This window comes from Nycticebus coucang, chromosome 9 (assembly GCF_027406575.1).
Source record: "Nycticebus coucang isolate mNycCou1 chromosome 9, mNycCou1.pri, whole genome shotgun sequence".
Taxonomy (NCBI): Eukaryota; Metazoa; Chordata; class Mammalia; order Primates; family Lorisidae; genus Nycticebus; species Nycticebus coucang.
Window position 1 is genome coordinate 64,410,798 of NC_069788.1, and position 144,179 is coordinate 64,554,976.

Consider the following 144,179-nt stretch of genomic DNA (forward strand, 5'->3'; position numbering starts at 1 on the left):
CACAGTCTAAATGTGTATTTTCTGAGCAGTTTTCCAAGCACTACAAGAGGTCCCGTAGTTAAGATCTGATGTAGTCAAGAGATGGCCCAACACCCCAGCCTGGAAGAGTGACAAAAGTTTAGCTGACCCATACCTAACTGAGAGGAATTAAGGGTATCTAGGTGGATGATATTTTAAAACAAGTTATTAGTTATTATTATTTGGCTCTCAGCCTAAGATGGAAAGGGCCTGAAAGTTTGCCAGAAAATGGCTAACTAGCTGATGGGAAGAGAAATGTGGAAGTGATCGAGCTTCCCCCTACCCATCACTCCACTCAGACAAAATAAAACAGAGCGTGAAAGGCAGTAAAGAGTGAAATCACTTACCTTGCAAGAGGTCTCCTGTTCATTTGTTGAATAAAAACTTGGGCCAGGATACTTTTCACAGGATATTTCACTTAATCTTCTAGCATCCTCACGGTCAGCTACCATCACTAATATTTTACAGCAGAGATTTAGAAAAGTAAGGTGGCTTGCTCAAGGTGTCACAGCTTGTGAACTGTAGCCCTATTCATTTCTTTTTCTTTTTTTATTTAGAGACAGAGTCTTACTTCGTCGCCCTTGGTAGAGTACCATGGCATCACAGCTCACAGCAACCTCCAGCTCTTGGGCTTAGGTGATTCTCTTGCCTCAGCCTCCCAAGTAGCTGGGACTACAGGCGCCCAACACAGGCGCCCAGCTAGTTGATTGTTGCAGTTTGGCCGAGGCCGGGTTTGAACCGCCACCCTTGGTAATATGGGGCCAGCGCCCTACTCACTGAGCCACAGGCACTGCCTATGTAGCCCTATTTGAATCAGGTTTCTCTGGCCACCTGCCTCATGGTACAGTGGCCATCTATGCCATGAAGGCTGCAGTTTGTCTTGAAAGACATATGACTCAGAACTATTAACTGTAGGATCAAGTTAAGGTCCCTGTACCTTGAAGGCCAGTGTCTCAGGGATGAGTTAAAGTCTCAGTAAATTCCTCAGTTTTTTGTTTTTTTTTTTTTGTGGAGACAGAGTCTCACTGTACCACCCTCGGGTAGAGTGCTGTGGTGTCACACAGCTCACAGCAGCCTCCAACTCTTGGGCTTACGTGATTCTCTTGCCTCAGCCTCCCGAGCAGCTGGGACTACAGGCACGCGCCACAATGCCCGGCTATTTTTCTGTTGCAATTTGGCTGGGGCTGGGTCCGAACCCGCCACCCTCGGCATATGGGGCCGGCGCCCTACTCACTGAGCCACAGGCGCCGCCCCTTCAGACAGTTTTTTAACAAGAGGGATACTTGTCACCTCGAATCCCTACAGAGGTTTCTATTCCTCTAGAAAAGGGTTAGACTTAGTAGTGTCCACAGTGTCTTGAACCTGCGGTGGTTTGAATATGTTACCCCAAACTTCATGTGCTAGAAACTTAATCCCCAATGCAACAGTGTTAGGTGGTAGGGCCTAATTAGTGGTAATTATGTCATGAGGGCTCTGCCTTCATGAATGGATCAATGTCATTATTGTGGGATCGTTATAGCTGTCATTAGAGTGGGCTGTTACAAGGTGAGTCCCGCCCCATGTGCCTTTCTCTTTCCCCCATATTCACTTGCCTTTCTGCCCCTCTGCTGTGTTATGATGCAGCAAGAAAGGCCTCACCAGGTACCAGCCCCTTGATGTCGGGGTTCCCAGACATTAGAACCATGAGCCAGATAAATTTATGTTCGTCATAAATTACCTAGTCTGTGGTTTTCTGCTATAGCAACAGGAAATGAATGAAGGCAAACCCTAAGGAAGCTATATTCAGCCTTCCAGAAATACAGAATTCATTGTCGGAGAAGCTTTTTTAAGATTGGAGATAGGTCATAAACCTACCATTAGAAACCTGGTAAATTAAGATGAATCAAGGATCAAGCATGTTGTTGAGGCTTTGACGACTTTCTCTATTTTGGGGAAAGATCCAAATGGATGTGAAGGGAAGGGTACGGTAAGCCCTTCCATTCCATTCCATTCTTTTTGAAAAAGGCATGATGGTCTGCTGAGACGTGGAACTTGAAGCAGTTGGGTGACACTAAAAGCTATCTGTGGATCTGGGAGAAGGTTCAGAGATGGGATGGTTTGGTAGAGACAAAAAATGAACAAATAAAAACAGCTATGGCACTTAGCTTGTCGCCAGCCTCAGCCTGTGCACCACCATGACCAACATACTGAGTGTTGCTCATGGCCACTACACTGTAGCCCCAGGCACCAGGCAGGCCACTGAGAGACCTCCTGCCTCCCACCTGGGCCCCCTGCCCCACAGCCACTACACAGTCAATTTGCTGCTATTCCCAGGGGTCACATGAGACAGATGAGGAATTTGATGCTGGCTGGGTGACATGCTTCAGCAAGCCAGATACAGATACTGAGGAACTGTGTAAAGGGATGAATATACTTGTTGTACATTCATTGAACAAACAAACAAACTTTCATCTGGTTCCCAAACCTCAATTCCTCGATGCTGCTTTTTGGGGATATAGACAGTTCAATGATTTTACTAGTACAGTTCACATCCTGAGGTTGCTAGGGACAAAGCAGAACCTCGTAAAAAAATCTACCCCGATGTCATCCAAGAACTTAGGCCAACTTTAAATGAATTGGTAATCTCCACTCCAGAGGAAATGAGCCTTCACAAAGTGTGAAGCCATGGATGCGCTTCCCAAGGATAAATTGTAAATAGTCACCTGTAGGTACTGATGGTAGGTAACATATCTTATTCGAACAAGTTTTCTTCTATTGAGTACCAAATCATGTAATAGTAACTAAGACTTTAATAAAAGAGAAATGTATTTGATCTGAAAAAGGAAAAATAAATTAAAAAATAAAAATAAAAACAGCTATGGAGCAAATGGACCTGAGTTTAATTTTCAGTTCAACTGCTTAGTACAAAGAGACCTTGACGAAGTTATTTAAACTCTCTGAGGGTGTTGTGGTGGGTACCAGTTACTTGGGAGGCTGAGTCTGGAGAATTGCTTAAGCCCAAGAGGGAGGCTGAGTCTGGAGAATTGCTTAAGCCCAAGAGTTTGAGGTTGCTGTGAGCTGTGATGCCACAGCATTCTACCAAGGGTGACATAGTGAGACTGTTTCTAAATAAATAAATAAATAAACCCTCTGAGAATCAGTTTTCACTGTTGCAAAAACATGACTCATTATACCTAATTTTCATGGGGGATTTTCAAGGAAAGGGCCCAGTGTGACATCTAATACAGGGATATTGGGCGACACCTGTGGCTCAGTGAGTAGGGTGCCGGCCCCATATACTCAGGGTGGTGGGTTCAAACCAGGCCCTGGCCAAACTGCAACAAAAAATAGCCAGGCGTTGTGGTGGGCGCCTGTACTCGGGAGGCTGAGGCAAAAGAATCGTCTAAGCCCAAGAGCTGGAGATTGTTGTGAGCTGTGACGTCACGGCACTCTTCCGAGGGTGACAAAGTGAGTCTCTGTCTATAAAAACAAAAACAAACAAACAAAAACAGGGATATTAGTTGTCCTTGGCTGGCCTCTCCACATTCCTAGCTTTGTACAAGACCAGCCTACCTAAAGTATGATCTGCAGAAGCATGTTAGATATATGGAATCTTGGGTGGTGCCTGTGGCTCAATGGGTGGGGCGCCAGCCCCATATACATAGGGTGGCGGGTTGGGACCTGGCCCCAGCCAGCTGAAACAACAGTGGCAACTGCAACAAAAATAGCCAGGCATTGTGGCGGGCGCCTGTAGTCCCAGCAACTCTGGAGGCTGAGGCAAGAGAATGGCCCTAGCCCAAGAGCTGGAGGTTGCTGTGAGCTATGACACCACAGCTCTCTACTGAGGGCAACAAAGTAAGACTCTATCTCTTAAAAAAAAAAAAAATATATATATATATATATACATATGGAATCTTAAGTCCCACTCAGACCTACTAAATTGGTATTTACATTTTAACAGGAGACCCAGGTAATTCATGTACATATTATAGTTTGGAGAGTGCTGATGTGAGAGTTGGAGGACTGTTTTGGGGACTTTCACTCTCACTGCTGAAATTCTTTTTGTTCAATCTTTCTACTTGGGAGGCTAAGAGAAGAGGATCAGTTGAGCCCAGGAGTTTAAGGTTGCTGTGAACTATGACTCCATAGCACTCTACCCAGGGCAACAGAGTAAGACTGCGTCTCAAAAAAAAAAAAAAAAAAAAAATCAGTTTGTATCAAATCTTGGGTGAATTGTGCCCAGATTGTCCTGGTTTAATTGCTATTGACCATTTGTTCTTATTTATAATTAGAACCACCACCTACATTGCTATTGGTTAAAGAGACCTAATATTTAGATAGATCTGTTTAAAAATTGCTATTAAATTGGGTAACATTGAGTTCTTGGGTGAGCCTGCAAGTCTCCGGACCCAAGGTAAAGTCTCTGTTTCTCATTTTAAGCGTTGTCAAACTAAAGAAGAGTGATTTGATTGCTCTGAATTTTGCTTATGTCAGCATACTAGAAGCTTAGTCATGCAAATCCCTGTCTCTTAGTTTGTATGTAGCCCAGAAATACAGAGCTATGTTTTCATATTTTATCTGTGTTTGTAGTTGAGAGCATGCCTTCATTGTGCTTTTAAAGAACAGATGTCAAGACAATGTTTAATGTTTTTCTGCTTTTAAAAGATAAAAAGAACCCACAATGATGAATTCAATCTGCCTTCTCAAGGAATACGTGTATTTTAACTTCTTAGCATCTAGACTTTAAATATTTCCCTCTTCCTGTAGTCCCAGCTACTTTGGAGGCTGAGGCAAGTGAATCACTTGAGTCCAAGAATTTGAGGTTGCTGTGAGCTGTGACGCCACGGCACTCTACCCAGGGCGACAGCTTGAGACTCTGTCTCTAAATAAATAAATAAATAAATATTCCCCTCTTACTGTCCATGAAGGCCAAAGCCATTTTGCAATCCCAGTTTGTTTTGCGAACTCACAGACAGTGATATATAAGTTAGGTTTTCAAGGATTGAGACTCCCTTAGAAATTCAGGACTGTGTGTTTAATTCTCATTTATTGAGCAAACAACACATGAGGGAAGCAGTAACAGACACATTTATTTTGAAGACCTCTATAAGGATGAATCAGAGGCAAGTTAGTGCTTTGGAAAAAATCAGTTGTAGGGGAAGCGAAGGTTGGAGGAGAGATGAAGGCAGTGGATGCACCGTCTCTTTGGGAGAAGTGATGGGAGGATGGGCAGAACTGAAGGTGTAGTGGGTGGAGCAGGTGGTCCATGGGCAGGAACAGAGCGAGCTTCTGGGGAGGGTGGTGATGAAGGACACTCCAATAGGGAAACAATGTGGTGTACAAACCACGTCCGACCCACGTCTGATAAGAGGGGAGAGAGAGGTCCCAGCCTATTTGCCCAGACCTGGCAATTGTTTGCAGCATTTGTCTGAATCTAACTCATGATAAGTTTGTATTTTTGTTGTAGCAAGGAGAGGGGAATTTCCTCACCTTCTCTCTCAAGGCAGCTTGTGGTAGGAAAGAAAGTAATGGGCAAGTGAACTGCAGTCAAACGCCCAGAGCAGGAATAGACTTTTGAGACTGACTAGAACAGTTCTCTCTTTTGGGAGGAGAAGGACTACAGCCTTGATTGAAAAGTGGGTAATAATTAAAAAAAATGTTTATATTTACTTATTTATTTATTTACGTACTTAGAGATGGGGTCTCCCTCTATTGCCCAGGCTGTACCTGAGCTCCTGGGCTCAAGTGATCTTCTCATGCCAGCCTCCCAAGTAGCTGGGACTACAGGCACATGACACTACCCCGAGCCTTAGGATCTCTGCTCTTGTCTGTAACTCAAAAAGGTCATGGGGGAGGGTAAATTCACACCTAACTGGGACAACGCATGTATGGGCACCCTTACAACTTAGACTTAAAATGTACAAAAGCAAAATATGTAACCAAATGTGTGTGTCCCTGTAATATTGTGAAATAACAAAAAACGAAGGTTGTCATATTTCTTTTTTTTTATGAGTACAGGATGCCATTTATTTATTTACTTATGTTTTTTAAAATTGACAAGTAAAAATTACATGTATATATATATATACTTTTTTTTTTTTTAAGACAGAGTCTCTTGGCGGCGCCTGTGGCTCAGTGAGTAGGGCGCCGGCCCCATATGCCGAGGGTGGTGGGTTCAAACCCAGCCCCGGCCAAACCGCAACAAAAAAAATAGCCGGGCGTTGTGGCGGGTGCCTGTAGTCCCAGCTGCTCGGGAGGCTGAGGCAAGAGAATCACTTAAGCCCAAGAGTTAGAGGTTGCTGTGAGCCATGTGATGCCACGGCACTCTACCGAAGGCGGTACAGTGAGGCTCTGTCTCTACAAAAAAAAAAAAAAAAAAAAAAAAAAAGACACAGTCTCACTCTGTTGCCCAGGCTAGAGTGCCGTGGCATCAGCCTAGCTCACAGCAACCTCAAACTGTTAGACTTAAGCAATCCTCTTGCCTCAGCCTCCCAAGTAGCTGGGACTACAGGTGCTAGCCACAATGCCTAGCTAATTTTTGTATTTTTAGTAGAGATGGGGTTTTGTTCTTTTTCAGGCTGGTCTTGAACTCCTGAGCTCCAGGGATCCTCCATCCTCAGCTTCTTAGAGTGCTAGGCTTATAGGCGTGAGGCACTGCACCAGGCCATATATATATATGATACACACACATATGTAATATACATGATGTTTTGATATATGTGTTTTAAACCTAGTGGAATGGCTAACTCAGGTGATATAACATATACTGGTCATCGTATTTCTTTCTTTTTTTTTAGAGACAAAGTCTCATTCATAGTTCATAGCAACTTCAAACTCTTGTCCTTAAGTGATTCTCTTGCCTCAGTCTCCCAAGTAGCTGGGACTATAGGCGCCCACCACAATGCCCAGGTATTTTTGTTGTTGTTGTTGTTGTAGTTGTCACTGTTTTTTTTTTTTTTTTTTTTTTTGTAGAGACAGAGTCTCACTTTATGGCCCTTGGTAGAGTGCCATGGCATCACACAGGTCACAGCAACCTCCAGCTCCTGGGCTGAAGCGATTCTCTTGCCTCAGCCTCCCGAGTAGCTGGGACTACAGGTGCCCGCCACAGCACCTGGCTATTTTTTTGTTGCAGTTTGGCCGGGGCTGGGTTTGAATCCGCCACCCTCGGCATATGGGGCCGGCGCCCTGCTCACTGAGCCACAGGCGCCTCCCGGTTGTCACTGTTGTTTAGCAGGTTTAGGCCAGATTCAAACCCATCAGCCCTGGTGTATGTGGCCAGCACCCTTACCAGTGGGCTACGGGCGCCAAGCCAGGTCATCGTATTTCTAATACAGCAGCAGCATCTGGAAATAAACTTAGCACTCTACCCTGCCCATCCTGCACTCCGCCATATGCATATTTTACCACTGCTAAAACTACTTTGAAAATTAGTCCTTGCCCATAATAGAGGCCTGGAAGACAGACAAGATGTCTAATGATGTTATAAAGAAGCCACATTTAATAATTAAAAAGACAACAACTTCACTTTCCCATTTATCTGGGTGGTGAGTGGGTGTCAGGTTTGGAGAAAACCTATGAGATGGAACAAATACAGGTCTGGAGCTGGAAACAAGTGCCTATACCCTTAATTATTCTTTACCAGGCAACACTGTAGGATGCCCAGGGGATATGATTATGGAATCTTGTCTCTGGAAAGACAAAGTAGCAAGATCTCACACTTCTTCATGAATACCCCCTGTTTGTTTCTGTTGACCGTGGAGTCAAGCAAGTGATTTCAGGGGCATCTCAATGAGTCACTGACCAGGCAGAGACTTGTTTCAGGAGCAAGCTCCCTAGGGGCAGGAGGTATGCAGGACAGGAAATGAATGGGCAGTGAGAACTGTGCCTAATTGACAGCACAACCTTCTTTTTCCTGTGATTTCTTCTTTAGACTATTTGCTCTTGCAGCAACACAGCATAGAGCATGTACCATATCTTCAGTGTTTTGTGGCTACTCTGCAAAGTGACTGGGGGCAGGCAAGGTAGATCCCTGCCCTTAAGAAACTTACGCTCTGTAGAGACTCAGTGATACACATTTGAAGTTGGGAAATAATTACAAGGAAATAATTACAACTCACAAATCCTCTCCCTTTGAGGAAAAGATCAAAAGGACCGTGGTACAGTGAATCATTGTCTTTTTGCCTGTTAGGATTGCCCAAGTGCTCTGGGAAAGCATTTGGGCTGGAGGTGACCAGGAGCCAGGACTGGATCTTAGAGGAGGCTCTTCACTTTCCCACTCCCTGCCCTGGATCTGTTTCCTCCCCAGGAGCCTGGGAATGACAGTGTTGGCTCTCTGACTCACCAGGACGTCATAAAGATGGGTGAGACATCGTCTGTCCTCCCTCTTCCACCCTTTGACAGAAAGGCACCTCTGCAGAGGAATACAGGGTGTTAATGCTGATTATAGCAGTTTCGGTTTGCATTTCCATACGCTGGACGATCTAATCCACTCTGTCTAAACATAGAAATCCCATAACTCTGCCCAACTCATCACTCCATTAATCCACTTAACCCCTGGCCAATACATAATCTAAATATTTAATCTTGTCTATTTATTATCTGTGTTTATTCCATGTTCATTCATGGTCTGAGTCTCCTCTCTGTTTATCCATCTCAGCGGAATCTAGTCTAAACCAGGACTGCCCCACAGAGGGGAGGGAGAATGTCTTATTCATTTCTTTCTTTTCTGGCACCAGGATGGAATTTGGCACATAGTAGGTGCTTACCAATTATTTGACGTTGAAGGGCAAGTATCTCTCAGAATAATTTTTTTGGACATCTTCAGAGATATATTTTATTATTTCTTTTTCTTTTTTTTTTTTTTTTGCAGTTTTTGGCTGGGGCTGGGTTTGAACCTATCACCTCCGGCATATGGGGCCAGCACTCTACTCCTTTGAGCCACAGGCGCTGCCCTATTTTATTATTTCTATAGGAGAATCTTACTGTTTCCAATGCCTGTACTGCAAGGTCTGGCATGTGGTATTTGATGAGAAGTTGGATAACTGATCTTTAGTCATACTAAAGATGACTAAAGTGGGAACATACAGGAGAATATAAAAAAGGAGAACTGATCTAAAAGGGGGAAGACTTGGAATCTCTTTCCAGTTCTGCAATAAGCTAGTGTGTGAAGTTGGTCAACTCCATTGAGGCGTCCAGGCCCTTGTTTTCTCGTCTGTCACATGGAGGGGTAGGATTAGGTAAACTCCAGTCTGCACTGGCTCCGTATCCTCCAATACTGAGAGTCACAGGATAAGGCAAGGCATGAGGAAGGGAGTCCTCAAATGTCAGTAGGAACCACTCAAGGACCTACCGAAGGGGCAGGAAAACGGGGAGCCTGTTCCCCTGTACGCCTCCTTCTCACTTTCACTACCTGTCCTTCACAGCCTGGGTGCGGCACTCTGGACATCTGCTCATTCCATCTGCACCAGCTAATGTTTACACAGTGCCCCCTGGATGCGCGGGCCTGGAGTCACCTGGGGGAGGGCGTGCCTGTGCGCAGAGGGCAGGGAGTGGGGCCTCTCGATCCGAAGCCTCCATATGGACTGTATTCCGCCTCCCCCTCCCTCAGGCCTGTGGGTGGTAGAAGCAGAGTGAGGGGGGTCCCTAATTTATTACTCAGTCCTGTTCATTTTCACTCTTGGCTAGTTTTGGGCATTTTTCTTAATGTATTAGGGTCACAATTTTATCAACTTCAGGAATGCTTGAGTGCTCTGTGTGTATGAGAGAGAAAGAAAGAGACTGTGCTAAGATGACATGGGTTCCTCCTTCTCCCCAACCCCCTTTTTTTTTGGAAAAACTTTCCTCTAGAAAGTATTTTGAACCTAAATCATTAGCCATCCCTGCTAAAATAGGATTTCTTTCTCATAACCACTCAACATACGTGTCATCTTCCTATCATGATCACTTTAATTGACTTAGATAAAAGAATGAGACCTGACTTAGCTATTTTTTTTTTTTTTTTTGAGGCAGAATCTCACTCCGTTGCCCCAGGCTAGAGTGTCCTGGTGTCATAGCTCATAACAACCTCAAAACTCCTAGGTTCCTGTGATCCTCTTGCCTCAGCTTCCCGAGTAGCCGAGACTACGGGTGCCTGCTACAATGCCCGGCTAGTTTTTCTTTTTTCTATTTTTGTAGGGACAGGGTCTTGTTCTTGCTCAGGCTGGTCTCGAACTCCTGAGTTCAGGTGATCCACCTGCCTTGGCCTCCCAAAGTGCTAGGTTTATAGATGTGAGCCACCGTGCCTGAACCTCACTTAGCTGTTTCTGACAGAGACTCCCTCAACTTTTATTTTCCTTCACCAATCTGCACTGCTGGGATTCCTTTGTGGACTTCAATTATAATAGTATTACCTACTCCTTATGAAGTACTCTGCCAGGCTCTGTGTTAAATAATTTGTATAACTTGATGTAGGAAAGAAATATTATTTTCATCTTATAGACGAGGAAGTTAAGGTTCAGAGAGGTGAACTGGGATTGAAATACAAGTGTGACTCGATCTGTTCACCCCCTGTAGATGGAGTCTTGAGAAAATAAAATCTTGTTTCAGAGCTCTCAAGGCAGAGTGGGCCAGCGTTCAGGGGATCCTCGCTCTTCAGCCTCCCACATTACTAGGCAGGGGCACCAGGCCTGGCTGTGGAGGAAGTGTGGAATGCAAAGAGAGCATTCTAATGCTACAGCGTTTCCCCAGGGCTATCCCTGACTGGTCAACAGAGTTAAGGTCTTGGCAATAGTTATCGCTGTTGCTGTCCTGGCACCCTTTAGCAGGCACAGCTTTTGGTGGTGCACAGTGCTAGTCCATTCAGTCCTGCAAAGAAGAGTAAGACCTGATCCCTCCTGTAGAAAGGAAGAGGGAAACTTGCCCTTGGCCCTCTGAAAGTTCACTGAAAAATCAACCTCACCAAAGGCAGATTAATAGGAGAAAAGGCATATATATCCATTTGATAACAGTTTTATCTGACACAAGAGCCTTCAGAATAAAGGCCCAAAGATAAAGAAAAACTGTCCATTTTTATGCTTAGCCATGCATAGCCATGTTGCACAGTCATGTAGAAATACAATTAGATAGTCTTGGTGCCCGTTACTCAGTGGTTAGGCACCGGCCACATACATCAAGGCTGGCGGGTTCCAACCCAGCCTAGGCCAGCTAAACAACAAAGACAACTGCAACAAAAAATAGCTGAGTGTTGTGGTGAGCACCTGCAATCCCAGCTACTTGGGAGGCTGAGGCAAGAGAATCTCTTAAGCCTAGGAGTTTGAGGTTGCTGTGAGCTATGATGTCACAGCACTCTACTGGGGGCCACGTGGTGAGACTCTGTCTCAAAAAAAAAAAAAAGAAAAGAAAAAAAAAGAAATATGATTAGATAAAAGGGTATAATCTAATGCTGAGGGACTGAGTTAGAGAACGCAGCCAGGCCTGTTCTGCCTCAGTTCTTCTTGGCCTGTCTGTGCAGCATTCCTTCCTTTTGGGTGTGATGCAGAGTCCCTCTCTGGAATGGGGTTCATGACGTATAGTGAAACAAGATAGGTCAGATAATTTCTTTAGGGCCAGTTTTTACATAGACAGGCAAAAAATTAGAGTAATATTTTTAGGTTTTATGACTGGCTTTAGGGAAGAGGGATTCTATTTTCTTTTCTTTTTTTTTTGAGACAGAGTCTCAAGCTGTTTCCCTGAGTAGAGTGCCGTGGCGTAATAGCTCACAGCAACCACCAACTCTTGGGGTCCAGCAATTCTCTTGCCTTAGTTTTTTCTATTTTTAGTAGAGACAGGGTCTCACTTTTTGCTCAGGCTGGCCTTGAACTCGTGAGCTAAGCAATCCACCCGCCTTGGACTCCCAGAGTGCTATAATTACAGGTGTGAGCCACCGCACCTGGCCGAGCGATTCCATTTTCTATGGCCAGACTCTAGGGAGAATGAGGGGCTAGAGGCAGGAAGGCAAGAAAAGGTCATAGAGTCACTCTTCTAAGGCTGCTTCAGATGCCTTCATTTGGGGGTACTTTCAAGATTCCTCAGTACCCAATGTGATGGAGAAGATGGTACCAGTCATGGGCTGTGTGCTCCCCATGGTCTTAAGAGGAGCCATAACCTTTATTCTCTTTCCAAGGACAGAGTTCTGCCATGACGGTGAGATTACAAGTGTGTAATTTCAAATATACACAAGTAGGAGCCCCTTCAGTAGCACTGGCGGCCCCATTCAGTAGTAACTTGTTCTGACACCTCATGACAATGCTTCCTGTGTTAGATTTATGCGCTTGTGGAAAGGATAGTGTCTGCCAAACAATCAAGGCATTTCCAGAGTGGTACTTGTTTCTAAAAAATTACCTTTTTTTTTTTTTTTTGTGAGATAGAGTCTCACTATGTTGCCCCTGGTATACTGCCGTGACATCACAGCTCACAGCAACCTCAAACTCTTGGGCTTAAGTGATCTCTTGCCTCAGCCCCCCAAGTAGCTGGGAGTATAGGCACCCACCACAATGTCTGGCTATTTTTTTTTTTTTTTTTGGCCAGGGCTAGGTTTGAACCTACCACCTCCGGCACATGGGACCGGCGCCCTACTCCTTGAGCCACAGGTGCCGCCCTTCTGGCTATTTTTTTTTTTTCAGTTTTTGGCTGGGGCTGGGTTTGAATCCACCACCTCTGGCATATGGGGCTGGCACCCTACCCGTTTGAGCCATAGGCACTGCCCATGTCTGGCTATTTTTTTTGTTGCAGTTGTCATTATTGTTTAGCAGGCCTGGGGCAGGTTTGAACCTGCTAGCCTTATTGTATGTGGCTGGCGCTGTAACCACTGTGTTACGGGTGCTGAGCCAAAATTCCTTTTTTTTTTGAGACAGAGTCTCACTTTGTCACCCTCAGTAGAGTGTTGTGGCATCATAACTCACAGCGATCTCCAACTCTTGGGTCTAAGCAATCTTTTTTTTTTTTTTTTTTTTTTGTAGAGACAGGGTCTCACTTTATGGCCCTTGGTAGAGTGCCGTGGCCTCACACAGCTCACAGCAACCTCCAACTCCTGGGCTTAAGCGATTCTCTTGCCTCAGCCTCCCGAGTAGCTGGGACTACAGGTGCCCGCCACAACGCCCAGCTATTTTTTGGTTGCAGTTTGGCCGGGGCTGGGTTTGAACCTACCACCCTCGGTATATGGGGCCGGCGCCTTACCGACTGAGCCACAGGCGCCGCCCCTAAGCAATCTTCTTGCTTCAGCTTCCCAAGTAGCTGGGACTACAGGTGCCTACTATAATGCTCAGCTTTTTTTTTTTTTAGAGACAGAGTTTAACTTTTTTACCCTCAGTAGAGTGCTGTGACATCGCAGCTCACAGCAACCTCCAACTCCTGGGCTTAGGTGATTCTTTTGCTTCAGCCTCCCAAGTAGCTGGGACTATAGGTGCCTATCACAACGCTCAGCTATTTTTTGTTGCAGTTTGGCTGGGGCCGGGTTCGAACCTGCCACCTTCGGTATATGGGGGTGGTGCCCTACCCACTGAGCCACAGGTGCCGCCCAATGCCGAGCTTTTTTTAGAGATGGGGCCTTCTTTTTGCTCAGGTTGGTCTTGAATTTGTGAGCTCAAGCAATCCACCTGCCTTGGTCTCCCAGAGTGTAAAAAATTACTTTTTGATGATGGTGGAAAAGATGTCAAAGTTTCCTAAATCTTCAAGTATTCTCTCAATTCTTTTTGCTACAAACCTTTTCTAACTCCTTGGAAAATAGCAAGAGTGGAAGAGAGTGTTAGGCTGGCAATTTCAGGGTGATAAATATGTAGCCATGTGTATAGGAAGGGATATTTTGGGCACTTAAATTAGCAATAATTCTGAAACACAGGCCAAAATATTTCTTATTAAAGGTAGAACCTCTGTAAGTTGACCACCCAAGGGATTTAGCAAACTGGGTTAACATATGGAGGTGGTCAACATAAGGAACTGTCATTGAGTACGTGTAGTACATGGGCTGTCTCAGGAGTTCGAGACCAGCCTGAGCAAGGGCAAGACTCTGCCTTTACTAAAAACAGAGAAATTAGCTGGACATCATGGCAGGTGCCTATAGTCCCAACTACTTGGGAGGCTGAGGCAGGACCTAAAGGCAGTTGACTTAAAAATTGAGTCAATTTAAGGAAGTAGTCCATGTAGGGAGGTGGTTGACTATGGAGGTTCTGTTGTATTTATAATACTATAGTTTATTTTCCACAGTTGCATTTCATTAAGAAAGATGAGGGTGATTTAACTTTTTGGTGCTTCCAGAATTAATTAATTAATTAATCACTTTTTTGAGATAGAATCTTGCTGTGTTTCCCCAACTAGAGTGCAGTGTCCTCGTCTTAGCTCACAGCAACCTCAAACTCAGCTGGGACTACAGGCTCGAGTGACCACGCCTGGCAATTTTTTTCTATTTTTATTAGAGAAGGAGTCTTGCTTTGCTCAGGCTGGTCTCAAACTCCAAACCTCTAGCGATCCTTCTTGCCTTGGCCTCCTAGAGTGCTGAGATTATAGGCGTGAGCCACCTTGCCTGGTTCCTTACAGAATTTATGTGGGGATATTGTTGTTTTTTTTTTTTTTTTATGTGGGGATATTGTTTCATTATCTCTATACATAAGTACATAGAAAATGAGTCCCTTTAGGTGATATTTAAAACTAATTCTAGGCATTGGATGAAAAATTTATTTAGATTGTATTCAGATTTTTTTTATTGAGACAGAGTCTCAATTTGTCGAGTTGGGTAGAGTGTTGTGGCATCATAGCTCACAGCAACCTCAAACTCCTGAGCTCAAGAGATCCTCTTGCCTCAGCCTCCTGAGTAGCTGGGACTATAGGCGCCTGCCACAACGCCTGGCTATTTTTAGAGACAGGGTCTTGCTCTTGCTCAGATTGATCTTGAACTCCTGAGCTCAAGAAATCCACTGGCCTTGGCCTCCCACAGTGCCGGGATTACAGGTGTGATCCACCTGTGATTACACTGTGCCTGGCTGTGTTTAGATTTTTATTTTGGTTTTGCATATATGTAGATAGTTCTGGGGAAAATTTGGAAAAGGGAACTAGCTGGTATTTCTTCTAGTATGGAACATGCTAAGAGATCCAGCAGACACAGCTCTGCTCTAACAATAAAACTGCATGACAGTGGGGGCCTGGGGTTTGCTGAAAATACATTGATTAAGGAACTACTATGAACCTGGCATGGTAGGTTCTTGAAAATTTATTTAAATAATTGTTTTGCTAAATGATGAATTTCTTTGCTTGATGCTTCCTACTTGTCTGCCAATGAGAGGAAAACAGAACTAGGTCTATGTTTAGTTTTTTTGTTTTTTTTTTGAGACAGAGTCTCAAGCTGTCACCCTGGGTAGAGTGCTATGGCATCACAGCTTACAGCAACCTCAAACTCTTGGGCTTAAGTGTTTCTCTTGCCTCAGCCTCTCACGTAGCTGGGACTACAGGCACCCGCCATAACGCCCGGCTATTTTTTTGTTGCAGTTGTCATTGTTGTTTTAGCTGGCCTGGGCCAGGTTCGAACCTGCCAGCCTCTGTGTATGTGGCCAGTGCCCTACCCACAGAGCTCCGGGTGCTGCCATACGTTTAGTTTTTTTTTTTTTTTTTTTTTATAGAGACAGAGTCTCACTGTACCGCCCTCGGTAGAGTGCCGTGGCGTCACACGGCTCACAGCAACCTCTAACTCTTGGGCTTACGCGATTCTCTTGCCTCAGCCTCCCGAGCAGCTGGGACTACAGGCGCCCACCACAACGCCCGGCTATTTTTTGTTGCAGTTTGGCCGGGGCTGGGCTTGAACCCGCCACCCTCGGCATATGGGGCTGGCGCCCTACTCACTGAGCCACAGGCGCCACCCGCATACGTTTAGTTTTTATGACCAGTAGTCACAAAATACTTTTGAGATTTCTGGGCCTATTGCAAGACTTCTGAATCTTGTTTTGGAAAACAAAAATGCACAGGTATGTGTCAAAATCAAACTTTTATATACCCCTTGACTCAGCAGTTTTGCCTCTAGAATTTCTTCTGCGGAGACAATTGTGGATGTACCTGAAGTCATATTTGTAAGGATGTCCATCTCAGCACTGGTTATAATAATGCAAGTTTGAAACAACTTACATGGCCAGCAACAGAAGGTTGGTTAGATAACACATAGTCTGTATAGTGGGATATCATAACATCATTCAAAATGGTACTGAAAGGCCAGGAGCAGTGGCTCACACATATAATCTTAGCACTTTGGGAGGTGAAGCCAGGAGGATCACTTTAGCTCAGGGAGTTTGAAACCAGCCTGAGCAAGAGAGACCCCTATCTCTACTAAAAATAGAAAAGTGAGCTAGGTATTGTAGTGGGCACCTGTAGTCCCAGTTACTTGGGAGGCTGAGGCAGGAGGATCACTAGAACTCAAGAGTCTGAGGTTGCTGTGAGCTAGGCTAATGCCAGAGCACTCTAGTCTGGGGCAACAGAGTGAGACTCTGTTTCTCAAAAAAAGGTGTGGCACCTGTGGCGCCTGTAGCTCAGTGAGTAGGGTGCCGGCCCCATATACTGAGGGTGGCGGGTTCAAACCCAGCCCAGGCTGAACTGCAACCAAAAAATAGCTGGGCGTAGTGGCCTGTAGTCCCAGCTACTTGGGAGGCTGAGCCAGGAGAATCGTGGAAGCCCAAGAGCTAGAGGTTGCTGTGAGTCCTGTGACATCATGGCACTCTACCGAAGGCGGTAAAGTAAGACTGTCTCTACAAAAAAAAAAAGAAAAGGTACTGCAGAGGAACATTTCATGACATGAAAAGTCGAAATCATGGTTAAAAACCAAGGTTAAAAACCCATGTACCTATGATTGCATTGTTCTTTAAGAACTTACATCTGTTTTTTTTGAGACAGAGTCTTACCATGTTGCCCCTTGGTAGAGTGCTGTGGCGTCACAGCTCACAGCAACTTCAAACTCCTGGGCTCAAGTGATTATCTTGCCTTAGCCTCCCAAGCAGTCGGGACTACAGATGCTGCCACAATGCTGGGCTATTTTTTTGTTGTAGTTGTCATTGTTAATTTAGCAGGCCATGGTGCCTTAACCACTGAGCTATGGGCACTGAGCCAAGAACTTACATTCTCACAGAAAAAGAAAAAGACTGTAGATGTCTGTGGCAAAATGTTACTGATTATCTTTTGTTGGTGAGATTATGACCAAAATTTTTATTATTTATAAATGTTTATAATTACATCTTTCTTTCATAGCAAAAATATATTGCTTTAAAATGTTACATAAAGGCAGGTGTCCTGGCTCATATCGGTAACCCCAGCACTTAGAAGGCCAATGTAAGTAGTTTGCCTGAGGTCATGAGTTCCAGACAAGCCTGAGCAAGAGAAAGAACTTGTCTCTGAAAAATAGTTGGGCGGGCGGCGCCTGTGGCTCAGTGAGCAGGGCGCCGGCCCCATATACCGAGGGTGGCGGGTTCAAGCCCAGCCCCGGCCAAACTGCAACCAAAAAATAGCCGGGCATTGTGGCGGGTGCCTGTAGTCCCAGCTACTCGGGAGGCTGAGGCAAGAGAATCGCGTAAGCCCAAGAGTTAGAGGTTGCTGTGAGCCGTGTGACGCCACGGCACTCTACCCGAGGGCGGTACAGTGAGACTCTGTCTCTACAAAAAAAAAAAAAAAAAGAAAAATAGTTGGGCATTGTGGCAGGTGCCCGTGGTCTCGGCTACTTGGGAGGCTGAGGCAAGAGGATCGCTTGAACCTGAGAGTTTGAGGTTGCTGTGAGCTAAGATGCCATAGCACTCTACTGAGGGTGACCAGGTGATACTCTGTCTCAAAAAAAAAAAAACAGTTATATAAAAAAATATTAAATCAGGGCAGCGCCTGTGGCTCAGTGAGTAGGGTGCCGGCCCCATATGCCAAGGGTGGTGGGTTCAAACCCAGCCCCGGCCAAACTGCAACAACAAAAAAAAATAGCCGGGCGTTGTGGCGGGCACCTGTAGTCCCAGCTGCTCGGGAGGCTGAGGCAAGAGAATCGTGTAAGCCCAAGAGTTAGAGGTTGCTGTGAGCCGTGTGACGCCATGGCACTCTACCCGAGGGCGGTACAGTGAGACTTTGTCTCTACAAAAGAAAAAAAAATATATTAAATGAGAAGCTCCTTTTTGGATGAAAGTTTAAATAGATGCGTGGATAGTCAGTGGCTTGACTTGATTGTAACTCAGGTGGTAATAACTTGTGGAGGGGAGATATTTGACCTCAGGGCTTCTGTATGTTCTAAAACTTGCAGTTTTGTGTTGATTTTTTTTTTAAAAAAAGCTTTATTTATTTATTCGTAGTTTTTGGCCGGGGCTGGGTTTTAACCTGCCACCTCCGGCATATGGGGCCGTTGCCCTACTCCTTTGAGCCACAGGCGCCACCCTTGTGTTGATATTTAAAAATGTGCTATCTAGATATAAATTTTTCTTTTCAAAAACTTTGAAAAATACTTAAGGATTAACCTTTATTTTAATGAGACAGGCAAATGGTCATTGATGTAACTTTGGTGTCATAGCAAGTGCAAGGATGATATATGTAGGCTTGGCACCTGTGGCTCAGTGAATAGGGTGCCAGCCACATATACCAAAGCTGGCAATTTTGAGCCTGGCCTGGGCCTGCTGAACAACAATGACAACTACAACCAAAAAAGAAGAAAAAAAAAATTGCCAGGTGTTGTGGCGGGCACCTGTAGTCCCAGCTACTTGGGAGGCCGAGGCAAGAGAATCACTTAAGCCCAAGAGTTTGAGGTTGCTGTGAGCTGTGATGCCACATCACTCTACAAAGGGCAACTCAGTGAGACTCTGTCTGAAAAAAAAAAAAAAAAGAAAAAGAAAGGATGATATATGTAATAAAACAAATGCTAGCAATGAGGGAGGAAGAATATTTTTGTTGTAATGAATGTACTATCTTATTTCTTTTGTTTTTCAAGATACGGATGGTAATCCTTGCAAGAATTTCTAAGCAGTGAGTTTTTTAGCCTACTATATAATTCTGATGATGGGATTTTATGAAAAAAAAAATTTCAACAATTGTCAACTACTAAGCTAGCATTAAGGGGCTTATGGTGAGGACCTATAACCATTTTTGGTGGGGGCGGGGGTGCTGCTTTTTGTTTCTTTCTTTCTTTTTTTTTTTTAGAAATAGAGTCTCAGTTTGTCATCCTCGGTAGAGTGTGGTGGCATCACAGCTCACAGCAACCTCCAGCTCTTGGGCTGAGGCAATTCTCTTGCCTCAGCCTTCCAAGTAGCTGGGACTACAGGCGCCCGCCACAATGCCTGGCTAGTTTTTTGTTGCAGTTTGGCTGGGGCCGGATTTGAACCCACTACCCTCCATATATGGGGCTAGTGCCCTACTCACTGAGCCACAGGTGCTACTTTGACTTTTTGTTTCTTGTGGTGGGGATTGCTGATAGTAAGAGTCATACAGAGGTTGACAGACATTTCTAGTAGGGCTGGGGTCACTGTTCCCACTGCCTGTACCTCACCCTAGTTAAGGTTAGTTATTGACTAGCTGGCTCAACTGGAAGAATGACTGGATGTGCACTAATGTAATAGTTAATATTAGTATAGTACTTTTGCTTCCCCATGAATTATTAGAGTCAATCCTCTTTGCAACTTTGGGATTACTATTATTTAGAAATGAAGAAGGCTGGGCGAGGTGTCTCACGCCTGTAATCCCAGCACTCTGGGAGGCTGAGGTGGAGGCTCATTTGAGCTTGGGAGTTGGACACCATTGAGACCTTGACTCTAATAAAAATAGAAAAAATTACCTGGGTGTTGTGGTACACCTGTAGTCTCAACTGCTTGGCAGGCTGAGGTTGTGAGGATTGCTTGAGTCCAGGAGTTCAAGTTTGCAGTGAGCTATGATGATACCAATGTAGTCTAGGGGCAACAGAGGAGACTCCATCTTTTTTTTTAGTAGAGACAGAGTCTCACTTTATCATCCTGGGTAGAGTGCCGTAGCATCACAGCTCCAGCAACCTCCAACTCCTGGGCTTAGGCAATTCTCTTGCCTCCGCCTCCTGAGCAGCTGGGACTACAGGCACCCGCCACAACGCCTGGCTATTTTTTTGTTTCAGTTTGGCCGGGGCCGGGTTTGAACCCACTACCCTCCGTATGTGGGTCTGGCAGGAGACCAGAGACTCCATCTTAAAAAAAAAAAAAAAAAAAGAGAGAGAAAAGAAATAAAGAAAATGACTTAAAGGCCAGATGCGGTGGCTCATGCCTGTAATCCCAGCACTTTGGGAGGCCCAGGTAGGTAGATTGCCTGAGCTCATAGGTTCAAGACCAGCCTGAGCAAGAGTGAGACCTCTGTCTCTAAAAATAGCCAGACATTGTGGCAGGCAACTGCAGTCCCAGCTACTTGGGAGGCTGAGTCAAGAGAATCACTTGGGCGGCGCCTGTGGCTCAGTCGGTAAGGCACCGGCCCCATATACCGAGGGTGGTGGGTTCAAACCCGGCCCCTGCTGAACTGCAACCAAAAAATAGCTGGGCGTGGTGGGTGCCTGTAGTCCCAGCTACTTGGGAGGCTGAGGCAAGAGAATCGCTTAGGCCCAGGAGTTGGAGGTTGCTGTGAGCTGTGTGATACCATGGCACTCTACCGAGGGCCATAAAGTGAGACTCTGTCTCTACAAAAAAAAAAAAAAAAGAGAATCACTTGAGCCCAAGAGTTTGAGCTTGCTGTAAGCTATGACACCATAGCACTCTACCAAGAGCAAGAAAGTGAGGCTCTGTCTTTAAAAAAAAAAAAAAAGAAAGAAAATGACTTAAGCCAATATGGTGGAGGTCTATAAGTGGCATAACTGAGATTGAACCCAAATCTCTGGCATCAAATCCTATTATAATTTTCTGCTGGTTAGAATCTCATTAGGCACAATATGCTACATTATATTTGGCCAGCAATTTCCCGGATTAAGTTGACATAATTAGCTTTTATGGATGAAAAAGTAATGAAATAAATTATTTCTTTTACATGGTAGATTTTAAATAAATATTTCAATACATTATCAAATACTTACTTTATAATTGTCTTTTTAAAAGACAAATATTGTCACCTTTTGGGGGCAAGACACGATTGCAAGAGGGACTTTGCCTAACAAATGTAATCAGTGTAACCTGGTCTATTGTACCCTCAATGAATCCCCAACATTAAAAAAAAAAAAAAAGACAAATATTGTGATGTTACCTTTTTATATGAACAAACTTGGTATTTATAGCACCGCTAAGAAACTGCAAACATTCTCAATAGTGTGAAATTTTAATCCATTTTGCCTCTTGAAAATCTCAGATTGAACAAATAGATCAGACTCTGATGGCAGACCTGGAAATAGAAATCATGAATCTTGAGAACCTAATTCCATGTGAGAAATTATCCGTTTGGCAGACTTGCAATAGCTTTTCTGTGATTAGAGAATCACATATTTAGCAAGTGATATGTAATTAGGGTTCTTGAGAAAACCTAACATCATTAAGGTAACATTCTCTTTTGAAATGAATGTCTCTAGGGAATTGATACATCTTACCCCACTATTCCCAGAATTGCTGTTGGGGCTAGATATTCCAGTATTAAGGAGGAACTGCGGCCTTACACTGAGAAGTGAGGTGCCTAAGGCCCCCTAGAGTGAAGACTGCTGGCTACATCCTCTGTGGGAGGCCGTGTAGAATCTAGACGGGAGATTACTTAAGCACCCAAACCTTAGGCGTCAAACACAGACTAGAGTAATGGCCTCAAACTTTATAAGCGTGAGGACCCCTCGTTAATATCAAAGAATTTAATCAGCCTCATGTGATAGTCATTATACTTTTAATTATCTTATTGCTGGAAACTACTTGGAATGAGTATGGATTTGCAACCTTCTTGCAATTACCCTGTAGAAACCTGTGTCCTACAGCAGCAGTCACCAACCTTTTTGGCACCAGGGACCAGTTTCATGGAAGATAATTTTTCCATGGATGAGGGGTGGGGTGGCACGGTGTGGGTCGGGATGATTCAAGTGCATTACAGCTCCACCTCAGATCATCAGGCATTAGAGTCTCACAAGGAGTGTGCACCATAGATCCCTCACATATTCAGTTTACAGCGGGGTTCCAGCTCCTATGAGAATCTAGTGCCTCTGATTTAATAGGAGGTGGAGCTCAGGCTGTGATGTGAATGAGGGGGAACAGCTGTAAACACAGATGAAGGTGACTCCCTCCACTGCCACTCACCTCCTGCTGTGTGACCTGGTTCCTAACAGGCCACAGACTGGTACCTGTTAGAGGCTTGGGGGTTGGGGACTGCAGCCCAATGGGATAGGAGACGCTGGAGAGAAATAAGGAGCCCTGGGTTTTTGGTACCCAGCCTGGATACTAACAGTCCACATACTCTTAGAGTCAGCTGCCTCTCTTTGCTTTTCCCATGCTATTTTCTCTGAGCATCTGGAATAGGAATATGGAAGTAAGTTCTCTACACAGACCTTTATTTTGTTCCTGTGCATGTAGCCTCCCCCAAAACTCCAGCGGCATCCAACACACCAGATATAATTGCTTTCAGTAAGTTTACCACGAGATACTCCTTTTTTTTGAGGCAGACTCTCACTCTGTTGCTCTGGGTAGAGTGCCCTAGTGTCATATCTCACAGCAACCTCACACTCTTGGGTTCAAGTGATCCTCTTGCTTCAGCCTCCTGAGTTGCTCTAGTCATCTGCCACAACACCCGGCTAGATTTACTATTTTTAGTAGAGACAGGGACATTCTCTTGCTCAAGCTGGTCTCCAACTCCTGAGCTCAAGCAATCCATCTGCCTCAGCCTCCCATAGTGCTAGGATTACAGGTGTGAGCCACCGTGCCCAACACCCTGAGGTAGTTTTGCCTGATTTATTTGTTCTCCTTTGTATTAGTGAACTTTCAGGTCATCTTTGGGAAGCTGTATCTTGTCAACTTATCTTTTGAAATAAATTATGCAGAAATAGAAATTAGTTTCCTGACCAGGTCACATATTGCCTCCCCCTCTATCTGTGCTTTCTAAGTTTTCTATCATCATGTCATTATTTGCTTAATAAGAATGAATTTAAAGATATGCCAGCTTTAATTTCTCTACTGGGTTTTTTATTCCCCTGCCATTCTTATTCTTCTTTGCTGCTGCTAGTAGAAGCAAGCGTGCTACTCATCATGATGTCTGTATAAGAACACAGTGGCCCAGAGAGGGATTGTGTGTCCTCAGGGCGTGCTTGGATCTAATGGGGTAGGACTGGAGAACATGCTTGCAGGTTGGTGGATGTTTTGCAAACTGTCTACCAAACTGTTCTATGTTGTGTATAAAAACAATAATTTTCCTGGCAGGGCTTTTTGTTGTTGTTATTGTTATTGTCTGTCAAGCTCAGTGGTGGCTCAGCGTGAGCTCAGCGATGACAAGAGTAGTTGACAATTGGGATAGAATAGGCAAGGGCTCACCTCTGATATGCTGGCTCCACAGGGGACTGGGAATTTGTGTAGCAGAAACATGATAATCACAAGTACAATTTCACCCATGCAAGATAGATCCCATAGCTGGGCCTGACTGGTTTCTCTCCCTTTGAAGGATAAATTAAGCTATTTATTCTTCTGCTGTTTATTAGCTCTGCCTGATTATTTTCTTCACCCAGAATATGAAAACTAGGTGTCTGAAGTTATCTGGCTGAGTTGTCACCATGTCCTTAAATTAACGTTATTTCACAAGAGTCTTAATTCTGCCTCTTAATCTACGGGGAAAAATCATGACATAGAGGGCTTCTTTTTTTCCTTTTTCTTTTCTTTGTTTTTTTTTTTTTTTTTTTTTTTTTTTTTATTTAAGGCACTTCAGAGCAGAGCACAGAGGAAGATAGAAATGCAGCAAATATCCTCTATAGGTCAAGTTCCATTGACTCTGGGCTGTTGTTTAGTTGTTTTTTTTTTTTAGGAGAAAAACTTATTTATTTCTTTTTTTTTGAGATGGAGTCTCACTATGTCACCCTTGGTAGAGTGCTGTGGCGTCACAGCTCACAGCAGCCTCAAGGTCTTGGGCTTAAGCGATTCTTTTGCCTCAGTCTCCCAAGTAGCTGGGACTACAGGTGCCCACCACAGTGCCCGGCAATTTTTTGGTTGCAGTTGTCATTGTTGTTTGGCAGGCTTGGGCTGGATTCTAAACCACCAGCTTCGGTGTATGTGGCTGGCACTCTAGCCGTTGAGCTACAGGCACCGAGCCATTCTTCTTCTTATTTTTTTCTTTTTTAAGTTTTTTTTTGCAGTTTCTGGCCAGGGCTGGGTTTGAACCCACCTCCGACATATGGGGCTGGCACACTACCCCTTTGAGCCACAGGTGCCACCCTTTTTTTTTTTTTTGAGACAGAGTCTCACTCTGTCACCCTGGGTAGAGTGCTATGGCATCATAGTTCACAGCAACCTCAAACTCTTGGTTGGGTTCAAGGGATCCTCCTGCTTTAGCCTCCTGAGTAGCTGGGACTATGAGCACTTGACAATGCCTGGCTGGTTTTTCTTTCTTTCCTTTTTTTTTTTTTAGAGACAGTCTCATTTTATCGCCCTTGGTAGAGTCCTGTGGTGTCACAGCTCACAACAACCTCCAAATCCTGGGCTTAGGCCATTCTCTTGCCTCAGCCTCCGGAGTAGCTGGGACTACAGGTGCCCGCCACAACGCCCGGCTAAGGAGAAAAACTTTTGATGTCAAACTAGACCAGGGCTAGAGAACGTTTCCAAGTATTCAACACTACTATCTAAGATAAGTCAGAATTGACATTCACTCATGTGACTCATCTGAACATCTGAAGGTCTCATTGGCTTGTGGGGTGGAGTGACTTCTGTGACTTCTGTTGACTCTGTTGCCCTGACTGCCTCATATCTGTTTTTCTCGGGGATGATCCCTGTCCTTCTGATGTCTCCTGGTGCCCTGCCCCACCTGTAATATCGGCACGCCCCTGCTCCTCCCTGCCAGTACACCAGGGTTGCTTTCTTGATTGCTTATTGTCTCCCTTGCTGTTGCTGCTCGGGTGGCGCCCTCACCAGTGATGTGCTCCTCCCTCCCTCCTAGGACTGGTCTGTCTTCTCCAACCACCAGCTTTCCTTGGGTGAGGCTGCCCTTGTGTGTTGCCATGTCGTAGCATTGCACAGATCCTGTGACGTGCTGAGTGCTGCTCCTGATGTGGTTGCTGTTGGCTAATTCTCTCTATCCCGTGGACTTCCGCTCCTTCTAGACGTTGACGTTGTACCGGTCACGTATGAGGAAGCAGCACTTTGAAGTTCCCTTGGGCCACTGCTATGCTCCCAAGCCCTCAGCCTCTGGGTATGTCTGGAGAACGTGGCATGCTCAGGGAAGAGGGGTTGGGGTGGTGGTTAATGCGTATCCGCCTGGGCTTTAATGCTGGCTTTGGTACTTCCCATTGCCGTGAACTTGGGGAGTTTCTTCTTCTCTCTGTTCGTCTCCTCACCTGTAAAATGAAAATAGCATTAGAGCATCTCCTCCACAGGGTTGTGAGGATAGTGGAAATACAGAGGGTACCAAAAGAACGGATACACATTTTAAGAAAAATGAAAAAACTGGCTCGGCGCCTGTGGCTCAAGCAGCTAAGGCGCCAGCCACATATACCTGAGCTGGTAGGTTCGAATCCAGCCCGGGCCTGCCAAACAACAGTGACAGCTGCAACCAAAAAATAGCCGGGCATTGTGGCAGGTGCCTGTAATCCCAGCTACCTGGGAGGCAGAGGCAGGAGAATCGCTTGAGCCTAGGAGTTGGAGGTTGCTGTGAGCTGTGATGCGACAGCACTCTACCAGGGTGACAGCTTGAGGCTCTGTCTCGAAAAAAAAAAAAAAAAGAAAAGAAAAATGAAAAAACTGTGTTAAAATTGTAATCATACTCAGTATGTACTGATAAGAAAAGATGAATACAAGTCGCATCTGACTTCTGCAGTTACAAGAAGTGATCAAAGTGGTTACTACCAGCGACCACATGTTTCTGATTACAGGTAACTACGGCTCAAGCTACCTTGTGAGGTCTCCTGGCTCTTCCCTTGTTCCTTTTTTTTGGCTGGGGCAGGGTTTGAACCCGCCTCCTCTGGCATATGGGACCTGTGCCCTACTGCTTGAACCACAGGCGCCGCCCTCTTCCCTTGTTTACAGCACACACAGCACCGTGAGTCTCAAACTTACCATGAACAGGTGTGACTTTGGCGTGTTGGAGCTTCTGCTGCAATGGAGTGCATGCTTGCCTCCCTTGTCACTGTGTTTCCACAATGTTCTCAGATTTCATATACCACTTCGAGATGGTCTTGTGCTCTCGAGTGACAGCTGTGCCGCCATCATTTTCTTTGAATGCCTGTCATATGGTGATGCCAGCATTCATTTGACTAACGTCATCTTTTGAGTGAATGTCAGACTACATACTACTACTATCATTCAGTTCAACTTTGAAAAGTAATACATAGATAAGATTGCTTAAATTGTGTACACTTTTTTTTGGTGCTGCTCGTATTTAAGACATGTTAACTATTATTCATACTCTGCTCTTTGTTATTGAACACTTTTTCCTACAGTTCTAGGTTTCCAGTGATTCTTATTGTCCTGCCAGTAGAAAAATGACTCTCCCTTTTCCTTTGTTTTATTTTCTCAAGAAGACTGCCCTAGCAGAGTGACTGGGGCCCTAGTGATACAGTGATTTTAGCTTTTCTAAAGCTGGGGCTGGAGGGTTCGAACCCAGGCCGGGCCTGCTAAACAACAATGACAACAGCAACAACAACAACAACAGCATCAATAGCTGGGTGTGTGGCGGGCACCTATAGTCCCAGCTACTTGGGAGGCTGAGGCAAGAGAATCGCTTAAGCCCAAAAGTTTGAGGTTGCTGTGAGCTGTGATGCTACAGCACTCTACCTACTCTGTCTCAAAAAAAAAAAAAATTACCTATGGAAGCCAGGCACGGTGGCTCATGCTGGCAATCCTAGTAGTCTGGGAGGCTGAGGTGGGTGGATTGTCTGAGCTTATAGGTTCGAGACCAGCCTGAGCAAGAGCAAGACCTCTCCTCTAAAAATAGCTGGGCATTGTGGCAGGCACCTGTAGTTCCAGCTACTTGGGAGACTAAGGGAAGAGAATTACTTGAGTCTAAGAGTTTGAGGTTGCTGTGAGCTATGATGCTACGGCAATCTACCCAGGGTGACAAAGTGAGATACTGTCTTAAACATAAAAAATTACTGGGCGGCGCCAGTGGCTCAGTGAGTAGGGCGCCGGCCCCATATGCCGAGGGTGGTGGGTTCAAACCCAGCCCTGGCCATACTGCAACAAAAAAATAGCCGGGCGTTGTGGCAGGTACCTGTAGTCCCAGCTGCTCGGGAGGCTGAGGCAAGAGAATCGCGGAAGCCCAAGAGTTAGAGGTTGCTGTGAGCTGTGTGATGTCATGGCACTCTACCCGAGGGCAGTACAGTGTCTGTCTCTCAAAAAAAAAAATTACTTATGTTTCTTTTTCTTTTTTTTTGTAGAGACAGAGTCTCACTTTATTGCCCTCGGTAGAGTGCCGTGGCCTCACACAGCTCACAGCAACCTCCAACTCCTGGGCTTAAGTGATCCTCTTGCCTCAGCCTCCCGAGTAGCTGGGACTACAGGCGCCCACCACAACGCCTAGCTATTTTTTTGTTGCAGTTCAGCTGGGGCCGGGTTTGAACCCGCCACCCTTGGTATATGGGGCCGGCGCCTTACCGACTGAGCCACAGGCGCCGCCCGTTTCTTTTTCTTTTAAAATTTATTTTATTATTATTTTTTGGCGGTGCCTGTGACTCAAGGAGTAGGGTGCCGGTCCCATATGCTGGAGGTGGCGGGTTCAAACCCAGCCCCGGCCAAAAACCACAAAAAAAAAAAAAAAAAAAATTTATTTTATTATTATTTTTTGAGATAGATTCTCACTCTGTTGCCACAGGCTAGAGTGCTATGGTGCTACAGCTCACAAAAACCTCAAATTCTTGGGCTCAAGAGATCCTCCTGCTTCAGCCTCCAGAGTATCTGGGACTACAGGTACCTGACACCACACACAGCTAATTTTTCTATTTTTAGTGGAGATGGGGTTTCACTCTTGCTCAGACTGGTCTTGAACTCCTGAGCTCAAGCAATTTTCCTTCCTTGGCCTCCCAGAGTGCTAAGGTTATAAGCATGAGTTACCATGTCTGGCCCAGTGTTTCTTTTTTTTTTTTTTTTTTGTTGAGACAGAGTCTCACTGTACCGCCCTCGGGTAGAGTGCTGTGATGTCACACGGCTCACAGCAACCTCTTAACTCTTGGGCTTACGCGATTCTCTTGCCTCAGCCTCCCGAGCAGCTGGGACTACAGGCGCCCGCCACAACGCCCGGCTATTTTTCTGTTGCAGTTTGGCCGGGGCTGGGTCCGAACCCGCCACCCTCGGCATATGGGGCCGGCGCCCTACTCACTGAGCCACAGGCGCCGCCCTCCCAGTGTTTCTTTTTAATTTTTTTTTTTTGAGACAGGGTAGAGTACAGTGGCGTCATCATGCTAGGTAAACAGTTAGAACCTCTGGCTTTCCTGGAGGACAAAAGATGGACACGCTGACTTCGTACTGCTCCCCTTTGGTTCTTTTGCAAGCAATTGCCCCACCCGGGAAGAAGTACAGGTGCTGACAACTGTCTATCCATCAGCTTGATGCTGACCCTCCTTAATCCTATCCTGAGCAACTTCCACATCGGGGAGGAGAAAGTGTGGCCAGGCTGCCCAGACACAATATGATTTGGATTATTATGTTGTTAACTGTCCATCAAAGTGGTTCCATGGTGACATCTGCTCCATGAGGAGGTCCCAGCCTGGTTTCAGGGAATTTAGCAACCCCTTTTTTTTTTTTTTGAGACAAAGTCTCAAGCTGTCACCTGAGGTAGAATGCTGTGGTGTCATAGCTCACAGCAACCTCAAACTTGGGCTCAAGTGATCCTCTGGCCTCAGTTTTTCTATTTTTTTTTGCAGTTTTTGGCCGGGGTCAGGATTGAACCCACCACCTCCCGTATATGGGGCCACGCCTCAGTTTTTCTATTTTATTAGAGACTGGGTCTCTCTTTTTTTTTTTTTGTAGAGACAGAGTCTCACTTTATGGCCCTCGGTAGAGTGCCGTGGCCTCACACAGCTCACAGCAACCTCCAACTCCTGGGCTTAAGCGATTCTCCTGCCTCAGCCTCCCAAGTAGCTGGGACTACAGGCGCCCGCCACAACGCCCAGCTATTTTTTTTTTTTTTGGTTGCAGTTTGGCCGGGGCCGGGCCTGAACTCATCACCCTCGGTATATGGGGCCGGCGCCCTACCGACTGAGCCACAGGCACCGCCCCAGAGACTGGGTCTCTCTTTTGCTCAGGCTGTTCTCAAATTTGTGAGCTCTAGCAATCCACCTGCCTCAGCCTCCCAGGGTGCTAAGATGACAGGTATGAGCCACTGTGCCCCAGCCCAAACCCTTGTTGATAAGCACGCATTGCCCTGTCCCCCCAAACATTTCTAATGTGGATGAAGAAGTAGAGTCTTACCTAAAGCACCTCTCTTTTATGATGAAAATGTCTTATTATTTTGTTGAACTCTTTGAACATTTTTGCTTGCCCAGTATCAGCTAAAAATGTTGAGGTCTACACTCCCAACTGTTGCCATTGGTAGAGTGCCGTGGTGTCACAGCTCACAGCACCCTCAAATTTTTGGGCTTAAGTGATTCTCTTGCCTTAGCCTCCCAAGTAGCTGGGACAACAGGCGCCTGCCACAATTCTCGGCTATTTTTTTTGTTGCAGCTGTCATTGTTGTTTTAGCTGGCCTAGGCCATGTTCAAACCTGCCAGCTCCAGTGTATGTGGCTGGCACCCTAGCTGCTGAGCTATAGGCGTCGAGCGATATAATATATTCTTAAAAATCAATTTCTTTATTTGAACAAAATAAAATAGAAGAAATTAAATAAAACAGAGATTTTTACCTTTTCCTTTCTGGGTCCCAGTGGATCATTGTGTATATATTCTGGGGGTTTAGATACCCTACTTTCTTTTATTTTTATTTTTTTTTTGAGACAGAGCCTCAAGCTGTCGCCCTGGGTAGAATACCATGGCATCACCGCTCACAGCAACCTCCAACTCCTGGGCTCAAGTGATTCTCCTGCCTCCGCCTCCTAAGTAGCTGGGACTACGGGCACCTGCCACAACGCCCGGCTATTTTTTGGTTGCAGCCGTCATTGTTGTTTGGCAGGCCCAGGCTGGATTCGAACCCACTAGCTCAGGTGTATGTGGCTGGCGCCGAGCCAAGGTACTCTACTTTCAAACCCATAGCAGCATGCTTTTTAAACAGGGAAGGTGTAAAATCTCAAGAGTGTAATTTGCTCTGCTCTTATTAGTGGTGGGACGGAATTATTATTATTATAGCTGAGACTGTCAATTTACTTACATCGAACCTACAAAAAAGTTTTAGAATATTATAAATATTGTATGAGAATGCTCTAAAGCTGGAGCTTTTTCCCCCAGATGAGTAGGATACAGGCAAAGCAACAAGATGTTGACAACATACACTGCTTTCTTTGTATTTTTCTGCACAAACTCATTTACTATCATTAGTAATCATCACTGTATAAAAACTCGCAGGCTGGTGAGTTACACACAGTAAGATACAGAAGATTTTCTTTTAGTTTCTGTTTGATGGCAGACATCATAGGCCAAAATGCGGGGACCCAGGTATATGTGAGTTACTTGTAAGATGTTGAATACATAATCCACACATAGAAGAAAAATTTCAAACTTCTGTAGTGTATTATACCTGATATTATTTGTGCTTAAAGAAAACACAAAAAACTGCTTGGATGAGGTGGCTCATGTCTGTAATCCTAGTACCCACAAAGCAGGTGGATTGTCTGAGCTCACAGAGTTTGAGACCAGCCTGAGCCAGAGTGAAATCTTGTCTCTAAAAATAGTCGGGCATTGTGGCGAGTTCCTGTAGTCCCAGCTACTCGAGAGGCTGAGGCAAGAGAATCGCTTGAGCCCAAGAGTTTGAGGTTGCTGTGAGCTGTGACGCCAAGGCAGTCTACCAAGGGTGACATAGAGAGACTCTGTCTCACAAAAAAACCCCAAAAAAGTAAAGAAAAAAAAACAACTATATATACAGAGGGTGTCAAAAAAATGTATACACATTTTAAGAAAGGAAAAAACTGCATTCAAATTATAATACTCACGTCTCATTCCACTTCTGCAATGACAAGAGGTGCTGAGACATGACTTGCATTCATCTTTTGTGGTGGGTTTAGATCGATGATTACAATTTTAACACAGTTCTTTTCCTCTTAAAATGTGAGTACTTTTTTTGGCTGTGACTCACCTTCAGATTTTAAGGTTTCTAGAGGCAGGCTTCAGTTGGAGACCTCCCCAGTTTGGGACAGGATCTGCTTAGATGGCGAGTTACACAACTGGACATGGCCTTTCTCTGCCGCTTGCTCCCTGCGTGTTGCAAGGATTAGTGTAATTAGAGCCTGTGCTTGTACAGCACTTTGACGTTCTCAGATGAAAAGTGCTAGATGAGCGTAAAATTTTATAACTGTAATGGAATGTGAGTAAATAGCATTGTAATAAATGGGTCTTGCTGCTGATACTGCATTTAAGAGGCCCCTCTTTATTATTGCATGTTTACTATATGTGATGAACCGAGGTGATTAATAACAATGATAATAATTACTCCTACAGCATTTTATGCTTTCAAAGGGTTTTACAACTTGTTCGTTATGTAATCTTTAATCTTCCCAGTGGCTGCTGTGCTAAGTCAGTACTGGGTTGTTTTTTAAGTTTTTGTAGAAATGGAGAAATCTGAAGACCAGAGAGAGGGAGTTGAAGTTTTCTTTTTTTTTCTTTTTTCTTTTATTAAATCATAACTGTATACATTGATATGATCATGGGGCATCATACACTCGCTTCATAGACCATTTGACACATTTTCATCACAATGGTTAACATAGCCTTCCTGGCATTATCTCAGTTACTGTGCCAAAACATTTACATTCTACATTTACCAAGTTTCGCAAATACCCCTGTAAGATGCACGGGAGTTGAAGTTTTCAAGTCCGTAAAGCATGGTAGTGTGTAGGGTTGCTAGAGTTGGATTTGGAAAGGAAAGATGTATAATGAATGGTAAAAGAGGGTAAGGCGGGTGGGGAGGAAGTCAAATGGAGCTCACAGGGGTTGCCATGGAAAGTTGGGTGGCCTTCTGCTGTGCTGTGGATGTGAGGAACCTATGCAGAGTGCCAGTCTAAGGTGAAGGGCAACCTGATGCAGAATGCAGAGGTGGCGGGTCCCAGCTCAAGGCTCCCTCTGCTAAGGCCTGGAGGTGCTAGTGGCATTCCGTCTGCATTCATTCAGCTGTACTTAACACCTGCTCAAGGTTGACCAAGGGGAGCAGGGCTTTATGTGGCAGCTAATTGGGTGCTATAAGGAACAGACCCCCAAACTGTAGTGTCAGCAACTGTGCATTGCATAATCAGCTGCTTCGAATGCCCACTTGGGGATTAGGCTGTGATAAGCAAGAGCTGTAGGGATCTGCGGGACAAGCAGCGTGTCAATTACACTGTGGATGGCCAGATTTATGTGCTTTTTGGCAGTGCTGCCGAGCTATTAATCATGTCTCATGAACAGACCCCATGTAAACCAATAGCAAATGGCACACCTCATGGACCTCCCTAGCAAAAAATGTCACATTTCCTCCTATATCTTCTGCTGACGTCTAAGGTACTGAAAATGAGAATGGATACACAGAGACATCACACAATAATCAAATATCAATCTTCCCTCCCTCCCTCCCTCCTTCCTTCCTCCTTCCTTCCCTCTCTTTCTCACCTCCCTCCCTCCTTTTTTAAAAGTAAAGACCTAACCACTTTTTCTGAGTTGGGGAGACTGGATTTCTAGTCAGCATCTGGAAATGGCATAGTTCACATAAAAATGCACCCGTTACAACATTTCCTTTTAATGACAAAGTGAGGATTTCATAGCTTTCCTTTCCTTTTATTACATTGCCATCTAGATGGGCCATACATGTAGATTTCTTATTACTCACTAAACTACATAGCTCACGAACTGCAACATATCTAATGTCATAATTAAATGTCGTCAAGCTAATGTGGATGAGTGTTTTGAGCTTTCTCACTAATTGCTGTGTTAGCATGAATTAGGCAGCAAAGTCATTAGAAGCCCAAATGCAGCTGTATCTTATGTGGTGCACTTTCTGGGGAGGGCCGTGTGTTGTGTGTGTGAGTGAGGGTACACATGTGTGAGCCAACTCTAGGCTCCTTTCCCTGTTAACTGCATCGCCTCAAGACGCTCGCTAGTCTCTCAGGTTCCTGTGGAAGTCTCTAGAATGATGTGCAGAAGGGAAGCCATCGTCTGCAAGACAGATTCCATGTTTCCTTAAATAAGCAATTTTTAGTAATCAGTCAGCAGGGAAAGCCCCACTCTCAAAACCAGAGTTAATGGAAGACAGGTTTTAAAGAGTGCATGTTTATCTTCAAGACAGATCAGTGGCGGGTGGGGGGAGTGTGGAGGCAGTGGCTCAGGCCTGGAATCATAGTACCTGGGAGGCCAAAGTGGATGGATTGCTTGAGCTCATGAGTTCGAGACTGTCCTGAGCAAGAGTAAGGCCCTGTATCTACTTAAAAATAGAAAAACTAGCTAGGCATTGTGGCAGGCAGCTGTAGTCCCAGCTACTCAGGAGGCTGAGGCAAGAGGATCGCTTGAGCCCAGGAGTTCAAGCTTGCTGTGAGCTATGATGCTAGGGCACTCTACCCAGGGTGACAGAGTGAGCCTTGGTTTCAAAAAAAAAAAAGATCACTTGGGGGCGGCGCCTGTGGCTCAGTGAGCAGGGCGCTGGCCCCATATACTGAGAGTGGAGGGTTCAAGCCCAGCCCCAGCCAAACTGCAACAAAAAAATAGCCGGGCGTTGTGGTGGGCGCCTGTAGTCCCAGCTGCTCGGGAGGCTGAGGCAAGAGAATCGCTTAAGCCCAGGAGTTGGAGGTTGCTGTGAGCTGTGTGACACCACGGCACTCTACTGAGGGCAATAAAGTGAAACACTGTCTCTACAAAAAAAAAGATCACTTGGGGTCGAGATGTGTAAAAGGTTGTGGGGCAAGAGTGGCTGGGAGCTGCATAAAGAAGAAAATGGGAAGACCTGACGTTAGTGTTTTAGCCTGAGATCTTTTCTGATACTCCCACATTCTTCCAACCCTTAAGGAGCCATCCTGCCCACACTGAGATTACTAGATTTTTTCTTCACTTTCTCTCCCTGCTCCCAATACTCCATGGTCTCATACTAAACAGGACAGGAGTCAGAGGAGAGGCCTGTGAAAATCATGCTCTGGCTTCTGACTATCATAGTTCTGCAGGAAAGTTAAAGTCTCAAAGGCCAAGTCTTCATTGCTGTGGCTTTGGGTGCAGGAGAGCCCCTCTCCCCGACTGACCCTGCCCTGGCCTCTCTCCCTCCAACCCAGGGCTCCTCTGAAGTGCTCCCCTAGTCAGGGACACATTTCCTTTGTAGGGTGTGGCTAAACCACCACAGCTGACTTTAATCCCTGCAGGTTTCTGCACCACAGAGCTGTGGAAGACAATGTAACAGCCTCAGGGAAAAGTCTGTCCTTGGATAACTTTTATCTGGTAGAGCAGCCATTACCACCTGCTTGATTTCTCAGGCAATTTTATTTCACTGCTGCCTGGCCATAGGGAATCAGCGAGTGAGAGAGTCAGAATCTTTCGCTCTATTTTACCCCACAGCCCCAACATGCGCTGTGTGCTCGGCCTGTAGCTGTTGAATTCATCCAAAAGAAAATTTTTTTTTTACCTGACAGATTTCTATATGTGCCCTGCTAATGTCTGAGCAGCTTCTCACTGTGGCTTTTGCTTTTGTCCTCGAAGGACTGGAATGAGTCCTTGGAGTTGTTCCTGTCCTGTGGTGGGGACAGGAGAATGAGAAAGGGACTGTGCTCTGCTGGACTGTGCTGACAGGCCTGTCAAATCCCCATTCCCAGAGGTGCCTCTCGCCCATTAGGAGGCTGCTTGCTTATGGGAGAGCCTCCTGAATTCCAACAGAGACAAGATCAAGGCCTAATGCATCGCAGGAAAGCGGGGCCTTCCTTTCCCTGACCAACACATTCCGACAGAACGGCTTGTCAACAAATAGGCCTGGGGTAGGAAGATAAAGACCCGCCATTTAGAAATAAACACCGTTATTTCTCTTCACATTTGTAACCCCTTTTTCAACTTGTTTCCTCTTGTTTTCCCTCCTCCCTGGTCCCTGCGTTTTGCACGCCTGCAAAATATACAGCCACATCAGGACGGGTTCGTGCCCAACAGTTGTGCATTGGTTCTTGCTCCTGGGGGGCTCTTGTTTCTTAGCTTCCTAAACATCTCCCTCCCTGCTTTTTTTTTTTTGCAGTTTTTGGCCGGGGCTGGGTTTGAACCTGCCACCTCCAGTATATGGGGCTTGGCACCCTATTCCTTTGAGCCACAGGCACCACCCTCCTTCCCTGCTTTTAAAATAATTTCCAAGCAGTGCGAAAGCTGCAACCCATCATGTGTATCTCTAAAATGGGCAAGAGATAATTTTAATTCTTCCCTTTTCGCTTGGCAGGCTATGTTTACCATTCCTTATATATTTGGTAATTTTTAATTTAAATCATTTATATTTAATACGATTCCATGAAGTTGTCTTTACTTAGCTGTTACTCTTTCGGGCCTCATGTGTTATCCTCTATGCCAGCGGTTCTCAACCTGTGGGTTGTGACCCCTTTGTAACAATGAAAATACATCCTGCATATCAGATATTTACATTACAATTCATAACAGTAGCAAAATTACAGTTATGAAGTAGCAACGAAAATAACTTTTCTGAGATCTTTTTTGTACTCCCAGATTCACCCTGGGTAGAATGCCCTGGCATCATAGCTCACAGCAACCTCAAACTCCTGGGCTCACGCGATCCTCTTGCCTCAGCCTCCTGAGGAGCTGGGACTACAGGTGTCTAGCGTGAGCCACTGAATTATTGCCTTAGGTTGGGGGTCACTACAACATGAGGAACTGTATTAAAGGGTCGCAGCATTAGGAAGGTTGAGGACAACTGCCCTATGTTCCTTTATTATCCTCTACTTCTATGCATACTCTGTGCTTTGTATTATTATTATTGGCTGTTTTCTATTATTATTATTTTATTTTTTAATTTTTTTTTTGTAGAGACAGAGTCTCACTTTATGGCCCTCGGCAGAGTGCTGTGGCCTCACACAGCTCACAGCAACCTCCAACTCCTGGGCTCAAGCGATTCTCTTGCCTCAGCCTCCGAGTAGCTGGGACCACAGGCGCCCGCCACAACGCCCGGCTATTCTTTTGGTTGCAGCTTGGCCGGGGCCGGGCTTGAACCCACCACCCTCGGTATATGGGGCTGGCGCCTTACCGACTGAGCCACAGGTGCTGCCCTATTGGCTGTTTTCTAATCTATATCACCCATAAGATTACAAGCTTCACCATGGCCGGGAGTGGGTCTATCTTGTTCATCATTGTGTGCCATTCTCTACCATTAGGCTTGGGAATACAAGATGCTTGATAAATGTTTGTTGAATGAAGGCATAAATGAATATGTACTTTGCCATGCATAAGATACTATGCCAACTTGCTGCAGGACTGACCTTGATCTTTAAAAAATTATGTGGGGAAAAAAAAAAGTTATGTGGGACAGGTGTGGTGGCTCATGCCTATAATCCTAGTACTTTGGGAGACTGAGGGATGAGTATTCCTTGAGGCCAGGGGTTTGAGATCAGCTTGGGCAATATAGCAAAACCCCATTTCTAACAAAAGTAGAAAAGTTAGCTGGATATGGGGATATGAGTTGCCAGCTACCTGGGAGGCTGAGGCAGGAGGATCAATTGAGCCCAGGAGTAAGAGGCTACAGTGTGCTATGATTGTGCCACTGTACTCCAGCCTGGGTGACACAGCCAGACCCTGTCTCAAACAAACAAAAATTTATAATGTAGTAGGGTGGAACAGACCCAAATTCAAGTCCTGAAAATAAATTGTAGAGTACGATAATTGCCACATGAGAGAATAAAGTGAATTACTAGGGTAGTGGTGGTAGGAAGCAGGACAAAGAATTTGTCCAGATCCCCTCCCCTTCCCTTCTTAAAACAAAACAAAACCAAATAGCCGGGCGTTGTGGCCGGCGCCTGTAGTCCCAGCTGCTCGGGAGGCTGAGGCAAGAGAATCGCGGAAGCCCAAGAGTTAGAGGTTGCTGTGAGCCGTGTGACGCCACGGCTCTCTACCCGAGGGCGGTACAGTGAGACTCTGTCTCTACAAAAAAAAAAACAAAAACAAAAAAACAAAACAAAACTAAAACAAACAGGAAAAGTGAGCGTCAAATGGAGGGACCCATCCAAATAGAACCAACCTGTCCAAATAGAACTGACCTACCAAATAGAACTGATCTGATCGCCCCCGGGAAGAAATGAATGCATACAATGTCCCCCCCAGGAAAGAGGGAATGTGCCAACCCCCACCCTTCTGACCCTTTAAATTTCCATCCACCTTCACCCACGTGCTGACTTACTTCTCAAACTCAACTTACCCGCACCTGCCTGGGAATAAAGGCTGCTGTTGCCACACAGAACCTGGACTCCGTTTCCTTTTGTTCATGTTTTGGAATAATCTTTTATTTTCAGTCTTTGACCTCTCAAGAAGTTGTAAGCCCACTTGTATTAAAAATTTTGTCCCCCTCCCAGCTGCTCAGGAGGCTGAGGCAAGAGAATCGCATAAGCCCAAGAGTTAGAGGTTGCTGTGAGCCATGTGACGCCACAGCACTCTATCCGAGGGTGGTACAGTGAGACTCTGTCTCTACAAAAAAAAACAAACAAAAATTTTGTCCCCCTTTCAGTTAGTATTCTACTACAGGCATTTCCCATGTTATAGATTTTAAAAAACAGTTTTTTTATTTTCTGAGACAGAGTCTCACTCTGTTGCCCAGGCTAGAGTGCCATGGTGTCAGCCCAGCTCACAGCAACCTCAGACTCCTGGGTCAAGTGATCCTTCCTCCTGCCTTAGCCTCCCAAGTAGCTGGGACTACAGGTACCTGCCACAACACCTGGCTGATTTTTCTATTTTTAGTAAAGACAGGGTTGATCTCTAAATCCAGAGCTCCAAAGATCCTCCTGCTTTGGCTTCCCAGAGTGCTAGGATTACAGATGTGGGCCACAAAGACTGCCCCCCAAACCAGTATTTGTAATGGCCACATTTTCCTGTGAGTAGCTGTGCCGTGGCTCTTTCTGTTACTACCTCTTGTCTGCAGCAGTGTGCTAACTGAATGACATCCAGGTTTCTAGCATGAGCCGCTGAATTATTGCCTTAGGACAGATCAGGTCAAAGAGAATGAACACTTTTCTGTTTCTTGATACATAGTATAAACACTGGTTTTAGTCTCTTAGGAAGATGCAAACACATATATACAGAGTGAAAACAGTGAGTGCCAGTCCATTTTGCTGTATCTTAAATGAGTAGATGTCTTAAAGGTCTCCATACATACAGAGGGAAAATGGGAAATTGTAGCTAAATGTACCTTTATCTACAAAATAGTCCTTAAGAAATTTTTTTTTCTTTGTAGAGACAGAGTCTCACTGTACCACCCTCGGGTAGAGTGCCGTGGCGTCACACGGCTCACAGCAACCTCTAACTCTTGGGCTTACGCGATTCTCTTGCCTCAGCCTCCCGAGTAGCTGGGACTACAGGTGCCCGCCACAACGCCCGGCTATTTTTTTTTGTTGTTGCAGTTTGGCAGGGGCTGGGTTTGAACCCGCCACTCTCGGCATATGGGGCCGGCGCCCTACTCACTGAGCCACAGGTGCCGCCCGTCCTTATGAAATTTTATTCTTTTACTCACCACTATACTAATGAGGAACATTTAAAATATTTTAAAAGTATTTCTCTACACGCTGATATATAAATATAAAATGTTACATAATGTAAAACATGATATGATCTTGTTATTACCTATGCATGGTGACCTTCGGGATACTTTGTATATATATACTATATATATATTATATATATATATATATTTTTTTTTTGTGTGTGTGTGTGGTTTTTGGCCGGGGCTGGGTTTGAACACGCCACCTCCAGCATATGGGACTGGTGCCATACTCCTTGAGCCCCAGGCGCTTTGTATATTAGCCATAAGCCTGAGTTCAATTCTGGGTCCCTAGATCTCTAGCTTGCTATGTTGTCTATACTGTAGTCAAAGAGAAACATGCACCATGAAGCAAATTATTCATTGGCAGGTGTGGGGATAGCACAAGTGCTGCTACAAATGGTATTGATCTCCTTTTAGTTCGTAGAGTTAAAACAATAAATATCTGCATGTTAGATTCACATTCACATGTGTCCATTTGCCTAAGAGTGGTGGGCTTAGTCATTTGTTCAGCTCAGTTCCTCTCTAACTGAAATGTCTCACCTCTGCTTGCCCACTCATTCCAGGAAAAGCTGGTGACCTTGATCTGGACCCTTTATTTTCTAGGATTCTTTGCCAGCTTGTCCTCTCTGCATCACTTTTTCCACCCCTTGGCATTCCTCACTCCATATCACCTGTGGAGAAGGCTGTGGATGAAGCCAGGAAGGGAAGGAGCTGACTGTCTGCTGTTCAAAGTTGAACACTTTACATAACTTTTCCCATTTAATTATCACCAGTGCCCTTTGGCGTGGGTGTCATTATTCCTACTTTACAGGAGAGAAAACTGAGGCCCAGAGAGTTAAGTAGCCTGTTAATTGAAGAAATCGTAGTCTGAATAATAGATGTTTATGGTCTGAAGATAAAATGAGATGAGTCAGATCTTGTGCAGCCCCTCCCTGGAAAGGCCTCCGGGCTCTGCACAGAAGGAGATAAGGATGAGCAGGTGCCAGGAAGGTGCTGCTGCATCAGGCCTGCGGTAGCAACGGCAGTGCCAAACACCCGTGTATCTCGCCGGTCAGTATTTGAGAAGGGAATACTGGTGGGGCAGCTGAGAGCTGTGCCATGTCTGCACAAGTCTCTCCAGTAGCTCCACCGGGATGGCTGGATTCTCACTAAAGTCCCTTTGAATGAAGAAAGAATAAAACCGACTCTCCTGCTGCGAGTGGAATGCTGCCGTATTTCTTCCTTTGAGCAGCCCCTTCACAATGAAGTGATTCTTTTTTAGCCAGGAAGTTAATATGGTGAAGGGCTTAAGAGTGTTAAGCCCTACTCTGAGAGGGCAAGGGACATACAGGGAGTTTAATGGGAGTTCCAGGTCGGGATTTTGGGATTCTTCTTTTATACCATATTTTTCTTTTTCTTTTCTTTTTTTTTTTTTGTAGAGACAGAGTCTCACTTTATGGCCCTCGGTAGAGTGCCGTGGCATCACACAGCTCACAGCAACCTCCAACTCCTGGGCTTAAGCAATTCTCTTGCCTCAGCCTCCCGAGTAGCTGGGACTACAGGCACCTGCCACAACGCCCAGCTATTTTTTTTGGTTGCAGTTCAGCCGGGCCGGGTTTGAACCCGCCACCCTAGGTATATGGGGCCGGCGCCTTACCGACTGAGCCACAGGCGCCGCCCACCATATTTTTCTTTTTTTTTTTTTTTTTTTTTTTTTATTGTTGGGGATTCATTGAGGGTACAATAAGTCAGTTACACTGATTGCAATTGTTAGGTAAAGTCCCTCTTGCAATCATGTCTTGCCCCCATAAAGTGTGACACACACTAAGGCCCCACCCTCCTCCCTCCACACCATATTTTTCTTATAGGAGGAAACCTACTTAGATGTCTCGGGTCTTGTTGGGAGTGTTTAGTTTTTATGCCCAACACTTGTGTTCCCACTTGAGACAAGCAGAGCTCCTTCATCTTTCTCAGGTGAAGGTATTGCAGGAAGACGAGGCCCAGCGGAGAGAAAGAGCACCCAAACACCATGTTTATAAGAGGAAGGGCTTTATGGGCGGCGCCTGTGGCTCAGTGAGTAGGGCGCTGGCCCCATATACCGAGGGTGGTGGGTTCAAACCCAGCTCCAGCCAAACTGCAACAACAAAAAAATAGCCGGGAGTTGTGGCGGGCGCCTGTAGTCCCAGCTGCTCAGGAGGCTGAGGCAAGAGAATTGCGTAAGCCCAAGAGCTGGAGGTTGCTGTGAGCCGTGTGACGCCATGGCACTCTACTGAGGGCAGTAAAGTGAGACTCTGTCTCTACAAAAAAAAAAAAAAAAGAGGAAGGGCTTTATTTACCGGCCGGGAGCTTATGGCATAGAAGAATTCCAAATGGCCATGCTCTCTGACTGGCTCGGTCTTTCCCTTTATATTGACAGTCAAAAAGTTCCAACCCATACACAGTTTGAATCAAGCGGGAGATGCTATTCCAGCCCCTACAGAACTACAGGATTTCATGGAACTTGGAAATTTCCAAGTTCCAGGAAGTTAAGTTTATAAATTCCCAAGAGCTGAGTCACCCTGGAGAGGGGGTCTCCTTGAGAAGACCTGTTCTCCTAGACCTCACCCTTCTCTGGTATCTTCTCTCAAAGGTACACGTAGGAGTGACAAAATCTGTAAGGGCCACTGGGGGCTGAAGGCTATAGACCTGGGACTCTGGTCTCCCCAGTTCTGGCTCTCCTGAGATTTGAGGGGGTTGGTATCCTCGCTATGACCCATCATCTTGGCACAATTGGGTTGGAAACTCTGGCTGAAGGACCAGCAAGTATTACTTTAGCTTTGGGGTAAATGTTTTTAGTACAAATTCTATGGATTACAAGCAATTGAAAAACTAGGCTGAGGAAGGTGGCTCATGCCTGTAATTCTAGCACTCTGGGAGGTTGAGGTGGGAGGGTCATCTGAGCTCAGGAGTTTGAGACCAGCCTGAGCAAAGGGAGACCCTGTCTCTACTAAAAAATAGAAAAATTAGCTGGGGGAAGGGGGAGGCTGGACATAGTGGCTCACGCCTGTAATCCTAGCACTTGGGAAGCCGAGGCAGGTGGATTGCCTGAGCTCATGGGTTGGGGACCAGCCTGAGTCAGAGACCTTGTCTCTAAAAAAAATACCGGGGCGTTGTGGCATAACACCTGTAGTCCCAGCTACTTGGGAGGCTGAGGCAAAAGAATTATTTGAGCCCAAGAGTTGGAGGTTGCTGTGAGCTGTGACGCCATAGCATTCTACCTAGGGTGACAGTGAGTCTCTGTCTCAACATAACAAAAAAGAAAAGAAAAAGAAAAATTAGTTGGGCATGGTGACAAACACCTGTAGTCCCAACTACTTGGGAGGTGAGGCATGAAGATTGCTTGAGCCCAGGAGTCTGAGTTTGCTGTGAGGTAGGCTGAGGCCATGGCACCATAGCCTGGGTGAGAGTGAGACTCTGTCTGAAGAAAAAAAAAAAAAAGAAAAAGAAAAACTTCCTTGAACTTGTCCAGCCTTAAATAATGTTCTAGTTACTATTATTAATATAAGGGATATATTTTTATAATTTTTTTCTTTTCCTTTTTTCTAATAGATAAAACAGTTTGAATTAGCATTGGATTTACAATCTCATCTTTTTAAAGTTCTTTTTTTTTTTTTTTGTAGAGACAGAGTCTCACTTTATCGCCCTCGGTAGAGTGCCATGGCATCACACAGCTCACAGCAACCTCCAACTCCTGGGCTTAAGCGACTCTTGCCTCAGCCTCCTGAGCAGCTGGGACTACAGGCGCCCGCCACAATGCCCAGCTATTTTTTGGTTTGCAGTTCAGCCGGGGCTGGGTTTGAACCCTCCACCCTCGGTATATGGGGCCGGCGCCTTACCGACTGAGCCACAGGCGCTGCCCCAATCTCATCTTTTTATCGAAGAGAATACTGTCAAGTGGGGGGAGGAAAGAGGGACAGAGAAAGACAGGAACAGACAGAGAAAGGCAGATGGAAAGAGAAATTGCATTTCTTTTTTTTTTTTGTAGAGACAGAGTCTCACTTTATGGCCCTCAGTAGAGTGCCGTGGCCTCACCCAGCTCACAGCAACCTCCAACTCCTGGGCTTAAGCGATTCTCTTGCCTCAGCCTCCCGAGTGAGAAATTGCATTTCACCAATAATATTCAGAATCATTCATCCATGGACTCTATACCATTGAAAAACTTCCTTGTGGGCGGCGCCTGTGGCTCAGTGAGTAGGGCGCCGGCCCCATATGCCGAGGGTGGCGGGTTCAAACCCAGCCCTGGCCAAATGGCAACAAAAAAAGAAAAACTTCCTTGAACTTGTCTGGGCTTAAATATTGTTCTGGTACTATTCATATAATTCCAGTACCTAAGTTGATTATGAAAATAGATAATAACATGAAACAGTATATAAAGAAAAGTCTTTGGAGTCAGTGAGATCTGGATATGAATCTCAGCTATGCCAAATATTGGTTCTCTGACTGTGGGGGTTATTGAAACTTTCTGTACAATGGGGGTAAGATGCCAACCTTATGACGCTATTCAATTAATTGAGTGAAATAAGGCATGCGAAAGTATTAAGTGCATACATTTAATTGGCTGCTCAACACACATTCATTCTCTGCATGATAGCTTTATTTTAATATGGTCTCATGCTGTGGCATCAGCTCACGGTGAATTTCTCTGGGTACTTCAGTAATTGCTAGAGTCCTTAACATGGTGTCCAGAACAGATTCCTCTCACCATGAATTTATAGTTTAACAATCACCATTACGGTAAGTTCTGATCTGACAGGGAGAAACTGGAAGGTAAAGGTGTGATATTCATGAATGAAGGAAACACATGCATCTGGGTGTGCTCTCCATGAGTTATTTTCTCCATGACAGTCCTTTGAAGTAGTATCACTACTTCCATGTTACAGATAGAGAAACTGAGCCTAGGAGATTCAGTAAAATGTCCAAAGTGACTCAGCTTCTAAGTGGCTGAGTTAGGATTGCAAATCAGTTCTTTCTGACTCCAAAGGTCCCTCCCCGTTCCCTCTTTCAGCCCATTTTTCAGGCTTGTGGATACGTGGTTTGAATGCAACAAAATAATGCAGAGGATCTTTATATTTTATTGCAAATGTAAATGATATTGCTTGAGAGTCAGATGATGTCTTTCTTTGCTCATGGTCTTTGGGTACAATACTTGGCCTGAAAGTTGTGTGTTCAGTACAGTTCTCTGGCGTAAGTTAAAATGGAAGCCTAGAGCAATGAGGGAGAAGAATAAAGTTATTAACATTACTCAGCTCTTACCACTGTCAATGTTTTGCTTCACACACATTTTTATTTATTTATTTTATTTATTCATTTATTTTTGAGACAGAGCCTCATTTTGTCACCCTCAGTAGACTTCCATAGGGTCATAGCTCATAGCAAACTCTTGGGTTCAAGTGATCCTCTTGCCTCAGCCTCCCAGTTAGCTGGGACTACAGGCACCTGCCACAATGCCTGGCTATTTTTAGAGACAGGGCCTGGCTCTTGCTCAGGATGGTGTTGAACTCCTGAGCTCAAGTGATACACCTGCCTTGGCCTTCTCCCAGAGTGCCACATTTTTATTTTTATTTATTTATTTTTTGTTGTTGTTGAGACAGGGTCTCAGTACATCACCCTTGGTAGAGTGCTGTGGTATCACAGCTCACAGCAACCTCAAACTCTTGGGCTTAAGGGATTTTCTTGCCTCAGCCTCCCAAGTAGCTGGGACTATAGGTGCCCAGCACAATGCCCGGCTATTTTTTGTTGCAGTTGTCATTGTTGTCTAGCAGGCCCCGGCCAGGTTTGAACCTGCCACCCTCAGTGTATGTGGCTGGCACTGTAACCACTGTGCTACGGGTACCGAGCCGCCACATTTTTATTTTTTAAAAATTTCTTTTTGGGGCGGCGCCTTGGCTCAAGGAGTAGACACTGGTCCCATATGCTGGAGGTGGCCGGTTCAAACCCAGCCCCGGCCAAAAAAAAATCACAAAAAAAAAAAAAAAAAAAGAAAGCAACTGTTTCAGCGGCGCCTGTGGCTCAGTGAGTAGGGCGCCGGCCCCATATGCCAAGGGTGGCGGGTTCAAACCCAGCCCCAGCCAAACTGCAAACAAAAAAAGTAGCTGGGCGTTGTGGCGGGCGCCTGTAGTCCTAGCTGCTTGGGAGGCTGAGGCAAGAGAATCGCGTAAGCCCAAGAGTTAGAGGTTGCTGTGAGCTGTGTGATGCCATGGCACTCTGCCCAAGGGTGGTACAGTGAGACTCTGTCTGTACAAAATAAAAAAAAAAAAAAAATTCTTTTTGGCTCGGTGCCCATAGCTCAGTGGGTAGGGCCCTGGCCACATACACTGGGGCTGGCAAGTTTGAACCCGGCCCAGGCCTGCTAAACAACAATGACAACTGCAACGAAAAAATAGCTGGCTGTTGTGGCAGGTACCTTCTAGCTACTTGGGAGGCTGAGGCAAGAGAATTGCTTGAGCCCAAGAGTTTGAGGTTGCCGTGAGCTGTGATACTACAGCATTCCACTGAGGGCGACACAGTGAGACTCTGTCTCAAAAAAAAAAAAAAAAAAAAAAAAATTTCTTTTGGGGTGGGCACGGCTTACACCTGTAAGTAATCCTAGCACTCTGGAAGCCCAAGGTGGGTGGATTACTTGAGCTCAAGAGTTAGAGACCAGCCTGAGCAAGAGCGAGACCCTGTCTCTACTAAAAATAGGATAACTAGCCAGTGGCTGCCTGTAGTTCCAGCTACTCAGGAGGCTGAGGCAAGAGTGTTGTTTGAGCCTAAGAGTTTGACGTTGCCATGAGCTATGATGGTACCATAGTACCCTACTCAGAGCAACAGAGTGAGACTCTGTCTAAAAAAAGAAAATAGGCCTGTGGCTCAAAGGAGTAGGGCACTGGCCCCATATACTGGAGGTGGTGGGTTCAAACCCAGCCCCGGCCAAAAACTGCAAAAAAAAAAAAAAAAAAGAAAATAGACACCTGAAATAAGAATTAAACTACCCCATTTCTTGCCTGTAATCCTAGCACTTTGGGAGGCCAAGGTGGGTGGATTGCTTTGAGCTCAGGAGTTCGAGACCAACTTGAGCAAGTTCTTCTTTCTTCTTTTTTTTTTTTTTTGCCGCCCTTGAGCAAGTTCTTGAGCAAGATCAAGACAGACTCTACTAAAAATAGAAAAATTGGCCAGGCATTGTGGCAGGCACCTGTAGTCCCAGCTACTCAAAGGCTGAGGCAGGAAGATTGCTTGAGTCCACCAGGTTGAGGTTGGTGAGAAAGTGAGACTGTCTAACAAAAAAAAAAAAAAAAGACTGCAAAGAAACAGAGAAAGTTGTATTTTTATGATTAGGTTTGATGAAGAGTAGAGAGCCTAGAGAAATATGATTGGAGAAAGGGGTGTGATCTAATGGTAACAAACTGGGGGGAATCTAGCAAGGCCTGTTTGTTCAGATTCTTCCCTGTGTCCCTGTGTCTTCAGAGATAAGGATGCACCTTTCCTCCAGGCATAGAAAGACTTCTCTCACGTAAAGGAGTCTTATGACCCGTTTCAGGGAAGAGAGAGTGACCTTCTGGCTTCCACTGTTTTCTCAAATGCTAAGGTGCCATGATTTGTGCCCTACTATGGGATATTACAGTGTTCTCCCTTCTTGGTCCATGGCTGGCTTTCAGTTTGTAGTGCTCCAAGACCTTCCTAGTGCTCTCTTTTGTTCTGGGTGGTTTTTACCAAACCACCAGCCTTCAAGCCCTTAAGTTGCAGTCTTGGCTCATAAGAAATTCTCCTTTCCAGGGCGGCGCCTGTGGCTCAGTGAGCAGGGCGCTGGCCCCATATACCGAGGGTGGCGGGTTCAAACCCAGCCCTGGCCAAACTGCAACAAAAAAATAGCCGGGCATTGTGGCGGGCGCCTGTAGTCCCAGCTACTCAGGAGGCTGAGGCAGGAGAATCACCTAAGCGCAGGAGTTGGAGGCTGCTGTGAGCTGTGTGACGCCACGGCACTCTACCGAGGGCAATAAAGTGAAACTCTGTCTCTACAAAAAAAAAAAAAAGAAAAAGAAATTCTTCTTTCCAGAGAGAGGGAAGGAGGGAGGGGGGCGGGGCCTTGGTGCGTGCCACACCTTCTGGGGGCAAGACATGATTGCAAGAGTGACTTTACCTACCAAATGCAATCAGTGTAACCTGGCTTATTGTAGCCTCAAGGAATCCCCAACAATAAAAAAAGAAAGAAATTCTCCTTTCCTGGCCAGACAAGGTGGCTCACGCATGTAATCCAAGCACTCCGGGAGGCTGAGTCAGATGAATTGCCTGAGCTCACAAGTTCGAGACCAGCCTGAGCAAAAGGGAGACCTCGTCTCTAAAAATAGCCGGGCATTGTGGCAGGTGCCTGTAGTCCCAGCTACTTGGGAGGCTGAGGCAAGAGAATCGCTTGAGCCCAAGAGTTGGAGTTTGCCATGAGCTACGAACCACGGCACCCTACTGAGGGTGATAAAGTGAGACTCTGTCTCCAAAAAAAAAAAAAAAAAGGACCTGGAGGCTGGAATTCCTACCTGCACAGGGATCATTCCTGTGGACATTTCCTTGGAATTTTCTGTTTTGTAAGCTATGGAAACATACAACATATTTTAGAAAAATTCCATTCCAGGGCGGCCCCTGTGGTTCAGTGAGTAGGGCACCAGCCCCATATACCAATGGTGGCAGGTTTGAACCCAGCCCCGGCCAAACTGCAACAAAAAAAAAAAAAAAAAAGAAAAATTCCATTCCAAATGAATTAAACATGTAAAAAGAATACTTCTCTACACAAATTCAAAACAAAATGAAAAGTTAAAAGAAATTTAAAAAGATTTTGCTTTCAAGGAATTGGTTTCAGGTATCTAAAAAGTTTATTTACGTAGAATATCTCATTTCTTTTTTTTAGAGACAGAGTCTCACTTTGTCGCCCTGGGTACAGTGCCATGGTGTCATAGCATTCAGCAACCTCAAACCCACAAACTCTTGGGCTCAAAGAATCCTCTTGTCTCAGTCTCCAGAGTAGCTGGGGCTACAGGCACCCAGCACAACGTCCGGCTATTTTTAGAGAAGGGGGTCTCGTTCTTGCTCAGGCTGGTCTCATATCTGTGAGCTCAGTTAATCCACTGGCTTGGGCCTCCCAGAATACTAGGATTACAGGCCTGAGCCACCACGCCCGGCCATGAACATCTCATTTCTAAGTAAATGAAATATAAGTTTTGTGCTCCAGGAAGGATATTGGAACCTTCAAGACTCAAATTTGGAGCCTGTTATAGGCTGTGAAATATTAGGTATGTCCCTCAACTGTCACATCCCTAATGTGGATCTCACAGGGTTGGTGCAAGCTTAAATAAGATGGGAAGTGTAGAGCTCGTCTTGGAGGATCAAGCCCCAGCAACTGCTCAAAAGGTAGTATTTTTTTATTAGCCAAGTAATAACTAGAGTTGTTCAGAAGGCCAGACTAGATATTTTCTCTTGCTAGGAATACTTAGGTCTAAGTGTCTCAAACGGTACTTATTATTCCCTGTTGCTGGAATATGGTCCCACTGGATGTATCTTCAATTTATTCTGCAGAAAGGACATGGAAGAGTTAAATAGGGATATAACTTTTATACCGTTTTGGAGTTTTTCCTCTTTGTTTAACATCAAAGAGGTCTGCAGTCCATTTTGCCAGTTTATACATATTGTTGTACTCAAAGAAGGGCTGGAGGAGCAGAGCCGGCTGCTTGATGAGCTGTGACTCCCTTCCAGGCTGGCTTCAGAGACCAAATGGATTCTACCCCTTTAAGGTTTTAATGATAAGGAGGGGACTAAGAAACGCTTTCCCTTTTCTAAGGAGACTTTGTGGAGGCTGATAATAAATCATTCGTTCCCTCTAAATGCACTCTGGCATTCACACAGGCACACACTCAGATGGTCCCCACTTGAAATTGCTCATCAGTGCAAATAGCTCCCAGCCCTGGTGTCTGAGCTGCTCTCCAGCCTCTGCTCTGTGGAGTGACGAGCCTTCAGCTTGAGACCAGCCCTGGGGACTTGTGGGTGTACAAAGCCTGTGCTGCCCAGGAAACAAAGTCAGGGAGCAGCTCCCTTTGGCCTCACCCCTCCCTGTCCACCCCGTCTCCCTCCTCTTAAAGGCTGAATTTCATGAGAAGAGAAAACCAGTCACGTAAAGGAGGTGAGAGTTCAACCTGCTCGCCCACCCGTTATGCCATTCCTGTGTTCCCCCTACAGCCTCCCCTCTCCTGGGGAAAGTTGCTTCCTAGTGTGGCGCATAAGGTTAGTGCAGCTATGGAGGCTCCAGAGAGAAAGCAGCAGAAGGAAGTAGGAAGTTGCCCCTGGAGAGCTGGGCATGGTACACCCTGCCCAAGCCTAACTCTGTTCCTCTTCCTCCTTCTACCTGGCCGCTGGAGAGTCGTGGGTGCCACGTGGCCACTTCTGGCCTGTCTTGCTGTCCCTTCTGCTTTCCCGCTCGTCAGCTGGAGTTGCCTTGAATAGGCCAGCCTCTCCTCCCTGTACAGGTGTGCAGCTGGGATAACCAATGATTAATGCATGTGTCTGGCAGGGCCTTCGGGGTAATTTGATTTGCTTGATATCGAGAGTGATCGCCCTTCTTTCCATTCTCCTCCCTCTCTTTTCCTGAGTTTGTGGCAGTGTTTACTTTAGTTTGTGTTTTAAGTTGATGAATGACACTTGTTTCTGGTGCTTGTTTCCGCCCAAGTTTTAATTAAATGTTGTGAGTGGCTTCAGCACAATTATGGATCTGGGTCTCTCTCCCTCATCTTACCTATGAAAAGTTATTCTGCGTTCAGAGCCATCTTCGTTTTCCCTTCTGTCCTTCCCGCTGTCAGACCTCAGTGCTGATGGGCCGGCAGGAGGGCCCCATTGCTGCAGCCATTACCCCTGGGTTTTATGGTCTGTGATGGCAAAAGCCACATCCTGCCTATGACAGAATCCATTAGGCTGAGGAGGGAACAGACTCCCAGAAAGATGAGCTTGTCCGCTGGAGGACAGCTGTGTTGTGCCCTAGGTAATGGGACATTTGTAAAATAACCCCTCTAAGTAGATACAGTGGGCCCTCCGGGGGGCTCTGTCTCTAGAAGGGGTGGAAGCTGTGTTTGTTTTCTTTCCTTTCCTTTCTCCCTTTCTTGCCTGCTTTTTTCTTTCTTTCTAAAAGAGCTTTCTGGAGGAGGAAACGGCCTCTGTATGTTCCAACTGAAAGAATGCCCACCCAGCGCAGACAGCAAGGGCAATGGATTAATGGACTAGGAAATAGATGAACTAAACCAACCCTGGGCTACATTCTGCCTGCAAAGTTGAGATAAAATTAGAGCAAGTGTGTCTGGTTCAATTTATGATGGGACCACAGTTAGGTCCAAGAAGTAAACGAAGCTTGCTCTGAGGCTGCAAAAATTGGCTAAGTTTCTTCAAGTCTGTTATCTAACTCCTTTTGTTTTGGTTTGCCTAACACCCTTATAGAAAACTCACAAGGAAGGAAGGAAGAAAGGAAGGGAGGAAGGGAGGAAGGAAGATGTCCTGTATTGAAAGAGGAGAAAAATATCTTATTTTTAGGAAACCGCTGAGAAAAATTTCAGGCCCAAGTAGGTAAAGGGGTGACCTAGAAACACCTTTATGATTTCAACATGGACTTATTAACATGGTGCTGGGTGTTTTGAGGATAAGAAATAATATGAGATGTGGTACTTGCCTGCCCTGATGTCACTTCAAAGCTCTTTTGGGGACAAGCCTAACACATTGAGAGGCAACATGGTGTTAACGAAAGAGAACGAAGTAGATACAGGTTTGTGGATTTTATTCCCTCCTCTGCCACTAATGAGTGCTGGGACCTCAGGCAAGTAATTGTTCAGGCCCAGTTTCCTTGCTTCAAATTAAGGGAGTCTAATGAAATAATCTCTTAAAGTTCCTTAGAGCAGGGGTCCTCAAACTACGGCCCACGGGCCACATGCGGCCTGCCGAGGACATTGATCTGGCCCTCAGGGTATTTTTGCCACCACGGCCTGTCCTGCTCCAGTGCGCATGTGTGGAATGTGCGCAGCACTCTCCGACTCCCCTCCTCTCTGTCTCTCGACTCCTCCTCTCAGTCTCAGGACTAACTCACGCACACTTGCATCACTTGTTACGACTAGCAGTGACAAACATGGAACCAGACATTGACCATCTCATTAGCCAAAAGCCGGCCCATAGTCCCATTGAAATACTGGTAAGTTTGTTGATTTAACTTTAGTTGTTCTTCATTTTAAATATTGTATTTGTTCCTGTTTTGTTTTTTTTTAATTCAAAATAAGATATGTGCAATGTGCATAGGAATTTGTTCATAGTTTTTTTTTTTTTAAACTATAGTCCAGCCTTCCAACAGTCTGAGGGACAATGAACTTTAAAAAGTTTGAGGACCGGGCGGCGCCTGTGGCTCAGTCGGTAAGGCCCCGGCCCCACATACTGAGGGTGGCGGGTTCAAACCCGGCCCCGGCTGAACTGCAACCAAAAATAGCTGGGCATGGTGGCGGGCTCCTGTCGTCCCAGCTACTCGGAGTCTGAGGCAAGAGAATCGCTTAAGCCCAGGAGTTGGAATTTGCTGTGAGCTGTGTCATGCCATGGCACTCTACCCGAAGGGCATAAAGTGACACTCTGTCTCTACAAAAAAAAAAAAAAAAAAAGTTTGAGGACCCCTGCCTTAGAGCTTTAATCTTCTGAATCTAATTAACAATAGGGTAGATCCATTGTATACCCAAGCAATAAAGGGACTGATGCCGAGGATGAATGCTGAAGAAAGACCACGTGTCATTGTGAATGGGAACAGCTTCAGGAAGGACCAGTGAGGAGCTGAGGTTGGGATGGACTTTGAAAGGTGGGCTGGAGATCCAGAAGAGAGTAATTGAAGGTGTCTTAGGCGAACAGGGACTAGGCCAAAGAGCTGGAGCAGTTTCTGAGGTGGTAGAGAGAGGGAAGTTGGGAAATTGGTCTGGGGCCTGATCAGAGGGGTATTACATTCTTGCCTAAAGAGTTTTGGAACTTGAGAGTTTGTTTACTATCTCCAGGAAGTTTCTAGCCCTGGGAGAGATAATACCTCCAGGATCATCAGGGCCCCAGATGTCAAAGTATCGGGATATAGACAATAACATATAATAGATGTTTAATATAGAAAGAGTTCTCGGCTCACATTTCCAGAACTTTGCTATTCCCTCATCAAGAAGTATAGTTTATTTCCTGTAAACATGAATTTGGGAGGATCTTTGTGACTACCTTGATGAATGTGAAGCAAATTAACCTTGCATGACTTCTGAGGCTAGGTTATAAAAGGTGATATGGCTTGTACTTGGCTCTTTTTCTATTAGGATACTTGGCCTTGGAACTCAGTCTCCATATCGTGAGGAAGCCCAGCCACATGAAGAGGTGTCATGACTCTGTTCTGACCAAGAGTGCCAGCTGCAACAAGCCCCAGGCATGTGAGTAAAAGTGGCTTCAGATCCAGCCTTTGAACCACTTTGTCTGATACCAAGTAGAACAAAGAAAAGCTGTCCTCATTGAGTCTGCTCAAATTATTGATTCATCAACAAAATGTATGGTGTCATTGTTTTAAGCCTAGTCTTGGGGTGGCAGTTACATAGCAGATAACTTGTAGACAGGATAAGATGATGCTGGTGGTGGATGTGTGGGACAGAGGGGGAAAACCATGGGATATTTTGGGTACACATGGGGAAAGTTTTGCACATGGTTGGGGACAGGTCAGAAAAGCCATTTCAACCTGGCACAGTGGCTCATGCCTGTAAGCCCAGCACTTTGGGAGGCCAAGGCAGGAGGATTGTTTGAGACCAGGAGCTCAGGACCAGCCTGGGCAACAGTGAAACCCTATCTCTATAAAAAATAAAAAAAACTTATATGAAAAAAATGAAAAAAAAAATTAAAAAACTTAGGGGGACATGGTGGCATATACCTGTAATCCTAGCTATTTGAGAGGATGGGGCAGGAAGTCACAGCTATGATGAGGCCACTGTAGTCTGGGTGAATGAGTTAGACCTTGTGTTAAAAGAAAAAGAAAAAGAAAAAAAAACCGGGTCAGATATAATAAAAAACTAGTTTTGAGAACTTGCTTCATGGCCAGGCAGTACTTTAAGCACCTTGTACATGTTAATTCATTGAATCTTCACAGTAACCCTGAGATGTCAATACCAGTCCTCCTCAGGATGAGGAAACTAAGCTTAGAGAAGCTCAGAAACACAGCTAAAGGAGAGTATAGAACTGGAAACTCAATCAAGTAGCCTGATTTCCAAGTGCATGCTTTTTTTTTTTTTTTGAGACAGAGCTTCAAGCTGTCACCCTGGGTAGAGTGCTATGGCATCATAACTCACAGCAACTTCCAACTCCTGGCTGGGCTCAAGCGATTCTCCTGCCTCCGCCTACCAAGGGGCTGGGACTACAGATGCCAGCACAATGCCTGGCTATTTTTTGGTTGCAGCCATTATTGTTTGGCGGGCCTGGGCTGGATTTGAACCTGCCAGCTCAGGTGTATGTGTCTGGCGCCTTAGCCGCTTGAGCCACAGGCACTGAGCCCCAAGTGCATGCTTTTAACTGCTAAATTATGTTGGTTTATTTATTTAACAGCCTCTTTCTTTATCACAAGAATAACAGGGACCATTCATTTATTCATTCAGAGAACATTTATTGAGCAATGATGAGTTAGCTGATTTTGAAGAATGAAGAAGGGTTAAAAGGTATACCCGAGGATGATAATAATTTTCTTAGGAGGTAAAAATGTGAGAACCTGGCACATTTTATTTTAACTGTTTTATTTTGAAATAATTATAGAGTTACAGGATGCTTTAAAAAACATATATGGGGAAGGTGTGGGACACGCATAAGCCCTTCTCTCCCTATGTTAGCATTGCGCTTAACTATAGCACAAGAGCAACACCATGAAATTGACATTGGCATAATTTACAAAACTTATTCAGTCTTCATCAGTTGTGAATGCATTTGTATGTATGCCTGCCCCATATGTTACAGCTTTGTGTAACTGTCACGAAAAACTGTTGGTCACCACGGGCCTGACACTTTAGTGTGACTGTGGCACAGACTTGGAGTAACATGATGAACCTGCAAGAGAAGCCAGCAGAGGCCATGTCCTGGAGGACTTCTGTACCTTAGGGGATTGACTTTTGTACTCAAAGCTTTAAGCAGTAATAAGGGTTAAAATGGATATATTATTATATCCAGATAGCCAGAAGAGTGCCTTGAACTCACCTTGAGGTTATAGGACCTCTGTTAGGACCTCCCCTAGGAATAGAGGGAAGAGAGTGGACTGTGGTGTCCCCGTGTGGACATGGGTGGGTACAGGGGTTGCCACCCTGACCTGTGACTGGTCCTCTGCCAATCTTCCACTGCTGCTTCTGCTTGGTCACTCTCTTCTGAGCTGTCCTCTGATCCCCCATTTACCTGCCCTGCTATTTCCTCCACTCCATGACCCTCTGGCCCATCTGACATGGGGAACAACTGAACGGGATTATTGAGTTTGAGATTTTTATATAAATATGGAATGAAATATGGAGACCTTTACAGTTTGTCTAATTTTCTTCCTGTCGCCAAAGCAAAATGTTATGAAGAGTAAGTCATTTTGCAGTTGCTGCAGCTGCTGCTGAATATAGATTGGAAAAATGATTCACTGAGCAAAGTGGTGATCAGATAAATCCCACGAATTTGTCTCAAAAAAATGTGTTGGGCTCAGCACCTGTAGCTCAGCGGCTAGGGCACCAGCCACATACACCAAAGGTGGTGGGTTCGAGCCCAGCCTGAGCCTGCCAAACAAAAATGACACCTACAACCAAAAAAATGACTGGGTGTTGTGGCAGGTGCCTGTAGTCCCAGCTACTTGGGGGGCTGAGGCAAGAGAATCGCTTCAGCCCAAGAGTTGGAGGTTGCTGTGAGCTGTGATGCCATGGCACTCTACTGAGGGTGACATAGTGAGACTCTGTCTCAAAAAAAAAGAAATCAGACATATTTATGGCTCTGCACCCGTAGCACAGTGGTTATGGTGCCAGCCACATACACCAAAGCTGCTGGGTTTGAACCTGGCCTGGGCCAGCTAACCAACAATGACAACTGCAACAACAACAACAAAAATAGCCAGGCGTTGTGGTGGGCGCCTGTGGTTCCAACTGCTTGGGAGGCTGAGGCAGGAGAATTGCTTAAGCCCAAAAAGAGTTTGAGGTTGCTGTGAACTGTGATGCCACAGCATTCTACCAAGGGTGACATGGTGAGACTCTGTCTCCAAAAAAAAAAAAAAAATGTGTTGGTTAGAGAAAGCAAGGGTTGTCAGCCACCTAGTTCTTGAGGTGGTGGGGCAAGAGCCCTGGCTTCATTTGGGAGGGGTTTCATCTGCTTCTATCCACCACCTTAAGAGAATCCTTGGGATAATATGAATTATGGAGGCATTCAGTTCTTTAGCATCTGATAAAACTCTTTCCTTTCTCCAGATCTCATCTAATACCTACAAATAACACTGTGAGGTGTGTAGGGCACAGTAGGGGTTATATTATCTCCAGTTTTTTTTTTTTTTTTTGCAGTTTTTGGCCAGGGCCAGGTTTGAACCCACCACCTCCAGTATATGGGGCCAGCGCCCTACTCTTTGAGCTACAGGCGCTGCCCTATCTCCAGTTTATGAATAAAGACAATGAGAGATCAGCTTACAACTGTATAGCTGATAAGAAGAGGGGACATCTCTCGACCTCTAAATTTGTGCTTTTTGGATGATGTGTGTGAATATATGTGGTCCAAGTGATTTTCAGGTCCAGACCACACTTTGAAGAAAAGTGGGAAAAGACAGTTGTCTTTGTGTCAAGGACAGGGCAGGGTGGTTTAGGTTTGTTATCTCACCAAAGCCAAGACTTAAGAACACCAGAACCCAAAACAAATAATAAAAGCCCTCTCCAGGGCTGGCTTTCCAGAACATGACCAATGAACACAGTTGGTTTTGGTGGCGTGGGCTTCCCTTTGACTAAGTCTTCCTTCTTCTTCTATTTTATTATCCTGCTCACGCTCAGAGGTAGAAGTTCTGTCTTTGCTGTTGTTTATTAAGTCAGGGCTAGGGCTAGGATCTAGGCCACTCGTTGCATGACTGCGGCCTGCGTCTCTGTAGGGTTCTTCAGCCCAAGGTAGATGAGGGATCTCTGCTACTGCAGCCACTCAAATGTCACAGGCCATTGTTCTTATAGGTTCACCTGGACCTCTAGCCCCCTGATACTAGATATTTCTGAGAAGGCTCAGCGTGGGTCTTCAGGCACTTTTATTTTTTTTTTTGCAGTTTTTGGCCAGGGCTGGGTTTGAACCAGCCACCTCCGGCATATGGGCCTCACCCCTCTGAGCCACAGGGACCGCCCCCTACAGGCACTTCTGACAAGCCTGCCTTTACTCTGTGCCTTGTCCCTACCGTGCTGCAGAAGCCCCTGGTTGTCTAAGCCATGCAGTTCTCTGTGGAGGTGGTGGGGGCAGATCCCTGCCCTCCTTCATACTATATCCTGTTGTAGGAGCGCCAGTCTTGCAGCAAGTGCCCCAGCGTTTCTCAGAATTTCAGTAAAGTCGGGTGGTGCCTGTGGCTCAGTGAGTAGGGTGCCAGCCCCATATACCGAGGGTGGCGGGTTCAAACCCAGCCCCGGCTGAACTGCAACCAAAAAAAAAAGAATTTCAGTAAAGTAGATCTCTCAGCTGCTTACAGAGCTCCCGTCTTCTTAGGGCACAGTTACAATGATTACTGGGTTCTTTTTTTTTTTTTTGTAGAGACAGAGTCTCACTGTACCGCCCACGGGTAGAGTGCCGTGGCCTCACACAACTCACAGCAACCTCCAACTCCTGGGCTTAAGCGATTCTCTTGCCTCAGCCTCCCGAGTAGCTGGGACTACAGGCGCCCGCCACAACGCCCGGCTATTTTTTTGTTGCAGTTTGGCGGGGGCCGGGTTTGAAACCACCACCCTCGGCATATGGGGCTGGCACCTTACCGACTGAGCCACAGGTGCCGCCCGATTACTGGGTTCTTATGAGGATTAACTCAGATATTCGTGATGCCTGGCACACTCCTGAGTGACCACAGCCACCAAGCGAGACTCAGAATCCACCCACTTCTGCAGACAACCTGGTTACTGGGTCAAGTTTGAGGTCGGGCCCCTTCTCTGCTCTGTGTGAGTTCTTTCAATATCCTAACTGATAAGGAGGGGAGTGTCGGTTATTCATACTGTCCCCTGGTTTCAATACTAAAATGTGAGTGACTGATAAAAAGAAGTCAGCACAGTGTAACCTGGCTTATTGTACCCTCAATGAATCCCCAACAATAAAAAAAAACAAAAAACCATAAAAAAAAAAAAAAGAAGTCAGCAATTGTTGATTATCGAGGTCGTGCCAGCCACTGTGCTAGCAGCTGTAGTGTTATCTCCTTTTAATCCCCACAAGGACTCTGACGCAGCACAACTTAACGCTGATGGATCAGAGGTCAGGAAATCTGCAGTACAGCATTGCCCCGTGTGAGTGACTTGACTTTTCTGCACTTTAGTCCCTCATTCATAAAATGAGACAGTAAGATCAGATGTCTTTAAAAATCCTTCCTGACCCTAAAATTTAATTCCGTTCCCTTTCTTAGGATTATTTGCACCTAACAAAAGTCAAAACTTTAAACATGCAGAAGATAGAGCATTGGTTGTAGAAATATAGACTTATATTTCTTTTCTTCTTCTTTCTTTCTTTCTCTCTCTCTCTCTTTCTTTCTTTTTCTTTTTCTTTTTTTTTTTTTTTTGAGAAAGAGTCTCGCTCTTGTTCCCTGGATAGAGTGCTCTTGCATCACAGCTCACAGCACCCTCAAACTGTTGGGCTCAGGTGATCCTCTTGCCTCAGCCTCCTGAATAGCTGGGACTATAGGCGCCCGCCACAATGCTCAGCTAGTTTTTCTATTTTTAGTAGAGATGGGGTCTTTCTCTTGCTCAGGCTGGTTTCAAACTCCTGAGCTCAAGCAATCCACCTATTTTGGCCTCCCAGAGTACTAGGATTACAGGCATGAGCCACCACACCTGGCTAGGTCTATATTTCTTTATCAGTGGGTTATTATTCTGAGGAAGTAGTAGTTCAAAACTATCAGTTAAGCTTTATTTATTTATTTGAGACAGAGTTTCACTTTGCTGCCCTGGGTAGAGTTCCATGGAGTGATAGCTTACAGCAATTTCAAACTCTTGGGCTCAAGTGATCCTCTTGCCTCAGCCTCCTGAGTAGCTGGGACTATAGGTGCCCACCACAAAGCCCAGCTAATTTTTCTATTTTTAGTAGAGATGGGCTGGTCTGGAACTCCTGAGTTCAAGCAATCCACCCACCTTGGCCTCCCAAAGTCCTAGGATTACAGACGTGAGCCTAAGGTGGTTTTTTAAAATTTCACTTTCTGGGAGGCTGAGGTGGGTGGATTACTTGAGCTCACGAGTTTGAGATAGCCTGAGCAGGAGTGAGACCTTGCCACTACTAAAAATGAAAAACTGAGACAAGAGGATGGTTTGAGCCCAAGAATTTGAGGTTGCTGTGCACACTTTACCAAGAGCGACAAAGTGAGATTGTCTCAAAAAAAAAAAAAAAAAATTTTTTTTTTCTTTTTTCCGAGTAACAGAAATCTCACTTCAGATTGGCTTAGATAATTTGGGAGTTTACTGGTTCATTTCTGACGGGTTCAGAGCTGACTGTGGGCTTCAGACAGGGCTCTGTTTGTCTATAATTTCTAGATTTGGCCAGTGCCCCTGGTTCACCTTTGTCCTTACCAGGCTTACGTCATTTGCAAGATTGTCCCCTGCAGTGATAGAGGCTTACTCCCATCAAGGGCAGAAAGCATTGTTTTCATCATTGCTAACAGTTTGGACTTTCAGGATGATGGCTCATCCCAGAACTACTTGTAAACAAATACTAGGAGTTAATTGTCTTGGGCCTAAATATTATCCATACTTAAACCAGTCACTATGGCAGAGTTATGCTGACTTGCATATCCCAGTCAGGGTTTACCGGTCAGGGCTGGGATAGATTCAGTCCTACTTAAGAGTGAAAATTCCAGGTAGTATATCAGGCTAGAATAGCTTATGCTGTGGTAATAAACACACCTACCATGATCATGGTTTAAAACCTTGAAGACACTTCTAGCTCATGTTTGATGCAGGTCATTGTGAGAGCTCAACTCGTGGTAGCCATTCCCAGAACCAGGGTGACGGCAGCACTGTCTCAGTCTGTGCTTCTTCATTCCTGCTGCAGGAGAAGAAAACTGGAGAGACCTGGAAAGGGCACTTCTGTTTACATTTCATTGAGAAAAGGAAGTCAGATGCTCACACCTAACTTCAAGGGGCAGAAAATTGGACCTCCTGATTGCTTGGAAAGAGAGGGGACCAGCAGTGATGTCTGTCACAGCAAGAATGGATGCTGATAGAGCATTAACAAGTACTCACAGCAAGACTTGTGAAATCATTGCAGGGTGAAGGGAAGGTGGCTATGATATTAGAATATCTAGAATGGAGGGTGATTGAAATTTACTAGCTATGCATCTCTAGGCAAGGGATCTTGGAGCACCAGTTTTCTCAACTATAAAAATGGCCAAAACAATAGCCGGGCATTGTGGTAGGCGCCTGTAGTCCCAGCTACTTGGGAGGCTGAGGCAAGAGAATTGCTTAAGCCCAGGAGTTGGAGGTTGCTGTGAGCTGTGTGAGGCCATGGCACTCTACCGAGGGCCATAAAAGTGAGACTCTGTCTCTACAAAAAAAAAAAAATAATAATAAATAAAAGAAAAAATAGCCAAAACAACATTCGTCATGCAGGGTCTTTCTGTGGTCCAATGAGATCATGCATGTGAAGTGCATTGTATACTTGTCACTGGTGTACACTATCCCAGAGTTCTTTTAACTCTTCCTGAACTCTTTGACTTCTACTTATATAGAACTGTCTATACTCGGGTGGCCCCTGTGGCTCAAGGAGTAGGGCGCTGGTCCCATATGCCGGAGGTGGTGGGTTCAAACCTAGCCCTAGCCAAAAAAAAAAAAGAACTATCTATACTCTGTCACAGGATTAAAATAAAAATAATGTATATATATGCACACATACACATCAACCCTGTTGGGTTCTGGAGTGAGCTTTGGGGAGACAATTGCTTACCCTGACTTTGACCTCTTCCTACCACTTTGACCCCATGATGCATGATGACCCCTAAATAGATAATAGAAAAAGTTACAGTTTTTCAAATAGGGGTATTTTCTCCAAAAAAGACTATCTTTCTTTTCTTTTTCTTTTTTGAGACAGAGTCTCAGTATGTCGCCTCGGTAGAGTGCTGTGGTGTGAAGCTAACAACAACCTCCAACTCTTGGGCTTAAGCGATTCTCTTGCCTCAGCTCCCCAAGTAGCTGGGACTACAGGCACCTGCCACAACACCCGGCTATTTTTTTGCTGTAATTGTCATTGTTGTTTGGCAGGCCCGGGCTCAGTTTGTACCTGCCAGCTCCCGTGTATGTGGCTGGCGCCCTAGCTGCTGAGCTACAGGCTCCGAGCCGAGTACCCCCATCTTTCATGTGTGCTTTCATTTCACACGGGCATCCATGGTCTATGTCCATATATATATTATGATATATTCCTCACATATGATATATATGTTTTAATTCCATAAAGGCTTTGGTAACATGAGCTTTCTGAATTATATAAGAGAAACAGGTGGGTTGGGACGTAGTATGATGGTAAATACTCCTTTTCCTGGAAGTCACATGATCTGGTCTTATACAGGGCTCTGCTACTGCAGTGGTTAATTCTATGTGTCAATTTAACTAGGGCATACAGTGCCCAGATTAAACATTCCTTTTAGGTGTGTCTGCAAGGGTGTTTCTGGGTAAGATTAGCATTTAATTTATGGACTTAATTAAGTACAATAGGGGATACATTCCAAGACACCCAGTGGATGCCTGAAATTGAAGATAGCACTGAACACTTTGTATATGTTTTTTCTTTTCTTTTCTTTCTTTCCTTTTTTTCTCCTTCCTTCCCACCTTGCCCTTCCTTCCTTCCTTCCTTCCTTCCTTTCCTCCCTCCCTCCCTTACTTCTCTCTCTCTCTCTCTTTTTAAGACAGTCTCACTCTGTTGCCCTGGGTAGGGTGTGGTGCATCATCATAGCTCACAGCAACCTCAGACTCCTGGCTCAAGTGATGATCCTCTTGCCTCAGCCTCCTGAGTAGCTGGGATTATAAGTACCCCTCATGATGCCTGGCTAGTTTTTCTATTTTAAGTAGAAATGGGGTCTTACTCTTGCTCAGGCTGGTCTCCAATTTCTGAGCTCAAGCAATTCACTCACCTCAGCCTCCTAGAGTACTCGGATTATAGGCATGGGCCCCTGTACCCGGCCTGTATGTTGTGTTTTTCCTTTATATACATACCAATGATAAAGTTTAATTTATAAATTAGGTACAATCAGTGATTACTAATAATAAAATAGGACAATTTAAATAGCTTGTAATAAAAGTTATGTGAATATGGTCTTTTTCTCTCTTAAAATACCTTTTTTATTGTTTAGTTTTAGAGGCAGGGTCTTGCCAGTTTGCCCAGGATGGAGCACAGTGGCTATTCACAGACGTGACCCAAGTACTAATCAGCGCAAGAGTTTTATTTATTTTTTTTTTTGGAGAGAGAGCCTCAAACTGTTGCCCTGGGTAGAGTGCCGTGGCATCACAGCTCACAGCAACCTCCAACTCCTGGGCGTAGGCGATTCTCTTGCCTTAGCCTCCCGAGTAGCTGGGACTATAGGCGCCTGCCACAGTGCCTGACTATTTTTTGGTTGTAGTTGTCATTGTTGGTTGGCAGGCCCAGGCTGGATTCGAACCCGCCAGCTCTGGTTTATGTGGCTGGTGTCTTAGCCACTTGAGCTACAGGCGCCAAGCCAGCGCAAGAGTTTTGACATGCTCTGTTTCTGACCTGGATCACGCCTGTAATCCTAGCACTCTGGGAGGCCCAGGTGCGGGGATCACTGTAGTGCAGGAGTCTGAGACCAACCTGAGCAAGAACAAGACCCCATTTCTACTAAAAAATAAAAACAAGTAGCCAGGTGTTGTGTCAGGTGCCTGTAGTCCCAGCTCTCAGAAGGCTGAGGCAGGAGGATCACTGGGCGCCTAGGAGGTTACTGTGAATTAGGCTGAGGCCATGGCACTCTAACCTAGGGCAACAGAATGAGGCTCTGCCTCAAAAAAAAGAAAAAAAGCTAAGCTGTTTATAAGGGGGGTGGGGGAGGGGGACTATGGGACTACTGAAGCCTGCCTCTCTAGTACAGGTGGGCCTCATTCAATCCATTGAGGACCTGGATAGAACACAAGGCAGAGGAAGGAGAAATTTGCCATTTCTTTTCCTGCCTTCTGTTGCAGCTAGGATATCTCATCTCATCTGCTGACCTTGGCCTGGGATTTATACCATCAATTCCTCTGGTTCTCAGGCCTTTGGACTTGGACTGAGTCATATCACCTGCTTTCCCGGGTTTCCACCTTGCAGGGCATAGGATTTCTTGGCTTTCACAATTGTGAGCCAATTCCTCAAAATAATCTCTCCCTCTCTCTATCCTATTAGTTCAGTTTCTCTAGAGAACTCTAATATGACTTCCTGTAAACTGTATGACCCTGGGCAAGTCACCCAGAAAATTCAGCCTTCTTTTTCTCTTTTGTAGACAGTGGGTAAAAATCCCATCCCCATCTTCCACAGAGGAGTTTTGGAATTAATATCCCCATTATGGACCTACTTCTAGATGGGCACTGAGTACATTCAAGGTGGAAGCAAGATGCTGTGGCAGGTGCTGAGGGGATGTGTTGGATGCCTGAGTGTGTGTGTCCTGTATGGCTCTCGAGGGGAAGGCTGGGGGTTAAGCCTTGCACATAGTGAGTATTCTTGCAATTAAATGTAATACAAGGCTGGATGGCTCATACCTATAATCCTAGCACTTTGGGAGGTCAAATGGGAGGATTGCTTGAGACCCAGAATGTGAGATCAGCCTAAGCAAAAGCAAGAGCCATCTATACAAAAATAGAAAAATTAGCTGAATGTGGTGTCTGTAAGTCTCAGCTACTCAGAAGGCTGAGGCAGGAGGACCACGCAAGCCCAGGAGTTTGAGGTTGCAGTGAATTATGATGCCACCATTACATTGTAGTTGGGGAGATTGAGCAAGACCCTGTCTCAGAAAATAAATAAAAAACCCCTGCAGATGTTGAGCCTGCCTGTGAGGTGAGCGGAGGGGGAGAGATCAGTGACCCCTCCCACTTTCAGTGGTTCTGTCAAGGCAAGCTGGGACTGGGTGATGGAACAGGTAGGTGGAACCTAGTGATTGTGAGGCCCAGAGCAAGCACATGACAAGGGCATTTGTCTTGAGTGTCCCACCTGGTGTATGGTGGTGTACCTGATGGATGCAACTTACTTGTACAAGTAGGAAATGAACATCCTTTGGGGTTTTACAAATCACTTTTTTTTTAGGAGACAGTCTCACTCTGTCCCCTGGGCAGGGTGACATGACATCATCATACCTCATAGCAACCTCAAACTGTTGGGCTGGAGCAATCCTCTTGCATCAGCCTCCCAAGTAGCTGGGACTATAGGCCTGAGCCACTATGCCCGGCTAGTTTTTCTGTGTTTTGGTGGAAGGGGGAAGGGGAGCGTGTCTCATTCTTGCTCAGGCTAGTCTTGAACTCCTGAGCTCAAGCATTCCACCTGCCTAGGCTTCCCAGAGTGCTAGGATTACAGGTTTGAGCTACATCGCCACACCTGCAAATCATTCTGTAGACCTGGCTCCTGAATCCAGGGAAAGCAAGGGAAGAGTTTCACAATTGCCTTTTTCTTTTGTGTGGCCCCCACCTCCAGGGTAAGTGCTGTTCCTCTGCTGTCCCGGGAGCTGGAGGATGCCTCCGTCCCTCAGCAGCACTGGTCCTGCCTGCCATTTTCCCTGACGGTTTTGCTGGAGCAGGGCTTTTGCTAAACCACGCTGGGATGTGTGAGGGCTAATTAGATAATGCCTGTGAAGCACTTGGAGGTCCTTGGAGAGGGGCTCTCTCTATGTATTATTAATAGTTGAGGAGCACAGTGTTTCCAAACAAAGGGCAGGTGCAGTGGCCAAAGAGAGCTGGTCTCCCAGGAAGGCCTTCAGCCTTGCCACGTGACCGGGTGGGAGGGTTGTGGCAGAGGACAGGGGCTGCCTCAAGAGGTGGAAAGGTGGGGTACTTGGCAGTACTTGGGTGAACAATGTGAGTAGGAGATGGTGAGCCTCTGTTAAAGGGGTCTGCTGCATGCACGTGGAAGCTGGGGTGAGACAGCAGCTGGCCTGAGTCCCAGCCCTGCTGTGCTCTTCCAGAGGTGTATTCATATGTGGGGACTGTGCCGGCTTCAGGGCTACCGCCTGAGCTGGCCAGCATTTCCCAGGAGAGATCTCTCTGCTAACTAGCAGATTTCTGTCTTCTAGAGGAGGAGGGGAAATGACTTCCTGACCAGTCCCCTCCCCCTTATGTGTGAAGGTTATTTGGGGAGTGTCTCACGCAGAGGTCAGTGTCAAATGGCCAGGTCATTAAAGGACTAATCTGACGTGTCTTGTCCTGTGTTAGTGACTGTCCTCCCACTGGAGGATTTAGCTTGTCGACCTCATACCTCAGTCCCTGTTGATCACCCTATGGCTGTTTGGCTGGGTGAGTGGGAAGCTCTCCCCTGAAAGACATGCTGAAGTCTGTTACAGACTGAATATTTGTGTCTCTCCTGCCCCCCAATTCCTGTGTTGAAGCCCTAACCCCCAGTGTGATGTCATTTGGAGCTGGGACCTTTGGAGAAAATTAGGTTCAGATGAGGTGGGGCCCTCATACTGGGATTAGTGCCCTTACAAGAAGGAACACCTGAGAAATCTCCCCACTCCCACAGGAGACATTTGTTTTTAACACAGGGACTGGCTATGGGTTTATATGAGCATACACAGATCCTGAGGAAAAACATTTTTTGAGACAGAGTCTCACTTGTTGCCCAGGCTAGAGTGCCAGTCTACATTACGGCAACTTCAGACTCCTGGGTTTAAGCAATCCTCCTGCCTCAGCCCCCTGAGTAGCTGGGACAGTGCCTGCCACAATGCCCAGCTACGTTTTCTAGGTTTCTTCTTTTTTTTCGCAGTGACAGGGTCTTGTTCTTTTTGCTCAGGCTGGTCTCAAAATCTCTAACTAAATGATCCTCCTACCTCAGCCTCCTAGAGTGTTAAGATTATAGATATGAGCCACATGCCCAGCCTAGATCCTGAGTTATTTTTAATAACCAGAAGTCATGCCTTTAGTTCCATTCTCTTATTTATTTGTTTATTTTGAGACAGAGTCTCACTGTGCCACCCTGGATAGAGTACCATGGCATCATAACTCACAGCAATCTCAGACTCTTGGGTTTGAACAATCCTTTTGTCTCAGTCTCCTGAGTAGCTAGGACTACAGGTACCTACCACAACATCTGGCTAGTTTTTCTATGTTTTTTTTTTTGGTTTTTGGCCGGGGCTGGGTTTGAACCTGCCACCTCTGGCATATGGGACCGGCGCCCTACTCCTTGAGCCACAGGTGCCGCTCTAGTTTTTCTATTTTTATAGAGACAAGGTCTTGCTTTTGCTTAGGCTGGTCTCAAACTCCTGAGCTCAAGTGATCCACCCACCTCAGCCTCTCACAATGCTAGGATTACAGGCATGAGCCAATGCACCTGGCCAGGACCATTATTATTATTATTTTTTTTTGAGTCTCACTTTATCACCTTTGATAGAGTGCCGTGGCGTCACAGCTCACAGCAACCTCCAACTCCTGGGCTTAGTTGATTCTCTTGCCTTAGCCTTCTAAGTAGCTGGGACTATGGGTGCCTGCCACAACACCCGGCTATTTTTTGTTTTTTATTGCAGTTTGGCTGGGGCTGGGTTTGAACCCGCCACCCTCCGTATATGGGGCCAATGCCCTACCCACTGAGCCACAGGCACCACCGTATTATTCCTTAGAGGTAGTCCAAAATGAAAAATTTTATTCACATGCAAGCTTCTATTTCTCTTTTCCATCTAAATTCCAGAAGGTGGCCTTCTGTAAGCCAGAAAGTGAGTCCTCATCAGAAACTGACCCTGATCAGATCACCTTGATCTTGGGCTTCCCAAACTTCCAGAATTAATTTCTGTTGTTTAAACCACCTGGACTGTGGTACTGTATTTTGTTATGATAGCTGGAGTAGATAAAGACAGAGTCTTAACTCCCAGGAGCTCAGATGTGACTTTATTTGGAAAACAGGTTGTTGCGGACATGATTAGCTAAGACAAAGCCATACTAATGTAGGATGGGCCCCTGAGCCAATGTGAGTGGTGTTTTTTTTTTTTTTTGTAGAGACAGAGTCTCACTTTACCACCCTGGGTAGAGTGCCATGGCGTCACACAGCTCACAGCAACCTCCAGCTCTTGGGCTTACATGATTCTCTTGCCTCAGCCTCCCGAGTAGCTGGGACTACAGGCGCCCGCTACAACGCCCGGCTATTTTTTTGTTGTAATTTGGCCGGGGCTGGGTTTGAATCGGCCACCCTCGGTATATGGGGCCGGCGCCCTACTCACTGAGCCACAGGCGCCGCCTGTGACTGGTGTCTTTATTAGAAAAGATGAGACACATAGATGGAGGAGCCTGGAGGGAAGTCTGAACAATGATAGAGGCAGAGCTTGGAGTGATGCACTGGGGCTTAGGTGCACCAGGGAGTGGCTGGCACCCCAGAGTTGGAGAGAAAGGTGAGAATAAATTCTTTCCTAGAGCTTTCAGAGGGGGGTGCCAGTACCTCAATATCTGACTTCTAATGTTTGGAACTGGGAGAGAGTAATTTCCTGTTGCTATAAAGCACCCAGCTTTGGTACTTTGTTCAGCAGCTGTAGGAAACTAATCCTCCCATGGGTCCTCAAACGTTTTTTTTTTTTTTTTTGGTAGAGACAGAGTCTCACTTTATGGCCCTCGGTAGAGTGCCGTGGCCTCACACAGCTCACAGCAACCTCCAACTCCTGGGCTTAAGCGATTCTCTTGCCTCAGCCTCCCGAGTAGCTGGGACTACAGGCGCCTGCCACAATGCCCAGCTATTTTTTTGGTTGCAGTTTGGCCGGGGCTGGGTTTGAACCCGCCAGCCTCGGTATATGGGGCCGGCACCTTACCGACTGAGCCACAGGCGCTGCCCAGGGGTCCTCAAACTTTTTAAACAGGGGGCCCGTTCACTGTCCCACAGACAGTTGGAGGGCTGGACTATAGTTTAAAAAAAAACAACTATGAACAAATTCCTATGCACACTGCACGTATCTTATTTTGAAGTAAAAAAACAAAATGGGAACAAATACAATCATACTGCCTCATGTGGCCCGTGGGCTGCAGTTTGAGGACCCCTGCGCAGTTTTCCTCCGCTCTTTCAAGCCGACCTCAAACACCTCCACTGATGCAGAACACTGGCCATGTCCAGCAGGCCTCAGTTCTCTTTGTTTCTCTATTTTGGGAGGCCAGGGCACTTGGACTTCCAGGTTCTTCCATTGAAGCCAGGCCTTCTGCCAATTTCTTAGACAAGAATGTTCGAAGATACAAAAGAGCTTAGAAACCCAGCAGCTTGGGCGGCGCCTGTGGCTCAAGGAGTAGGGCGCCGGTCCTATATGCCGGAGGTGGTGGGTTCAAACTCAGCCCCGGCCAAAAAAAAAAAAAAAAAAAAAAAAAAACCACAAATAAAAAAAAAAAAAAAAAAAGAAATCCAGCAGCTTGGGGACAGTAGGAAAGCAAAGCTGTCTTCCTGTTTAGGGAAGGGACAGTATTTCTAAATATCAAAAGTCACAAGTCATTATTTTTCCTTATGCTTATCAGGTGACATTTTATTATGGGACTCTCTAAATCCATTACAGGCCAATCATATAAATTACCATGGGGAAACAGGCAGGTTTAGTATGGGTTAGTAAAAATTCCAACACATTGGATGATCTGGCCAGCTCTGGCATTGAACTCTCTTCCCTGTTGGTCACCCTCTGGCCTTGAGGGTAGAGATTAGAGAGTCACCAGTGCCTCTGCCCCCCATAATTCCAGATCACAGGGCCTAAAATAGGTATCTTTCAGGCACAAAAACCTCAGCTTCTGTTTGTCATGTATTTGAACAAACCCAATAAAATATATCATGTTACCAAAGCCAGTTGTACCATGTTATTTAAACTAGTAATTAAGAGTCTTAAAGCTGGCTTTCCTACAGCTGCTGAACTGCCAGCGTCCCCTTGTCGGTCTGGGCAGAGAAGGCACAGTGGGGGAGGTTGGGCCGCAGACACCTGGCACTATCTTAGGTTAGATTGTCTTTCAGAAAAGCAGAAACCTCCAGTGACCTCAAGCCCAGAGTCAATCTATCTCGAAGGCCTGCTCAAAATAGCACCCTGAGGCTTTCCCTTTGGGGAATGCCCTCCCCCTCTGGCATCCTCCCATGGCTGGGAGGGGCTGACGCCATAAACCTAGGAAATAAAGCCTTCTTTGTGTCAGTTAAGTTGCCCAGTTGACTTAAACCAAGCAAGGTTTTCTACCTCCCAGTGTTCAGAGCCTCTAGAATTTAGGTTGAGAAGAGAAAGAAGCTTGCTTGTGAATAACAATTTGGGCAAGCTCAGAAGGCAGAATGGTCCTAAAGGCATGACTTCTATGTATGCTCATCTAAACCCATAGCCAGTCCTGCTGTTAAAAACAAAACACAACTGTGAGTTAGTGTGAATAGATAAGGATTTTACTCAGGCAGCCTGCATAGGTTTTTGTTGGTGTGGGCAATTAAAATGTTAAGTGGAGGCATAAGTAGGATTGGCCCTTGGAAAACTAAAAGGTAGGTTAATGAAACTGATTAACTAGTATGAGGTGGCTATGGGGTAAGTCCCTGTGGTAGGTGCTCAGGGACAAAAATTGGCTTTTATGGTGCATATCTTAGCACAGAGAATACTATACGCACATTCTCTTATTGAATCCTTATTCTTTCAGAGCTGTGGAATAACTTGTTGAACTTACCCAGCCAGAAAGTCCCAGGGTGGGGTTTACTATGAATCTAAGCCAACTGAATTCAGAAGGCCTGGACACATGCTAACCCTAATTCAAAATAGGTTGTGGCAACTGGTATGAATCTATCTAAAGCAGTGGTTGTCAACCTTCCTAATGCCGAGATGTATTTTCATTGTTACAAAGGGGTCGTGACCCACAGGTTGAGAACCGCTGATCTAAAGAATGATCACAGGAGGGAGAGATTGAATCTAACTGGGAATGTCAGGGAAGAGTCTGTGCTGGAGATAGCATTTTAGTGGATTCTTCAGAGATAGTGGGATGAAGGTGGGGAATTCTTGGCTGAGGGAAAATAGCCCCAGCAGACGCTCTAAAGTGGGCAGGGGCTGGGGGTGGGAGGGGAATGGCAATGAACTGGTGCTAGGGTGTGAATGTGTCCCCCACAATTCATGTGCTGGGAACTTCATCCCCAATGCAACAGCATTGAGAGGTGGAATGTAAGAGGTGAGCAGGCCATGGAGCAATGCCTTGGACGGCTGGTGGCTCAGGCCTGTAATCCCAGCACTCTGGCAATACAGGAGGATTGCTTGAGGCCAGTTAAAGACTCTGTTTCTACTTAAAAAAAAAAATTAAAAAAGAAGAAAGAAAATTAGCCGGGTGTGGTGGCAGGCACCTGAAGTCCTAGCTACTCAGGAGGCTGAGGCAGGAGGATCCTTTGAGCGCAGGAGTTTGAGGTTGCTATGAGCTATGCTGACACCATGGCACTTGAGCCTGGGCAACAGAGTGAGACTGTTTCAAAAAAAAAAACAATGACCTTGAGTTCTTTCAGCCCCTCTGATCTGATCTGCTATCAGCAGTGTGGACTTTATCCTAGGCTGGGTCTTCTTGTGGTTGAGGGTTAGCTGTTAGGGCTCTCTGCTTTCCTCTCTGGTAAGCCCAAGACAAGAAATCACTTTTGGCAATTCTTTTAGAGGAAGAATCCCAGAAACTCTCTGGCAAATCCCCTTGAGTATGTCTTACTGGCCTGATGTATCTCAGGTAGCTGAGAGGAGGATAAGAGGGATTTGACGGGTTTAGATAAATCAAGACCCACTCCTGGTGGTAAAGAAGAAGTTACCTTCCCCTGAGTCACATTTACCTCATGGAAGAGAAAACAAATCAAGACTCCACCAGGAAAGAAGAGGAGGGACGTGAATGTAGGGTAGGTAGGTGACCAACAATCTACTAAAATAAAGTTATTAGGCTGGGCACGGTGTCTCATGCCCGTAATCCTAGCACTCTGGGAGGCCGAGGCATGTGGATCGCCTGAGTTCACGAGTTTGAGACCAGCCTGAGCCAGCTCAAGACCCTGTCTCTAAAAATAGCTGGTTGTTGTGGCAGGCGTCTGTAGTCCTAGCTATTCAGGAAGATGAGGCAAGAGAATTGCTTGAGCCCAAGAGTTGGAGGTTGCTGTGAGCTGCGATGCCAGGGCATTCTACCGAGGGTGACAAAGCGAGACTCTGTCTCAAAAAAAGAAAAAAAAAAATCAAAAATAAAATAAAGTTATCTAATTTGCCTAAGGTGGATTTGGGGGCAAGTTAGCCTTGTTCCTAACTGCTCTGCCATATTGCCTGATGTCACTCCTGTCTCAAACATTTCTGAGAGATCAGAGACCAAAGCTAAAAGATTACTTTGAGACATGAGACAAAAGGAAAATAGGATCCAGGCTCTGTGTGGGCAACCACGGTCTTTATTCCACCCTGGTGAGGGTGAGCTGAGTTTGAGAAGGGGTCAGCACATCGGTCAAGATGGAAGGGGATTTTAAAGGTCAGCGTCTGTGGGAAGGGTAGGGGTTGGCCCATTTACCTTTCCCAGGTGGGACAACTTGTGGGGTCGGGTAGGTGACGCATTCACCTTTCTTAGGCGGGATATCTGATGGGGGAGGATAGGGGCTTGATTCTTTTAGGCGGGTCCACTCTATTTGAGTGGGGTTTGATCCTATCAATTTCACATGTCTAAATATTAGAAATATTTCAACCAGTATAAGAATGTAAGTAAATATTCTCAACTTCTCATTGTAGCAATCTTCCAAAGGATATTTTATAGGCACCAATTAATTTATTCAGGAAAATTTTGGTCTAAGATATCTGATTGTCAATTTATGAGTGAAGTATTTCAGTTTCAATCTCTTTCTGATTCCAAGATATTAAAATGTATGCTATCTCATTCCAAACAACTAATAAAATTAAAATAATTTATCCATAATAAAAACTGGGTGCCTCAAACAATATTTATCTTCCCCCCCAGTTCGCTTATTAAGACAAACTCCCACAATTCACCTTAAACTGGAAAAAAGAATTATAACCAAACTAGTGCTAGGCCAGGCTTCCTCTCTCTCAGAAATGTCGCCTATAATCCTATACATTTTCTGCTCTCCTTTCTCCTTCTGGAATTTTCAGCTTTGTACCAAGGATAGCTCATCTCAGGGTCTCAAGATGACTGCCTGCAAATCTTGGATTATGTGGCTCTCTATTCATATCTGTCCACAAAGTGGGGAAACTTCCTTTCCTGAAGTCCCCAGCAATGTTTCCTTGAAGCTCATTGGCCTAAACCAATCTCTGTGGTGGAGAGGGAGGAGGAGCAGGCTGATTAGTTTCCCCACATCAGGTACCTCAGTCCTGTAGTTAACGCTATGGCCAAGCTAGACTCAGGGCTTATGGGGAAGGAAAGGGGAAGTGATGCTGGGAGTAGAACCCACAAAGTTCAACTGCAGTAGCTTACAGAAATAGGCGTTTGCCTCTTCTTCTTTGTCATCTTTTTCTTTTTTTTTTTTTTTTTTGAGGCAGAGTCTTACTCTGTTGCCCCAAGCTAGAGTGCCTGGGCTTCAGCCTAGGTTACAGCAACCTTAAACTCCTGGGCTCAAGCTATTCTCCTTCCCCAGCCTCCTGAGTAGCTAAGTAGCTGGGATTACAGGCACCTGCCACAATACCTGGCTAATTTTTCAATTCTTAGTAGAGATGGGGTCCCACTTTTGCTTAGGGTGGTCTTGAACTCCTGTGTTCAAGTGATCCTCCTGCCTCATCCTCCCAGAGTGCTAGGATTGCACCAGCCCAGTGTGCCCCTTCTTGATCAGCTATTCATCACAGACTTCCCAGAAATGATGTATATGGTGGTATAGAAAAGAGGAGCTGTACGAGAAGGGTAGAGAGGAGAACAGTCATATTGTAGGCACAGGCTGTCGGGATTCAGCAATAATCCTCCAGTCTATCCAAAGTGTGTGTAGGTGGAAAGTTGAGAGTCATGTCCTAACACATCTCTCTGAGTCATCCCTATCCTCCAAAACCTCCTTCCTCCTCCCTAGTTAAAGGATACTCTTCCAAGCCTCACTGAGAGATTCACACTCTAATTTTTCTTATGTTTATTGGAAGCTGTAGTTATGGTCTAGTAATCTTCACACAAAACGAGGGGTGTATCTTCCTTGACAAACCACCTTGACAAGACCACCATTGGGCATACTTAGTCCTCAACAGTAAGGGGACTGGCCCAGAATTATCTTTAAGCAGTCTCAGCTTCATTCATTTCATTCATTCATTTACTCACCCATTTTACAAGTATTTATTGAGTGCTTACGATGTGCACTGGGTTGACAGAATTAAATAAAACCCTCAAAGTCTCCTCTTTCATAGGAGCTTCTATAGGGGTGGAGAAGATAGAAATGAAAAATATATTTACACCATAAAGTTAGGAAGTAATACCTGTCATAACAAAAAATAGGATCAGGAGCAAAGAATGTGTGCAGGGGGAGGTTGTTTCTTGTGATAGGTGGTAAGGGAAGTCCTCTCTGAAGAGGAACCAACACATAAAGCCTCACAGTGACACAGGGGAATCCCTGAATAATTTTTCTTCTTTTTTTATTGAAACAAGGTTTCACTATGTTGACCAGGTGGTTTTGAACTCCTAACATCAAGCTATCCTCCTGCCTTGGCTCTGGATAATTAATGAGTTAACTCACTGGTAGACCCAGCATAGGAACAGTCTCAGCCCTTTTCCTAGAAGCAGGACTCTTTAGTTCAATCCACATCAACAGTAAACTCTTTGCTATCCAAAAAAGGGATTAAACAAGCCATTCCACCTTAAAACTGAAAGCGCAAGAATGCAGCGAAGTAGGTAGATAAATTCTAGTTTGCCTCTGAATCCTTTGCACAATTACAGATAGCTTTATGAGTGGAAAGATGGTCCTTAGGGTTTGAATGCCTATTGGCAAATGAGCATTCCCCTCCCCTCCTCTCCAAACGAGCCCTCATGGACTATCTTCTCATTACTTCGGGGCTGGTTGGTGAAGCCTGTGTGGATACAGGGAATGAAAGCACCAGTTTGACCCAGGCATTCTTTGACCTACATGTTTATGTGGGGATTAAAAGTAGAATGAGATGTCACTGAAAATATGTGCTTTGTGTACTTAGGAGATAAGTATTTTTTTTATTGCTAATTAGTGTTGGGCTCACACACATTTGTCATGCTGGTATGTCAGATTCATTTGTCCTTTCAAACCCAACTGCCTTAATTAATCTTTCTCTGTCCACTCTCTGTTACAATCTGGCTCTACCTCAGACTGCTAGGCTCTCCAGTAATGGGATTTTTACTTAGGAAACTTTGAATCTTAAAGCTAAATGTAAGCTAAATCCTGTTCAGGAAGATCTCATTTTACTGCATCCAAGGACTAACTAGCCTCACCTAAGTAAATTCAGGAAATGGGGAAGTAGGTGAATATTGTCCTAGGCACATTTTTAAGACTTGGCATTGGTATCATTTTTCCATGAATTATTTTCTGAATCCTCCCCGCACCAATCACCAGAATTAGAAAACTCTCCTTTCTTGAAGCCCAGGTAAGACGTTTACACATAGATATCAGTGTCTCTGATTTAATTTTAATTTTATTGCAACTGCTTGTTAACCCATCTACCCTCGTACCAAATCTGTCTCAATAGCCAGTTAGCTTTTAGTGGACAGGGACTGTGACCCCTTCGTATGTACTCGTCAGCACTCAGCATCTTGCCTGGCACACACTTGGTGTCTTAGTGAAATGGCATTACGGACTAATTCTTTAGGCACAAATGAAGCACTTAATGATTTTTAATCAGATCTCATCTGACTCACTTGATTCTGTTAAGACACGTGGAATCCAATATCAATATTTAAGAAAAACCTAATTGATTGTAAATCTAGTATTGAAAAAATTTTATCACTGATTGTGCCTTTTCCTGAAGGGTGAGAAAAGACTGTCATTGTACAGTTTTAATAGCAGAATTATCTTCTGGAACATCAGTGGTAATAAATTTGAGAAGTATCGCCTTAGTGAAGTAGTATTATAGTATAAGTAATATTCTGGGCTGGTCACAGTGATTCATGTCTATAATCCCAGCACTTTTGGAGGCTGAATTGGGAAGACGACTTGAGGCCGAGAGTTTAAGACCAGCCTCGGCAACATAGTGAAACCCAGTCTCTTAAAAAAATTCGGACCTTAAAATAACAATAAAAACAATTATGGTATATTAATTATGGTGTATCCTGCTTGCATGAGGCTATCATATCTATTCTATTATTTGGCAATGAAAAAGAGAGACAATCATTATAACCCTTTAAATGATAGAGCAAGTGCAATGACTAAGATGTGCGGGAGGGCGGTAGTGCTTGTGAGGCAGGGCCAGGAGGTGGGGATTTCAGGTCCTTCTAGATCTTCAGTGTAATTTAATCTGTATTTGTCATGCTCCAGTCCTTGCTGATATATGGCCTCTGATGGGCCACAGTGATAAGACTGAGGTGGGGAGGGGGAGGAATTAGGCCAGATTAAGCATTTTTTTTTTTATTGTCGGGGATTCATTGAGGGTACAATAAGCCAGTTACACTGATTAATCTCCTGCTGACTTTTCTTGTTTTAGTTGCCTGAGGTTGGTGATTTTACTTGCCCCTGACAGAGATTTTTCTGTGACCCTAACCAGGCCCATGCCACAAATGAGTTCAAGCTAAAAATAAACATAACCCTGGGGAACATGGTCATTGAAAACAGGTCATTGGGTAGGATTGTGGCAGCCATAGGCCTGTGGTTTCATATCCAAAATCATTGGGGCCAAAAGGGTTTCAGGACTCAGAACATTACCTACCACCTCTTGGGGACTCTCCCAGGATTGTGCAATCACACCTTCCTATTTCTGAAGCCAAAGGATAGCCAAGCACGTGGAGTGATATAAAGTCTATAAATGGATCACATCAGGCCAGACCTTAACACCCAGCAAACTATGTAATAACTTGTATGGGGAAGTTCTTCAATTTCAAGATTGGAATAAGGAAGAACAGACTCTTGTCCTCTTTGCACCATCACCTCTCCATTTTCTCCTTATTAGTCATCTCAAAGACAAAACAGAATGTGGTGGGCTTGCTGGAGTTCACAGTTACCAAGGTTGGATTCTTTAGAAGGATATGTTACATCGTCATCTTCTGGACACCTCTCAATGTGGAAAGGCCCAGCTTTCAAGCCTGAAAAGTTACCTTCAGATGTTCATTATGAAAACTGGTTTATGGAAGCTTGGCGAGCAAGGATGTTTCCAAGCACGTTAGAATTTTCTAGACTGAGGGCCAGTGAGGTATCCCTCCATGTAGCAGCTCTGGGATGGAGTGAGTGAGTGTTTTCTGTAAGGGATCAAAGGACGGGACAAGAGGACTGGAGTACAGACTTTATGGTGGGAAGTCATGACACCTGAGCTGGGTGGCAGAGGCCAGGATTATAAAACTAAGAGTCTGGGTTATATATCTGATATAATGAAAAGTCACTGAGCAAGGTTGGCAGAAGGAAAATGGGGCCTAAATAAAAGTGAACTGCTGGTTGTTTGCAGAACTGACCAACCTCTTCTACCATTTGGAGCTCTGTCCTTCTTTGTCCTTTGCCTGAGATGCCCTTCCTGGGCACACTCACACTCATCTTTTAGGACCCAGCTCAAATGTCACCTGCTTTGTGGCAGCCTTTTCCTAGCCTCCCCAGGGAGTGTTAACTGCTTCTTTTTCTGTGACCCCACAAGCCTTTGCAGACACCCAAGGGCCCTTCTCTCATTGCACTGGGACTTACTCCAGGGCAGGCATTAAGCCTTTAGTTTTTTTTACCAGCTCCTGGCACAATGCTTGGCTCACAAGAATGTCAAGTAATCTTGGTAGAATGAATGCTGCTTCTATTTCTTCTATCATCTCTTAATGCCCTCTCATCCTGGTTGTTATTTTTTATTTTTATTTTTTTTGAGACACAGGGTAGAGTGCCATGGCCTCGGTCTAGCTCACAACATGCTTAAACTTCTGAGTTTAAGCAATCCTCCTGCCTCAGCCTCCCAAGTAGCTGGGATGACAGGCAACTACCACAACATCTGGCTAATTTTTCTTTTTTTCTTTTGTATTGCCTGGCTAATTTTTCTCTTTTTAGTAGAGATGGAGTCTCTTGTTCAGGCTGGTCTCAAATTCCTGAGCTCAAGCGATCTTCTTGTTCCATCCTTCAGAGTGCTTGGATTATAGGCACGAACCACTGAATCTGGACTTTTTTTTTGAGACAGTCTCAAGCTGTTGCCCTGTATAGAGTGTCGTGGCACCACAGCTCATAGCAACCTCAAACTCTTGGGCTTAAGAGATTGTCTTGCCTTAGCCTACCAAGTATCTGGGACTATAGGCACTTGTCACAATGCCCGGCTATTTTTGTGTTGCGGTTGTCATTGTTGTTTTAGCTGACCTGGGCTGGGTTTGAACCTGCCAGTCTGGGTGTATGTGGCCAGCGTCCTACCCCACTGAGCTACGGGCACTGCTCTGGACTTTTTTTTTTTTTTTTTGTAGAGACAGAGTCTCACTTTATCGCCCTGGGTCGAGTGCCATGGCATCACACAGCTCACAGCAACCTCCAACTCCTGGGCTGAAGCGATTCTCTTGCCTCAGCCTCCCGAGTAGCTGGGACTACAGGCACCCGCCACAACGCCCAGCTATTTTTTGGTTTGCAGTTCAGGCGGGGCTGGGTTTGAACCTGCCACCCTCGGTTTATGGGGCTGGCGCCTTACTGACTGAGCCACAGGCGCCGCCCCTGGACTTTTTTTTTTTTTTTAATTGGTTATATCTTTTTTTTTTTTTTTTTGAGATAGAGTCTCACTATGTCACCTTCAGTAGAGTACCCTGGTGTCATATCTCACAGCAACCTCAAATTCTTGGGCTTAAGTGGTTCTTTTGCCTCAGTCTCCCAAGTAGCTGGGAACACAGGCACCTGCTGCAACATCCAGCTATTTTTTTGGTAGTTGTCATTGTTATTTAGCAGGCCCTGGCTGCGTTTGAACTCGCCAGTCCCAGTGTATGTGGCTGGCGCCCTAACCAGTGAGCTATGGGCACAGAGCTGGTTATATCTATGTTTTGAGATAGAGTTTCACTCCAGTGCTCCAGACTAGAGTGCTATGGCCTCAGCCTAGTTCACAGCAACCCCAAACTCCTGGGTTCAAGTGATCCTCCTGCCCCAGCCTCCCAAGTAGCTGGGACTACTCTTTTTAGTAGAGATGGGATTTCCCTCTTGCTCAGACTTGTCTCTAACTCCTGAGATCAAGTGATCCTTCCATGTTGGCCTTCTAGAGTGCTAGGATTACAGGCATGAGCCACTGTGCCTGGCCTGGATTAAATTTTGGAATGTAGGTGTTACTATCATTTTCCGTCAAAGAACAACAAAATTATGTGAAAATGAGACTCAGAAAAAGATTGAGTTGGAGACTGTTGGATGATATGTGGGCTGAATTCTGTTCTCCAAAAGAGATATAACCAAGTTCTAGCCCTGGTACTGGTGAGTATGACCTTATTTGGAAAAAAAAGTCTGCAAATATAATTAAGATGAGGATCTCAAGATGAGATCATACTGACTTGGGTGGGCCCTAAATCCAATGAGGGAGGTCCTTTTAAGAGATAGAAAACTGAACCCCGTAAATACATCAATGTGCAAAGCTATGATTTAATAAAAAATAATTAATTAAAAAAAAGAGAGGGCGGTGCCTGTGGCTCAGTGAGCAGGGCACCGGCCCCATGTACCAAGGGTGGTGGGTTCAAACCCAGCCCCGGCCAAACTGCAACAAAGAAATAGCCGGGCGTTGTGGTGGGCATCTGTAGTCCTAGCTACTTGGGAGGTTGAGGCAAGATAATCGCTTAAGCCCAAGAGTTTGAGGTTGCTGTGAGCTGTGATATCATGGCACTCTACCCAAGGAGATAGCTTGAGACTCTGTCTCAAAAAAGAAAAAAAATAGCCAGGCATTGTGGTGGGCATCTGTAGTCCCAGCTATGAGGGAGGCTGAGGCAAGGGAATTGCTTGAGCCCAAGAATTTGAGGTTGCTGTGAGCTATGATGCCATAGTACTCTACAGGGGGTGACAATTGAGACTCCTCTCAATTAAAAAAACAAAAAACAGACATAGAAAAGAAGACAGAGAAGGGAGAATTAAGGTCATGGAAAAATGGAGGCAGAGACTGGAATGATGCAACTGCAAACCAGGGAACAGCAATATTGCTGACAGTGTCTGGAAGTTGGAAGAGAATTGTGGAATGGATCTCCATCAGAGCTTCCAGAAGGAATCAATCCTACTGTCACCTTGATTTCTGGACTTATTTGCCTCCTGAACTGTGAGAGTAAGTTTCAAGTTTGAGATAATTTTTATGGCAATCTTAGGAAATTAATACAAATTAGTACAAATGCTACTGAAGATTTCAGTGTCATTTAATGGCCAACAGGGATGGAGAGAAGCAATGTAGCATACAAGTTAGGGACTCAGGGCTGGAGTCAGACAGTCTGAGTGTAGTTCCAGCTTTGCTCTCTGAGCCTCAATTTCCTCTCTTGAAGAATGGAAGTAATGTAATATTAGTAGGTATCTGCTTTAGATGGAGTATTTGGCCCACTCCTGTCCCATTCAACTCCATATGAAGTTGTAACCCCCAATGTGACGGTAGTAGGAGATGGAGCTGTTGGAAGCTGATGAGGTCAGGAAGGCCCAGGCCTGGTGAATGAGATTAGGGCCTGCTGTGGTTTGCATCCTGTGTCCCTCCCCAAATTTGTGTGTTGAAACCTAATCCCTGATGCAGTAACATTAAGAGGTGGGGCCTTTGGAATGTCATGAGGTCATGAGGGTAGGGCCCTCAGGAATGAATGGGATTAGTACCCTTATGAAAGAGGCTGGAGGAAGCTTATTCACTGCTTCTGCCATTCGAGGTCACAGCAAGAGGTTCCATCTATGAAGCTCTCAGGAGACACTGAATCTACTGGTTCTTTGATCTTGGCCTCCTCAGGCTCCAGAATTGTGAGCAATAAATTCCTGTTATTTAAAATTACCCAGTTTAAGGCATTTTGTTATAGCAGCTGAAACTATGACAGGTCTTTATAAAAGAGACCTAGAGAGCTCCCTTGGTCCTTCCCCTTCTACCACGTAAGGTTATAGCAAGAAAATGGGAGGCCAAGAAACCAGGAACCAGGCCCTCACCAGATACTGAATCTGTTGGGATCTTAATCTGGGACTTCCAGCCTCTAGAATGGTGGGAAAAAAATGTGTGTGACTTACGCTCACCACTTTGTGGTATTTTATTTTATTTTTTTTGAGACAGAGTTTCACTATGTTGCCCTGCCATGGCATCATAGTTCACAGCGACCTCACAGCTCATCCTCCTGCCTCAGCCTCCCAAGTAGGTGGAACCACGTGTCCACCACCATGCCCAGCTATTTTTAGTAGAGATGGGGTCTCACTCTTGCTTAGGCTGGTCTCAAACTCCTGAGCTCAGGTGATCCACCTGCCTTTGCCTCCCACAGTGCCAAGATTACAGGTATGAGCCACTGCGCCCGGTCCCCTGTGGTACTTTAGTCACAGCAGCCTGAACAGACTAAGATACTACCATGTAAGACTCTGGCAGGAGTGGGGGTTAAATGAGACAGTAGATAAAAAGTACTTAGCATGCACACTGGAGACAGTAATCTTATTACTGATTATTGGATGGAGGCAAGAATTCACTGGCCTGCACAGGTTACTATCACCGCAAGGGTGGAATATCCGAAAGTAATACTCAACCTCAGGCTGCTCAGAACTTAAAGCAGCCCTTTTTCTTTTTTTTTTTTTTGTAGAGACCGAGTCTCACTGTACCGCCCTCAGGTAGAGTGCCGTGGCGTCACACGGCTCACAGCAACCTCTTAACTCTTGGGCTTACGTGATTCTCTTGCCTCAGCCTCCGGAGCAGCTGGGACTACAGGCGCCTGCCACAACGCCCGGCTATTTTTTGGTTGCAGTTTGGCCGGGGCTGGGCCTGAACCCGCCACCCTCGGCATATGGGGCTGGCGCCCTACTCACTGAGCCACAGGCGCCGCCAAGGAGCCCTTTTTCTAACTTCCTTCAATGTGTAAAGCCTGCTTTCTTTAGGTTGGTGATTTTCAACTGGTGTGCTGTGGCACACTGGTGATATTTTTAAATATCATTAATTAAATTATTTTTGAAAGATGTTCAAAGCACAGTAAGTGTATTCCTTTTTTTACTCTTTTCTTTTTATCAGCATAATTTAAGTGTGCTGCAGAAGTTTAACTACAGGCTCAAGTGTGCTGTGAGACAAAAAGGTTGACAACCCTGCCCCCTCCCTCTGCAGGCTACAGGAGTCCCTTCTCTTCCAGCTGTGCCCAGCATCAAGGCCTTCCCTCTCCCTTAGGCTCTTCTGCTCGCTCCCTGAAGGGAGCAGGCCAAGGTTTTCCCTTCCCTGAGCAGAAGAAAAGGACATGCTCTCTGGTTGAGCAAGCTCACGTAGGTGGCCCAAGCTGTGCATGGTATGCTTCTGAAGCTCGTCCAGGCCCTCTGCGGACCAGACCTTGTGACACTGCAGTCCCCAGAGGGACAAGATCCCCAAGAAGTTGCCTTGTGAGGGGCAAGTGTCAGCAAGAAGGAAGCTGGGCAGAGCCCCGAGCCACGGAGCATCTTTGGCTCAGAGAGGAGGGTGGGGAGGAGGTGCAAGGTACCGACTGGATGCTTCCCGCACTGGACTCTGACGAGGGCTGTCCCATCTTTGGAACCATATGCAACTGTACATCAGATGGATGAGAAGTGACCTCGGAAACTGGCTTCTTCTGTCACCCTGGGGTAGGCATTATTATTCTACAAGCAATGGATGAGGCTTCAGCGTCCCCTTCTCTCCAGCCCACTCCTGTCCCATTCAAGTCTCTTCCAGGGGTCCTCAAACTGCGGCCCGCGGGCCACATGAGGCGGTGTGATTGTATTTGTTCCCGTTTTGTTTTTTTACTTCAAAATAAGATATGTGCAGTATGCATGGGAATTTGTTCATAGTTTTTATTTTAAACTATGGTCCAGCCCTCCAATGGTCTGAGGGACAGTGAATTGGCCCCCTGTTTAAAAAGTTTGAGGACCTTACATGATAATCCCTTGAGAGTTCAACACTGATATATATTTTTAAGCCTGAATAAAAGCACATTTTCTCTCCTCTTTCATTTTAGTTATCAAAGCACTGAAGCGTTTGTTTTGAAAGAAAAACAAAAAAGCAAACACACGTGGCCAAATTATGCCTTCCCTGGGTAGGAACCGTGCGTGTGGATTAAAGGACTGACTTGGTTCACAGGAGGAAAATGACATGGAGTTTTTAGAACAGATAGAGGAGAAAAGTAGGTCAAGTTTTTCCACCTCTCACCCCTGTCATTGTCCCTTTAAAATTCTCACTGTTGGTCTTTGGTGAAGTCTCTACAAAGCAATGGATACTGAACTCATGCTCTGAGTAAAACAAGGAGCTTAGGATTTGAGAGAGCGGGGGTGAACTTCGTGTCTCCATAAAGACACTGTAAGAGAGAGTCAATTACTTTTATTTCTTATTTCAAATCAAGGCTAATGAATCACCAAGTAGCACTTTGCCATTTTGGTTGGAAGAAGAATTTAAATTTTATCATAGGAAAGTAAGATATTCCTTTTGCATCAAAGCCAGAAGAACTAAGGACATAGTCATTTAAACAATTTCCCCTCCTCAGTATTGATGATACAGAGTTCCCTAAATGTACCATAACAAATGACTGAAAACAACAGAAATGTATCTCTGTGTGGGGTGGCTCACATCTGTAATCCTAGTGCTCTGGGAGGCTGAAGTGGTTGGGTTGCTTGAGCTGAGGTGTTTGAGACCAACCTGAGCAAGAGCAAGACCCTGCCTCTAAAAAATAGCTGGTGTTGTGGTGGGTGTCATATTACCGGCTACTTGGGAGGCTAAGGCAAGAGGATCACTTGAGCCCAAGAGTTTGAGGTTGCTGTGAGCTATGATGCCATGGCATTCTACCAAGGGTGATAAAGTGAGACTCTGTCTACAATAAAATAAAATTAAATTAAATTAAATTTACCTCTTGCAGTTCTGGAAATCAGAAGTTCAAAATCTAGGTGTCAGTGGGACTGCACTCCATAGAAAGTTCTAGGGAGAATCCTTCCTGGCTGCTTCTAGCTTTTTTTTTTTTTTTTTTTGTAGAGACAGAGTCTTACTTTACTGCCCTCGGTAGAGTGCCGTGGTATCACACGGCTCACAGCAACCTCCAGCTCTTGGGCTTATGTGATTCTCTTGCCTCAGCCTCCCGAGCAGCTGGGACTACAGGTGCCTGCCACAACACCCGGCTATTTTTTTGTTGCAGTTTGGCCGGGGCTGGGTTTAAACCTACCACCCTCCGTATATGGGGCTGGCGCCCTACTCACTGAGCCACAGGTGCCGTCCTGCTTCTAGCTTTTGATGGCCCTCTGTGTCCCTTAGCTTTTTTTTTTTGTTTGTTTGTTTAGCAGGCCCTGGCCTGTTCAAACCTGCCACCCCCTGGTGCATGGGGCTGGTGCTTTAACCGTTGAGCTGTGGGTGCCCCGCAGTGTCCCTTGGCTTGGGCTGGCATTGCTCTAGTCTCTGCCTCTATCTTCACGTGGGCTTCTCTGTCCGTGCTTTCTCCTCTGCTATCTCTTATGAGGACATTTGTCATTGTATTTAGGGCCCACCCAGATAATCTCCAGATCCTTAACTACATCCACCAAGACAACAGATCACATTCATACACCCTGGGATGTGTGTACTTGTTTTGGGGGGGCCACCATGTAACCCACCCCACTGGGGGGCACTGTACCTGCTACTGTGGAATCCAAGGCAGCTGTGCTCTTGGCATGCCGTGAGTGTGTGCTGGGTGTTGGAGGCAGATACACACGGGCCTATATTCAGAAGCAGGGGCTAACATTTCTGGATGGACTCCTCTCAACAGAGTTTCTTTCTTCCTTTTTTTTTGAGACAGAGTCTCATTATGTTATGCTCGGTAGAGTGCTGTGGTGTCACAGTTCACAGCAACCTCAAACTCCTGGGCTTAAGTGATTCTCTTGCCTTAGCCTCCCAAGTAGCTGGGACTATAGGTGCCCGCCACAATGCCTGGCTTCAAGGAAGTTTCTATAGGTGGGGTGCCACCTGACCTGGCCTTGGATAGATTTGTCTTGTTTTTATTTTTATAAGAGATGCATGTTCAATGCAGACATTTACAAATAAAGATAAGAAAGAAGCAAAATTAAGTTACTTATATTCCCACCACTTAGAGATAAGTTGTATAAAATCCTTTCAGATTTTTTGTTTATATAAACATATTTTTCTTTTTTTTTTTTTTTTTGGCCGGGGCTGGGTTTGAACCCGCCACCTCCGGCATATGGGACCGGCGCCCTACTCACTGAGCCACAGGCGCCGCCCTATTTTTCTTTTCTTTTTCTTTTTCTTTTTTTTTTTTGAGACAGAGTCTCACTTTGTCACCTTTGGTAGAGTGCTGTGGTGTCAAAGCTCAGAGAAACCTCAAACTCTTGGGCTTCAGTGATTCTCTTCCCTTAGCCTCCCAAGTAGCTGGGACTACAGCCGCCTGCCACAAAGACCTGGCTATATTTTTAGAGATGAGGTCTCGCTGTGGCTCAGGTTGGTCTTGAACTCATGAGCTCAGGCAATCCACCCTCCTCGGCCTCTCAGAGTGCTAGGATTATAGGCATGAGCTACCGTGCCTGGCCTGTAAATATACTTGTCAATAAATACAATACATTTTTCTTTTGAGACAGATCCTCAAGCTGTGGATCTGGGTAGAATGCTGTGGCGTCACAGCTCACAGCAACCTCCAACTCCTGGGTTTAAGCAATTCTCTTGCCTCAGCCTCCCAAGTAGCTGAGACTACAGGTGCCCACCACAACACCCGGCTATTTTTTGGTTGTAGTTGTCATTGTTGTTTGGCAGGCCCAGGCTGGATGTGAACCTGTCAGCTCTGGTGTATGTGGCTGGCCCCTTAGCCACTTTAGCTACAGGCGCCGAGCCAATAAAATCGAAATATTATACTCTATTTTCTACCCAAATACTTTGACATATCACAATGGCAAGAACAAGTTTCTATGTTAAATGTATAACACTATTCCAATTTTAATCACTGGTTAGTGTCTTGCCTAATGTACATGCCCACAATTATTTAACCAATTCATGTAAGTCAATTTCAAACTTCTGCTATTTTGAAGCATGCTGCAAATGAATATTTTATCATTTTCATGTGCTTGTCTGATTATTTTCCACAGAATAAATTAGTTGAAGTGGAATTGCTGAGTGCAAAGGCATACACTCATATGGCTTCTGATAGTCATTTCTAAAAGGCAGCCTGAGTTTTGAGAAGAATGACATGTATAAAAAAATCAAGACATCTATAATGTTTCAGATTGAAAGTTCTGTGCTTCTGGGATCCTAGACTGAGAAAGTGTTGGGGCTGTACTGGAGGAGGAAAGAGACCCAAAGGGCAAGTCATCTGATTTGAAGAGTTCTGAGACCTAGAGAGCTCAGATATCCACAGAAACCTTCAGCATTGCCCAAGATAATATTGGCAGTAGGATCACAGAGGACTCCTATGGCCACAGTGTTAAGTTCCTTCCGTATTGCTTGGGGTTCACTGGGGACTACGAGGAGAAGGGGAAGAAGTGGCATTCTCTGCTTACTCACAGCTCCTGCCTCAGTAGTTCTGTTTATTGCCTTGTCTCTGTGCTGCTTTATTCTGGTTCCTTTGTCTCACCTGGTTCTTTCTATGTCTTGTATTCAAATTCACTAAATTGCAGAGTATGATTGGACCGGCCAGTCATAGGCTAGTAGAGAGACTTGGTGCTATGCGGATAACCTTGCTGGCTGATGACTGGCCTTTACATCATATGCCCTCCGTGGTCCAGTTGGTTGTGGTCAGCCTAGCAGGGTACCAGGGTGCCAAACAATATTAACTTACGTGTGAAGAACCTCTGGGAAGTGGCTGGGGGAGGCGCTCAGAAAATAAGAAGTGGGGGTGCATTCCTGGTGGGTTCTTTGAATTCTCTGCCCAGAACAGGAGACCAGTTAGGAAGAGCTGACATAAGCCAGCCAAGTGGTCCCATGGACCTGAGATAGGGGGAGATAATGGGAATGGAAAAGAGGGAGGTGATAATAAAAATAATAGTGCACATTTATTGAGAGCTTTGGATGTGCCAGGGTCTGTTCTCAGCACTTGACATGTGTAGTAAAACCAAGTGATAAATCAATATCCCATAAAGTACAATTGGCTATTGGTAATTATCTCCCGGCCTCTGCCCGCTCCTGTTCTAATAGGGAAGTAGAAAAAATTCTGTCCTTTTGGAGAGGAAAGCCTTTTACAAACCACAAGTCTGAGGTTAACCTTGACCCTCCTACTTCCTCCCTTCTCTTGGCCCCTCTTCTTCTAGCTTTCAAATTCAAATTTCCAAAGCTACCCTCTCCTGCTCTGTCCCACCACTTTCACCACCCCTGACCCCCCATGACCTGAGGAGAGAAACCAGAGAAACCAGGGGTGATTGTTTCTGGGGGGGCTGTGCACAGTATACATCTATCTTTACTTTTATGCTTTTTATGACAGTACAGACCAACCGAAAATACTGTTTCTCATTAACCTTGCTACAACACAAAACCACATTTTACATCACTGAATTTGTTGGACCATGCTTATCATTTATGTGTTACGGAGGGGTTATAGTATATTAGCTCGTTTAATCCTTACAGCAATATATGAAGTAGGGACTACTGTTTTCTCCCATTTTATAGGTGAGTTAACTGAGACAAAGAGGACTGACAATTAAGTTCATGAACTCATCCTAGAAAAAGTGCTACAATACCTCATTGCTGAATATCACTGTGGTCACCTTTGAAGTAATCTCCTTTGGAAGCTTGCATCAAAGCCAGTGCCTAGTCCACTTTTCAAGGCAATTTTGAAACTCTTTTTATGGAATGGCCATTAAAGCTATAATCATATTACCCTTGATGTCCTGAATGTCATCAAAATGTCTTCTTTTCTTTCTTTCTTTCTTTTTTTTTTTTTTTTGCAGTTATATATGAAGATGAGTTTGGTAGTCTTATTTTCTGGAATTGTGTGTTATAATGCTTTAGGGGCCAAGTGTCACATCGTCTGTAATTTACTGTTAAAGTGTCAAACAAAAAAGGAAGTACAGGTAAATAAGGCTAGTGTAGTGGCTCACACCTGTAATCCTGGCACTCTGGAAGACAAAGGTGGGAGCATTGCTTGACCTCAGATGTTTGAGAGCAGCCTGAGACCAGCCTGTCTTCCACTAAAAATAGAAAAGCTAGCTGGGTGTTGTGGCGAGCACTTGTCATCCCAGCTATTTGGGAGGCTGAGGCAAGAGGATTGCTTGAACCAGGAGTTTGAGGTTTCAGTGAGCTATGATCATACCACTGCACTCCATCCTCGGTGACAGAGGAAGACTCTGTCTCAAAACAAAATTTATAGATAAGGAGAATACAAAAACGTAAACTATGGTTGAATTTCTGTGTTGGAGATAGGAATGTTGTTCATTATATTTTCTAATTTTTTACATTTAAAAGATTTCGACATAAAAGTTTAAAAGTCTCTCTTGCTAATATAAAAGGAAAATTCCTATCACTTACCATACAGAGAAGGTAACTCTGAAAATAAATACATTGAAAAATAAAGCAGTGTCTTTACATTTTAGCTAGGTATTGTTGCCTGATTAAAGGATCTGCATCTATTCTCTTTGCAAATAAAGGGGATTAGTAAGAATTAAAGTGGGGCGGCGCCAGTGGCTCAGTTGGTAAGGCGCTGGCCCCATATACCCAGGTGGCGGGTTCAAACCCAGCCTCGGCTGAACTGCAACCAAAAAAAAGCCGGGCATTGTGGCGGGCGCCTGTAGTTCCAGCTACTCGGGAGGCTGAGGCAAGAGAATCGCTTAAGCCCAAGAGTTGGAGGTTGCTGTGAGCTGTGTGATGCCATGGCACTCTACCAAGGGCCATAAAGTGAGACTGTCTCTACAAAAAAAAAAAAAAAAGAATTAAAGGGATGTTAAAGAAATCTCCCTAAATGATTAAAAGAAAATTGGAAAGGGAATAATTCTTTCATTACATATTTTAATGTTATTTAATGCTATGTCATTGTACCTCTTAAATCACCAGAGGTATTAAGGCTAAATATAGTTTATGAAAGGCTGCCCAAATCACTTTTCCCCCTTTCCTTCCATTAAATCTGCCCTTCAAAATACTAATCTAGGGTCAGTCCAGTTATTCATCTTCATAATCTCAGGCTATTTTGGCACTAAAGCTAGAACACGTATTAGTCAGGTCTTGATGTAGGAGGCAGAAACTGTTCTAGAGATTTCCAGCAGAAAGAGCTTTGATACAAGGAGTTGGGGGCTTATAAAATTGTGCAGATATAAAGGGGGAGAAGTCAGGGCACCACTGAACTTTTGGATTCACAGTCAAACTTGGAATTCAATTGGAAGCAATTGCTTTCTCTGTTGACAATTTCAACCCTGCCTCAAATCCAGAAAGAGGGTGACCAGACTATAGAACATGCTTAAAATCCCTCAAATGATAAGCGTACTTACCCGCTGCCCCTGCCAGAGAAATGGCTTCTGCCTCCTTTCCCGCTTTCTAACATCATACTAGGGCAGGAGTCCTCAAACTTTTTAAACAGGGGGCCAGTTCACTGTCCCTCAGACCGTTGGAGGGCTGGACTATAGTTAAAAAAAAACAAACTATGAACAAATTCCTATGCACACTACACATATCTTCTTTTGAAGTAAAAAAACAAAATGGGAACAAATACAATCACACCACCTCGTGTGGCCCACTGGCCGTAGTTTAAGGACCCCTGTACTAGGGCATCTCATTGGCAGAGCTTTAATTACCTATTGTAAGAGAGTTTGAGAAATGTAACTTTTAGCCTACTAGTCCCTCTCACATGTGGGAATGGATGCCAAGTACAAACAGCACATAAGCCAGTGGCCTAGGTTACACCAAAGTCATGGTCTCCCACATTTAGCTGGGTCCTCACTGCTACCATCACAGTCTTATGACCATATTCTATTCTCTGTTCTCTCAAATTTCCCTTAATAACTAGTCCCATTAGACTGTATATGTTAGAGTAATTGTTTAAAAATTTAGTCTTACTATTTCTTTTTCTTTTTTTGCTATGCTTTATAAATTTTAGCATTCAATCCCTTCATCCTAAATTAGTCACAACAACTTGAAGATGTTAAATAATAGATACTGCCTGGTGGGTGGCACTAGCCTGTAGTCCCAACTATTCAGGAGGCTGAAGCAGGAGGATCCCTTGAGCCTAGGGATTTGGGGCCAGCGTAGGCAGCATAGCAAGATCTTGTCTCTAAATAAAATAAATAAATGTATAAAATAACAGCTACAGACTAACCACCACTACTTTATTCTCAATAGTTAATCTATTTTTAAAGCTAGATTGCAAAAGAATTTGCAAATACATGGGAAACAGCAAATCCTCCTCTTTATGTATAAAGAACAGAACAGTGATTTTCATGCACTTTTATGCAAATGCTTGTAGTTGACTTAATTGGGGGCAAATAGAGTCGTGGCAGAAATGCATTTAGAGGACTGGCAAAAGAATTAACATTATTATACTTTAAAACTCACCCTTTTTCTTTTTTGAGGCAGGGTCTCACTATGTTCCCCTGGGCTAGACTGCTATGGCATCATAGCTCACAAAAACCTCAAACTCTTGAGCTTGAGCAACCTCTTGCTCAGCATCCTGAGTAGCTGAGACTACAGGTACCTACTAGTTTTTTCTATTTTTAGTAGAGACGGAGTCTTGCTCTGCTCAGGCTGCCTTGAATTCCTAAGCTCATGCAATACACCTGCCTCAGCTTCCCAGAGTGCTAGGGTTATAAGCATGAACGACTGTGCCCGGCCAAAACTCATCGTTTTTAATAATCTTAACTTCCCCATTCCTTAGCTTTGTTCTTTCCCCTTTGTAGCTTGCCATGTACTATAAAGGAGTGGATTTCCCGAGGAAGTGGCTTAAGTCCCATCCCCCTCCCTTCTCATACTGGATCTTGCCATCTGGGGGTGGAGGAAAGTGAAGTAGACAGTGATCTAAGGGCCTCTCCACTTTTTTTTTTTTTTTTATGTAGAGACAGAGTCTCACTTTACTGCCTTCAGTAGAGTGCCATGATGTCACAGGACTCACAGCAACCTCTAGCTCTTGGGCTTCCGCGATTCTCCTGCCTCAGCCTCCTGAGCAGCTGGGACTACAGGTGCCCGCCACAACGCCCGGCTATTTTTTGGTTGCAGTTCAGCCAGGGCTGGGTTTGAACCCGCCACCCTGGGTATATGGGGCCGGCGCCCTACTCACTGAGCCACAGGCACCACCCAAGGGCCTCTCCACTTTTCAAATACTCTACTGGAAGTTTTTCTTGGACTCGTCAGCGGTAGGATATAAAATGTGGGTGAGTTATTATATTTTGTAAAAGCACATTCTTTTCTCTTCACATTTGTTAACCCTTGAGGATTACATGGTGATATTGCACAGAGCTAGCTGTATCTTTGGTGTCTCTTTATATGCTGTCCAATCCCTGCCGTTAAAATTAACAGTAAGAGGAAAAATTCCTTAGGAGCTTGATGACCCAACTCTAGCAAAAAGGCATCTGCTGTCACAATGACACTTTTACACAATCAGCTTCTGCCTGTAGCATCTCTCATGCCAAACACCAAAAATAGAAAACAAAATACCGAGGTAAAGAACATTATCGTTACTTATGATAGTTACTGGATAGAAGGCTACAGAACCAGCAGATACTAACACCCTGAAGAAAATGTTAGCTTCTGGAAATGAGGCTAGGGGAAGTTGCTATAATTCATCCTCCTGTGTGATTTGGAGATAGCTTACTTAGGAAATTAAAGTGCCAGGAAGCAACCACCCTAAAATGTAACTAATGTCAGATAAGATGTAATCTAGGAAATTGTAATATGTCCATCAGGAGGTAATGGCAGTAGCTTTTGGTGGCTGATAAGGAATATTGAAAAGGGTGCCAGAGTGAGAGAGTGACAACCCCCAGCGACTGGGGGTGTACATGCCCTGACCGTCCCTCTTTTGGCTGGCAGCTGTACCACTGTGTGGTGGTGAAGGGCGAGATGGGCGATCATAGCCAGAAGCTGCTCCTAATGTCCTTCCTGCCCCTCTTAATCTGTGCCTGTACTTCACCAGCCAGTGGTTGGGTCACCTTAATTGGATTTCCCAAGTTAATTTTCTTGCCGGGAGTAGAAGGCTCCCAGCAGCTTGGAAGGCAGAAGCAGGTGTAAAAACAAACTGGTCAGAACCTTGACCCTGCTGCATACAGGATTTGGGGGCAGTAGGCTTCAGTCACCTCTCCCAATACATTCTCTCATTTGTAATATTTCCCACATGGAGTTTTTTTTGTGAAGTATATACCAGCTAATGTATTTGAAAAGCTAGGTGTTGGGCGGTGCCTGTGGCTCAGTGACTAGGGCGCCGGCCCCATATGCCGAGGGTGGCGGGTTCAAACCCAGCCCCGGCCAAACTGCAACAAAAAAATAGCTGGGCGTTGTGGCGGGCGCCTGTAGTCCCCGCTGCTCAGGAGGCTGAGGCAAGAGAATCGCGTAAGCCCAAGAGTTAGAGGTTGCTTTGAGCCGTGTGATGTCATGGCACTCTACCCAAGGACAGTACAGTGAGACTCTGTCTCTACAAAAAAAAAAAAAAAAAAAGAAAAGCTAGGTGTTGCCCCCCTCCCCCCCATTCAATAGTTTGGCATTTCTCTTTTTCTGTGTAAATCAGTGTTTTTCAACCTTTTTTAGCTGCTGGTGCACTTGAACCTATAGTTAAACTTCTGTGGCTTAAATTATGTTGATTCAAAAAAAAGAAAAAGTTTAAAAAAATGGATGTACTTACTGTGCTTTGAACGTCTTTGAAAATAATTTAATTAATGGTCTTTAACAATTTTCATGGCACATCTAAGATCCTGTCACGGCCCACCAGTGAGTGTGCTGCAGCACTGGTTAAACGTCACTGGTGTAAATGAACACATGTGCACTCAGGCTTTGCTCCTCCATTCTTCTTCTCCTCACTCACACACACACACACACGATGCAGCAGGTGTATATGAAGTGAACATGATGTGAGCAGGGGTGGTTTGACTTGAACACTCAGGGACGACTCCCTGTCTGCAGGGAGCCACCGCGCGACTTGACCGTTGTAAAGCAAGATGAAAGGCCTTTGGTCCCTGTGCTGGTCTCCCAGGTTCCTTGGGCCTGATTTCCTTCTGGAAGCCTTTTCTGAGCACCTTGGCTTTTCTTCTGTGTTTTCTCTGAACTCTGCATACTTCCTGCAGAGACAGGTCAGGGTGGGGGTGGAGAGTGTAGATTCTGGGGCCAGGTTACCAGCGTTTGAATCCTCACCACTGACTAGTGATCACTCCCTCAGCCCTCTTGGTAAAAGGGGGATCCGCTGCCTAGTACTCAACTCCTAAGGTTGTTATGCAAATGAACATATGTTCATGCAACATTTTTCTGTGCCTGTGAGAACTTAGAACCTTGCCTGGCACATGCCAGGAGGTGCCACGGAAAAGTTAGCTATTGTTACAGTAAATGGAACCATATTCAATTACTGCTTTTGTAGGGCAGAAACAATACAATGCTGGTAACTTCATTTGGTCCAACCCCATACCAGCCGCATTGTGCTGCAGCTCTTTGCTTCATGCTTGTCTCCCAGAGTTGGGGTTGCTGGCAGTATCTGCTGGCTCCGTGGGAGTGTCTGCATGCGTCTACCTTAACCAGATGACTTCCATGACAAGATCAAGATCAGGGCAACTTTGACTTGGGCCAGTTTAGCGATAGAGTGAGTGAGGCTGTCATCGTTATGTCCTGCCCAGCGCAGTTCCCCGTGCTAACAGGGATGGGCTGATTCCGCTGTTGCAGAGAGTCCACCCTGGATGATTTAGCCACCAGAGGTTGGCCCTGGCAGGAGCCAGGTCAGCAAGCTGGGCTGTCATTTGAGTCCTAATCCTTGCTCCCTGTCAGCTGCCTGATGGCTGCTCTCTCACTGGGAACACAATCTTATCCCTGGGCAGTCATCTTGACCTTGCGGTTTGTCGCCTCAAGCATCATGACCAAGTTGTTAAAATATCTCACTGAACAGAATAGTGAGTTTGGGCCTATGCCTCTCAGGCCAGGCAAATTAGTGACAACAATTACAAAAAAAAAAAAAAAAAAAAAAAAAGAAAAGAAAAGAAAAAAGCAAAGTTTAAATGGAAATTTTTTTGTTTTTCTCAGGGGAACACACACAAAATGGGTCTTTACTTATAGACACTAGAGAACTCCCAGCCATGGCATGGTGTTTGTCAGAGAGAAGCAGAAGCCTGGCACAGTAGTTCATTTTATTTATTTTCATTTTTTATTTTATTTTTATTTTTTTTGCAGGTTTTTTTTTGGCCGGCGCTGGGTTTGAACCTGCCACCTCCGGCATATGGGGCCGGTACCCTACTCCTTTGAGCCACAGGCACTGCCTATTTTATTTTTTGAGACAGAGTTTTGCTCTGCTGCCCAGGCTAGAGTGCAGTGACATGATCATAGCTCACAGAAACCTTAAACTCTTGGGTTCAAGTGATTCTCCTGCCTCAGGCTCCAGAGTTATCTGCTGGCTTTGTGGGAGTGGGTTACCGACACATACCACCAACACTTGGCTGATTTTGTCTGTTTTTGGTAGTGACAGAGTCTCACTCTTGCTTAGGTTCATCTTGAACTCCTGAGCTTGTATGATCTTCCCACCTCTGCCTGTGAGAGTGCTAGGATTGCAGGTGTGAGCCTGCTCCTGACACAGTTCAGTGAGTTCAGCATTTTCCCTTGATACTCCCATAGTGTCTCTGGAGAGCAAGAGAGTCTTATTTATCTTTTACATCAGCAGGGCTAAGTATTATATTTGGTACAAAATGTGTGATCAATGAATATTTACGGAGTGACTGAAAGGCAGATGCTCAGTAAATACCTATTGGCTGTTGCCTGTGATGCCTGGCGTAATTACCTTCTCTCTTGACTTTGACCCTGGTAACTCTTGGGTGTGTGGCCTGGGAAACCAAATGGTAGTTGGGTTGTACTTCTTCCCAATTTATGAGTCAATATTCTCCAAGCTTGTGGTGCTCAGAGAACTGACTTGGGGCTTCATGTCCCCTCTTCTGAGGCCACTGTGGCAGCTCTGCAGACTTTTCCTCTGCAGGATACTGGGGGAGATATTGGGGAAGAGTGAAAGATGCTGGGGAGAGCTAGAGAAGGGGCCATCTCAGCGTGGCCTTTACTCACTACATCCTTCTTGTCAATTTCCTCTATTCAACTCCATGTCTACAAGGAGTGGAATCATTAATTCTCCCAACAAGTATTCATTGAGCTCTTACTATGTGCCAGACTCTAGAGGGAGTTAAAAAGAAGTAGCCTCTTCTCTCAGAGCGCTTGTAACCTAGAGTGAATGAATTTTGGATTTTGAGTATTAAGAGAGCCCATCCCATGTAAGGTAATGTGGTGGGGGTGGGGATGGGGATGGGTGCAGAGGTGCAAACCGAATCAAAATAACTGTCACCAACGACAACCTACCAGAATAGCAATGCATGCATTATATTCACATTGCATTTGCCATTCTCAATTTTAGTTCTTATAAAACTATATCTGTTTCTAGATTTCAGCTCCAGGAGATACTTTAAATAATGAATATTTTTTTGTTAGAAAGCACTTTGGGGCTGGGCATGGTGGCTCACACCTGTAATCCTAGCATTTGGGAGGCCAAGGCAGGTGGATTGCCTGAGCTCACAGGTTTGAGGCCAGCCTAAGCCAGAGTGAGACCTCGTCAAAGAAAGAAAGAAAGAGAGAGAGAGAGAAAGGAAGAAAGAAAGAAAGAGAAAGGGAAAAAAGCACTTTGGAGGCCTGTCACAGTGGCTCATGCCTTGTAATCGTAGCATTCTGAGAGGCCAAGGTGGGAGGATTTCTTGAGTTCAGGAGTTTGAGACCAGCCTGAACAAGATCAAGACCCCGTGTCTAGGTGGCGCCTGTGGCTCAAAGGCTAGGGCGTCAGCCCCATGTGCCGGAGGTGGTGGGTTCAAACCCAGCCCCAGCCAAAAAAAAACTGCAAAAACAAACAAACAAACAAAAAAACCCCATGTCTACTAAAAATAGAAAAAATTAGCCAGACATATGGTGGGTACTTGTAGTCCTAGGTACTTGGAGGCTAAGGCAGGAGGATTGCTTAAACCCGGAGTTTGAGGCTGCTGTGAGCTAGGCTGATGCCATGGCACTCTATACTGGGCAACAGAGTGAGATTCTGTTTCAGGAGAAAAAAAAAGAGAGAGAGAGAGAAAAGAAAGTACTTTGGAGCATGTTATGAATGGAATTCAGTCCCCCTGCCCACACTAAAATTCATATATTGAGCTATTGAGTTTCTTTTTTTTTTTTTTTGTAGAGACAGAGTCTCACTTTATGGCCCTCGATAGAGTGCCGTGGCCTCACACAGCTCACAGCAACCTCCAACTCCTGGGCTTAAGCGATTCTCTTGCCTCAGCCTCCCGAGTAGCTGGGACTACAGGCGCCCACCACAACGCCCAGCTATTTTTTGGTTGCAGTTCAGCTGGGGCTGGGTTTGAACCCGCCACCCTCAGTATATGGGGCCGGCGCCTTACCGACTGAGCCACAGGTGCCGCCCGAGCTGTTGAGTTTCTAATCCCCAATGTGACTGTATTTGAAGATGAATCTTTTAAGGAGGAGATTAAGTAAGGTTACAAGGGTGTATTCCTTATGAGGACTGGTGTTTTTACAAGAAGAGGAAGATACACCAGGGATGTATATGCACAGAGGAAGGACCATGTGAAGACAGAATGAGAAGGCAGCAGTATGCAAGCCAGGAAGAGAGCCCTCACCAGAGCCCAGCCATGTTGGCACTTTGGTGTTGAACTTCTGTCCTCCAGATCTGTAAGAAAATAAGTCTGTGTTGTTTAAGCCACCCGCTCTGTTTTATTTTGTTAGGGCAGCTAGAGCAGATAAATACAGAACAGTTTTAATTTTTCCTTTTGTGCTGATTCAGAAACAAATAAATTTATAGAATGCATTTTTCTCTACAAAATTCATTGAGTTTCAAAAGGTATTTACTAATACCTTTAAGGTCACTCACTCAACCTAACTATCAGATGACAGATGCAACTCAGAACCTTTATCAAAAATGCTAATGTTTTCCTCAATCTCTTTGAGTCTTTCATAACAAATACGTTTGGAAGTAAAGATACAATTCCCACACCTTACATGTATTTTCCGTGGTGTGTAATTCATGCTGATTTAATGCATGAGCACAAATTTTATTTATCCACCATGCAGTGGGATCAGAGACAGACACAGGGGAGTGCTAGGTGAATAATGTGATTGTACTCAAATAGCATCTGTTCCCCAAAGTCAGGCAGTTCAGCCCTGCCGCAGGAATTGAGGGGGGTGGGTCCCACACACTACCCGATTCTGACTAGCTACTCTTAATTTAGTTCTCATATGTATTGATACGTATTTATATAATACTATGTATATTCAATCAGTATTTGTTGAATCAAATTATGCAAATGTGTGCTCACTTATAGTATAAAAATGATGCTGCCAGGATAGCAGCTCTCCAGTCACACTGTAGGGCTTATGTGTGCCCCTCCTGAAGAATACTAAGCTGTGAGGTATCTGAAGAATCACAGCTTTCGTTTGTTGTTAGGGAAAAATATGTATAAGCAAAAATGTGGAATTTCATTTGTTCTGATGCCTTGTGGGATGTGTTTTTGAAAAGGTGTTCTGAAAAAGTGCAGTGTCATCTTCCATTGATCTTATTTTAGGATCCCCTGGAATGTGCAGGGACAATGAAAGACAGGCTGTCTTTGATGATCTCTTTATCTGCCGGGGGCTCTTCTTCGTTGCATAGAAAATGTTCAATCGGGCGGCGCCTGTGGCTCAGTGAGTAGGGCGTCGGCCCCATATGCCGAGGGTGGCGGGTTCAAACCCAGCCCCGGCCAAACTGCAACAAAAAAATAGCCGGGCGTTGTGGCGGGCGCCTGTAGTCCCAGCTACTCGGGAGGCTGAGGCAAGAGAATCGCGTAAGCCCAAGAGCTAGAGGTTGCTGTGAGCCGTGTGACGCCACGGCGCTCTACCAAGGGCGGTACAGTGAGACTCTGTCTCTACAAAAAAAAAAAAAAAAAAGAAAATGTTCAATCATCTTCTCTTTCTCTCCTCTGTCAACTTTTCCTAGACTTCTTTCTTTTCATTTCTTCCTCTTTCTCCCCCTCCTTTTCTTTCTCTCTCTTTTTTTTTAATGTAGACTTTTTTATTTTTATTTTATTTAATTAATTAATTTATTTATTTTTGAGACAGAGCCTCAAGCTGTCACCCTGGGTAGAGAGTGCCACGGCATCACAGCTCACAGCAACCTCCAACTCCTGGGCTCCACCTCCCAAGTAGTTGGGACTACAGGCGCCCATGACAATGTCCAGCTATTTTTTGGTTGCAGCCATCTTAGTTGTTTGGCGGGCCCGGGCTGGGTTCGAACCCACCAGCTCAGGTGTATGTGGCTGGTGCCTTAGCCGCTTGAGCCATAAGCACCGAGCCTCTCCTCCTTCTCCTTTTCTTATCTTTTAAACAACTTTCTAGTTTCTTTCATTTTGGAAAGTGAAGAAACAGGTACCTGTTGGTCCCACTTGAGGGCAAATAAATGTCTACTTGGATTGGCAGGAGATGGCCATCTGCTTAATGACATTGCTGGGAACAACTGCCTCTCATTATGTAACCTACCGTGTGAGAGGAACAGCAACAAAATCAAAGCAGGAATACCCATAACTTTCTCCTGAACTTTCAGGGAAGATCCTGTTTCTTTCTGCTGGCTTGGCTGCCCCCATTCAAGCTGATGAGTAGAGGAAGACTTGGGTGATTTATTCCAAAAAAGGTGCAAGCAACTTAAGGAGGGGAGGGGATTTAAATGGGTTGAGAATTTAAATGGGTTTTGCTCTATTTTTCTTAAAACATTTTCTTTTCTTTTCTTTTTTTTTTGTTTTGTTTCCCCCTTTTAATAAAGAAAGCCCAAGAACAGATTCAAATTACTTTTCGATTATTTTGGGAGGTCACACTGGTATTTCTCTTGATCTGTGTGGTCAGGCACTTGATAAAAATGGCACGATTATGGCTCTTTCAAATAGGAAAGATTTTTTCCCCTCACAATTCAACCATTGTGCCTTATGCTAGGCAAAATAAATGTGAATATACAGAGGGAGCCAAAAAAATGTATGCATATTTTAAGAGAAAAGCTGTCTTATTTACGCCTGTCGCATGGTGACATTAGTATTCATGTGATTAACCCTTCTTTTGAGTGAACATCATACTATACCTTGCTAATGTAATTCAGTTCAACTGCAAAAAGTAATACATAGATAACATGGCTTAACCTGTGTATACGTTTTTTGGCACCTCCAGTATGTGATAAGGCACTGAGATTTTTCTTGCTTTCTTTTGAAACAGAGTCTCACTGTGTTGCCCCTGTCCAGAGTACCATGGTGTCATAGCTCACAGCAACCTCAAACTCAGGCAATTCTCCTGCCTAAGCCTCCTGAGTAGCTGGGACTACTACAGGCGTCCATCCCAACCCCTGGCTAATTTTTCTATTTTTAGTAGACATGGGGTCTTGCTCTTACTCAGGCTGGTCCCGAACTTCTGAGCTCAAGCAGTCTACCCGCCTCTCCCTCCCACAGTCCTAGGATTACAGGCGTGAGCCCCTGAGCCCAACCATTCCCAGATTTTTCAAACCTCAGTGGCTAGCAGCAGATCAAGACTTTCTCTGAAGCTGTAGCAGTGTATTTCTGGCTCTCACCAGGCCCCATTGTCACTTTGAGTGCTGATTCCCTGGTTATGGGGCTCACAGACCACCAAGGTAAAGCGAAGAGGTTTGGGACATGGGAAGGTTAGAGGCTTATGGCCAAACTGCTGTATGGAAGAACTGAACAAAGCTGTCTTCTCGGTGGGCAGAGCTACACTTCTGATGTTAAGTTTCCATCTAAAGCTAAGCAAAATAAAATAAAAAACCTTTTTTCCTTCTCTATGAACCTCAACTGATATGGGGCCTGAAGACTTCAAGTTTTTTTAGAGAGGAAAATAGGCAGACCCTGAAAAGTAGCAAGCGTGACTCCAAGGGTGCATTTTCTTTGGTTATTCTCAAGCCTTCCTAAGGTCTGGTTATAAATGGGAAGGCAGACCTCAGCCCATTCTTGGTGCTGACAGAAGTGGCAACAGTGGGATACGAGGGTCTATTCTGAAGATGTCTGTAAGACAGGACAATGGGCTTGAGCCAGATGCTGGCAGGGGGCAAGTGACAGCCATGATAGATTTGTAGAACTTCTCTGCATTCCCTGAGGATCCTAGATGCCTAGAGAGCGGATTTGGGAAATAATTGGATCTTGGGTAGCTAAAAAAATTAGTTGGGCAGTAGAGGGAAGTGTAATCTCACAGGATTAAAAATCTGAGCCAGGGTGGCGCCTGGTGCTCAGTGGGTAGGGTGTGTGGACACATACACTGAAGCTGGCGGGTTTGAACCCGGCCCAGCTAAACCAACAATGACAATTGCAACAACAACACCACCAAAATAGCTGGGCATTGTGGCGGGCACCTGTAGTCCCAGGTACTTGGGAGACTGAGGCAAGAGAATCGCTTAAGCCCAAGAGTTTGAGGTTGCTGTGAGCTATGATGTCACGGCCCTCTACTGAGGGTGACATAGTGAGACTCTGTCTCAAAAAAAAACAGAAAGAAAGAAAAATCTGAGCCAGATCGGTTATGAAAATAATCTTCAAAAGTAAAAATAATTCCCATTTAATAATTCTTATTGTGTCTCTTACTGGTACTACATTTTGTTTAAATTGACTTTAGTCCTCACAACTACTTTGTGAAACACCATTCCTACTTTACAGATGAGGAAACTGAGGGTCAGAGAGGTTGAGGAGAATACTCAAGGTCACAGAATCTGAACCCCATTGGTTTAATTCTGGAGCCAGGGCACCAGGAAGCTAGCACTCATGGAGGGCACGAATCCTATCTCAGTTGGCATTTTGTGTTTGATCCTTGAACAGTTTTGAGCACATGGGAGGTGCTTCATAAACCTTTGTTGACTATCCCTTTGTCCAGGGGCACTATGTTCTTGTTAGAGGGAAAAGCCATCATGCCTGAAAGAGAAAACAATTTAGAACAAAATACCCAAAGCCAAAAAAGCATGGGCAGGTTATTAGGGAAGAACACACATAATCGTTCAGCTGATTGGACCCCCTTCGCTCCTTCTCTGCCAGTGAGGAAACCATCAAAAATCAAATTAAGATCAGAAGGTTGCTTGATGAAGGTAGAACCTGGGCTAAGGAAATTGGATTTCCTAGAGGGTAGACTTTCATCACAGGCTGACTGGCCTGATGAAACATCCTCCTTCAGCAAGAGTGATGTTTGCCCAGTGGACTTGGTGTTTACGTTGGCCCTCTGTGTTCTGTTCTGGTCAGTGGTAGAAAAACACCCAGTGCCTGGCCCTCCTGCTTTCTAGGCTCCAGGGCAACTCTGCTTTCTGTTTGCACTTGTCATTACAACATCCCTCCCTCACCCCAGGTTGCCACACTCTTCTCATATTTCAATTTCCATGTCTACAGTTTATTTACATGGATTAGAGTGTTTACTCCTCAGGACAGTGGATATTTTGTCACCTGATCCCATATTAGGGGTGCCTCCTCCAGTGAATAGGTGCTTGTTAGCTCGAGTCAAGGAACTAGCCCTCGTGAGCCTATTATTTTACCTTTTCCTAAAGCTCACATTTGGGCCTTTCTTTGAAATGATGGCCCTCTGAATAGGTTAAGGTGAATTCCTCCCATCCTCTGTCTATTTATCTACCTATCAATTTCAACATATATATTTAACTCAACTTTTTATTTTGAGATCACCATATAGGGCATCCCAGAAGTTACCTCTGAAGTCACCGTACATAGGGAAAATGGGAAATTATGGCTAAATGTACTTTTATTTACAAAACATTCTCTACTTGTTGGTTGCCTCTTTGTAAAATATTGTAATGAATATTGTGTAAATAAAGGTACATTTAGCTACAATTTCCCATTTTCCTATGTATAGTGACTTTAAGGGTGACTTTTGGACACCCTGTCAATTCACATGCAATTGCAAGAAACACACAGATCCCCTGTGCCTTTTACCTTGTTTCTCCCAATAGTAACACCTTGCAAAACTATAGCATTATATGATAACGAAGATAGTGACATAGAACATTTTTATCTTGATAAGAATCCCTCGTGTTGCATTTTATAGCCACGTCTGCCTCCCTCTTGCCTTTATCCCCTCTTTAACCTCTGGCAACCACTAATCTGTTCTCTATTTCTATAATTTTGTCATTTCAAGACTATTGTATAGGCCAGGTATAAAGGCTCACACCTGTAATCCCAGAACTTCAAGAAGCTGAGGCAGGAGGATTGATTGAAGCTAGGAGTTCAAGACTAGTCTGGGCAACATAGTGAAACCCCATCTTTACAAAAACTATGAAGTTTAGCCAAGTATGGTGGTATGCCCCTGTAGTCCTAGCTAGTTACTTGGGAGGGGGAGGCAGGAGGATCACTTGAGCTTAGGAGTTGGAGTCTGGGCAACAGAGGAAGAACATGTCACTAATTAAAAAGTAAAAGAAAAGGCTCGGCACCTGTGGCTCAAGCGGCTAAGGTGCCAGTCACATACACCTGAGCTGGCGGGTTCGAATCCAGCCCGGGCCTGCCAAACAACAATGACAGCTGCAACCAAAAAATAGCCGGGTGTTGTGGCGGGTGCCTGTGGTCCCAGCTATTTAGGAGATGGAGGCAGGGGAATCGCTTAAGCCCAGGAGTTGGAGGTTGCTGTGAGCTGTGACGCCACGGCATTCTACCCAGGGTGACAGCTTGAGGCTCTGTCTCCAAAAAAAAAAAAAAAAATATTGGTTAAATTATACAGTGTGTGACCTTTTGGGGTTGGCTTTTGTCATCTATCATAATTCTCTGGAGATCCATCCAAGGTGTTGCCTGAAACAGTAATTTGTTATTTTTACTGCTGAGTAGTATTCTAAAATATGCATTTACCATGGTTGTTTAACTATTCACTTATTGAAGAATATCTGGGCTGTTTGCAGTTTTGGCTATTAACAGATAAAGCTGCTATAACCATCCATGCAAGATTTTTGTATGAGCATAAGTTTTCATTTACCCGAGATAAATTAGTAGGAGTACAGTTGCTAGGTCTTATGGCAAGTGTGTGTTTAGTTTTTAAAGAAACCGTCAAACTATTTTCCAGAGTGGCTGTACCATTTTAAATTCCCATTGGCAATGTATGAGTGATTCAATTTCTCCATATCCTCATGAGCATTTAATGTGGTCACTTTTTTTCTTTGAGACAGCTCCTGGGCTAGAGTGTAGTGGTGTCATCATAGCTCACTGCAACTTCAAACTCCTGGGCTCAAGCCAGCCTTCTGCCTCGGCCTATCCAGTAGCTGAGGTGACAGGCAAGAGCCACCACACCTGGCTAATTTTTCTGCTTTTTGTAGAGATAAGGTCTTGCTCTTGCTTAGGCTGGTCTATAACTTCTAGCTTCAAGCAATCCTCCTCCCTTGGCCTCCCAAAGTGATGGCCTTTGATTAGCAGCAAACAACAGGTTGTCTGGTGGATCTTGTCATCAGCCATCAGTGGTGGGGCTACTTTGGACTCTTGATATATTTTTTCTCAAGGTTACTTTCTAATCTTGTGTTGAATAGGTGTATAAGCTAGCAGCAGGTTAATTCTTAACTTTTAAGAAGGAACAAAAGGAAAGCATACTGGAGGAAAAAATTATAACACTAGGCTAACTTCCCTTTAGCTAGCCTAGTGTTATAATCTGAATGGCCTTTGGGTGCTTACATGCCCATATGTTAATTGATAGTATATAGAAATACAGTAGGACCTCTGTAAGTTGACCACCCAAGAGACTATCAAACTGGTCAACATAAGGAACAGAGCCTACTGTACTGATACGTACATGTAGTGTGTGGTACAGTTTATGAAAATTAGGTCAACTTAAGGAGATGGTCAATGTAGGGAGGTGGTCAACTATGGAGGTCCTACTGTACAATTGATTTTTGTATGTTTATCTTCTATCTGCAACCTTACTGAATTTACTATTTCTTTCCTTCTTTTGGTATATTCCTAGGTATTTTCTATTTAGACAATCATGTCATCTACAAATAGGAATAGTTTCATTTCCTCCTTTTTTTGAGACAGACTCTTACCTTGTCACCCTCTGTAGAATGCTGTGGTGTCATAGCTCGCAGTAACCTCAAACTTGTGGGCTCAAGTGATCCTTGTGTTTCAGCTTCCTGAGTAGCTGGGCCTACAGGTGCCCGCCAAAACACCTGGCTATTTTTAGAGACAGGGTCTCACTCTTGCTCAGGCTGGTCTCAAACTCCTACGCTCAGGCCATCCACCCGCCTCGGCGTTCCACGTTGCTAGGATTACACGAGTGAGCCACTGTGCTCAGCCATTATTTCTTCCTTTTTGATATGTTGACCTTTTCTTCCTTATTTTTTGTCATCATCTTGCAAAAATGTTCTAGCTTGAATAAGAATGGTGAAAGTGGGTGGTGCCTTTAGCTCAGTGGATAGGGTGCCAGCCACATACTCTGAGGCTGGCAGGTTCAAACCCAGCCTGGGCCAGCTAAAACAACAATGACAACTGCAACAACAACAACAATAACAAAATAGCCCGGCTTTGTGGCGGGTGCCTGTAGTCCCAGCTACTTGGGAGGCTGAGGCAAGAGAATCACTTAAGCCCAAGAATTTGAGGTTGCTGTGAGCTGTGATGTCACAACACTCTACCCAGGGCAACAGCTTGAGACTCTGTCTCAAAAAAAAAACGAATGGTAAAAGTAGATTCCCTAGCTCTATTCTGATCTTGGTAGGAAAACTTTCAGTTTTTCATCATTAAAGATAAAGCTGTAGTTTTTTTTTTCTTTCTTTTTTTTTGTGGATTTTTTTTTATCAAGTTGAGCTCTCCATTTCTTTTTTTTTTTTTTTTTTTTGAGACAGAGTCTCACTTTGTCCCCCTCAGTAGAGCCATGGTGTCATAGCTCACAGCAACCTCAAACTCTTGGGCTCAAGTGATTCTCTTGTCTCAGCCTCCTGAGTAGCTGGGACTATAGGTGCCTGCTACAACTCCCAGCTATTTTTAGAGACAGGGTCTTGCTCTTGCTCAGGCTGGACTCGAACCTGTGAGCCCAGGCAGTCCACCTGCCTTGGCCTCCCAGAGTGCTAGGATTACAGGCATGAGCCACCATACCTGGCCAATTTTTTTTTTTTTTTTTTTTTTTTTTCAGTTTTGGTAGGGGCTGGGTTTGAACCCGCCACCTCCATCATATGGGGCTGGCACCCTACGCCTTTGAGCCACAGGTGCTGCCCCAGTTTTTTTTTTTAATCATGTTATAATGTTGAATTTTGTCAAATACCTTTATAATATGATCATGTGATTTTTCTTCTTTAGCCTGTTAATATGGTGGATTACATTGATTGACTTTTTATTTTTATTTTTTTGTAGAGACAGAGTCTCACTGTACCGCCCTTGGGTAGAGTGCCATAACGTCACACCGCTCACAGCAACTCTAACTCTTGGGTTTACGCGATTTTCTTGCCTCAGCCTCCCAAGCAGCTGGGACTACAGGCGCCCGCCACAATGCCCAGCTGTTTTTTTTTTTATTTTTTATTTTTGGCCGGGGCTGGGCTTGAACCCGCCACCTCCGGCATATGGGACCGGCGCCCTACCCGTTGAGCCACAGGCGCCGCCCTGAACGCCCGGCTGTTTTTTGATTGCAGTTTTGCCGGGGCTGGGTTTGAACCCACCACCCTCGGCATATGGGGCTGGTGCCCTACTCACTGAGCCACAGGTGCTGCCCAACTTTTTAATACTGAAACTGTGGGAAAGGAATTCTCATAACTCTGACAGGAGTGCAGCCATTTTAGAAAATCAGATCAGAAATCAGCAATCTCCTTCCAAGATTCCTGGAGTACTTTAAGGCCAGAATTCTAGGAAACACCCTACCAATATCCTGAACTCACTGTCCCATTCCAGCTATTTTGCTGAGGCTAACAAAAGCCTTTGCAACTGTAGGAGCTGAGCTGACCCCTGGTCAGTCTCCATTCCCCCTTTCCCATTTATTAAAGTCCTTTCTAGTCCCTGGACTGGCCTCCTCTCCTTTCTTGTACACCTTTACCCTGGTTCTAGTCCAGAACTTCTCAGAACTAGCTTTTTATCCCTGCAATAATCCCCCCCTGGTCATGATAAATAATTCCTACACATTGCTGAATTCTGTTTCCTAATATTTTGTTAAGAATTTTTTTGCATCCTCTGGGGCTGGTGGGTTCAAACCTGGCTAGGCCTGTTAAACAACAACAACAACAAAATAGCAGGGTGTTATTTGTATCCATATGCATGAGGATATTGTATCCATATCCATATGCATGAGGATGTTGGTTTGTAGTTTTCTCTTTACTCTTCATCTAGGTATAAGGGTAATACTATCTTCCTAGAGTGGATTGGCAAGTGTTCCTTCCTCTTCTATTTTTCTTTTTCTTTCTTACTTTCTTTTTTTTTTTTTTTTTTGAGACAGAGTCTCAAGCTGTCACCCTGGGTAGAGTGCTGTGTTGTCACAGCTCACAGCAACCTCAAACTCTTGGGCTTAAGCGATTCTCTTGCCTCAGCCTCCCATGTAGCTGAGACTACAGGTGCCCGCCATAACGCCTGGCTATTTTTTTTTTTTTTTTGCAATTTTTGGCCGGGGCCAGGTTTGAACCCGCCACCTCTAGCATATAGGGCCAGCGCCCTACCCCTTTGAGCCACAGGTGCTGCCCTCGCCCGGCTATTTTTTGGTTATAGTTGTCATTGTTGTTTGGTGGGCCCGGTCTGGATTTGAACCCGCCAGCTCTGGTGTACGTGGCTGGCACCCTAGCCACTTGAGCTATAGGCGCCGAGCCTCTCTTCTATTTTTCTCAAAGAGATTGTATAGAATTAATGTTAACTCTTCTTTAAATATTTGGCAGAACTCACCACTGGGTCTGCCCCTTCTTCCCCACCATATTTTAAAATGCTCCTTTAAAAGTCTTTTTAAAAAACTATGTGCTTAATATACCAATAACATCATTGATTACTTGTTTTCTTTTTTTTTTAATGTTTCTTTCTTTTTGATTACTTGTTTTCTTAATTAACATTTTTTTATTGTTGCAGATTCATCGAGGGTACAAGAAACCAGGTTACATTGATTGCATTTGTTAAGTACAGTCCCTCTTGTAATTGTGTCTTGCCCCCAAAAGCTCTGTCACACACTGAGACCCCTCACCCTAATTAATTACTTTTAAGGGATAAACACCAAGTCTTCTCTGTGAAACTCACTGTTCGCTGTTGAAGTTCTGTCTACAAAACAAACAATTCCCTTCACAATTTTGAGATGAAACTTCTTAGCCAAAATGTCATGTTTTCTTTAGCATCTTCTCTTTGCTCAGCCGTGGGGTAGAAATATCTGTGTGTGGCAATTGTGAGACTGAAGTGTGAATGTTAGCCTGACACATCCATTTCTACGCTAGGTTACCTCAGGCCTAGCACCTACTCTCTGTGACCTTGGCAAATTATTTACCCCTAGTCCTTAAACAAGAAGTTGGTAAGTGGACAGATGCTTACCGTCTGGGGTTGCTAGGAGCAGAGTTAGTGCTTGATAATCCCTTGTTCCTGTCGTGGTAGTTTTTCTGACATAGGGAAGGAAATGGCCTTCTTAATTGGCCCCCCTTTAAGCAGGGGAAGAGGGAGTGACTGTGCTACTCTCTCTTTGGCTGGTTATTGACCTAGAGCAGAGTTTCTCCTTGGCATCATTAACGCTTGAGATCGTCCTGTGTATTGCAGAATGTTTAGTAGCTGACCTGGCCTCTACTTACTATTAATACATGTAGCACTGCCCCTGGCCCGAAACCCCCCCAATAAAAAAATGTCTCCAGATGTTGCCAAATGTCCCCAGGGTGAGGGGGTGAAATTAGCCTATTGGCCTATAGTTATATAAACTCTTAAACATTTCTTTTTAAATTGATGCATGCTTGTGGGGAAAGTTGGAAAATACTTATAGTGGAGGTAAAAAATACTATTTTAAACCACAGCTGATGGTGGCTGCTTCTGCCCCTCAGGGGTAGAATTCCTCTAGGAGTAAGTAGCATTTTGCTGGTTAAAATACCTTGGTGAAATGCAAGGGGGAGGCCCTGTACCCTGGCTGAGTACCTGGAATCCAGGAAACGTGGAGATAGTTACCCCATTCTGCATAAGAAATGGGGAGAAATTTGTGGGCAATAGAGCAAGGGGGGAGAGCTGGGGAGGTGGAGGGATGTGAGGGATGGGCGTAGCTGCAGGGTGACCAAGAGTGGCCCAGGCTGTGCAGATGTGGGCAGGTAAGAAAAGTACAGGATAGGGGTGGCTGCAGGATGTTAAGTGCTGTGATGAAACGGGTACCCTGCCCAGTCCTCCTGTGTCGAGTCCCCGCACCATTAGCAAAGCCTGTGATGCCCTGAGTATAAGTGATGTTTTAAGAAATGGGAAAAGTAAAAGGACAGGAAAAGAGGAGAGGTGAGGGAGGTGGGATGGCCGTGGGTCCAAGGGTGGACAGAGGACTGGACTGGGAATGGGTATAGCAGTTTGGGGGTGCCAAGCCCTCTGAAATTTATGGCAGCCTGGGGGAGAAGTCCCCAGCTGTGTTCTGACTGTGGGATAGGGGGTCTGAATGAGATTTATATAACTCTCAAAGGATGCTATGATTTAGGCTGCTGAATCTGTGCAGAGAAGAAAACCATTTGTGGTATTTCCTTCCAGTATTTTTTTCTACACATATTTGTCATGTAAGTAATCTTGCTGGGTATGACCATTTTTGTTGTCAGCTGTCTCAGTTTCCCGATGGGGTGTTGGGGGAGACATATCCTTTTGTTTCCAAGGCCATCATCTTGTATTAGGCAGAGACCAAGTTGCTGGGATGCCACCGCTTGGAACCTCTGGAACCCAGCAGGGTCCCTGGAGGGCAGGCTGTCCCCAACTGCCCACAGAGTGTGTGTGTGTGTGAGACAGCATGGGAGTGTGTGGGAGAGAAGCTGGTAGTGTTCCCCTTCTCCCTTGATAACTTTCACCCCCAAACAGGGCTCTTAAGATCTCTCAGAGAGTTTTTGGTTTTCACTCTGCCCTTTCTCCTTGTAACCTAGGGAGAAATCCCTGTCCTCATAAATGGGGTCTAAGGATCATCTGGAAATAGGGGCACATGTGGTTTTGCCCAAGGAAGAAGTTCCGTCTTGTGATTTGTTCTCTCCCAGTGTTAGCCGGACAAAGAGTGTTTCTGCCAGCCAATTTGTAGAGACTGGGCTAGGTCCACCAAATTTTATTTGAGGAAGCCGGGATTCTGGAGAACAGTGAGAGTAGCCTCTTCAAGACTGTTCTGTTTTTCTACTCCCAAAATTACAGTTTTAAACATAATGATTTATAGTAAGGATTACAATAATTCTTATTTTAAATAGTCAGCACAAGTCAGTAACAATTTATTATAATATTTTTAATTTAAAAGTTAATTTTTAACTATTTAAAAATTAAATAGGTCCCATGGGTGGGAGCTAAATTTACAAAACAGTAAGAATGGGAGCCTGGAGGTGCAGACCAGCTGTGTCATGTCTGCCCAGCCCGACAGACTCCATCTTATTCTTCCTGTATGTGCTTTCATCAGGAGACTCTCCTGACTACCCTGTAAATAGGCTGTTTGCAGGCAGCCCCACAGGCTCTCCAGATGGGTTGACTCCTAGGAAGAATGCAGGTTAAATTCAGGGTTAAGTTCAAGCCATGACAACTCTTTCTCAACTTCAGTACTACTCCCCTAATTCACACATATCAACACAAATACCCATTAGCCAGTGGGAAAGACAGTTTTTTTTTGTTGTTGTTGTTGTTGTTTTTTGATTGTGTCTTGCTCTGTGGCCTAGTCTACAGTTTTATAGTGGTGTCATAGCTCTCTGCAACTTCACACTTCTGGGTATTTAGCCTTTATTTTGTTGCAGGAAGACGAGGCCCAGTGGAGAGAAAGAGCACCCAAACACCATGTTTATAAGAGGAAGGGCTTTATTTACCAGCCGGCAGCTTATGGCATAGAAGAATTCCAAATGGCTGAGCTCCCCCACTGGCTTGGTCTTTCCCTTGTTATCAACAGTCAAAAAGTTCCAATCCACAAGTACCCTTCTTATTGGCAGATTTGAATCAAGTGGGAGATGCTATTCCAGCCACTGCAAAACTACAGGATTTCACGGAGGTTGAAGATTTCCAAGTTCCAGGAAGTTATGTTTACAAATTCCTAAGAGCTGAGTCACCATGGAGAGGACCCTGCAGGTGTATCCTTGTGGTCTCCTTGAGAAGACCTGTTCTCCTAGACCTCACCCTTCTTGGATATCTTCTCTCAAGTTAGCCTTCCTAGCAGCTAGGACTCCAGAGGTGTACGACCATGCTCTGTTAGTTTTAAATTTTTTTTGTAGAGATGGAGTCTTGAACTCCTGGCCTCAAGCAATCTTCCCACCTTGGCCCCCCAAAGTATTAGGATTATAGATGTGAGGCGCCATGCTTGACCAAGACAATTCTTTTAAAATCAAACCTGAGAGCTAATTGTGGTGACTGCAGCTGAGACTTGGAGGGGAGCATGGCCCCATCTTGTTCGTACAGTAGTTCATCACCTGCCCCCTTCCCCTCCATCTCTCTTCAAGGACACAGCTCTGCCTCAGCTTATTGTGTTTGTTTTTCAAAGATGTGTGCGAAGGTTTTGATTAACTGTGGAGGTTTGAAGACTGCTATGGACTGAATTGTGTCCTTCCCTTTCTCCCTCCCCACTAAATTCATATGTTGAAGGTTTTGGTGGGGAAGAAATTTTCTCTACCCTCTTGTGTTCTATTCCCATGCGCCTGCAAATTAAACGGACGAAAGACAGATTAATAGAAGTAAAAGGTTTTATTCATATGTATATAAAAGCTGACCAAAGAACTGGTTCCTCAAAAAAATTAAAGTTAAAGGTTTATATACCTAACCTAGTAGGGGAAAAGGAGAGGCAAGAAAAAGCTTTTATGGGAAGACCAAATAGGTCTCCTTAGGAAAGACAAATCCCTGTTTAGGAGAACAAATTAGAGATAAAGTTTGTGATAAAGTTTGTTTTTACAGGTATGAGTGGTCTTTCTGTGTTCTTTAGGGCTATAAAGCTCCCCCAGAGATGGGATTTGGGTTAGGTTTCATTCATATTCTGGGAGTGGATCCAACCTGAACAGGGAATTTATGGCAGTCTTAGGTCCCACAAGTTGCTAGATTTCCCAGATAAGTGAAGTTCTGAGAAGGCTTCTTTCTGCATCTGTTGATTCTCAGTCACCTTCATCAACATAATGCATATGCCAAGGTGGCTTATTTTGGAGTGGCATATTCTGATATCCTTCAAGCCTTCACTCTCAGTGCGACTGTATTTGGGAGGGGGACTGGAAAGAGGTTGAATGAGGTCACAGGGTGGGGCTCTAACCTGATGGGATTGGTGTCCTTAGAAGAGGAAGAGCGATAGATACTTTCTCCTTTCTTTCTGGCTCCCAAAGAGGAGGCCATAGGTGCATACGGGAAGATGGTGAGCACCTGCAACTCACAGGGAGAGCTCTCACTCGACACTGACCTTGCTAGGAACTTGATCTTGGATTTTGAGTTTCCAGGATGTGATAGATATATTTTTGCTGTCTATGCCTGCTGAACTATGGTATTTTGTTATGGCAGCCTAGCAGACTAAGACAAAGACTAAAACAGTCATCAAAAGACAAAGTAGGATTATAGTTTCAGTGAGTGATAGCGTGGGGTCAGAACCTTGACTGACACACCACAAAATCAGAAAAGAGAAGCACACATTTATAAAATTCTAAGGCCAACCCTGGTGAGGTACTGCAATTTTTGTCCTGAGTCCAAAAAACTAGGAGAATTTTGCCAATCCTCTGCATCCTGCTAAAAGATAGGAGTTGCATCCTTTGAAGTCTCACCCTCTGCTGGACTTTGTTTCTGCTAGAAATCACCTCAACCTGGTTCAGCGTTGAGTGTTACCCGCTAGTGTGTCTGAATCTGAGACTCCAGCCTCAGAGCCTCCTGTTCTCCCTTCTGTGGGCCCTGACAGAGGGGAGGGCTGCCAGAGGACCCTAATTAGATGCATGCTACCATCTGGAAATGTTTAAAGTCCTGAGGACAGATAGGAGCCATGTTGATAGCATTGATTGGTTCCTTATTTCTGAGTTGGGCCTGCTTCATTGTTTAAGATTCTGCTCTAATTTGTTGGGATTTTCTCTTCAGCATTATAAAAAGCAAACTTACTTTGCTATATGAGAACAGAACCTTCTAAACTGGGTTTTGAAGTTTGCAGCTTTATAAAGTATCAGTCTTCTGAAAGCCTCTAGTCTTCAGTCCGTTCAACCAACTCACAGCCACTGATTAGCATATCAAAGAGTGGGGGGTGTCTTGATGGGGTGGCCCACATTCTAGCAAGAGCCCTGCTGCCAGGCAGTGCTTACCATTTGACTTTTTTTTTAAATTCCATTTCCTCCCCTCCTCTGGCTGTGCACTTTTTTTTTTTTTTTAAACGGAGTCTTGCTCTGTTGCCTGGGCTGAAGTGCAGTGGTATCATCATAGCTCACTGCAACCTCAAACTCTTGAGCTCAAATGATCCTCCTGCCTCAACCTCCCAAGTAGCTGGAACTTCAGGCATGTGACATCATACCTGACTAATTTTTCTTTTCTTTCTTTCTTCTTTTTCTTTTTTTTGTAGAGATGATTGCTATGCTGCTCGAGCTGGTTTCAAACTCCTGGCTTCAAGCAATCTTTCCACTGCTGCCTCTCAAAGTGTTGGGATTACAGGCATGAGCCAGTGCACCTGGCTGGTTGTGCACTTTTGACAAATAAAAACACAAGCCACACTCAGACACACAAAACTCAGTCTTCCTTTTGAATGAAAAAAGGAATCAGAAATGAGGAAAAAGGAAAGAAAACAAAAGGAGGCATTTTCAGGAAACTAAAACCCTATCTTCTTCTCTCATCCCTCTCTAAAATCCAAAGAACTCCCATAGATGAATAAGCTAAGTATTCAAAAGTTATTTCAGTGCATTCATTTTGACTAATTGCTGGGTTAGAAAAGAACCTTCAAAAAGGTTGGCAGAAGCAATTTAGAGTAAATTTTACCATTGCCCTGAGGTGCTGATCCAAAATAATCGTAACCCCTTAATAGCCAAGCTGAGTTGTAGACTGATTATTTTTATTCTAACAAGAGACTCTGGCACTGCCAAGAAAATTTTCTCTTTGGGAGAGGATTGCTTCTGTGGCTTGACCAGCAACAGTAATAAGTTTGGGCAGCCTCTAAACGAGAGTGTAGAAATGGATGATCTTGAATACAGATGGGGAGAGAGGAGAGAAAATTGACAGAAACCAAAGACTCCCAAGATAACATGTCATGGAAATAAACAAAAGTCTACAGAGATTACATGAGGAATAAAAGAAAGACTCCACTAATGAACTGATTTTGAAATAAAATCATTTGGATTCTTCTCATGTTAAAAATGTATACAAGGTAGTTCTGTCTTTTTGGGAACTAAATTTCATGACTTTTATTTTTTTATCCCTAGAATATGTAAGGGAGTGCATAGCAATATATTAATTGCTTTCCAAAGTTTCAGCTATTCCTTGAGTTAAAAAAAAATCATGTGGCTCATGCCTAGGATTACAATCCTAGCATTCTGGGATGCCAAGTTTGAGACGAGCCTAAGCAAGAGGGAGATTCCATCTCTACTAAAAACAGAAAAGTAGAAAAATTAGCCAGTGTTGTGGCCAGGTGCCTGTAGTCTCAGCTACTTGGGAGGTTGAGGCAGGAGGATCACTTGAGCTCTGCAAAGAGTTTGAGGTTGATGTGAGATAGGCTGATGAGTCAGCACTCTAGCCTGGGCAAAAAAGTGAGACTCTGTCTCAACTCCACCTCACCCCCCCCCCAAAAAAAAAACAATAAATCAGGAAATCCATCAAAATAGTAATAGTGGAAATGTTTCAGTAGGTTATGGATTATCTTATTTTGTTTTTAATACTTTTTCCTTGTATTTTCCAAAAATTTCTACAATGGACATGTATTCATTTTTTATAAACAGGTAGCATTATTAATAAACATCGTGGATTATATTTGGAGTGGCTGTCTTCGCACTGTTATACAAATTATGGACATGGTAGAATTTAAACTAGAAAGAACTGTGATTATCTGACAGTTCAATTTGAAGGTGAGGAAACTGAGGAATAAGGAGCTTAAGTCCAAGGTCACATCGCTAGTTCCCAAGAGATTAAGATCTAGCATTCAGTAGCCACCAGATACATGGCTGTTGAGTTCTTGAAACATGGCTAGTCCTGGAAGGTGCTGTAAATGTAAGAAACACGTTGCATTTTGAAGAATCTTTTTCTGCATGTATGAATGAATGTAAAACATTTCAGCAATTTCCATATTGATTGCAGGTAGCAATGATAGTATTTTGATATACTGGGTTAAAATTAATTTAACTTGTTTCTTTTTATTTATTTTAATGTGGCTACTAGAAAATTTAAAATGACACATAGGGCTTGGAGTCTATTCCTTTCGAACAATACTGGTGTAGAATCAAGAATACAAATCTTGATTCTCAATCCAGTGTTTTTACCATATACTGCCTTGAAACGGAGGACATCAAAAGGTAAGAAGAAATTTACTTCTCCTCCTCTAGAAGTAGGTAATTAAACACAACTCAGAGTAACACTATTATTATTGATTTGATAATTATTATTTGGTTGAATATGTATAGTTTTTATCTTGCTTAGCTAGTAGAAGTTTGTTTATTGCATGATCACACAGACACATCGGTGTCTAAGGCATTTCCTTGTGGTTATTTTTTGTTGTCATGTATCATTGCCACCAGTGATTGAGTAGTCTTTCTTGCCTCCTCCTCCTAAAAGAAAAATCAGTACAGGGGCAGCGCCTGAGGCTCAGTCAGTAAGGCGCCAGCCCAATATACCGAGGGTGGCAGGTTCAAATCCGCCCCGGCTGAACCACAACCAAAAAATAGCCGGGCGTTGTGGCAGGTGCCTGTAGTCCCAGCTACTCGGGAGGCTGAGGCAAGAGAATCGCTTAAGCCCAGGAGTTGGAGGTTGCTGTGAGCTGTATGATGCCATGGCACTCTACTAAGGGCCATAAAGTGAAACTCTGTCTCTACAAAAAAAAAAAAAAAAAAAAAAAAAAAAAAATCAGTACAACAACAAAAACATGGATTATAAAATCAAACTTTTAGCAAGGGAAATCAGTTTTAAATAATGGTTTATAACTCCCTAGGTGATAAAGCAAACTCTCCTAAAGAAACCAACCTATTCTCTTGCCCAATCTCTTTTCTCTCCCAATCCTCCTTATCTCTTGGCCTTTAGCACAGCAGTAGCTTATAACTTCCTTCCCCTCCCAAATCAGTTGACAGTGTGACTGATTTTGGAAAAATAAATACTGGTGTTCTCTTTTTTTTTAATTAAATCATCAACACATAGATCATGTATCCATTAATGCATTTATGGAGTACAATGTGCTGATTTCATATACAATTCAGAATGTTTACATCACATTGGTTAATATATACCTCATCTCGTTTACTTAATTATTGTGTTAAGACATTTATACTCTATACTTAAGACATGTACCCTTGCATTAGGCACTATAGGTGTAATCCCACCATTCACCCTCCCTCAATCTGACCTCCCCCATCCCCTCCCATTCTTCTCCCTCCTTCCTTCATCCTGGTTGTGATCTATTCTTCATGCGAAAGTGTGAGTGATTGTAAACTGGTTTCATAATAGTACTGAGGATATTTTTTCTTCCATTCTTGAGATACTTCACTAAGTAGGATATGTTCCAGCTCCATTCATGTAAACGTAAAAGAGGTTGCCCATTGTCTCCACTACTTTTTAACATTGTAATGGAAGTTTTAGCCATTGCAATCAGGTAAGAGAAGGCTATCAAGAGTATACAAATAGGGCCAGAGGAGATCAAACTTTCACTCTTCGCAGATGATATGATTTTATTTTATTTATTTATTTATTTAGAGACAGAGTCTTACTTTATTGCCTCTCAGTAGAGTGCAGTGGCATCACAGCTTACAGCAATCTCCAGCTCTTGGGCTTAGGCGATTCTCTTGCTTCAATCTCCTGTGCAGCTGGGACTACAGGCATGTGCCAGAAAGCCTGGCTATTTTTTTGTTGCAGTTTGGCCAGGGCCGGTTTGAACCCGCCACCCTTGGTATATGGGGCTGGCGCCCTACTCACTGAGCCATAGGCACCACCCAGATGATATGATTTTATACCTGGAAAACCCCAGGGACTCAACTACAAAACTCTTAGATGTGATCAAGGAATATAGTAGCGTCTCAGGATACAAAATCTATACTTAGAAATCAGTAGCTTTTATGTATACCAATAATAGTCAAGCTGAAAAAACAGTCAAGGACTCTATTGCCTTTACAATTGTGCCAAATTAGATGAAACATATGGGGGTTTACCTAACAAAGGATGTGAAAGATCTCTATAAAGAGAATTATGAAACTCTGAGAAAAGAAATATCAAAAGATGTTAACAAATGGAAAAACATACCAGGCTCATGGCTGGGACATTGTTAAAATGTCCGTATTACCCAAAGCAATTTACAAATTTAATGCAATCCCTCTCAAAGCACCACTGTCATACTTTGAAGATCCGGAAAAAATAGTACTTCCTTTTATATGGAACCAGAAAAAAAAACCTTGAATAGCCAAGACATTACTCAGAAATAAAAACAAATCAGGAGGAATCATACTACCAGACATCAAACAATACTATAAATCTATAGTGATCAAAACAGCATAGTTATTGGCACAAAAATAGAGAGGTAGATATATGGAACAGAATTGAGAGCCAAGAGATGAACCCAGACACTTATCGTCAGTTGATCTTTGATAAGCCCATCAAAAATATAAGTTGGGGGAAAGATCCCCTATTTAACAAATGGTGCTGGGAGAATTGGCTAGTGACTTGTAGAAGACTGAAACTGCACTCACACCTTTCATCATTAACAAAAATTGACTCTCACTGGATAAAAGATTTAAACTTAATACACGAAACTATAAAGATTCTTGGACAGAGTGCAGGAGAAACACTTGAAGAAGTTGGTCTGGGAGAATACTTTATGACGAAGACCCCCCCAGGCAACTGAAGCAACACCAAAAATACATCACTGGGATCTGATGTTCTTTTAAACATAAATATATATTTAACCCTGTCTTAATTGCATTTCAGATAGAAGTTGTTTTTGCATTCTTATTGAGTTAGATTTAATTTGGAGAAAGCAGGAATTTCTAGACACAGCCACAGAGAACAAATTGCTGGGTTAGCTGCCACCAAGAAGACATATCCCACATCACACTCAAACATTCAGGCAGCTAAGCAGTGCAACTCCCTCTGTGTCCAGCACTGTGTGCTGAGTCCTACTGGGGAAAGGTGGGGGGTGGAGGAGGGGACAGATGAAGATGGCTCTGATCATTAGGAGCTATAACTCAGGTAGAAAACAAGATTGAATCCCAAGCCATGTTGAAAGACCAGTACCACCCAGCACTGAGGAATGTAGGGTAGGGTCTAAGAGCTGGTAGGGAAAGGAAAACTCAAGAGTCTCAATCAGGAGAACTTGAGGGGAGATAGGGAGGAGCTTGGACTTAGAGCTAGATTCTGAAAAAGATGAGTTACTTTTTATTTTTTTTTGAGACAGAGTTTCACTTTGTCACACTCAGTAGAGTGCTGTAGTGTCATAGCTCACAGCAACTTCAAACTCTTGGGCTAGGGTGATCTTCTTGCTTTAGCCTCCCATAGCTGAGACTACAGGCACCAACCACAATGCCTGGCTATTTTTAGAGATGGGGGTCTTACTCTTCCTCAGGTTGGTCTTGAAATTCTGAGCTCAGGCAATCCACCTGCTTCAGCCTCCCAGAGTGCTAGGATTACAGATGTGAGCCACCATGCCCAGCCAGGATGGGTTACTATATGAATGGAAAAGAGAAGCAGAGAGGCAGTATGGACAAAGGCACAAAGTTGGGAGTTGAAGCATCACATTAGCCCCTAAGGGAGACCAATGGAAGATAAACACGAAAGCAAGAATCTTGTTTCTCTTGTTTATTGCCATTTCCAGGTACCTAGAATAGTGCCTGACATATTGGAGGCACTTAGTTTTGTAATGAATGAATATACTGCTACTTTTTTTTTTTTTCTCCAGTTTTTGGTCAGGGCTGGGTTTGAACACACCACCTCCGGCATATGGGGCCGGCACCCTACCCCTTTGAGCCACAGGTGACACCCTATACTGCTACATTTTAAAAAGTACAGGAAGAACACAAAAGGGATTGTCCCAGGGCCATTCTCTCTGGAGCAAAGAAAGGCAGGGCAAGCTTTGGAGGCCCAGTGATCAGCTCTGGGGGAATGAGGTGACAGATGCCCAGCACTCTTAATGGGTAGCACGCTACATCCAGAGCTGTTAGTGAAAGGTGGTGGGACCGTGACGAGCCCCAGATGCAGAGAAAGCGTCCGGCAAGGACTTTATTCAGATCTTAACTGGTGCAGAGCTCAAAATAGCGTTAGCTTCCCAGCTGGTTGAGAAACTGTTGCTTTTACAGGGCTTCCAGAGGAGTTTGGCACACGCTAAAAGGAGTGCTGAGAAATTGATTGTTTTACATCAATGAAAATTAGGTATTGAAAATCATCCAATCAGCAGTTGTTCCGTCAGGCCCTCTCGCAGCCTACCACACCCCCTTTCATGCAAATGAGGTATTGAACTCTGACCAATCAGATGGCCTTCTGGGAGTGTGTCTCCCTCCAGCATCACAGTTAGCCTGAGGTTTTGAGTTGAGTTGGTGTCTTACTTTGTGTTGCTGTAGCAGAGTATCGAAGACTGAGTAATTTATAAACAATACAAGTTTATTTCATATAGCTCTGGAGGCCGAGAAGTGGTGCCAGTATTTGTTGTCTGGTGCGGGCTACTCTCTGCTTTTATGATGCCCCGTTGTTGCATTGTCCAGAAATCTGTATGCTGTTCCCTCCCGGCTCTTTCATAGGGTCGCTAATCCCATTTGTGAGGGCTGTGCCCTAATTACTTACTGATACCGGTAACCACCTCCTAGAAGCCCCACTTCTTAATATTGTGGATTGAGGATTTAAGTTTCAATGTAAATTTTAGGGTGCGACATAAACTTTCAAACTACAGTGGATAGTGACCTGGTCCAGTGTGAAAGGTTGAAAAAGGGAGAGGAAGGCAAGGAAAATGAGTTGGGGAATGATCCTCCTTTTCTATCCATATTAATATGCTTTGGATGCTAGGAGTTTATTTTATTTTATGTTTTTAAGACAGTTTGAGGGTACATGTTAAATCTACTAAGGGTAGAATATAAATATCTTAACACAATAACTAAGAAAATGTGATGAAGGCTATGTTACCCAGTTTGATGAAAGTATTTCAAATTGTATATAATACCAGCACATTGTACCCCATAATTGCATTAATGTACACAGCTACGATTTAATAAAAAAAAAAAAAAAAAAGACAGTCTGATTTAGTTATCCCAGGTATAGTTTTGTGGCCTCATAGCTCACAGCAACCTCAAACTCCTAGGCTTAAGCCTCTTGTCTCAGCCTCCTGACGGACTATAGCGAGTGGCCACATTGCCTGCTAGGTTTTCTAATTTTAGTAAAGTGGAGTCTTGCTCTTGCTCAGGCGATCCACCTACCTTGACCTCCCAGAGTGCTAGGATTATAGGCATGAGCCACTGCACCTGGCCTATGTCTTTTTAATGTTTAAAATAATTCACAAAGCATTCAGAAGAGGAGGGAGAAGGACATGGCATTTATTGAGTACTTTCTGTGTGTCAGGCATTCACACTTGATATTTAATTCTCACAAATTTTCAAATTATGATAGGCACTTCACATAAAGATGTATCATCTTAACCATTTCTAAGTGTACAGTTCAGTAGTGTTAAGTATATTCACCTTGTTGTACAAAAGATCTCCAGAGCTTTTTCATCTTCCTGAAGTGAAACTCTACCCATAGAACCTATAGAACAATAACTGTCCATTTATCCCTTGCCCAGCCCCACCATTCTTTCTGTCTTTATGAATTTGACTACTTTAGGCACCTCATGTAAGTGGAATCATACCATATTTTTCCTTTTGTAATTGGCTTATTTCACTGACCATAATGTCCTCAAAGTTTATGTTGTAACATGTGACAGAATTTTCTTTTTTAAAGATTGAATAATATGTGTTCCATTGTATTTGTCTAGTGCATTTTCATTATCCTTTCATTCCTTTATGGACTCCTAGGTTGTTTCTACCTCTTGCCTGTTGTTAATTAATAGTGCTACTATGAACGTGGATGGGTATGTAAATATCCCTTTTAGGCTCTGTTTTTAATTCTTTTGGATCTATGTGTATAATCAGAAATGGGATTTATGGATTAGATAGGCAGGCATTTTTATCCCCACTTTATAGATGTGGAAACTGAAGTCCCAGGAACTCTGCAAGATGCCCAAGGTCTGCAGAAAGCTACAGAGTGAGGTCTGACTCTTGACTTTAGTGTAGTTAAGGGATAGCCTTATCTACATCTTTAAGTGTATACCCAGGTTTAACTTAGAAAATTGCATACTTTTAGAAGCAGTGCATTTTGTGGTTTATGTACTTGGAAATGGGAGAGAGTTTAGAACCCTGTTTGTCCAAGACTCAAATAATTGCATGATTGGTTGACAACCATAAATTGATCAATTTTTTTTCCGGGACATCAGATTCCAACATACTTATGCATTTTGTTGTAGTTTTGTGTTAATTAAGTGCTAACAGAACTCTAGGGTGAATTGTTTTGGAATTAGCTGACCAAGGATCCATTTATTTGGTCCTTAATCTCAGTTTTAACCTGAACTACTTAACCATGAAGTTGTAATTTGTGCCAATTATCACATTACCAAATAGTTTTAAATTCATATTCAGACTAGGCACCTTGGCTCACTCCTGTACTCCTAGTACTCTGGGATGCTGAGGTGGGAGCATTGCTTGAGCTCAGGAGTTTGAGACCAGCCTGAGCAAGAGCAACATCTGTCTCTACTAAAAAAAAATAAAAAAAACCCAGAAAAATTAGCTGGGCATTGTGGTAGGTGCCTGTAGTCCCAGCTACTGGGGAGGCTGAGGCAGGAAGATCACTTAGACCCAGGAGTTCTAGGTTACTGTGAATGAGGCTGAGACCAGGGCACTCTAACCCAGGCAACAGACTGAGACTGTCTAAAAAAAAATCTAAAAAAAAAATCATATTCAGGGTGGTGCCTGTGGCTCAAAGGAGGAGGGCGCTGGCCCCACATGCCAGAGGTGGTGGGTTCAAACCCAGCCCTGGTCAAAAACTACAAAAAAAAAAAAAAAAAAAATCACATTCAAATTGTAAACAACATTTGGTGAGTCTGATTTTATGGTGGTTCTGAAATTAAAGTGGGTGAGGAGAAAAAAATAATGATTTGTTTTATTTCTAACTTAATTGCTCTATATTATTTCTCAGTTCACATTTGGGATGTGTGCGGTGTGGATGGGGGAAGGAGCTGTGTGAAGTTAAGAGGAAGAGGAGGGAAGAGCTGGGAAGGAAAGGTCTGCAGAATGACCTTTTATCTAGAAGGGGTCTTCATGATCCTCTGAGTCCTTTGTTTTATCCACAAGAAGATCAAGAAGCAGATTAGCTGGTCCTGCCAGGAGCCCTGAGGCTCTCACCTCAGTCCAGGGCTCTCTGGACTTCCACATCCATGGCTGCACCTGCTCAGAAGTGACTTTTGGGCCCTGGCAGGACATGAAAGGCATACACTAACTGGGTCATTTGGGGATCATTTATGAAGTCTGGGCAGGGTGTAGAGAAACCTTAAGAGAGTGCAGTATGCCAGGGAGATGCCTGTGGGAGGATTTATTATTGCTAGGGTGGAAGGAGTGAGAGAACAGGGCACTGGAACCTGGGGAAAGGTAGATGGCCCTAGTGGGAGGCTGCCCAATATGAGCTGAGAACTCCAGTTGAGAGGCACTGCCAGCTCACGGTGACTCAGTAGAAGCAAGATCTGACCTTACCCTGCTCCCTGTCTCCATCACCTGCTGGTGCCTCTCATGGGCCAAACCCAACCAGAACCCAGGGACAAAGAGAGTGACTTGATGTCATTCTTACAGATCAGCCTTTTAGATGGAGAAGGGTGATCTAGAGAGACAAAAGGTATACCTAGCACATGGTTTGGAAGTGCAGTTCCAACTTCCTGAAGAAAAAAAAAATCTAGCTGACTGAGTTTCTGAGGTATTTGGTTAGTGGCTGCTTTGTTTCCACATGAGCAGGCCTCTGAGTTGTCTTTCTGCATTGAACTCTGAACTGGTCATGGTTTCTTTCAGTGATTTCATGAGCAGGCTGACTGATATTTAGGTGGTTGGCCTATGGCAATTTTCACTACGCATTCTGGGAAGACAGAAGGGTCCATGTTGCAATCTGGCCATTTTCTTTATGCAATTAAAGGCCTTAATCTTAATGAAACTGGGGTTCTTTGTAATCAGCAAAATGAAATGTGGTGGACACTGTAGAATTTCCTTTTGGTTGAACACTAAAACCAAACATGAGTCTTTGGTTGCTCTTGGTTTTCATCTGAAGTCATGGGAGACTGTGGTTTCAAATGGAAAAACCGTGCTTCCCTGGTATTCTGTTGTGAATGGAATGCAGCTCTTACATGCGTGACCATTATTTAATTGCAGGTGCAGAATATCTTGAACATATCACAGCTGACTTGTATCTTCCTTTCTCTGTTAGTCACAGTCCAGGAAATTGAGAATGACCCCATTGTAGAGGTCTGGGTTGACAAGCTGGAGGGAGATGCGGGGGCTAGTTGTGTGGTCTGAGAATATCACTGACCTCCTGAGACGTCTTTTCTGAAGTCTGGTGTGGGGAAAGGAGTGGACTTTCCCCACACCAGACATCCGTAGGCTCAGTACCTTGGATTCTTTGAGAGTCTACCTACTTTACCTTGTGTTACTTCTGTGATTTTATAGTATTGTATTGGAGCTTAATACAAGACAGAGCCTCACTTGGTTATCCTTGTTAGAGTGCTGTGGTGTCTTAGCTCACAGCAACTTCAAGCTCTTAGGTTCAAGTGATCCTCTTGCCTCAGCCTCCCAAGTAACTAAGACTACAGGTGCCCACCACAACTCCTGGCTTGTTTTAGAGATGAATCTCATTCTGGCTCAGGCTAGTTTCGAACCTGTGAGCTCAGGCAATCCATCCACCTTGACCTCCCAAGTGCTGGGATTATAGGTGTGAGCCACTGTGCCTGGCCCAGGACTGGACTGTTAGTATTAAATACTGGTGTTTGTGTTAGTTTCATTAACTTATGTAGTGGATAAATTACATGCTAATTTGTCAACCATCCGTAGGCTCAGTACCTTGGATTCTTTGAGAGTCTACCTACTTTACCTTGTGTTACTTCTGTGATTTTATAGTATTGTATTGGAGCTTAATACAAGTAAATGGACAGATATTGTGTATTTCTTTATTAATCAGTAAACTAATGCATATGTGGGCCCTGAGAGGTAGAAGTTTCTGAAGCCAGATTGCCAAGGTTGAATCCTGGCTCTCAGCTTGCCTAGCTGTGGATCTTTGACAGGTTACTGAATGCTCAGCTCTCTTATATGTAGTCTTTATACTGTTATATGTAAGGTAAAGGCAAAGTATGTGAGGATGAGGTTGAAAAAAAAGAGAACAATATATCCCCAAAATAGTGCTTACTCATATTAAAAGTTCGTTTTTCTTTTGCATAAAATAATTCTGATACTAGACAGCTATGAGCTGGATTGGCAGCTCTCTCCGTGATCTTACAAGAGACCTAGGTTTCTTGTATCTTCATCTACTGTCACTTTTGGTTTGTGATTTCCATCCATAAGTTACAAGATGGCAGCTGGAATACCAAACTCTCATCCATCCATACCCATCCATAGGTAGCAGGAGAATAGGAAAGATTAAATGAGACACACGTGCCATTGATCTGTCTTTCCTTTTCTCAAAGGTTCACTCAACAACTTCTTTTTCCATCTCATTGGCTACTACTAATCACTGGGTGAGCTAGTAAATTAGTCCTTCAGTTGAGCACATGGAAGTTTCACATAAAATTGTGGATGTCTTCTAAGGAAGAAAGGGAGAATGGATGGCAGACAGGCAACTTTGGGACACTGGATAGCGGGTGGAGACACACTTTTGATGATAAATTCACATGAAAGTGTTTATTAAAGTGGCTGGCAAAAAAAAAAAAAAAAAAAAAATGGGCGGCACCTGTGGCTCAACGGGTAGGGCGCCGGTCCCATATGCCGGAGGTGGCGGGTTCAAGCCCAGCCCCGGCCAAAAAAAAAAAAAAAAAAGTGGCTGGCATGTGGCAAGCACTCATTTCACATAATACATGATTATTACCTAATTATAAAGCAATGAGACTTTTAAAAAAGTAGCCAAATTAAATAGAATAACATTTATATGGTTTTGCCTTTGAAAGTAATCACCTTGGAAGGCAACATATCGTTTCCATTAATCTTACATTACTATCTTCAGAAATACTATCAGAACCAGTTTACGATTTATATAAAAATAACAGCTTTGTTGGTCTCTACTGTCAATTTCATTATCTATTGTGTTTGCTAAAATTAGCCTTGAATGACACTTAAAAGACGATGAGAGTGGACCCAAGAGAATATGTTTTAAATCTTTCACAGACCCTTAGGGAATTCACATTCAGTTATCTCCTATTTCTAGCAGCTGTGCTTCCATACTTCCCATACTAACGGGAGTGTGAATTTATATGAACATAGCAGAGGAAAGCGTACATAAATTATATTTGCCCCAACCATGAAGGTTAGTACAGTCTAAAGTACTTAATATCCTTTGTACTGACCTTTGGGAAGGTAGTCATGATTATTCACGCTTATAGAGGAAACTGAGTAGTAATCCACTAGTATTCTGCAAATATGGGTTGAGCAATACTAATCTGAAAATCTGAAATCCCCAAAGCACCAAAACCCAAAAACTTTTTTAGACATAAAATTCCATAAAATGAACAAAAAACTTTATTTCATGCACAAATTTATTAAAAATATCATATAAAATATTGTCTTTTAAAAAAAAATTTCAGGTTAATGTGAGGGTACAAACAACCAGGTCAAAATATTTGAATTTTTTAGGTAGAGTTCCTCTTGTAGTTATGTCCTACACTCAAAAGGTGTGCCAAACACTCCCACACCATGCCCATTCAGTGGGAACTCCCCAGCCCCCTGCCCTTCTCCCCTTTCCTTGTTACCCCTCCCGCCGGCTTGAGTTGAAATGAGTTTTTCTCCTATGTGGGCATGCATTACATTGTCTACTGGCTTCATATTAGTATGAAGTGCATTAGATATTTGCTTTTCCATTATTGTGATACTTTACTAAGAAGCATGTGTTCCAATTCCATCCGGGTTAATACAAAAGATGTGAAGTCACCAGCTTTTTTATGGCTGAATAGTGTTTCCTGTTATACATGTAACACAGCTTGTTAATCCATTCCTGAGTTGATGGGCATTTATGTTGTTTCCACATCTTGGTGATTGTAAATTGAGCTTTGATAAACAATCTAGTGCAAATGTCCTTATGATAAAAGGATTTGTTTTTTCTTCTGGGCAGATGCCTAGTAATGGGATTGCAAGATTAAATGGGAGGTCTAATTTGAGTTCTTTGAGGATTCTCCATACTCCTTTCCAATGAAGCTGTATAAGTTTGCAGTCCCACATACAGTGTAAAAGTGTTCCGTTCTCTCCCTATCCATGGCAACATCTGCAGCTTTGGGACTTTGTCATATAAACTATTGTATAAAATTACCTTCAGGCTACGTGTATAAGGGGTATAGGAAATGTAAGTAAATTTTATGTTTAGATTTGGGTTCTATCCCCAAGATAACTCATTATATATATGCAAATTTTCGGAAATCTGAAAACATTCAAAATCAAACACTTGGTCCCAAGAATTTCAGGTAAGGTAAAAAAAAAAAAAAAAGAATTTCTGATAAGGGATATTCAATCTATATTCTTTATTTTATTTTTTTGTACAGACAGAGTCTCACTTTACTACCCTTGGTAGAGTGCCATGACATCACAGGGCTCACAGCAACCTCCAGCTCTTGTGCTTACGCGATCCTCTTGCCTCAGCCTCCCGAGCAGCTGGAACTACAGGCGCCTGCCACAATGCCCGGCTATTTTTTTGTTGCAGTTTGGCTGGGGCTGGGTTTGAACCCTCCACCCTTGGTATATGCGGCCGGTGCCCTACCTACTGAGCCACAGGCACCGCCCTATATTCCCATTTCTTTATTGAAAGTGGTTAAGCCAGCTTGGTGCCTGTAGCACAAGTGGTTACAGTGCCAGCCACATGCACCAAGGCTGGTGGGTTTGAGCACAGCCTAGGCCGGCCAAACAACAATGACAACTGCAGTAAGAAAATAGCCAGACATTGTGGCGGGTGCCTGTAGTCCCAGGGGAGGCTGAGGCAAGAGAATCTCTTGAGCCCAAGAGTTTGAGGTTGCTGTGAGCTGAGATGCATAGCACTCTACTGAGGGCCACATAGTGAGACTCTGTCTTTTTTTGTTTTTTTAAAGACAGAGTCTCACTTTATCACCCTCAGTAGAGTGCTGTGGCATCACAGCTCACAGCAATCTCCAACTCCTGGGCTTAGGCAATTCTCTTGCCTCAGCCTCCCAAGTAGCTGGGACTATAGGTGCCTGCCACTATGCCCGGCTATTTTTTGTTGCAGTTTGGCAGAAGCCGGGTTTGAACCCGCCACTCTTGGTACATGGGGCTGGCACCCTACCCACTGAGCCACAGGCGCTGCCTGTGAAACTCTGTCTTAAAAAAGGAAAGTGGGCTCAGTGCCTGTAGCTCAAGTGGTTAAGGCATCAGCCATATACACCAGAGCTGGTGAGTTCAAATCCAGCCCAGGCCTGCCCTGACAACTACAACCAAAAAATAGCTAGGCATTGTGGCTGGTGCCTGTAGTCCCAGCTACTTGGGAGGCTGAGGCAAGACAATTGCTTAAGCCCAGGAGTTGGAGGTTGCTGTGAACTGTGACACCATGGCACTCTACCCAGGGTGACAACTTGAGGCTCTGTCTCAAAAAAAAAAAAAAAAAAAAAAGTGGTTAAGCCTGGGGAAGTGGCTCATGCCTATAATCCTAGCCAAGGCTGGGATCCTCCCATAATCTGGGAGACCAAGGCTGGTGGATTACTTGATCACAGGAGTTCAAGGCCAGCCTGAGCAAGAATGAGACCCCCCATCTCTATTAAAAATAGAAAAACTAGCTGGGTGTTATGGGCTCAAGAGATTCTGCTATAATCCCAAGCTACTTGAGAGGCTGAGGCAAGAGGATTGCTCAAGCCCAAGAGTTTGAGGTTGCTGTGAGTTATGATGCCATGGCACTCTACCCAGGGGAATAGAGTGAGACTGTCTCAAAAAAAGAAAAAAGTGGTTAAAAGTTTGTTAAGAAATTTTTGTTTGTTTTTAAACTATGAGTAGGACTGGTAAATATTTCTGTAAGGCTAAAACTTTAGGAACACACAAGACTTTATTTAGATACCAAGTCATGCAATGATTTTCATAAAGTAAGCCTGTTATGTACTTTCCTTTAAGACTATACACTTGTTACATTATGGGTTCTGGACATTTTTTCTTTATGGTGAAAAGTTACATATTTAGAATTAGCCAGCTGGACTTAGATGATCCCGATTTTGTTGGCAACATCCAAAGCATTGTAATCAGGAGTCAGTCAAACATATGCCTTCTTCTCACCATCGGACCTGATCAGGGTGTTGACCTTGGCCACATCCATGTCATAGAGCTTCTTCACAGCCTGTTTGGTATGGCGCTTGCTGGCTTTGACATCCACAATGAACACAAGTGTGTTGTTGTCTTCTATCTTCATCATGGCAGACTCAGTGGTCGGGGGAACTTGATGATGGCATAGTTGTCAAGCTTGTTTCTCCTGGGGGTGGTCTTCCGAGGATATTTGGGCTGGCCTCCAGAGGGTAGGTGATGCATGGATCTTCTGCTTTGTGGCCATAGATGCCTTTTAGCACTTCCTTCTTGGCCTTCAATGTCTTTGTTTTGGCTTTGGCTTTGGCTTTGGGAGGGGCAGAGCTTCCTTTTTCGCCTTTGGCACCATCTTGTGAAAAGGAGTTCTGGTCATTTATTGGCCAAGATCTTATAGTTAACATATGACAGGCCACGTATCAAAACCCAGCCCATCTGGGTCCTAATAACCACACCTGTTTCACTACACCAAATTCCTTCTTATTCACTTCAGGGGTGAGAAGACTTTGTAATGTTTTCCCCCACTGGGGCAGGGAAGGTGAGCACTGAGTCTGAGGACAAGGCTGCTCCTTTCTGTCAACATCCATTCTTCTCTTTCTTATACAACTCCCAAGACTATGTTGGACATTTGATTACCTAACCACACTACATTTTTGATATTGGTGTGGTCAATGGAATGTGAGTAAAAGTGGGTGGATACAACTTATGCATCAGATTCTATTCCTCACCCAGCCCCTGAGGGTGGGTCTGGAGTAAACATATTAGACTCAAAAGACAGAAGGCACATGAGGGTGGTAGAGCTGCCCCACCAGCTATGGCTAGTCTACCTCTGGGTTATTATTATTTTTGTTATTGTTGTTATTTTTGAGACAGAGTCTCTCTTTGTCACCCTTAGTAGAGTACTGTGGCGTCATAGTCACAGCAACCTCGAACTCTTGGGCTCAAGTGATTCTCTTGCCTCCACCTCCTGAGTAGCTGGGACTACAGGCACTTTCCACAATTTCAAACTATTTTTTAGAGACAGGGTCTAGCTCTGGCTCAGGCTGGTCTCAAACTTCTGAGCAATCTACCCACTTTGGCCTCTCAGAGTGTTGGGATTATAGGCGTTGTGAGCTGCTGCGCCCAGCCTGGGTTATTATTTAAGAGAAAAATAAAGTAGTTAAGCCCCTGTGTTTTGGGGTCCCCTTGTTATAGTATCTATCCTACTGACATCAATCAAATAGTCTGTATCATAGCAGGAAATGGACTCTTCCCCTGTTCAGGTCCTAAGTTGTAATTCACGAAGGTCAGTTTTGCTTGGGTTAGGATTTTAAACTCACATCCTTGTTTTACATCAGTGTTAGGACATTCTTGCTACGAGGCAAAGCAGTTCACTAGAAGGAACCTTGGCTTGGGGAGTTTGGCTGAGGGTTCTTACATTAGTTTGCTATTAAATTCCAGAGTGCCTTCATGGGCATCTGCTTTCTTAGTTATAAAATGGTGATTATATTGTTCATTTATCTCCCAGGGTATTATGAGTAATACTTCATAAAAAATGGTTGTAAAGCATTTGGCAAATGCAAGCTTTCTGCCTATTATGCTGAACGAATCCAGTAGCTTTCTTGGCACCCTCAATCTCTAATGATTTATAGATAGCTCTTTTCACCAATGGGGGCTTGATTGTGTCATGATCCTCTTAAGCTGATGAACTTCCCTGGATCGTTACAACTCAATGGAAGTTTAGCCTTTCCCTTGGAGCCCTGCTTAACACCATGATAAAGAAGCCATCTCAGCCGTGCAGGGGAGAACTGAAGGCCCCCAGTTGATAATACTTTCCTCTTCTTTAGAGGGGGTATTTGTATTAATGTTCTGGTGATTGCTTGAGCGTAGACATGTTAAATGAAGGAGACTTGCTTTCCGAAGCCCCTCCCGTGTGATCAACATCATGCTGGCAAGAAACAATACCAAGTTAGAATTATGCTTTAGGCATTAAAAAAAAAAAAGGGCCTCATGACCAGTATAATTCCCTAGTCTGTATCACATGTAGATAATAGCCTATTATGAGAGCTGCACTGGACTCCCACTACTTTGCCTTGGAGACCAGATCATTACTTAAGGAGATGACTCCTGACCCATTTATTTTAGCACTCTGAGAAGTTTGTCAGAAGGTGCTGGCTTGTGCCAAGTAGTCCTTGAAAGTTCCCTCTGGGCAGCCTTGGCCCTTACATTACTTTTGAGCATTAATCCTTCTTTTATCCTGAGTGTCTCTATAAAGGATAAATTTGGAACACATTCAAGACCAGACTCCTTTTCCTAAGGAGCATAAATCTGTTAAGAGTATAGTAACTATGTGAGAATGTAGTTTAAATACAGTTTTGTTATTGTTATTTATTTACTTTTTTTTTTTTGAGACAGAATCTCGCTATGTCACCCTTGGTAGAGTGCTGTGGCGACATAGCTCACAGCAACCTCAAACTCTTGGGCTTAAGCAATTCTTTTGCCTCAGCCTCCCAAATAGCTGGGACTATAGGCGCCCGCCACAATGCCTGGCTAGTTTTTGGTTGCAGTTGTCATTGTTGTTGAGCTGGCCCAGGCTGGGTTCGAACCTGCCAGCCTGGGTGTATGTGGCCAGCGCTGTATCCCCTGTGCTATAGGCGCCAAGCCCAGATATCTCATTTTCCTTCTTTTTTCCTTAAGTAGTTTCTTCCTTAAGAAGAAGGCTGGCCAAGTAATCTTTTTAAATCTCTGTTTCACATGGTGGAAATTGATGAACAACTTGCTTAAATTTATTTAACTCATTTATCGTAGAGCTGGAAGGAGTTTGACCCTTCCAGCAATGCCTGCACATCCCCATGGTGTGCTCTTGTTGCTTTAGTTACCAGGGCAATGCATTTGGCCATACCATGATTCAGTGAAGAGTTGGTATTAGGGGGAGAATGTTGCAGGGGAGGAAGTCCGGAATGCGGAAGGGGCTGGCGGCTGCGTCTATGCCCTTCACTTCATTCCTACTTAATGTCCTTCTGCATCTTGCTTTAGGTGTATACCTATAGAAAGAGCCTGCTCCAACCTCTTAGTTCCAGCCTTGGCTCTTCTGCTATAAGTTTCCACGTCTTTATCTTTCTTTTTTAATGAAAAACTTATTATTGTATTACGTGGATGTGTGAATGTGTATCCCAGAGGTTTCCTGGGAAGCCCCTTCAAATGTGCGGCTTGAGCTGGGTGTGGTATCAGTGGCTTGTACATCTAGTCCCAGCTACTCAAGAGGCTGAGGTGGGAGGATCTCTTGTGCCCAGAAGTTTGAGTTCAGCCTGGGCAACATGGTGACTCCCGATCTCTCTCTCTCAAAAAAAAAAAAAAAATCTGTGGCTACCTCAGACAGGACAGACAGAGAAAAGAGGAAGAGGAGAGCTCACAAGCTGTGGCAGAGGAGGCTGGCTGTTCCTCATAGCTGTTTCCCCTTCTTCTGTCATTCAGATTTTTAGCTGTGCTCATGGCTGCCCTGAGTAAGGACCATATTTCCTCTTCCTGAAAGCCAAGTGTAGTCATGTGACTCCAGTCGTGGCCAAGAGTGAGGGAAGAAGTGGGGGAGCGCTGGGCAGCGCTCTGAGAGGGAAGTGTTGTGTTCTGCCCTTCTCCTGGTTGGAGTTGGGATGCAGTGGCGCTCCACTTAGGACCAAAAGGTGAGTAGAGCCTCCTGGAGATTGGAACAAAACAGTGAAAGCGTGGGCCTTGAGTCAGTCGCCTCCATCTGGCTCAAGCCTGGACTGTTAAGGTGAGACAAGGTAGACTTCTCCCTGCTCAAGACTCTTACTTTGAATCTTTGTCATATCTCTCATTCCTAAACCCTAAATAATGTTTATGCTTGCCAGAGCATCTGAATAGAAATGGTGTATGTATTATTCACAATGACAATGTCTGGCAGACCTATACAAATGGGCGTGTGACCTGTTACTGCCCATGATGTGGACATGCTGTTTGCTCTTTTTTGCTTTCTCTGATTCTGTATTCCTCTTGTTTTAGAGTTCAGCTGCAGCATTGTCAACATTGGTCCCTCGGCTTGTGTGCACAACTGTAGGGTCTCTTGTGCTGTCTCTGTGGTGGTACTTAAGCACCAGTGTTGAGATTTCTCCCACCACAGCTGTTATCACACTGCATTGAGATGGCCTGTTTCCTCGGTGTCCTGCCTACAGGACCATAAACTCGCTCAGGGCAGAGGCTGTTTCCCGTCCTACCGGAGAGTCTGTTACGTGTTTAGTCTGCAGAGCATTTGTCAAATGATTATATGTATGAATGGAAGAAGGAATGAAGGAATGCATAAAAAATTATGATAAGCTGGAAAGTTTGATGTCAGCACATGTGGGACCTTGCAGTATGCACGTCTGATATAAAATAAGGTTTTATTTGGGAGGGATGCACTAACCATCTCAAATTAGATGCTCTTTATTCTTTGTACAAAGAGAGCTTTCACACTCAGTGATAGGCATATCACTTTCTGTCCTGTTTTTCTGTTGTTCTTTTGGTCTGTTTCCTTCTACCCTCATGAAATCCGCCCTCTCTGTATCCTTTTATTTTCAAGAAGCAATCTTGTAGTAAATCCCATCCCACTGAGTCAAATTTAGGTCATCTTTTATTTGGTCAAAATATAGTCTTACTGGCAAGTGGTATCACTATTATTCAGGAACACACATATTGTTTTACTTACAGCTGTGTAGTATTTTATGTTCTCATATAAATGTTATGCCTAGATTATAGCACAGGCAAACTGGACTCCATTTATCTGAAAAAAAAAAAAATAATAATGGGAAATCAGACTCATTCTATCCACCTTCCCAACAGTTTCCCATTCCTCAAAGCGGTCCTTGCTGGGGCTGAGTGGGGTTGCTTGGTAAACAGGCTGTCTGCTGATTCTCTGGGATGGTTTTCCTATCAGTTTGCACGGAGCCCTCGGCCAGGGGAGGGGTTGAGGCAAGACATCTGCCACAAGACAGGGACAGGAGCGGATTGGTTGAAGTCCTTGTAGGGAGAAGAGAACTGTCAGGTTCTCTTGGGTAAAGATCTTGGAAGGTAGTTAGAAAAAGGTCGACACTTCTTTGGGCAAGACCTTCAGAACAGACGGCAGAATCTATCTAATTCTGGTTGTGGATTTGTGCTGGATCATCATCACCATCATCATCATCCCGTTCTCAGTCAGGAAGGGACTGCTTGGTTTAGGGCCGTGTGTGCGTGCACGCTCGTTATTACTTGGCTTACGGCCGTGTGTGCGTGCACGCTCGTTATTACTTGGTTTAGGGCCGTGTGTGCGCGCACTCTTGTTATTACTTGGTTTAGGGCCTTGTGTGCGCGCACGCTCGTTATTACTTGGTTTAGGGCCGTGTGTGCACGCACTCTCGTTATTACTTGGTTTAGGGCCTTGTGTGCGTGCACGCTCGTTATTACTTGGTTTAGGGCCGTGTGTGTGTGTGCACGCTCATTATTACTTTGCCCAGTTGTCCCCTCATTAGAAAATGGTGAGAGGCAGTCTGGCTCTAAAATTCAGCCTCTAACTGCTGTACTTAGCAATTCTCAACATACCATTGTGGATTCCACTTCCATGTTTATGTATGTCACCTTGTACTTTCACATGTCTATACATATGTAGATACATTGCCACTTTTTTTTTTATTTATTTTTTTATTTTTTTATTTTTTTTTTGTAGAGATAGAGTCTCACTTTATGGCCCTCGGTAGAGTGCCGTGGCCTCACACAGCTCACAGCAACCTCCAACTCCTGGGCTTAAGCAATTCTCTTGCCTCAGCCTCCCGAGTAGCTGGGACTACAGGCGCCCGTCACAACGCCCGGCCATTTTTTGGTTGCAGTTTGGCCGGGGCCGGGTTTGAACCTGCCACCCTCGGTATATGGGGCCGGCGCCTTACCGACTGAGCCACAGGCGCCGCCCGATACATTGCCACTTTTACAGGGAAGTGTGCAGGAACTTAGTCCTGGAACTTTGTCACAGAATCACACCAATAGGAATGGTATTGCAGAACCTCACTTGTTTTCTTTTCTTTTTTTTGAGACAGTCTCACTATGTTGCCCTTGGTAGAGTGCTGTGGTGTCACAGCTCATAGCAACTTCAAACTCTTGGGCCTACGCCATTCTCTTGCCTCAGCCTCCCAAGCGGCTGGGACCACAGGCGCCTGCTACAACACCCGGCTATTTGTTGTGTTGTTGTTGCAGTTGTTTCGCTGGCCCATGCTGGGTTCAAACCTGCCACCCTCGGTGTATGTGGCTGGCGCCATAACCACAGTGCTATGGGCGCTGAGCCCAGAACCTCACTTTTAATAGAACCCATTCTCCTATATAAAAGACATATGCTATCTACGGATGAAATGGAGTGTTCAAATCCAATAAGACAATTGGCTTAAAGGCATTTTTCTCACATTGGGAGAAGGCATTTTACTTTTTCTCTGCCTAGCTGGGAAAGCTCCAGGAGTGAGAATTTCCCCCTGAGCCCAAAAGGAAACCAAGTAAACTATCCACTCCCCCTTTTTCTTGAAAGAAAGTGTTATGGCCTGCCATAGCTTTTACACCAGCTGCCTAATAGAATGTTTCTATTTCAAAGAAGGGATGGAAATGTGCTGGGCAAAGAGTCCCACTTACTTTTGATTCCCCATGATGTAGTTAATTTACGGTTAAAACCTGCAACAACCAGCCTGAGAAACAGTGAGACCCTGTCCCTACAGAAAAACCCAGAAAAATTAGTTAGGTGTGGTGGGCGTCTGTAGTCCTAGCTACTCGGGAGGCTGAGTCAGGATTGCTCCAGCAGGAGTTTAAGGTTGCACTGAGCTATGATTATGCCACTGCACTCTACCCAGGGAGACAGACTGAGACCCTGTGTCAAAAACAAACACAACCATGAAATGAGAAATGATTCACATTTGTTGTGATTCCAATGATGTCCACTCCTCTGCCAAGACAGAGCCGACTTTCCAAGTTCTAGCCCTCTTTCTCTGTGCCTTATCTATATAATTGTGGCAAAACTGTAATAAGACTCAAAAGTCAGATCTGCAAACTAGCAGAGACATGGCAAGGAAGGAAGCCTGCCCTGAGCTCTCAGGGATGTGTTTGTTCACCCATTTACATGGTGGTTTGTTGAGTTTCTACTAAGTGCCAACCAGTCACGATAACCAGGGATGAAGATGTGATGGAAACATGATTGATAAGCTTAACCTAAAGGAGCTCATGTCTATAAATAGGTTGATACTTTTGAGGAATCACAGACTACGTATTTTAGAGTCAAAGAAATTCTAAAGACACTTCCCATCCATGTCTTAATAACTGGGCGAGTTCCAATTAGCGAAACTGAGCACAGCTGTTTAGATAGTGGGACCATCTATAGAGATAGTGGGATCTCTGTCTGTTAAAAATGGATTTATTAGTATGTAGAGCTAGGAAAATTACATCATTCTTTAAAAAAATGTTTGTTTTCCTTTTCTCTATTTCTACTGGCATGTGAATCTGTTTTTTCTCATCAAATGAATTCATTGACAAGGGAACGTTTATTTGAATGTGTGTAGAAAACTGTAAGGAAAAAGGTTTGGAAATGTCCTCTCACTGGTCCAGCTGTAAAGGTCATTCTTGGGACAATTGGGGAAATTTAAATGTGGGCTGTGTAGTAGTGTGCGTTTGCCTTCCTGATGGGATCGTCATACCATGGTTATATAGGAGGATGTTGTGGTTCTTAGAAGTGCGGAAGTTTCTGAGTGGAGTATCATGATACCTCAAGAAAGTCTTTTTTCTTTCTTTTTTTTCTTTTCTTTACTTGTGATTATACTAATGAGGAAGAACAATCTTTTCTTTTCTTTACTTGTGATTATACTAATGAGGAAGACTATCTGAAAATAAAAGTTCAAAATAATAGAAATGATTAAAATTGTATGTATATACATTTATGCACTGCATAATGACATTTCGGTCAATGACCAAATTATCTTTCTATGTTCAGATACATAAATACCACCATGTCAGAATTGCCTCAGTATTCAATGCAATAACAAATTGTACAGGTTTGTTAGGAGCAAGAGGCTGTATCATCTCGCCTGGTTCTGCAGCAAGCAGTAGTGTCTAGGTCTGTGTAAACTCAGACTGACGGTCACATGACAAGGAAACCAGCTAATGATACCTTTCTCAGTCTGTCACATGACAGATGGTCACATGACAAGCAAACCAGCTAATGATACATTTCTCAGAGTGTATCTCTGTCATTAAGGGATGCATGACTCTCTCTGTGTGTGATGCATCATGATTTGCCTCTCCCCGACTCCCTCTGTCTTGGGACAGTCTGTGTAATTATTCTTAACAATTTGTCACTCCTCTCTGGGGAAAAGATCAAACTTCCTTTGTCCTGCTGATGTCAAGCTTGGTCACTTGCTTTGGATGGTGAAATTTGAGCAAAGTAGTGCTTCCAGGTAGAAGTTTAATAGCCAGTACTTCATTATGGCCCCCCACTCTGAGAATCCCTCTGAAATGGTACCATGTAGTGGTGTGACAGCATTGCTACTTTGGGGTTCACATTTTGGGCTGAGCCTTACATCCTCTCCTAACTTCCGGGACTAATTTAGAACAGGTCACTGGCAATTTTTTTTTTTTTTTTAGGTCACTGGAAATTTTATCCAATTAAAACACACACACAAACTAGACTTTACTTTTGCCTTTTTCTCCTTGGCCCTTGCCCCGCTGTGTCACTTCTTCCGAGTCTTACCGACTCCAGCACTCATTTGACAATAAACCTCTCTTGCTCCTGGTGGGAACATGCCGCTGTTTCTGTAGAACAATGAAGCTTCATTTCAGGGTGAGTTAATTTATGACCGCTTTCTATGGCCGAGGGCCACCCCCTGTGGGGGACCAGCACCCACGGGCTGCTCAGCTGGGGTCTGGACGTGTCCCTGACAGGGGCTCCTTTTGTCCTCATGTGCCGGGTCTGGACATCCCTGCCTCCTTCACGGAGATTGGACGTGTCTGTCCTCTTCCTTCTCCTTCACATTGATTTCCTCCATGTGCCAATGCTCGTGTTTCAGACTCCTCTCCTCCAAATATCAGTTTACTTACCAGTAAGATGGATGTAAGAAAGCCTACTCAGCAATGTGTCTGGAGGCGCAACCCCCTGGCCAGCTAAACCCCAGCCAGGTATGCGGCACAGAGTCAGCCCTCCGTGCTGCTTCTCCTTCTGTCGTTAGCTGGGTAGGTGAGGACGGGGGGCCTTTCCATTGTTGTCTCTTGCCCATCACTGATAGCCTTCTCCATCTGTCATGAAGTCTTCTTGGTGTTTTTCTTCTTTGTCACTGTGGCAGGTGCAGCATCTTAACCATGCCATTTGGGACTCCTTTCTGTTCCTCTCCCAACTCCTCCCTGCAACTCTTGGTTTTGTCTGTTCTTTAGTCTGGTTTTCATTGTCCTCCCGAGGGCTGGTAACCCCTTTGCCATCTGCCCTCACCTGGCCCAGCTGTTTCTAGGTCATCTAATCCTTTTACATTATTCCCTTCCCAGGTAATCAACAAATGGCTGTATTTTCCAAGTAAATCCCACAGATACCTTTTCTGTTTCTTTAAAAATACTTGACATTGATGCTTCAATACAACTCTGGCTCCTGCAAATGCCTCTTCCAAACTTCTAGCCCCTATTCCACACCAGGGTGGAAAAGGGGGTCCCTCTCAGCAGCTCACCGAGGGCCACAGCCTCCTAAAGATGCACCAACCACAGTCTGGTGTGAGGATCTACTCTTCCATGTTTAAGTCTTTCGTCCATGCTATTGGTTATAGAGGCAAGATGCTTTCAGAAGTCCCCAAGGGCAGCCCAAAGGACACTTCTGACCCATTCAGAATTTTATCACTACTTTGCAAATTAACCCAGGACTTACTTCTTTCTATCCTTGATAAGGTGAACCCATCCATAACTTGCTAACATTTCAGACTGACTTCAAGAATATGAATATATATATATATATATATATATATATTTTTTGAGACAGAGTCTCAAGCTGTCGCCCTGGGTAGAGTGCCATAGCATCATAGCTCACAGCAACCTCCAATTCCTGGGCTCAAGCGATTCTCCTGCCTCCGCCTCAGAAGTAGCTGGGATTACAGACGCCTGCCACAACGCCCGGCTATTTTTTGGTTGCAGCCGTCATTGTCATTTGGCAGGCCCGGGTTGGATTCGAACCCACCAGCTCAGGTGTATGTGGCTGGTGCCTTAGCTGCTTGAGCCACAGGCGCTGAACTGAGAATATATATTTTTTCCTTTTTCAATACACTCCGCACAGGATTAGAAATTAAGGAGACATCCTAGAGTACAAAATAGTTACCTCCCTCCTACCCTTTCCCCCGAAGTCTGGTCTAAAGACTTTCAAGCAAAACAACAAACGCCAGAAGGAAATAGGGAAATAAAAGAGGTTGCCTCTACCTCTCTTTTGCTTTTTTGGCAGGAGTTCACACCAAGGGCTCAAATAACACAACATTTGCTGCGCTGGTGTTTTGAGGTGACCCACGTGGATTAGTGAGTCGGGAGTGAGGGCAGGGATGAAGGGTTCATTGTCAGGGAGAGGCAGTTGAGCAAAGCCAGACCTCCTTCAGTTCCTGCCTCTGTCCTTAACTAGTTCTTTGATATTGGGCAAGTTACTTGACTGGTCTAAGGTTCAGATTCCTGGGGATAATGGTACCTCTGTTTCTGGGCCATTCAACTGGAGTGATGTCACATAGCAGGAGCACTTTGGACCACGTGGGGTACCTGTGGACCCGTGGGGATTGCTGTGGGAGTGAGGGCAGGTGAACTCTGAAGGGCACCAGCCCCCGTGAATCATCAGGGTTTTTCTGGCTAGGGATGAACCGTGTTCATATGGTCAGTGCTGACCTGGGATGACCAGACAATATCAGGTAAGGTTATGTGATTCTGCAGGGCAAAGCTGAGCTGCCTGTTTTATAGCTTGTGACTTTCTTTTTTTTTTTTTTTTAAATTTGGCCGGGGCTGGGTTTGAACCCGCCACCTCCGGCATATGGGACCGGCGCCCTACCGGCTGAGCCACAGGCGCCGCCCCATATAGCTTGTGACTTTCAATGTCTCCTGCAGTTGACAGTCCTCCCTAATTATCCTGCAGTTTATTTTGCATTTAAATGGTACTTTGCACTTCTAAGATGCTTAACAATCATTAATTCATTCTTCCTCAAGCTAGGTCCTACTCTTGTTTTCTGTTGATTTATCTATTTACTAAGTTTTGCAGACTGGGGAGCTCAGTGGGGAGACGTCCCCAAGACCATGCAGACCTGTTCAGGGGGTTGCAGTTCTGGTCATGTTCACATCCCAGTTCTGTGCTGAGTTCAGTGGCACATGTTACTTCTCACAGTCCAGAAATCACCAGGTGAGATCAAAGAACTTGTGGGTCTTTGGGAAAGGATTCCCAAAGTAAGTCACTGCTAGAATTGCTCTTGCTTTGTTTTGGGCAAATTTGGGGGGGCATGTTTACATACAGGCCCTTGATCTTTAGGATTTTGGACTGTCATATGGGTTCTAGGAAAGTTATACCAACTAGCTGAGGGACTTCATCTCATGTCACCGTGAGTCAGTTTGGCCATGATTCAAATGTTGATCCAGCCATTTTGGCAAAACAGCCAGATTAGATTTTCCTCTTCTCTCCTATAGAGAATTTATGTTATAAGAAATCACTCACTTTGTCACTCTGAAACCACAAATGACCTTTCCACTGCCCCCTAAATGCCCACCTCCCCTCTTCTCTTCTTCTAGATCTGCAGCCACTTCTCAGATCTTTGCTGAAGTCTGGGAAGTGTCAGGTATTTGGTTTCTACTCAACAAAATGTTGAATAATCATATCACAATCAAATCATTTGCCAGGAACATTTAGTTCAGAGGCTAATTTGTAGCTTCATTCACATGTCACTATGACCAAAAATATTTCAAGTGTCTTTCTGTAGTTTCAGCTATTCAGTTTTGTGAAGCAGTTAAACTTTTCCTTTTGTAACATCTTTCTACTTCTTTTTTTTTTTTTTTGAGACAGGGTCTCACTTTGTTGCCATTGGTAGAGTGCCATGGTGTTGCAGCTCACAGCAACTTCAAACTCTTGGGCTCAAGCGATTCTCTTGCCTCAGCCTCCCAAGTAGCTGGGACTATAGGCATCTGCCACAACACCTAGCTATTTTTAGAGATGGGGGTCTTGCTCTAGCTCAACTGGCCTTGAACTTGTGAGCTCAGGCGATCCACCTGCCGCGGCTTCCCAGAGTGGTAGGATTACAGTCATGAACCACTGCACCTGGCCTTTTTTTCCTTTTTAGATACAGAGTCTTGCTCTGTCAGCAAGACTGGACTGCAGGGGTATGGTCCCATTCTAGCTCACTACAGCCTTGAACTCTTGGGCTTAAGCCATCCTTGTGCCTCAGCTTCTTGAGTAGCTAGAACTATTAACTTTTCTATATTTCATAAAGACAAGGTCTCACTATGTTGCTCAGGCTGGTCTCAAACTCCTGCCCTTAGCTCTCTAATATATAGCTTAAATTCTTATAAATCCCATAATGTACTTCTCTTTTATATAATGCCAAGAATTAGCCAAATGTGCCAGCAGAGTTGAGGCAAGTCCCAAAGCCCTTAGTCAGTCCATAAATAATAAAGATAGTATGGGTATGTACGTATACAGAAACATTCAATTATACTAGTAACAACAGAGCCATCATCACACATAGGAGAATGAAGAGTTACTAGACAGAAACTGTAAATGAGTTCTATTTCTAGCCTTGGCATGGAGCTGCTTTGTAAATTTATATAAAGCAATTTTGATCATATTGCTTAAAACCTGTTATTAATTCTTTTTCTTTTCTTTCTTTTCTTTTTTTTCCTTTGAGACAGAGTCTCACTATGTCACTCTCTGTTGAGTGCTGTAGTGTCATAGCTCACAGCAATCTCAAACTCTTGGGCTTAAGCGATTCTCTTGCCTCAGCCTCCCAAGTGGCTGGGACTATAGGGCGCCTGCCACAACACTTGCCTATTTTTTTGGTTGCAGTTGTCATTGTTGTTTGGCAGGCCTGGGCTAGGTTTGAACCCGCCAGCCCCAGTGTATGTGGCCAGTGTTCTAGCTGCTGAGCTATGGGCACCGAGCCTATTAATTCTTTTTCACTTAAAAGAATCAAGCCCTGAATTGTTAGTGTGATTCTTTTGTCATCTTCCTAACCCCTTTAATTCTTATAGTCCAGCCTCAGGGCCCCCTAAACATCACATACAATTCCCGTTCTTATTATATCCTTCTTTACCTAATTGGTGATCTTCTATGTATGCTTCCTTACCGAGTTCAGAATTACTACCCGCCCGCCTGGAATGGCAGCTGCATAGGCCTCCCTTTCTGGATGAGGTTACTCTGTGCCTTGTCCATATTTCTACTGTAATTTTTATCACATTCTATTATAATTTACTAAATAACTTTAGGTCAGCAATTCTGTTTTATTTGTCTCGGTATTTTTAGTGCTGGCCTCATAATAGCTGCTTAATAAATGTTTATCAGTTTTTAGAATTTTCATTTTAGTGCCTATCCCCATTTTTTGAATTTACTTTGTCTACCTGGAAGTTATCTTTAAGCTCAGAGAACTTGGAAATATGTAAGCCAAATTTTTTACATTTTCAAATCTTATAGCAATACTAAGTATTATAACAGTGACCTTACATTTAATCCCTTTTTCAGGGACAATGTGACTATGTTCCTGTACTTTTCTGAAGAGCAAGGACTGCATTTATTTCTTGAACCTACGTTCTTACCCAACTATTCACATCATTCTCTGAAAGCCCACCTCTGTCCAGGAAGTGTATTCTCAAGTAGCTTAAAGGAAGCCACTCTTCAGAGAGAAAAATAAATTATGAGATCAAAACAATAATTCAGAGTCCCTGATGCTCTCAGTAAAGAATATTGATCAACTCTGCTAGCCATAGCTGGGTAATCTCCAGAAAATGGAAATATCAATAGAAAAATAGGCTGGGCACAGTGGCTCATGCCTGTAATCCTAGCATGTGGGAGGCCAAGGCAGATGGATTACTTGATCTCAGGACCAGCCTGAGTAAGAGTGAGACCCTGTCTCTACTAAAAATAGAAAAACTAGCCAGGCATTGTGGTAGGCACCTGTAGTCCCAGCTACTCGGGAGGCCGAGGCAAAGGCATTGCTTGAGCCCAAGAGTTTGAGGTTGCTGTGAACTATGATGCCAGGGTACTCTACTCAGGCACAGAATGAGATTCTGTTTCAAAAAAAAAAAAAAAAAAAGAAAAGAAAAGAAAAGAAAAAAATAGATGCTGGGTTGGGTTCAGTGGCTTATGCCTGTAATCCCAGCACTTTGGGAGGCTTGTTTGAAGCCAGGAACTTGAGGTTTTAGTGAGCTAAGATAATGCTGCTTCACTTTAGCCTAGTCCATAGAGCAAGACTCTATCTTAAAAAGAAAAAAATTAGCCAGTTGTGTTGTATGTATGATCATGGACAAATTATCTCTCTATTTAGAGAGGTAATTACAGATTCATTCATGTGTAAATGGGAATCAAAATACCTAGTTTGTTGGAAGGTTGTGAGGATTGACTATGTTATTGAGTTAGTATTGGTAGAGGTCATGAACGTGGATTCTGGGATCAGAGAATGAAGTGGGTTGAATAATAGCCCACCAAAATTTATGTTCTTTTAGAACCTTAGAACCCAGTCTGACCTTATTTGGAAGTTGAGTCTTTGTACATGTAATCAGTCAAATTGAAATGAGGTCATATTAATAATAATAAAAAACTCCCCAGAAAACAAGTGTTGGCAAGGATGTAGAGAAATTGAGACCCTTGGGGGATGTTGATGGGAATGTGAGATGGTGCAGCTGCTATGGAAAACAGTATAGAGATTCCTAAAATGTTAAATGTACAATTGCAATGTAAATGCAGAATTATATGATCCATCAGTGCCATTTTTAGGTGTATACCCCAAGAATTAAAAACATATTTGCACATGTTCATAACAGCATTATTCTCAATAGGCAAGAGGTAGAAGCAGCCTAAGTGTCCATCAATGGATGGATGGATAAACACGATGTCTCTGTGCAGAATGTGATTCTGATAATGCTGTAACATGGATGAGCCTTGAGAACATGCTAAATGAAATCAGCCAGACACAAAAGGGCAGGTAGTACACGATTCCAGTCATATGAGATGCCTAGAACGGTCAAATTCATAGAGAAAGAAAGTAGAATAGAGGTTACCAGGGGCTGGGAAGAAGGCGATAGGGTGTTATTGATCAGTAGGTACAGACATTCTTTTTGGGGTGATGAAAGGGTTTTGCAAAAAGATAGTGGTGATAGTTGCATAGCACTGTGAATGTAATCAATGCCACTGAAGTGTACACGTCAAAGGATCAAAATGGTAAATGTTTTATATAGGTATTTTACTACAAAAAAATAAATGGGGTTATACTGGATTAGGGTGGGCGCTTAATTCAAAGCCTGGCATTCTTATAAGGAGAGACACAGAGAGAGGAGGATGCCTCATAGAAATGGAGACAGAAGGCTGGGTGCTGTGGCTCACGCCTGTAATCTCAGCATGTGGGAGGCCGAGGTGGGTGGATTGCCTGAACTCACAGGTTTGAGACCAGCCTGAGCCAGAGCGAGACCTCGTCTCTAGAAATAGCTGGGCGTTGTGGCAAGTGTCTGTAGTTCCAGCTGCTCGTGAGGCTGGGGCAAGAGAATCACCTGAACCCGGGAGTTGGAGGTTGCAGTGAGCTGTGATGCCACAGCACTCTACCGAGGTTGATAAAGTGAGACTCTGTCTTTAAAAAAAAGAGGCTGGGCGTCTGTGGCTCAAGCCGCTAAGGCACCAGCTACATACACCTGAGCTGGTGGGTTGGAATCCAGCCCGGGACCGCCAAACAACGATGGCTGCAACCAAAAAATAGCCAGGTGTTATGGCAGGTGCCTGTAGTCCCAGCTACTTGGGAGGCAGAGGCAGGAGAATCGCTTGAGCCCAGGATTTGAAGGTTGCTGTGAGCTGTGATGCTCTACCCAGAGCAACAGCTTGAGGCTCTGTCTCAAAAGAAAAAGAAAGAAAGAAAGAAAATGGAGACAGAGACTGGAGTGATGTGTTTAACATGCCAATGAACGCCAGCATTGCCACGATGGAACAGATCTTCCATAAAGATCCCCCCATGCAAACATATTGATTTTATACTTTCAGCTTCCAGAACAGTCAGTGAATAAATTTCTGTTTAAAGCCACACTGATTGTAGTAATTTGTGATGGCAGCCCTAGAAAGTTAATAGAGATGACCTAAGTTTAAGTCCTAGCTTTGCCACTATTTGCATGAATGGGGGTAACAACTTTCCTGAGTGCTAGTGCCCTTAACTGTAAAATGGAGGTAATGCCTCATAGGATTATTAGGAAGATTAAATGAGATACAAATGCAAATTCTTGACATAGTGCTCGGAATGTAGTAATCACTCAATAAATGTGAGTTATCAATGACAATTGATAATAGTAACACTGAGAAATGAAAATTCACTTAGCGGAGGCTGGCTCGGCAAGCCTTTATGCCAATAGGATTTGTTTGAAAATCAAAAGGATTTAAAGAAGATTTACTTTCCCATTCTCATTACAGAAAAAAATCTGGGGGAAGTGTGTGTTATTTGAGCTAGCATCATTGAAATGGATATGAAAGCTGAATGATTTCTCAGGCTCTGAGAGGTTTAGAGAAATTGACAGGCTTATCAACCACCCACTTAGGGACATCTACACATGCACCCCTGTGGGCTGTCACACTTAGGAGTAGAGAGCCAGGTTCTTCCATTTCAAAGGTATCCTTTCTGCCCAATGGCAAGGGGCTGGTACCTCAGTTGTGCAGGTGTGAGCAGTCCAGGTGACCTGCACAAATTACAGACCCTGCAGGAAGACTTGCAAAGCCAGACTGCTTGCTCTAAAATGAAAGAGGGAGTATATTTGATTTCACTTAGTGATAAATGGGGAAAAATAATCCATTTTTCAAAAAGCAGTCCCACACTCTTGGTGTACTATAAGGTGGAGTTTAATTGGTGAGAGAGTGAGAAGCATTGGAAATGGACCTGGTGGGATGGCAATTGGTCATCTATGATTAGATTAGCTGTTACCTCCACCAATGCATTTGTTGTTTTCATCAACATAATCACGCCTACCTCTCCCAGGTGCTGCTTTGGACTGGTTAAAGGTACGTGCTCCATTGTGCTTGCAACAGTTTACAGGGCCAGTCTGCCCAGGCCAAAGTTATGTTCTTAGTGTAGTTTGTGCTCCACATCCTTGGATTCTGCGTCTTGGATTCCAAATCTGCAGATTCAAATAACTGCAGATTGAGAATATTTGAAAAAATAAATCCAAATAAACCCACACAAATTTTTTTAAAAAATGACAAAACAATGATTTGCATAGCATTTATTTATTTATTTTTGCAGTTTTGGCCAGGGCCGGGGTTGAACCCGCCACCCCCGGTATATAGGGCCAGAGTCCTACTTCTTGAGCCACAGGCGGCACCCTCAAGATGATTTAAAGTAGGGGCGGCACCTGTGGCTCAAGGAGTAGGGCGCCGGTCCCATATGCTGGAGGTGGCCGGTTCAAACCCAGCCCTGGCCAAAAACCACACACACACACAAAAAAGATGATTTAAAGTACATGGCAGGGTTTGGCACCTGTTGCTCAGTGAGTAGGGTGTTGGCTACATACACCAAAGCTGGCTGGTTCAAACCCGGCCTGGGACAGCTAAACAATGACAATTGCAACCAAAAAATAACCAGGCATTGTGGTGGGCACTTGTAGTCCCAGCTGCCTGGGAGGCTGAGGCAAGAGAATCGCTGAAGCCCAAGAGTTTGAGGTTGCTGTGAGCTGTGAC

General features: G+C 44.4%; 1 long non-coding RNA gene across 1 annotated transcript; it reads left to right on the plus strand.

Annotated features, from left to right (window-relative positions):
* The first annotated feature begins 8,012 nt into the window (after positions 1-8,012).
* On the plus strand, positions 8,013-52,418 carry LOC128594866 (uncharacterized). Its single transcript, XR_008382645.1, has 3 exons — positions 8,013-8,357; positions 25,205-25,293; positions 52,250-52,418. It is a non-coding gene; the product is annotated as an uncharacterized LOC128594866 (long non-coding RNA).
* Positions 52,419-144,179: the final 91,761 nt, after the last annotated feature.